Genomic DNA, 126,513 nt, shown 5'->3' with positions numbered 1-126,513 from the left:
CTGTCTTGATGATCACAGCTTTGTAATTAAGCTTGAAGTCTGGAATTTGATGCCACCAGTTTGGTTTTCTTTTTCAACATTCCTTTGGCTATTCGGGGTCTTTTCTGGTTCCATACAAATTTTAGGATTATTTGTTCCAGCTCTGTGAGAAAAGTGGATGGTATTTTGATATGGATTGCATTGAATGTACAGATTGCTCTAGGTAGCCTAGACATTTTAACAATATTTGTTCTTCCAATCCATGAGCATGGAACATTTTCCCATTTCTTTGTGTATTCCTCAATTTCTTTCAAGAGTGTTCTAGAGTTTTCTGAGTACAGATCCTTTGCCTCTTTGGTTAGGTTTATTCCTAGGTATCTTATGGTTTTGGGTGCAATTGTAAATGGGATCGAGTCCTTAATTTCTCTTTCTTCTATCTCATTGTTAGTGTATAGAAATGCAACTGTGCACTGATTTTATATCCTGCTACTTTACTGAATTCCTGTATGAGTTCTAGCAATTTTGGGATGGAGTCTTTTGAGTTTTCCACATAGTGTCTTATGTCATCTGCAAAGAGTGAGAGTTTGACTTCTTTGCCGATTCAGAGGCCTTTTATTACTTTTCGTTGTATGATTGCTGAGGCTAGGACTTCTGGTATATGTTGAGTAGCGGTGGTCGGAGTCAATATCCCTGCCCTGTTCCTGACCTTAGGGGAAAAGCTCTCAGTTTTTCCCCATTAAGAATGATATTTTCAGTGGGCTTTTCATATATGGCTTTTATGATATTGAGGTATGTTCCCTCTCTCCCTACACTGTGAAGAGTTTTAATCAAGAAAGGATGGTATACTTTGTCAAATGCTTTTTCTGCATCTATTGAGAGGATCATATGGCTCTTGTACTTTCTTTTATTAATGTACTGTATTACACTGTTTGATATGTGGATGTTGAACCACCACTGCAGCTCAGGAATAAATCACACTTGGTCATGGTGAATAATCCTTTTAATGTACTGTTGGATCCTATTGGCTAGTACCTTGGTGAGAATTTTTGCACCCACGTTCATCAGGGATATTGGTCTGTTATTCTCCTTTGTGGTGGGACCTTTGTCAGGTATGGGGATCAAGGTAATGCTCGCCTCATAGAAAGAGTTTGGAAGTTTTCCTTCTCTTTCTATTTTTTGAAACAGCTTCAGAAGAATAGGTATTCATTCTTCTTTCAATGTTTGGTAGAATTCCCCTGGGAAGCCATCCAGCCCTGGACTCTTGTTTGTTGGGAGACTTTTGATTACTGCTTCAATTTCCTTGCTGGCTATGGGTCTGTTCAGGTTTTTTATTTCTTTCTGGTTCAGTTTTGGTAGTTTATATGTCTCTAGGAATGCATCCATTTCTTCCAGGTTGCCTAATTTGTTGGCATACAGTTGCTCATAATATGTTCTTATAACTATATTTCTTCAGTATTGGTTGTGATCTCTCCTCTTTCATTCATGATTTTATTTATTTAGGTCCTTTCTATTTTCTTTTTGATAAGTCTGGCCAGGGTTTTTTTTATCTTATTAATTCTTTTAAAGAACCAGCTCCTATGGGGTGCCTGGGTGGCTCAGTCATTGAGCGTCTGCCTTCGGCTCAGGTCATGATCCCAGGGTCCTCGGATCGAGTCCCACATTGGGCTCCCTGCTCTGCGGGAAGCCTGCTTCTCCCTCTCCCACTCCCCCTTCTTGTGTTTCCTCTCTTGCTGTCTCTCTCTGTCAAATAAATAAATAAAAGCTTTAAAAAATAAAAATAAAAATAAAGAACCAGCTCCTAGTTTCATTGATCTGTTCTACTGTTCTTTTGGTTTCTATTTAATTGATTTCTGTTCTAATCTTTATTATTTATCTTTTCCTGCTTGGTTTAGGCTTTATTTGCTGTTCTTTCTCCAGCTTCTTTAGGTGTAGGGTTAGGTTGTGTATTTGAGACCTTTCTTGTTTCTTGAGAAAAGCTGGTATTGCTAAATATTTCCCTCTTAAGACTGCCTTTGCTGCATCCCAAAGATTTTGAACAGTTGCATTTTCATTTTCTTTAATTCTTTAATTTTCTGGTTGACCCATTCATTCTTAGTAGGATGCTCTTCAGTCTCCATGTGTTTGAGTTCTTTCCAAATTTCCTCTTGTGATTGAGTTCAAGTTTCAAAGCACTGTGGTCTGAAAATACACAAGGAATGATCCCAATCTTTTGGTACCAGTTGAGACCTGATTTGTGACTCAGGATGTGATCTAATCTGGAGAATGTTCCATGTCACTAGAGAAGACTGTGTATTCTGTTGCTTCAGGACGGAATGCTCTGAACGTATCTATGAAGTCCATCTGGTCCAGTGTGTCTTTGAAAGCCCTTGTTTCCTTGTTGATCTTCTGCTGAGGTGATCTGTCCATTGCAGTGAGGGGGTGTTAAAGTCCCCTACTATGACTGTATTATTATGGATGTGTTTCTTTAATTTTGTTATTAATTGGTTTATATAATTGGCTGCTTCCATTGTAGGGGCCTAAATATTTATAATTGTTAGCTCTTCTTGTTGGCTAGACCCTTTAATTATAATATAGTGTCCTTTTTCGTCTCTTATTACAGTCTTAGGTTTAAAATCTAATTTGTCTGATACAAGGATTGTCACCCCAGCCTTCTTTTGATGTCCATTAGCATATAAATGGTTTTCCACCCACTCACTTTCAATCTAGAGGAGTCTTCGGGTCTAAAATGGGTCTCTTGCAGACAGCATATCGATAGGTCTTGCTTTTTTATCCAATCTCATACCCTGTGTGTTTTGATTGGGGCATTTAGCCCATTTACATTCAGAGTAAGTATCTAAAGATATGAATTTAGTGCCATTGTATTACCTATAAAGTCATTGTTTCTGTATACTGTCTCTGCTCCTTTCTGGTCTATGAAACTATTGGGCTCTCTCTTTGCTTAAAGGATCCCCTTTAATATATCTTGCAGGGCTGGTTTAGTGATCACAAATTCTTTTAGTTTCTGTTTGTCTCGGAAGCTTTTTATCTCTTCTTCTATTTTGACTGATAGCATTGCTGGATAAAGTATTCTTGGCTGCATATTTTTCTCATCTAGCACCCTGAATATAACATGCCAGTCCTTTCTGGCCTGCCAGGTCTCTGTGGATAGGTCTGCTGCCAGTCTAATATTTCTACTCTTGTAGGTTAAGAACATTTTGTCCCGAGCTGCTTTCAGGATTTTCTCTTTGTCTCTGACATCTGCAAGCTTCACTATTATATGTCAAAGTGTTGACCTATTTTTATTGATTTTGAGGGGGATTCTCTGTGCCTCCTTGACTTGAATGCCTGTTTCCTTCTCCAGCTTAGGGAAGTTCTCCACCATAATTAGCTCCAATATACCTTCTGCCCCCCTCTATCTTTTTCCTCTTCTTCTAGGATCCCAATTATTCTAGTATTATTTGGCTTTATGGTATCACTTATCTCTTGAATTCTCCCCTCCTGATCCACTAGTTGTGTATCTCTCTTTTTCTCAGCTTCTTTATTCTCCATCATTTTGTCTTCTATATCACTGATTATCTCTTCTGCCTCATTTATCCTAGCAGTTAGAGCCTCCATTTTTATTGCATGTACTGATAGCCTTTTTGATTTTGCCTTGATTAGTTTTTAGTTATTTTATTTCTCAGAGGGATTCTCTACTGTCTTGTATGCTTTTTTTAAAAACCAGCTGGTATCTTTATAATTGTTATTCTGAACTCTACTTCCAAATCTTACTTATATCCATACTGGTTAGCTCCCTGGATTCAGTACTGCCTCTTGTTCTCCTTTTTGAGGTGAGTTTTTCCATCTTGTCATTCTGTCCAGAGAAGAATAGATGGACGAGAGAACAAAATACTAAAATGGCAACAATGACCCCAGAGAAATATATACTAAACAAATCAGAAGGGACCCAAAACATTAAAAAAAATTAAAAAAGAAAAGAATAATCAGACAGCTGAACAGAGCAATACACTGGATCCTGTGTATATTTTGGTCTGTTAGAAAAGATCCCAAAATTGTAAAGAAAGAAAAACATATATGTACAAAAATAAAATTAAACACAATGAAAGGAAAGAATGTAACTGTAAAAGTGAAAATTAAAAGACCAAAAAAAAAAAAAAGAATATAAACAGACAGTTGAACAGAACAGAGCAATACACTATATCCTGGGTGTATTTTGGTTTCTTTGTTAGAAGAAACTAAATCCTAAAATTGTAAATAAAGAAAAACTTATATATATACAAAAATAAAATGCAATGAACAGATAGAGTATAAATGTAAAACTGAAAATTAAAAATGACTTAAAGAGTTCATAAAATAAGAAAATGGTTGAAAAGGAAAAAGAGAAAAAAAATTAAAATTGAATGACTAAAGAATCATGAGGAAAAAATCATGCATTCTATATAGTATTTTCCCCTACCACTGGAGTTCTACACTTCTGTGTGATCCAGAAATTTGGTTTTAGCAGGATGCTCCCACTGATCTCCTGGGGGAGGGGCCTGTTACACTGATTCTCAGGTGTCTTTGCCCCATGCAGAGTTGTACCACTCTCGCCAAAGGGCCAGGCTAAGTAATCTGCTCCCAATTGCTCGATGTGGCTTTTGTTCCCTGAAGGCTTCCTGCAATGCTTTAGAAGTTAAGAATAAAAATGGCAGCCTCCCAATCTCCAGCCCTGGACCCAAAAGCTTGTGCCCCCCATTCCTCAGTGTGCCCTCAGAGAAAAGTAGTCAATCACTCTTGTCTCCCTTGTTTCTGTCCGCATTCCGTGCTCACCCAGTGTGTGATGGAGTGTTTCTATCTCAGGCTCGTGACCTCACCTCAAGTCCCCAAACTGTGCTATGGTACGCACCTGCCCTGCTCCTCTCCTGGGAGGGAGGGAGGGTCTCGTGGTGGTTCTGCCACTTGCTGGGCCCCTGCTCAGAGAGAGGTCACCCAACTGTACCAGGGTTCATGATTTATGGCAACAAGGAGCTAAAAGCCCACTCCTGGGCTCGCTGATTGCAGCTGGCTTACCCACTCTGATGTCTGGGAAATCTTCCACATTCATTCAGGCACCCCCATTCTTTCTGTGACCCCGGGGATCCTGAGACCACACTGTCCCACCTAGGATTCTGCCCCACTTCGCCACCTGAGTGCCTTTCAGGCAAGGTTGTCCCTCTCCGGAGCAGACTTTTACAAGTTTTGATTTTGCACTCCGCTGCTATATCCCCTCATGGTTTATCTTCTGATATATTGCCTTGGATTCACTTTGCACTTCCTACCTCACAGAAAGTGGTCGCTTTTCTATTTGTAGAGTTGCAGCAATTCTTGTCTTAGAGCTAGGGTGAGTTAACAGGTGTTCAGAATGATTTGATAGCTATCTAGCTGAATTCCTGGGACCAGACAAAACTAAGGTCTCCTACTCCTTTGTCATCTTGGAAACTGTTAATTAACAATTTTAAAAGTGTCCTATGCTTTTAAAAACCAGACTAAAATACTAGCTGACCTAAACACTACTATTTTTTTTCCCAGAAACCACCCATTTGCATCTCATCAATCATGTTCTGCACCTCTCAATCCTCTCACTAAAAAAAAACCTAACATGTTATAAAACATAAAGTATCAACAAGTAGTGAAAGTTTAGTGGATGAAATATCATTTAAAAACTGCATTGTTCACAAATAAATTCAACAAATAACTATTGAATACTTTCGATAGGTCAGGAGTCATGCTTGGCTTTAAGGAATCCTATCTTCATGATTTAATTTCAAAGATTACATCAGATTAGCCTATTATCAGAGGCTCTGGCATATGTGTGATGGGGCAAGGGTTTAGGTTTGCATTCTAGCATATCTTTTCCTATAGATGAATCTTCTCCCCAAATTGGACACATTTTTAAGTAGACTCTACCTGTCTAAGTCCATTCTATGTAAAAAACAAAATATGCTGGAATATGCTATATACCACCTTTGTTGTGCTATACACTTAACATTTTAATTAAAAAAATTTTTTAACACAATCCTCTTGATCCAGCTATTTTCCCACTTCATTATTTTATTTATTTTTTTAAAGTAGTCTCCACACCCACCATGGGGCTTGAACTCACAATCCCAAGATCAAGAGTCACATAGTCTACCAACTGAGCCAGCCAGGCACCCTTATTTTTTTAAGGTTTTTTTTTTTTTTTTATTATGTACACTGTAAATTTAAAAGTAGCACATGTCCATTGTAAAAGAAAATATTCAAACAAACCAGAAGTATATAAAGTAAAAAGTGAAAGTTCTCCTCTTTCTTAATTATCCCCAGGTTCATCCCTCAGAGGTGACCACTGTTAAGAGTTTCATGAGAATCATCCCATAATTCTCCAAGTATATATTAGTATGTACATACAATATACACATATGTATACACATGCAAATTTGGAGAAAGAAGTTTTAAAGTAGCATGATTATAAACAAAATTCAAATAGTACAGAAGCATGTAAAATAAAATGATCTAGGGGCACCTGGGTGGCTCAGTCAGTTAACTGCCCAACTCTTGATTTTGGCTCAGGTCATGATCTCAGGGTCCTGGGATCGAGCTGGCATTGGGCTCCACACTGGGCATGGAGACTGTTTAGAATTCTCTCTCTCTCTCTCTCTCTGCCTCTCCCCTGCTTGCGCTCTCTCTCTTTCTAAAATAAATAAATATTTTAAAAATAAATAAATAAAATAAAATTATCTATATTCACATACAATATTTGAGGGATTATTTTAAAATAAAGCAACAAATTATTATAAGAAAATGTAAATTATAAATAAATGCAAATTGTAAAATGCAAAGTAAAATGTTCCCTACCTCATATTTCCACTACCCAAAGGTAGTAACAAATGCCCACAACTGTTTCTTTTGTGTGTGTGTGTGTGTGTGTGTGTTTGTGTGTGTATCCTTTGTGAAATTTTCTGTGAGTACACAGGAATACAAACACACGTATAACATAAATATATATGAAGATATAGAGAATATATATATGCCTAATGTAGTTATGAAATGTTTTCAGTGGTTTTTATTGTGAAATCTAATATACACATAGATCAGTGTGCAAAATAATAAAGTGAACCTCCTTACAATCACCACCCAGACTGAAAAGTAAAACACTGCCAGCCCCTTAGAAGCTCTCCTCATGACTCCTCCTAATTATTACCCTTTTTCACCCTCCTTCTCAAAGGTTTCCACTATCCTGACTTTCACAGTAACTAATTCCTTATTTTTTCTTTTAATTTTACTGCCTAAGCACACAAGTACTGGTCAGTCACGCCTTGAGTTCAGAGAAGTTGGATCTCCTAACAATGTAGATTCCCTGGTGCCACAGAGAGTACTAACTATCCCCTGATATCCATCCTCTTCTTTCTTTTAATAATTGAACCCTGCCCCTTAGTTAAGCACTATAACTTTTACTGTTTTCAGATTTTAAATAAATGGAGTCATACAAAATGTATTCTTTTGTGTCTGGCTTATGTTTTTTTGCAATATTTATTTGTTAATTTTTAGCTTAATACATCTTGGGCATCTTTTTTTTTTTTTTTTTTTTTTTAATTTTTTTTTTTTTTAAAGGTTTTATTTATTTGACAGAGAGAAAGACAGCCAGAGAGGGAACACAAGTAGGGGGAGTGGGAGAGGGAGAAGCAGGCTTCCCGTGGAGCAGGGAGCCTGATGCGGGGCTCGATCCCAGGGCTCTGGGATCATGACCTGAGCCGAAGGCAGACGCTTAACGACTGAGCCACCCAGGCGCCCCATCTTGGGCATCTTAATCAGATATATAGAATTACCTCATCCTTGTAATTCCATGGTATAGAAATGAACAAATAGCCTGATGACCAAAGTATTTTCACTCTTTCGGTCATTATAAAAAATAACATTGTAAAGAACACCTTAGGCATTCATTTTAATAAGCCTATTTTTTTTAACTTAAAATGTAATCATAGTGCTACTGTAAAATGAGGTGGCATGTTAATTATTTCGGAATTCTTGAACAAATTTCAGTTCAAATACAATAAAATTTTAACAAAAGGTGTTCCTATCTTCTAAATTCTAGACTCCTTTCCAAAACTTCTATTTTGCTTAAAGATAAGGAGACATCTTTGGAGCACATTAGTGTTATGTTTTTCAAAGTATAGTCCCTGGATTGCTGGCATTATAGTTCCTGGGGGATCTTATTAAAATGCATCTTTTCCAGCATTCAACCTCTTTAGAGATAGGCCTCATGAATTAGTTAAGATACATCTAAAGTGCTGTAACCAAGAGACTCCAAAATACAGTAGCACCAACAAGACAGGTGACTTCTTTCTCATTTAATAGACCTGTACTACAATTTACTCCATAAAGTGGTCCAAGGAACCAAATTCATGTTGCCTTGTGGCTCTGTCAAACTCTGGGTGCAGCCTTGCTTGCATGGTAGAAGCTGGTCCTCTACCTTGTCCATGGACTATCACACTCTCAGCAGAGGAAAAGGGAACATATGGAAGTAGGGAGTAATCGGTAAGGAAGTACAGAAATTGTACACACTCCCACTGGCAGAAAACATGGCCACATATAGTTATAATGCAGGCCGGGGAAATGTGGTTTCTGGCTCAGTTGGCCATTTGCCCTCCTAAAACTGGCAAGGGGCAGGGTTCAATTATTAAAAGAAAGAAGAGGATGGATATCGGGGGATAGTTAGTACTCTCTGTGGCACCGGGGAATCTACATTGTTAGGAGATCCAACTTCTCTGAACTCAAGGCATGACTGACCAGTCACTGAGCTGAAACGATGTTCTTTTATATTCGGTTTTACATCACTTCTCCCAAGTACCCCTGGAAGTCTGTGAGCTATGCACACTTACTGGGAAAACCAGAAATGTATATTAAAAAAAAGATAACAGCAAATATCAATAAAGTGCTAATTACATGCCAAATGCTTTACATGAATTGTTTTATTTAATCCTTACAAGTTTATGGGGTAAATACTGTTACTATACCCCTGTTTATAGATAAGGAAACTACAGTTTAGGGAATTTCCTTGCCCAAGCCCCACAATTAGTCTGCAGTTAGTAAGGGCTGGAACTTGAATCCAGAGCCTATGTGCTTTAGTCCGTGCAATGAATGGTTACATTTAAAAGAAATTCTAACCTTAAAAATCTATGTATGTTCAATATAAAAAAGTTGTTGGGGTCAATAGTTTGGATATAAAGAAGCAAAATCTGGGGCAATTGTTAGTAGAAGGCACCCAAGGCTGGCCTAGTCCTAATATTAATGATACCATTAACTGACCCAGTTTACACTCTGCAAGGCAGTGTTGCATGTGATTTACCTATGCAACAACCCTATGTGTTAATTCTTAAACTCATTTACAACTTACAGATAAGAAAACTGGGGCATAGAGATGTTAAGTTACTTGGCCAAGGTCACATAGCTGATAAGAATAATGTGTTTAACCACTATGCTATAACACCAAAATACAAAGAGTAGTTGATAATTATGAGTCATATTTACCAAATCTGATATACTTTGCCATTACAAGGCATGTCATAGCTAAGAAGTCTTATTTTCAGTGGCATTATAAAATAGGCTTATTATCATAAAATGAGTGAAGTTTAAAGGCTGTCTAATGCACAGATAAAGCAATTAGCAAGTCCACCCAACAGTATGATGATGAACACCTTACTTCATCATTATCAATTAATATTTACCAATTTCCATACTGAGTCCTGGAGATCTACTGTGTATATCTGGTTCTTATTTTCCTTATGTCTCTTTTAAGTAAAGATTCCCCCAAATTTGCATTTGACTTTGGTCATACAAAGTACACTCCAGGATGAGCACAAGGCACTAGGACAATGTTATACTTCCCTCCAATGACCAATGTTATTTTTGCCCCCAAAGCTTCATCTCACATTATTGCTTCATTGCACGTACAACTGCCAACCTCATGGTTTGCTGGATTCTGGGGACAATTCTCACTATGAGAAAGAATAGGAATTGTTATTGTATGAATTATTGAGAATTCCCAAAATATTATATCCATCCTCTGGGGGACACAAATTAATTCTCTTTGGTAATACAACAGTTCCATATCTTGATTGCAGTGGTAGTTACATAAATCTATACATGGGATGAAATTACATATAACTATACAGACACACACACACACACACACACATACACACACACAAATATATCCAAGTAAAAAATGATGAAAATGGAACCAGGTCTGTAGTCTAGATAACAATACTGTACTGATAAGGTTAATCTGTATATCAGGACCCATAAAATGGAGGACACCCCAGTGGCCCAGCCCATGTCACAAACGTACACCTAAGTCAGCCTACATTCATAGGAAACACCTATCAAAGAAACCTAACATACACTAATGATAATCCTCCAACTCTGCTTTAGCTAGCTAAACTTACCCTAGAAAATAGGACCTGCTTGCCTTACAAGGAAATCCTCAACATCCTAGCCAACCATGCCCTGCTTCCATGTCGTAACATTCTATAAAACTTGCTTTTATTCTTGTAACATTCTATAAAACTTGCTCTTAACCAAAATGTCTCAGGATAAAGTCCCACTATTTGTGAGGCACTGTACTCCTCCAATCCATGAATTGTTTTCCCTTGAATAAAAGACATTAAACTTGTTGCTAAATTGTATTATTTTTGTTATTTGACAGTACCAATGTCAATTTCTTGGTTTTGATAGTATATTACAGTCATATCATATATTGTATTTCCATTACATATAAGATGTCACCATTGGGAGTTAAGAGAGGAGTCTACTATTTTTGCAACATCTTGTGAGTCTATAATTATTTCCAAATAAAATATTTTTAAGGGAGGCAGGTGTGGAAGGATGGTTCTCAGACCAGCCATGGCATCCACTGGGAACTTGTTAGAAATGCAGGATCTCAGGCCCCAGACCTACTAAATTAGAATCCACATTTTAACAAGAACCTCATATATGATTCTTAAGCACATTAAAGTTTAGAAGCACTGTTATATAAGAAATAAAAGTGATATTCAAGTATTTCTCATTCTATTAAAAAAATAGTTTCTTCATTTCAGTGTCAGATAGGTTATTCCAGAAGCTCAGGGTCTGCTTCACTGGTATGCAGCCAGTTCAGCTCCATAAGTATTGGCTTAGAAGACCTTCTTCCAACATGAGGTTTAATACTCTATCTTGAAATTCTTAATAATTTTATTTTTGAGTTTTGTAAGTGAAGTCCTATGAGACCAGAGATCATGCTCTGGGAGCATGAGCCTCAGCTTACCAATCAGCATACTTCTCTACCTTGCTGGGATGTGTTCTCAGCTGCCCTGGCACTTTGGGATCCTTTTCCTCCATGTCCTTATCCAGCAATTGTTGCTGACTCCCAGCCCCAGCAGAGGTCTGGGCACAGACAAAAAGGGCTCCCTTGCTCCCTGAGACATCCCAGACTGGCAGCACCATGAGATGTGTACTGGTGGCTGGTGGGCAGAAGACAGCCTCTCACCTACTGCTGATCCAGGTACCCAGCACGTTCCGGCATGGAGGCTGCACTACCCTCAGAGGTTCCCCCATCCACCATGGGTTCCCACAGGTGGCAGGCCTAGGGGAAGGGGAGATACCTGGCACGACTTCCCCACCTCCTGCCAGGACATGCGCCAGTCCAGCGGCTGATGGGAGAGGAAACCAAGCAGCCAGTGGGTGGTATGTGTGCTTAGTCACAGAATAGGACCCTATGAGAATCTGCATTCCCTGGGCAAGTGTCCCCATGCCTGAGGACATGAAACATTAAATAGCAAAGAAAAACACCATTATAGATAGAGAAAAAGACAGTGCAAGAAAGGAAAAAGCTTTATGTTTTAATTTTCTTGCTTTTTGAACAGGGGGCTCCATATTTTTACTTTGCACTAGGCCTGGCAAAGCATGTAGTCAGTACTGCAGAGGTCATTGGGAATCAAAAGATGAACTTCCAGCACCTGCACAGCAGGTGCCCGGGCCCAGTGGTGAACTCTAATGGGTACCAAAAGCAGTCTTCATTACAAGATGGCTCCAGGAATCCTTTAGCAATATAAGCTTTGCCTGTCTCTCTCTTTAAAGGAGACTTTCCACTATGGAACATAAGCCAAGACTAAGATTTGTAAGTATATATCTCCTAAATCTTTGTGTTTATACCTACCATACCCAGGTATGCTTCCATATTTTCTACATTTTAAAAAGGAAGATATGACCAAGAGTAATACTTCCTATATTTTTAAAAATTAAAATTTCTAAGTGGCAGAATAGGAAAAAAAAAGTGGGGCTTTGGAATAAGTCTGGGGAGAGAGAAAGAGAAAAAATTTAAGCTTTTAAGGACTGTATTTATATTTAATTCTTCCTTAATTCATTCATACAATTATTACTTATTGAGCCACTCCCGAAAAGATCACTAGTGAACTTAAACCACTTCCCTCTGAAGCACTTTTTCCATAAATAATTTATTAATGAATAAAAGTGATATTCAGAAATAAAACACATTATTCTTTACTGTCTTGTTTTTCTACCCTGCGCAGGATCAATCTTCCTTTTACTTACATCCTTTATCTTGAACTAATAATATTATTGAGTATATCTCTTATATAACTAAGGAGAAAGCAAAATTTAAAAATTATTTTGTCTGGCAAGATGCTCTCAGTGAGTATATTTAATGGAATAATTTCAAAATTGTATGTGTAGTATAATCCTACTTTGAATCTTATAAATATATATAATTGTGGCTAGGAAAAGATGGTATATAAAGTTCTTAGTAATGGCTGTTTTAGGGTATGGGCTTGCTGGTGGTTTTAATTTTCTTCTTTCTATTTCTCTATATTTTCCCCAGTTTGTCTGTAGTGAATATTATAGGGGACATTAGCACCATTAAATGATAGGGCCCCAATGCCTCTGATATTCACTATTTTTTAATAGGAACCACTTGGATTTTTTTTTTTTCAGAAATGCACCTTGATCTTTTGGAGACTGCCACAAGTTCAGTGACAGAAGTGAGAAAGCTGAGTGTGAACATCCCACATTTATGGGGTGTTAATTCATTCAATAGCCTAATTAAGTCACCACCTGATAACCCAATTCATTATAACATATCAGACTCTAAACACCCAATTAATTTATTCTTCTACTCTACATAAGCATACATATCTTGACTTTGTTAACTGAATCATGAAGTTTGTGTTTTTTTTTAAAGCAGTGATTTCCATATTACATTGTTGTAGGACGGTGAGTCGAAGCAGCCTAAAAACTCGTTATTACAGTTTCTATTGAAAAACTGCTTGACTTAGAATCATAAGGAATTTACCATAATAAAGTGTATCCAGTATGTACATGCTAAATAATTGTAAAACTCTTAATTTGTTATACTTTCAACAGCCTTCAAGTAACTTCTGTCTTCCCACAGTATTTTCTGGACAGAACTTAAACTATGAAATGAAAGGACAGGAAGCATAAACATGTAAGCCTGTACCACTGCTAATTGGGCTAGACTGAAAATCATCTAGTCCAGTGGTTCTCAGTCCCCACTGCACATTAGAGTCCCCTATAGAGTTTTTAAATATACAGATGCCACCCCAGATCAATTTAATCAGAATCTCAGGATGGAGCGTGGGCATGGTATCTGTTTTATGTAGTCATCATTCTGAGTGCTTTTACATATGTTAAATCATTTAATGCTACACCTCATGCCAAGTGTACTATTATCATCTCCATTTTACCTTTAAGGAATTGAGGCTTGTGAGGAAAAGTGAAGTAAGTGGCAGATCTAGGATTACAACAGGCTGCATCACAGCCTATGTTATGTTACACAATCTCACAACCTTTTAAGCCATCTTCCCAGAGCCTGAAGCACTGCCATACAATTCCTCATATTGCAGAATTCTACTAGACAAAATATAGCCAGAAATGAATAAATGCAGAAAATTCAGACTGATTTTAGGGTTAGCTAAAGGTACCAGTGCAAATAGAAGAGATGACAGAAATCTGAAATGATTAAAATTCAGACAGCAAGGTCTGCTAGTAGTGATCAGGATCACACTAACACTTTTTGAGTGCCATTTTACAGCAAAAAAAAAAAAAAAAAACGAAGGCACAGAGAGGTTAAGCAACTTGCCCAAAGTCATACACCTGGCAGGACACAGGGCAAGGATCTGAACTGAGCCAATGTGGCAACCAAACTTGTGCAACAGCAAAATAGGGAATGAAAAAAGCCATCTGCCAACTTATTGATCAAATACACAAAAATTTATTTAGGCCAACTGTGCAAAATGAAACCTTCTTCCTCAAGAAGCTGAACCTGATTATTAATACGATCTCATGGAGATTAAAAATGCATATGAGTAGGAAACTTCTCCTTATGAAGCTAACAATTTAGTGGGAGAGTTAAAATAGAAGCAAGAGGAGATTCAAAAATTAGTTAAGAGATGGAATTGGATGTTCTTTAATGCACCTTCCAACTCTGGAAGATTCTCTGAAACTCTTTGCCTTACCAAAATTTTGCTTTGAAAAGTTAAAAAAGTTTCATATAAGCCAGATGCATTTATAAACCACAAGCTCAGGGCTTCAAAGGAAGGAGAAGTAAGCTCTGGCTTAGGTGTTTTAATTCTGCAAACTGCAGTACTTTGTCTGAATTTGAATACCAAGTTAGCAAATTTGATTCCCTTCTTATGTACAGAAAGAACCAATTTACATCACATTGTATTCACCATTTGTGCAGTTGCTTTGAGTCCAGAAACTAGAAATGCTCTGTTTTACCTAAGTATCAACAAAGGAAGGGAAAAACCCTGTCCAAACTATATTTATGCTGTTGGTATGAGCCGATAGAAACGATGCCATGCTAGGTTTATAGAATACCTGGTAGAGAATCTGGAGTTTGTTTGCTTATGTTTGATGGGATTTTCAAATTACTTTTAAAAGTAGGTCATAAGTGCCTGTCTGAATTAGGGGAGGATTCTCTAAGGATTCCTGCTGTATTTTAAAAAATTTCCTTTGGCCCACAGGTGCCTTGTCCCAAGAAAGAAACATACCCTTACAAAGGCAAGAATTTCTATCTTGTCTCCAATATGACCAGAATGGGGTGGAGGGACAGGATTTGACACCCCCTAGCTATTGTCAAGGGACCAATTAGTATATTCACGGCTAATTTAATGGGATCCTGAGTAACATCATTAAGGGCACAGTAGGCAATAAATGATTATAAAGAACCTTGTGAAATTCCCTAGGTATTTATGCGTGGCCTATCTCCCCCATCTAATACCATCTGTGGAGGCATAGATGACCTGGAAATGGAAATTGTGTAACTAATAATTTCTAATTGAAAGAAATCTAACTTAAGTCTATGTATTCTGCTCATTGCATGTTATATCTTACTTAGTTTACACCTGGGGAATCTAAACTAGTTATTGCTAACCTCTTTGGAACTCTGAAGCTCAATGATTAAGTTTCGTAACGCCTACTGTGCTAAGTGAAATAGCATTTTAAAAATTCAGTTGAGGGGACACCTGAATGGCTCAGTAAGTTAAGCATCTGAGTCTTGATCTCAGCTCGTCTTGATCTCAGGGTCCTGAGTTCAAGCTACTTAAAAAAAAAAAATCAGTTGAGGAACAATTGTTTTTCCTAGGAGAATTTTGCAACTTCTTGAGAGATAACTCAGAATGCCAAACAGAGTGAGGTTGTTGTTAAAATGCAGATTCTCAGCCAATACCCAGACCTAATAATTCAAACCTTGGAGGGCTAGAGCCAGGGACCTAAATTTTAACAAGTTCCCCAGGGGATTCTTATGGACACTAAAGTTTGAGAACTTCTGCCCTAGGGTATCACCAATCCAAAGCTAAAAATCACTTGTTACTACCAAATATTATAAAATGTTGAACTTCTAGGAAAATGGCACTTGTTAGCATTAGAAAAATTCCAGCCACAATTTGAGTTTCTCATATTTAGGGGCATGATTCAGCATGTAGCCCAGATGCTATACAGCACTGCTATAGAAATCTGCGCATCCTGTACAAGGCTGCAGTAACAGGCTCTCCTTCCCACCCCTTGCACAGGACTGGTACCACAACTGGTATGGCCCCAAATTAATCACTGTCATTTTCCTTCATCATGATGCTCTCTCATATTCCTGGATGGAAGGATGATGTTAATTTTGGGTAACTCATAAAACCCAGTGCACTTTTCCCCTATCGATATTTCACAACGTATTTTTCTTATATTGTTCTTTTCAGTGTATTTACTGACTGACTAGCACAAATACTGGTTCCTATGCTTGCAGATTTCTCCAACCTCCTAACAAATATTTTGCTTTTAAATAATATTCATAAAAGCTAACAAAATGACCAAAAAAAGTGAGGAGGGATGAAATTGGCTTCAGCACTCCAAGAGAAAAGCCATGTCATGTCCTCATGGTATGTGAGGTTATCCCCTTAGACACCTGAGAATTCTTTCACCAAATCCAAAATGTAACAAGCAAGACCTTGGGCAGAGAATTTTTTGCCTTTTGGAGAATATAAGAAATCTAAAAGCTTGTAAAACTATTAAAGAATTGGTAATACAAGAACCTTTTTTACAGAAGTTTCCATATCTGTTTGTTTTTCAGGAAGAAATAACAGCCAGTACAAACACTTGATGAAAACAACATTTACCTATATAACTACGCTCATACATACTCTGGAGCCTGGAACATACCTGTTAAAAAATAAAAAGTTCAATTGCTGAGTCACTAGAAATCAAACTCTTTCATAAAATTCTCCCAATCAGACACCATTCAGCCTGGCTCTATTAGTGTCACCTCTCAAAAAGCAGAAATCTTAAATGGGATGAATCATAACAGCTGGTTTCCCCCAACTGCCACTCCACCAGACAGGAAGCTGGATGTCAATGGGTGTTAGTCCAGGCAGCTCAGGCTGGGTAGTGGGGCCTGTAAAAGAAGGGGAAGCCCATCAGGGAACTTCTTCAGATGGAGAGCTTAGAAAATGATGCTTTTGAAAATTTTTGCTTTATTTATTTATTTATTTTAGAGAGAGAGAGAGAAGGTGGGGAGGGGCAGGAGATGGAGAGAAAGAATCTTAATGTGGGGCTTGATCTTTGGACCCTGAGATCATGACCTGAGCTGAAATCAAGAGTCGGACACTTAACTGACTGAGCCACCCAGGCGCCCCAAATTTTTGCGTTTTGATTGTGACATGGAGAAAGCCCTAACTGAATGCCATAGTCCACAGGGGTCTTTTCTATCCAGGGAAGGGATATAAGAAGTATGACTATAGCCTATTCTGAATTTATAATCAATATATAAACTGAATAAAGATAGAAAACATTAAAATTGTTGAGAAGTGATTCATTTGCTTAGAAGAAAATTGCAAAGGAATTTGACTAGTGTGCTGCAGAGAACTTGTTTCTCTCTAGCAGAGATGTCTGAAAGTTAATTCTACTATAAAGCTACAATAATGACATCATATGATATCTGCGAAAGGATAGACATATAGATCAATAAAGAATAGAGAGTCCAGAAATATAATCACATAAATATTACGATCAATTAATTTTGACATAGATGCAAAGGCAATGGAGAAAAGACCATATTTTGCACACATCTATATGCAAAAAGAAAAGGACCTAGACATATACCTCACATCTTGCACCAAGATTAACTCAAAATGGGCCACAGACTTGAATGGAAATGTAAAACTGTAAAACATTTAGGGAAAACATGTGCAAAAATTTTTGTGACTTTTAGCTAGGCAGAGTTCTTAGATATAACACTAAAAGCACTATCCGTAAGAAATTGATAAATTGGACTTTGTCAATATTAAACATATTTTTTGCCCTATAAAAAGACAAATTTTTCTCTGCATAAGACACTATAACAGAATTTAAAATATGCCACAGAGTAGAGCAAAATATTTGCAAATCGCATCTGACAAAGAACTTATATCCAGATTATATAAGGAATTTTCAACCTCAACAATATGAAAACAAACAGATTTTAAAAATGGACCAAAAATCTGAAAAGACAATTCAGCAAAGAAGATATGAGGATGGCAAACAAGCACATGAGAAGATACTCTACGTCATTAGTTATTAGGGAAATTCAAATTAAACCGCAATGTGATATTAATATGCACCCTGTAGAATGACTAAAATTAAAAACAAAAAGACTAACAATATGAAGTGCTGGTTAGTATGTAGAGAAACCTGAACTCTCAAATGCAAAATGGTACTGACACTTTGGGAAGATAGTCTTCATTTATCTATATAACTAAGCTCATACGTACTCTGGAGCCTGGAACGTACCTGTTTATTATGACATAAAATGTACACTCCCTATAGGCAGTTAATTTCACTCTTAGGTATTTGCCCAAGAGAAATAAGACGTATGTTGATATAAAAAGCATTTGTGAATGTTTATAGCAGCTTTAGTCAGAAACACCAAAAACTGGATACAATACAAGTGTTCTTCAATTGGTGGCTAAACATACTGTGGAGCATCCATACAATGAAATATCATTCAGCAATAAAAAGGAACAAACTACAGATACATGCAACAACATGGATGAATCTCAAATGCATTATGCTAAGTGAAAGAAGCCACAGTGAAAAGGTTGCATCTGTATGATTCCATGTATATGACATTCTAGAGAAGCAAACCCATAGGGATAGAGAACATATCAGTGGTTGTTAGAAGTTAAGCATCAAGGAGAGGGATGCCTGGGTGGCTCAGTAGGTTAAGCGTCTGCCTTCAGCTCAGGTCATGATCCCAGGGTCCTGGGATTGAGTCCTCTTTGGGCTCCTCACTCAGCGGGGAGTCTGCTTCTCCTTCTGCCTGCTGCTCCCCCTGCCTGCGCTCTCTCCCTCTCTGACAAATAAATAAAATCTTTAAAAAAATTTTTTTTAATTAAAAAATAAAATTAAAAAAAAAGAGTCAAGGAAAAAGGTATGAGGAGGGAGTTTTCTGGGGGTGACAGAACTGTCCTATTTGTCAAATGTATAAAAAAAAAAGAATAAATTTTACTGTATGTAAATTAAAATAAATTTTAAAGAGTTTATTCTGAGCTAACACTTGAATATTTTACAGTAAACTTTCAGGAATAATTGTCATTGCAAACTAAAAAGACCGGCAAATTTTCCATTTTTTTGAAGATTTTTTTTTTTTTTAATTTGGGAGAGAGCGAGAGAGAGCAGAGTTGAGAGGGAGAGAGAAGAGCAGACTCCCCACTGAGTAGAGAGCCTGATGTGGGGCTCCATCCCAGGTCCCTGAAATCATGACCTGAGTTGAAGGCAGACACAACCAACTGAGCCACTCAGATGCCCCCAAATTTTCTTTTTTTAAAGTAAATTTCCAATGGCATGTTTCTGTTTGGGCAAATACTCAAAAATAACATCAATCGATCTGTTCAAACCTATATGCTTACAGCAAGTATGTTAAAAAAAAAAAGGTTAACTTTAAAATCACAAAATAAAAACTTTTTTTTTTTTTAAAGATTCAGGAACCTAAAAAAAATTCAGGCAAAGATACTGATCAAATCAAGATTACATAGGACAGATGTCTTCCTCTGTGCACAATATGTCAACATTTGACAAAGCTAAATCATGCTGCTTGGCTTTCTATACTATTGAAGTTTCATAGAATCCGCTGACTCCAGTACCGGTATTTTCACCAGGAGTCAGAGTTATAACAAATCATTAACATTCTGGACAGTTCTTGTTTTTAAGAAATATGAATATCTGTTAGAGACTAATACTCTTTGGCAGGTAAATCATATTATACCTTACACTTTTTACATTTTTTTTATGTTGGCTCAATTGAGAAATATTGAAGAGAAATCACAATTCAAATACAGAGCAATTAAATCACCTAAAATCATTTTACACATAAGAGAAGTGATTTATTCAAGCTAAAGATTAGAAGGACAGAATCAGAAACAGAGAGCAACTCACCTTATTCTCAGTTTTAATGGCCCTGCTTTCAAGATCACAAACACAAACCAAAAACATTTCTGTTAATAAATTATCATTAAAATTAATTTGCTACGACAACTTAAAGGGGGGCATTATCACTCTAAGTACCAATGTACACCCAGTGAAATTTATTCAGTGAGTATGTGGCTACTACCAACAGCAATGATCTCTTACTAAATTCTTTTTACACATTATCACTTTAGCTTCACACTGTTCATTATTTCCACTGATGGTACCCTATTTCAAACTTCCAAATGATATAGAGTCACCTCTGATCATTGGTCTCCCTGCTTATCCTCTCCCCAATTATCTTGTGTTTCCTGTACATTTCAGATCAAAGTGTCTTCAGGCTCCCCCATTACTGCCTGCAACACCTACTCTCTGTCATAACATATCCAACGAAAAAAGTGTGCAAGGTCAACACATCTTCATGGGTGTACACTGAATAAATGCAATGCCTAAGAAACAACTATTCATTTTCCACCCCCTTTTTCTCCCACTCCAAAATACATTTAAAGGCAAGTGACTGAGAATGATGTTACTATTGGGAAAATCTTGGAAATATATATAGGGATACATACATAGCTCAGGTATAAAATACTTTTGTCAGTAACAGTGGCCCACCATAGCCACGATTCTCAATGGGAAAGAGGTGTACAACCCTTATGATGGGTGTGGTTTGGGTAAACTCCCTAGTTCTTTCGCTTCTCCTCCGCTTTCCTCAAAACCTCCCTCAGAAAACTTGTCCAGTTCTGTGACTCCTACAATTATTTCAATGGGATTGATTCTGAGGCCTAAGGCCCACATTTCCAAATGCCTGAACATTTTCACTCATATATTGTACCACCACCTCTAACCTAAACCAGCTCCTCCTTTTAGTTTCCTTATGTCTTTTTATATCAATACTATCTTGGAGCAAACAAACTTGAAGCTAGTACTTATTTTTGGTTCCTCATGCTCAGTCACCTCTCATACCCAAATGAAGCTGTCACATCAGTCAATTCTGCCTTCAGAGGGTCTTTCATATCCTTCTCCTCTTCTCTGTTCCCATTATCAATACGCTGGCACAGGCCTCATTACCTTTCACCTCCTAATTCAGCTTCCTCTTTCCAGTATTCCCCCATTCTAATCCATTACCCATACTGCTATCATCTAGACAACCCTAACATGAGGATTAGTGTATGTCACTTCCTGGTCAGAAGCCTCCAATGGTTCCCCATTGCTCACAGAAAGAAGGCCATATTCCTTAATCCAACATTGAAAGATCTCTTCACAATCTGTCTTCAACCTATCTTTCTAACTCTGTTACAACCACCTTCACGTGTCCCATATGCCAGTTAAACCAGATTATAGTCTTTTGCCAAAACACCTTGTGATAGCAAACCAGTGCTCTTAGGATCCCTAAATTTAGAATGTTTCAATACTCTCATTATCACAGCTACAAACCTTTGATGTCCCAGAGCTAACTCTCCCATGAAGTTTTTCCCAGCACCCTGAACTGAATATGTTCTAGCAATCCAGAACTTCCTACACCACTGAATTAGTGCCTGTATGGTACTTCTCATCTAATATCCCTTATCCTCATATCTTGCATTCTATATTAGACTATCCTATTTTGTTTCTAATGTTATAAATGTTTTAACCTATAAGGGTCATGTTGACTCTTAAATTTCCAAAATCCAACACAACAGTGAAAGCTCCCAAAATAGTAGGCCATAAAGGATCAAAAGATCAAAGATGATAAATATGATACTTGATTGAAAACAAAATGGAATCAAGGCAGCTGCAATTCTAATTCTGTAAGTAGACACACAAAAGTCTTCTGTGTTCACATGTGTGATACATTTATTCTGCACTTTTTGCCATAATATGTTCTAGAAACTGGGTCATAAAGTATCATTTTCCCATGGGAACAGTGATGTTATTGGGGATTGTGCTTTTCAACAAAGACTCATTATCAAATAAATCATAGATAGGAACAATATGCAATAAAAGCAAAGATAACAACTGTAAATCCTTATAATTTAAAATTATAATATGAGCATTTTCAAATGGGCATCCACACACTATGCATATTTGTTATGCCAAGGGTTCCAATATATCACAAATTATCTATGCTTACATAAAATAGCTTTCATAAATCTCAGTAAAGTCAATATGCTAGCTATAATAAACCAAAGATGAATTGATCACTTTATTTGCCGTCTTACTATTTAATAGGATGTATGATGTTTGTTTTTTTGGGGGGGTAGGGGATTCAAATGATTTAGTCTTACTTTCAAGATCAACAACAAAACCAACCCCCAAGCAGCTCAAAATGGTAGAACCAATCATTTTCTCTTTATTTTTTTTTAATTTTTTAAGATTTTATTTATTTATTTTAGAGAGAGAGAGAGTGCACAAGTGAGGGTAGGGCAGAGGGGGAGGGAGAGAGAGAATCTCAAGCAGACTCCAAATGAGCATGGAGCTGGTGTGGCGCTCAATCTCATGACCCTGAGGCTCAAAAGACAGAGCCACCCAGATGTCCTCCATTTTCTCTTCATTAATTTTATTGTATAATTCCTCAGACATTAGAGCTATGTTCAAAGATAGAAGTGCTAGATTTGGAAAAGGAAATCTTAGGTTCTGACCAAGCTCTGTCACTTACCAACTGGGTGATACACAGTCTCTGCAAGTCTCAGTTACCTCAAAGGTAAAATGAATATAAAACAATGGCTACCTCACAGAGTAGGAAGAAAAATCAAAGAGACAATGTAGCTTTGTTGCTTTTAAGCTGCAAAGCTTCATCAAGAATAAGTTATTATTGGGGTGCTTGGCTGGCTCAGTCAGTGGAGGGTGCAGCTCTTAATCTCGGGGTTGTGAACTTAATCTCCATGATGGGTGTAGAGATTACTTAAAAATAAAATCTTTAAAAAAAGAATAAGCTATTATTATCAATATCATTCTTAATGTTGATGGAATTTGGCTCACTATTAGCATGTTTAAAAGTGGAAAGCTGAAGAGGTGTTTTGTCTCCTCTGGTCTTCCCTCCTCCTCAGTTTATTCAGATATACATGTGTTCTTTTTTAGTACAAAACAACACAGAGGTCACCATTAGTACCCTTCCCCCTCTCAGATCTTATTTGACGCCTTTCAGGGCACCTTGCATTACACTGAAAAGCTATAAAAATAATTATTATGTGCAAGAAAGGGACACTTTGGTCACTATAGTATGCAATTCTATGGACAGAACATGTTTCTCAATCAGTTTGGAAGGAGAGAACTTTCTTGGTGTACAGAATTCAAACCTGAGTGGCACCTGGGTGGCTCAGTTGGTTAAGCGACTGCCTTCGGCTCAGGTCATGATCCTGGAGTCCCTGGATCGAGTCGCGCATCGGGCTCCTTGCTCGGCAGGGAGTCTGCTTCTCCCTCTGCCCTCTTCCTTCTCGTGCTCTCTGTCTCTCATTCTCTCTCTCTCAAATAAATAAATAAAATCTTTAAAAAAAAAAAAGAATTCAAACCTGAGTCTTTCCCTTCTAAAGAATATACAACTTTCTCGAGATTGCTCTTCAAGTAGGGAAAGGCAAGCAACAAAGAGGGAAAGAAGGCCAAAGAAGTGTTAATGAATACTGAATATTGCCATCTTCGGAAGCCAGAGTTGTGTTTTTGATACATCTGAAAGAATGAGTGAAAACTCTGCCCACCTAGCCTTCTCTACTCAGCTCCACACCAAGAGTAAAGAAGGTATGTGAACTGGAGGGGAGGATAAAAGTGTGCGTGAGGGATACTTTCCTTACTCCCACATCACAATTTTTGAAAAGAACCAGACTGTCCTCAGAGGAAGAAAAGACTTCAGAGACTAAGAGGGTGTAGAGGTAGAAGTCTAGAGCCGGCATGGTTTCCCCCAGGATTAGGAAGGGCAGAGGAGGCTGCCAATTCCAGGAAGAGAGCAAATTAAGCCCACTGTCCTTACAGCTCCCCTAGAAAGTACACACCTGGAGAGGGAAGCTATACTTGGTACCCAAAGCTGCCAGTCTCAGCAGAGTTCCCAGATGTGCTATACCTTCCAGGAAATCATGTGGACTATCACCATATATGTTTTGTGCCAAGCAGTACTTAGGGAGTTTCAACCTCCCTTCTCATAATCCCCATCAGTGCCACTGTCAACCACACTGCCAAACAAACACACAATCTAAATAAAACCAGTATGTTTTTTACCTAAGCCCAGTTTCAAATCAGGTCATCTGGTTCCTTCCATCTAGATTACACCCAATCACAAACTGTTTCTAAAGGGAAATTCTTGAGCTTCCAATGGATTATCCAGCAGTGATGGACATAGAACAGACCGTCTTCACCATATATTCTGGGACCTTTGTAACACCTGTGGATTTATTGTTCTACCACCCAGTGAGATGGGGAGCTCAGAGCCAGATTTAGCAATAATGATGATTATCATGATAAGTCACACAATGAGATATTTCTTACACTTAAATGGAGTGGAGTAAAAAATAATCACATGTGATACAATAATTGTTTAGCTTAAAATCTGTGTTTAGGCAACAACTATTTATGTCCTTCTTGTAGGTATTTCACTTTTATTCTCTATAAATACTTAGTGAATTTCTTTTAAAACCATTAAGCTCCCACTTCACTTGTGTCTAAGGAGAGAAGATTTTTTTTGTACAGAACTAGAAGTATAATGGTACAAGGTCAAACCCAGTGGGGACAGGAGGCATCAGGGAGAGAGAATTCCAAGAAGAAAGAATTTCCATATGGAAAAAGAATTTCCAGAGAGCTCCTCTGCTGTAACTTTGTAAGGTTCTGTGTTCTCTTTTCCTAACAGAAGCCAATGCATTAAGACATTAGTACAAATTTTTTATAGGTAGCTTTAAGAAAAACTCACAAAACTACTAAGACAGGTATAAGACAGAATGGCTTCGTGCACTGGAAGTCACTAAAGCAGAGGCTAAAAACTAGAAATCTGTGGGTTAACTCAGGCCCAAAGAATTTTTTTAATGTCCACAAAATGTTTATGGCAAATTTCAGGTAGGTGCCAAAAAATGAAAATCAGAAAGCTCACATAAAAATCTGTGCTTTCCAGCTTTCTTTAAAAATTAGAAGACTGGACAACATTGGGCCCCTGCATGTTCACCTTGCAACAATCAGATGGATCAGAAACTGCTAAACACTTTAAAGACACCCCCAGCTTACCACAGTCTAGCACCTTCAGTCCCTATAGCCCACTCCATTTATTTTGGGTACCTAATAGCCCCTAAAGGCATCTGAACTAGAGAGCTCAGCTTCAAAGGAGAAGTGAAAAGTAGTCATTAAATACGTGGCAACCAGGAATGAGGGGTGGCTCGGCCTTTGAAAACCAGCAAAGACTTTGATGTTCACAGTCCTTTGCCCATTTTGTACAGTAGATATCACAAATGGAGCAGACCCTACATCAGTTTACTTCTATTTTGCCTTTTCCTTGTGCTGAATTATCATGTAAGACATATTTCTTCTCAGTTATTAATTCCAAAGAGCTATTTAATGTATATAGTGACTAGAAGAGCTGATTGAGACCTACCGCTCCTGGTTGTAATAGGTTAGGCAGGTTGCTTTTGAATGAACACTGTCTCAGTTTATTCACTCATAAAATGAAGAGGTTCAGCTAGAATGATCATTAAGATCATTTTCAGTTGGCCTCTCCCCATCTATACCATCTCTACTTATCTAGAATCTACTCAGCCCTCCAGAGATGTTCAAGTTCCACCACCTCTTCAAAACCTCTCCAGACCTCCTTTCTTTAAATTTTTGAACTAATCACCACCACCACCCAAACTAGCATTTTCTAATTCTCTAATTGCTTTGCTTGGAGTGCATCGGTTCATTTGCCATATTTAAACAGAAAATTCCTTTAAATAAGAAACTATACAGCTTAATTTTTAAATCCTCCACAGCATTTTACACTCGATTGGCATTCAATAATTATTTGTTAATTATTTACTCTGAACGATACAGAAAATATCTATAAACTTCCCAAAGAGCAACTTTCATCAGATCCCTCCAAACAAATTACCCCTATCAGCATCACAACTTGCCCATCTAATTCAGGTAGGCATAATGTGTACTATGCAATGAAGAGACACAGTACTAAATTACTACATTACTTTGTACATGATTATTGCTTCCTTTCTTAGTTGAAAAGCTCAAAACGGGAAAAATATAAACAAACAATAAATCACTATAAGATATTGCCCAGTGAAAGATGATGTTACCCATTAAAATAGGACATGAGAAAAATTTTCCTACCACAATTGAGAAAAGAAAATCAATTACTACTAAGTTGCTGCAGGTCAGACATATGAAAAGTACAGTGAAAACCACCCTTGATCCTCTCTCACCCCTTGAACCTCTCTCACCCCGTGTCATCAGAAGTTCTGAGTAACAGGAGAGCAACATGATATGTGGGTGGTAATTTACCCACTTTCACAAGAAAAGTAGTGAGATACAGGTTCTACTTGTTTGGGTCAGACTCCCCCTCCCCGCAAACAATTAAGGTTTTAGATATGTGGTCAGTCCTTCTCTATTAAAGCAACATGAGAAAAGAATAATTCACGTACAAAATTATTTTTTGTGATTACCTTAATTTCTCTATTCAAAGAATTCAAGATAATTTACACTTTAGTAAACTGAATTAACAAGTGTTGATCATGTCTTAACAACTAGCAAATTCTAGTGGATTAAAATTAAGTCAATTTTAAAAATGCTCTCCTGTGATGTAACCAACAGTTAATACAGATGTTTTCACTTACCCATACTCTATGGAAAGAGAAGTAGCTCTATAATTCATATTAGATACTTCCAGCGCTTGCGGGTCTGAATCAAGAGGCAGTGTACCCTGTAGGCTGGGGAAGGGATTAATTCGGGTGATGGGGTGGGATGAATCATGAAAAACTCCCACTTGGATCTTTCGGGAAAATCACAGCCCTATCCAATTTGAAAGGATGGGAAATACTGTTTAAATGCCTTTCAATTTCTCCAGGGAATCCCTATAAAACGCAACAAGGTTTTCAATCTGAGGGAAATAACAAGCGTCTCAATTTTTTTAAGTAGATTTTTTACACTGCCTTTTAACGGTTTCAATCCTTTCAATGGTTTGTTTTTATCTGGTGTTTTGGATCACCCTGTTAATTCATCCTCTCTGACAGGAAGCCTGTCAGTCTACCCAAACACAGCCTGAAGAGGGCTCTTGATTAGGCTCCCTACTTTAGCCACGCCTACACACGGAGCCTTGCGAGGAATGGAAAGTATGCCCGGCCTCCGCACACCCTCACACCCTCATCTCCTCTACTTAGCCTCCAATAGCTTAAGCCCTAGCTAGGTTTTCCCACATCCATGTCAAATAAAATGAGCAGAGCTCAAACAGAACCGAAGAATGACAGGTGTGGATGTTTAATTTAGGTCAATTCCAGTTCTACTCTTAAATGGTCCTTTGAAAGGAGATACTCCAAATTCCGTAAAAGGCACAACCCTTTCCCAGTGGTGAGCTCCAGAGAGACGGGATGTGTTCCCCTAGGATCAGAACCGGGCATAAAGAGGGAAAGACCTAGAAGCTCAATTTTCTAAAGTACTGTACCCACCACAGCAAAAGCACGTAAGCTTTAGGTATGGTGTTGTACCTAAGGTTCTCCACATATTCCAGCACAACTCCTAAAGCCTAGGGTCGACTCACTAATTTCAAGGTTAGGGTGAAATGAAGAAGGGCGTTTTCCCCAATTTCACCTGTTCACCAGCGCTAAACTGAGTTTTGAGAGGATGCTCTCCAGTGACTCCACCTACTTCGCCCTCCCTCACACGCACACCCAAGTCCCCCAAGCTTCCGCAACCGTCGGGGGACGAAGTCCTTACTTGGTCACACTTTGGGGGTGGGGGGGCCTCCTCTTCAAAGACCACCGGGGCAGGAAGAGATTCCCCTACTCTCCAGTCTCTGCACTACTATCCCCCAAGGGGCGGGGCTCCGACTCTAGGTAACCCGGCCAGGCAACCTGGACACCCAATTAGCAAGGGATCCCCCAAGCCAGCCTGACCAATCGCGGCCGCCGAGCCAAGACGACCAAACGTGACGTAAGATGTGATTAAATTGTCGCGTCACCTCTACGTCAGCCTCTCACCTCGGACGTCCCGTCCCGGGAGCAAAACTCCAGCGACTTTGGGCCCCGCCCCCGTGAGAGTGTAGGGCGGCCAATGAAGGCCGTCCCGCGGGGAACGAGGCCAATGAGACGAGTCCGGGGCGGGGCGCGGGGCCAGAGGGTGGGGCGGGTGGCGGCGGTGGCAGCCCGAGGTCTGGCTGCGCGCAGTATATGACAGTACGTCAGCAGCGGGATGGCCGTAGCTGTGGCGGCGGCTGCAGAAGCCCAAGCAGCCGCGGCCGCAGTGGAGGCTAGAGCCCGAGCGGCGTCGGCGTCGGCACCCCGGGGAGTTTAAGATGGCGGCAGGGGGGGCGGCGGGCCTGCGGGAGGAGCAGCGCTACGGGCTGTCGTGCGGGCGGCTGGGACAAGACAACATCACCGTACTGCATGTGAAGCTCACCGAGACGGCGATCCGGGCGCTCGAGACCTACCAGAGCCACAAGGTGAGCGGGCCAGCCGGCCAACCGGAAGGGCTGGGAGAGGGCACTCGTCGCCTCCTGGTGGCTCCACCCGGGGCCCCGGACAACCGGCGCGGGGCCGCGGAGCAGTGGCTCGCCTCAGCTGCCGTCAGCGCCCGCGGCAGCTAGGCTGGGCAGGGCCGGGCAGGGTCGCTGACGCTGCCGTCCCGGGTCGGCCGGGCGCCGGGGCGTTGGGAGGCGGGCAGGCGGGCGGCCCCTGGTGGCAGGGCCGAGGCAGCCGCAGCCTTGGGTGGGCTGCGCCGCCGCTGCGGGACTTTCCGACGGCGCCCGCGGGTTTCCTGGCGTTTTCTGTCCCAGGGAGGGAGGGGAGCACTAGAGAGAAAATTGAGATGACTACGCTGTCCGTGACGGGGGAGGGGGAGCGGGTGCAGCGTACCAGTAACGAACTCGGAGTACCGAGGGCATGAGCCGTCCGCGTTTGGGGGGTAACACATAGGCACCGCAGATCCGCAGAGACTCGGACACAGCAGCTCCGCGTGTAGAGGTGGGACACACCTTGTACTCGCAGGGACTTGGGGACACAGGTACACCGCTTGGGGGGCACACCATGTACTCGCAAAGGCTGGGACACGACGCTCCGCGTACGTAAAGTAGGGGGACACCTTGCATTCCCAGAAATTCGGGGACACTGGCGCTTCGCCTTCCCGGAGAGGGACCAACACCGTGCACCGTGCGCACACCCAACGCTCACCCGGGAGCAGGAGAAAGGTTCGCAAAGGCTCCCTTGTATCCAAAAGACGCGCTGTGTCTCGGGCTAACTCCCGGCGATAGGGACGTGGATCCAGGGTGAGGATGGGGGAAGATACACGCGTCCAGGGCAGAGACCCCCGTCCCGCACCCAGCACCCCGTTCCGAAGAGACACCCGTGTATACACACACACAACTCAAGTACAGCTAAGAGTCATATAGACGCACACATGCCGCAGTTGAAGTACAAACCCAGAAACGCATTTTCTCGTTGCGGGAATAAAATAAAAATAAAAAAACGGAGGGTGGGGAGACAGAGAAAACACGCCATAACCCAGGGTGCATGGGAAAGCTGTTTACCAACATGCAGTGTATGGATGTATAAAGAGAGGGATATACCATATGAGAGACAAGTAACATTTACTCTGAGAGGAGGGACAATAGGAAAGAAAGAAAACCCACAGGGCGTACTGACAAACAGCCCAGTCCAGTCCATACCAATGAAACATGCTTCAGTTAACTGAAACAGGCACAGAGGGCCAGAGGGATTCCCAGACGCAGACTCACATAGTTATTCAGATAAAAGTGGAGAACAGAATTAACATCTGTTGAGCTCCCACTAGTGCCAGGTACTTTAAATGCATAGAAGGAAGTCGGATTTGGAAGCAGAGCTGTGAGAGAGGTGTGAAACCTGGTTCAGTAGGAGCTTATGAAGCTGCGTGAGGGGAGACTCATCTTCAGAGAAGCCCCCTACATAAAGGTGCACACAGAGGGAGGCACACAGTTGTGCACTGCTTGGGAAGTACATGAATTCAGTATAGGTGTAAATAGCAGGAGAGACTCACAGAGGTCAGCTTGCTCGGAAGGGCACTCACAGAATCGAGTGGCTGTGTAGATGTACACTTCAGGGCACATGTGTTATCCATCAGAGAAGTGTATGGTGGAAAACACACAGATTTAGGAGGGGAGGGAGGAGTGTATGTACATGGGGGGGTGGGGGGGGAATGCCTTCCTACACAACTGTGAAATCCTAGGGAAAAAAGAGTCTCATTTGTGGCTGGAAAGTCAGTGTGCACCCAGTAATAAGAATGCAAGAAGATAAAAGAAATACAAAACTGCGTATGTCAGTAGCTGCTCCTAGACAGGTACACCTGCGGGGAAGAGACCAGCACCAGCATGGAGTAGGAGACCCATATGGGGGAAGTCAGATAGGCAAGCAGGACAGAGGCAGACGGTGGAGAGTAACTTCAGCCCTGCAAGATGGAGAGATAAGCTTGCCAGTTCCAAAGGGAGGGCATGGGAAGGAATGACACTGGCAAGAAGGTAGGTCAGGGGTGTGAAGGGAAAAACAACACACAGGCTGAAGAGGAAGAAGCCAGCAGGAGAAGGCCAGCTTTCTGTCAGAGAAAGACTGACACATAGAGGATAGGTAGATTCATCTCTGGGGACATTAGGTCACCAACCACCTGGGGGGGAACAAGAGGCAAACTGTACAGTTGATTACAGCAAAATTGACAGACACTATATACACTTGGCAGGGAAGAGGTGGGTGAGGAGACCCACAATGGGAAGGGATGATGCCCAGGGAGAGTGAGGTGCCAGAGGCTCCGGTGCTCAATGGGCTTCTGGGCTAGGGCCCACAAAGGGAATCTTTGTTTTTCTACCTTCACTTCTGCCTCCTACATCTTAGTGTGACATACTTGGGATTAAGGTTGGAGTACTTTGACTCCAAAAGTCCTCACATTTATAAACCAGTATCTTCCAAGAAACAGGAGATCAAAAATTTTCTCCCAACCCTCCACTTGGTTCTTGATTTTTTTTTTTTTTTTTTACTTTTTTTTTATAGTCAAAGGTACTGAAGTCACTGGATTTTTTTGCTAACTACTTCTGTTGCCAATTAATGTCATTACTATATTTTTCCATCTCTGTGCATGCAAATTAATGAGCCTGGTCATTCTGTACAGAAGCAGAGAAGAGAAAGGGAGAAGACTTTTCCAAGTCCTTCCATCTTTCTGAGGGTGGACCCAGGTAGATTGAGTTAGTCCTGGTACTCCTTTTCTCCTGAAAAGCTGGTGGTAGAAGCAGTGGCATGCAAAGAGAGGAAGAAGAAATAAGCTAACTTGGCCTTTGCCATTGGACACTGCCTTGTTTCTGACTTAACCAGCTTCTGACCCCAGGCCTCACTGTCATTTCAGCTACAAAATACTTTTTAAGGGGCTTGGAAAAGCAGGAATTGGGGTGAGAATGTTAATCCAGGTGGTTGAGAAGTGGAAAGAGGCTGTGGAAAAAAAAATGAGGGACCTTTCGGGTGACTATACTGTTGGTACTTACTGTACTTAGTCTGGTGTGTTCAGCTAAGTCTCCTACAAATGTGTTCTCAGTGACCTTCCTCCTGGCTCAGGCCAGACCAGGGCTCCCCCATAAGGGAGTTGCTAGCAGTAGACATCTGGCTGAGCTTTTATCTTCCAGTTGGAAGGTAACTTATTTGGTCTCTTACACCTTACACCCTTAGCAGAAGGAGGGCTCATGACTTGAAATTGTAGCAGCTGTTTGGAAATATGTTGACACATGTTGGCTAAAGGGGAAGAAGTTTCTGGTGGTCAAGCCTATTCCCTCTTGGGGAAGAATGGCATTAATTTTCATATAAGACTGCCCCCACCATTCCTGTGCTCAGATAGGAAGGTTGATGCTTGACAGATGGCCTCCAAGTGGCTTTGGCCTGTGCAAGGTTATGACTATTATTCCTCCTCTTCTAATGACTTTCTAAGAGCCAGAAATTTCAACAGTTTCCTAAATTAAGCATCAGAAAGCTGTTTTTATCCAGATTACTTTGCCCACTAGATTTACTCTTCTAAATTAATCCACTTGACTTAAGATTTCAGGGAGGTACATTCAGGGATTTTAGTAAACTAAAATGATTTAAGCAGAAAAAGAAGTTCTTTAGATAGAATTGAACAAGTATACGGAATTGTTACAGTTCATGGAAACAGAATCTTCAATTGGAAACAATTCCTCACTGTTTCAGAAGACAGTCAAATCTAATTGACCATCATTATTCAAGTTTTCTATTTTTAGAGAAACGAAAAATGCTAACTTGAGAACCTTCCAAAATAGGGACTGGGTTGGGGGAGAGAGGAGACTTATGGGTCCAGGAGTGGGAGTTATAGTTGGAGTAAATTCCTCCTAAAAGTTGTTTTCCATTCAGTGTGAATACAGAAACAGTTTCAAATTGATTTTTATTAAAAAGTGTTAAATGGAAAGTAAATTTAGGCATACTAATGCAGATATCTAGGATATATTGCAAAGCTACTTTTTTGTTAACTATAGATGATTTTAAATGAGAGGAAAGTTACTAAATAAAGTTACAAATTACAACTTTATATTCATTCTAAATTGATGTTTGTGATTGTGTGGTCTATATAAGCGCTACATACTTTAAGTGAACATATATTACTGTAATTACATATTTCTCCCAAATGTATCCTAAAGCTGTATTTAAAATTAAAACCCCAAATTCTACAATATATTTTAGCTAATTCAGTAATGTGTAGCTGGCTTATTCTGACATTTTTAGTAAGAAAATCTTATCAAAATATTTTAGCAGATTCTGTCAATGCTGAGCCTGTCAACTTATTTTTTAAAAATGTTTAGTCAAAGTTTCAAAGATGGTGGCTCAAATAATACCATCATGTTTACCTATTACATAAAAAGCCATTGCATTAATATGTTTGGGGGCAGGGTCTTTTCATTCTCTGTGCCTAAAGATCAGAAAGCAGATGTGTTTAAGAAGGATTCTGTTAACACATTCTCTTGTCAACTCTAATTATTGGCTTTAAATGAATTTTCCTTCTTTGATAAGTGTCTTCTAGGAAAATGATAGTGTTTTGAAAATTTGTACAAATAAACTTACATTTAATTTTGCATGAGGAACTGAGTTTCTCTCAGTATACCAGATATAATTATTTCCAATCTAAACATAAATCTTCACAAAGTTACCGTCCTTCACAATAGCTCCTTTTGTGTGTTACTTGGTCTTTTAAAATCACTGATTCCACAGGTCATGAGGTAGGTAATTTCCGCTCAGCCGGTCTCTCTATCAGGTGAACTTTTTAGCATTTGATGCATTGTGGTTTAAGGCACGAAAAGAGTCCTACCTTACTTTTTCCTTATCTCCATTTTTCTGCCTGTCCTCAGACAATTTCAAGTGTGTGTGTGTGTGTGTGTGTGTGTGTGTGTGTGTTCAGTAATCTGCCTTATAAATACAGAAGACCCTGTTCTTAAGGCATCACTCAAGCATCCAGACCTGCCAGCACAGAATTGCCACTGCCGTAGAACATGTTTATTAACTAAAACAAAGAGGTTTGCACTGTCAGATTCTTTTTATTAAGTTCAATTAATGAATTATTGAACACTACCTCAAAAACTAATGATGTACCGTATGTTGGCTAACTGAACTACATTGTCAGATTCTTTTTCTTGAACATTTTAAATGTTGCCAGGTTTAATTTTAAAAACATTAATCTTACTGACTTTTAACTTAGACCCATCTTCAGGCTGAACTTGATTTTAAATGCTTTTTATCAAGTAAAGTCAAATTTGTACCTCATGTTGCAAGTGTTTGAAACTTTTTTTTTTTTAAGATTTATTTATTTATTTGAGAGAGTGAGAATGAGAGAGAGTACATGAGAGGGGGGAGGGTCAGAGGGAGAAGCAGGCTCCTCGCTGAGCAGGGAGCCCAATGTGGGACTCGATCCCGGGACTCCAGGATCATGACCTGAGCTGAAGGCAGTTGCTTTAACCAACTGAGCCACCCAGGCGCCCCAAGTGTTTGAAACTTTTATTAAAATGATCAGGCACTCAGTGCAAAGAAGGGTGGCCTTCCTGGTGAAAAGCAGTAGCCAGATTGCCTAAAAAGATAGACAGGGAACTTTGGCACCCGAATTGGAAGGAGAAAGAAAGAACATATGTGAAGGATTGGAACATGTTCAAGAAAAGAGTTTAAAAGGAAAGGGGCGTAGAATTCTTGGAATGATTTACAGGAAAGCTTATGGAAGACAATCACCAGATCCAGTCTTTCTATTTGCTCTATTTGCACTTGTTAAAAAACAAAAAACAAAAAACAAAAAACCATGAAGGCAGTGCTCATAGTGCTTACTAAGTAATTTGTGATAAAGCCAGCAGAGGGAGGAAAATTAGAATTTCAGCCAACCAATCCTGGGTCATTTAACAATTTGCAGTGACCACAAGAGAGGCTCAGGAGCCTTGTACCAGAGTCCAGCCCATGTATTTGCCCAATGGGCCAAATGTATTTGGAGTATTTGAGAAGATGTTCCTAAAATGTGATGATACAGGCATTTCTATTTAAGATCAGCTAAGTTTTATAATAAAACAGTGTATATAACCCCACATCTGACTGTCTTGCATACCTCACTCCTCACTTCCATACTACATTTTCCATGACTTAATGCAAAAATGTAGAGAAGCAGTTCTGAAGTAGAATACAGTAAATTAATGGCCATATTTCCACAGTCAAATTGAAGCTTAAAAAAAAAAAAGGCATAACTCAGGTCAAATGTATCCAGGAGAATTGCTCTTTCTTTTCTTTGGCTCCCTCCCTCCCTTCCAGTTTATCTACCTATCTATAATTTCTGTCATGGCATTATGGCCCTTGAAAGCCATGTTAAGTGTTTAGGAAAAACTGGTTTAAGAGCCTCCACTAATACTTTGCCCCTGAAGGCCAAACCTAGTATTTCCATGGCTGGCAGTTTAATATAGGATATAAGAAGAGAGAATTTTATTAGTTAGCCTATATGCTCCTTAAAGATTCATGAGTCAAATTAGCACCTGGAATTGAACTCTACAGTCAGAGCATTTGGCTACTAGTTTTATAGTAACTAGATTGTTAGACAAATGATGTAACTTTCTTTTCTTATTGGGGATCCTATATATTATTGGTTTAAAAAAAAGTCCTCAAGTCTTAAAGGATTTTTGCAAGATTTTAGCAGGCAAGGACTAGATGGGGGACCACATCTCCAGCAGAGGGAAGGACAGCAGTAGAAAAGTTAGGGCAGGGTCTGAGAATCCCAGGGAATACCATGTTCTATTTAACCTGAAGTTAATATAGGAGAAAAATATAGTTGGATTTAAGAGAGGAAAGGGAGATTAGAGCAGGTTAAATTTTATTCTGTCAACACTGGGAAGACACTGAGTAGAAATATAAAGTGTTTTGAGCTGTGTTTTAGGATTATCCTGGCCTCTGTGTTACATGATGAATGTAAGTTGAATCTGGAAGGAAGTAGACAAGTTAGTAGGAAGTATGTGGTCTAGGCTAGAGATGCTTGGAGTCTAAATTAGGATGCTTGTGGGAGACATTAAAGATGAATACAATCTATAGACTTTAACAGGTTTTGAAAGAAAGAGGATTGAATTGAGATTTCTAGCCATCAGCACTAGAGGTATTCTTAGTTAAAAAAAAAAGGGGGGGGGGGGGAATCAGAGGCAGTGGGGGGGGGGGGGGGGGCACAGGGGAGATAAAGATGATAGGTACCATTTTAGTGAACATTCAGTCTTTTGTTTGGTGACCAAGAGACTTAGATTTGATTAAGTGTTTTTATATTTAAGAAGTGTATTTGGAGATTTGAGGCTAGACTAGAACAGTGCTGTATTGTTTACATGTGTCCTATTAACTCTGACATTTGGATGGAAATTTGGGGTATTGGTGATATTTGGGAGGAAGCTGAAATTAAGTGGAAGAAATTTTTGGTTTGTGTAGGGATTTTTTGTATTTTTATAGACTTTAATAACCTCTATAAATTGCACTAAGACCATCATCAAGCACAGATAATATGAAAATATAATTTGATTATAACATGGAGATTAGACCTTCTGTGGTTTCTGTCCCTAGTGATTATTGAAACATTAAGTAACTCTATATAAAGCCTGGATTTACATTTCTAGCATCATTTTGAAATGATTCTGGAGGCCTTGAAAGAGTCAATGTCTTCACCTCCAATTACCTCCATTTCTGTTTTGGTGTTTTGATTCTCCTCTTTTTGTTGTTGTTAGTTTCATTGGGGAAAAACAAAACAAAAAATAATGTAACTACATAAAGCTTTTGTTATACATATACATTGTAATGGACTAGGTATGATGCTGAGTTCATGGTCCTTGGAGATAATCTTGTCTGAGGAATTTCCACTCAACAGTAAGCTTATTCAAAGGTGAAGCCAGGCTTAAACTTACTGATAAGATTCACTGAGATATTTCAGGATCTAGATATGCTTATCTAGATATGCTACCTTAAGTGTTAGCATATTTTAAAATAACTTTTAATATCATTGCTTTTGATTTCCATTATCAGAAATCACGATGCCTCAGAGGACCAGGAAACATATGTAGTAGAAACTTAGCGGAGTATCTTAAGATTTTTTTTTAAGAGATTAAGAGGTAGGAGTCAGAATTATAACCTCCAAATACTCATTTATTCATTTAGCAAACACTTATTAATTTTCTGACATGTGCCAGGCATAGAACTACACACTGGAGATACTCATGTCTGAATAAGTCCTGGATGGTCCCTGCCATCAAGAAAGTGCTTGTGCTTTATAGAAACAGGCAGATGTGTGAACAAATAATTGCAGTAAAGTCTTTGTTCAAGGGGACACCAAAAGAGAGAAAGAGTATGTTTAAGGATGTGTCTGAAAAACAGTGTCTGCTTCTTTACCTCCCATCCTCTGCTCAGCTCACTCTGGTTGGGTTGTCTTCATTGGTCATCTCTCTGCCAAGTTTGTTGGTCATCTCTCTGTTCCTCCCTTACCTGACCTTAGCAGCATTCCATCCTGTTAACCACTCCTTCCTGTTAATGAAAACACTTTACTGATTTTCCTCCTACCTCCCTGCCCATTCTTAGTCTCCTCTGCTGATCATCCTGTTTGGTCTTTGAATGTTGGAGATCACTGCTCCCTTCTCTTTATCTATTCATTCTCTCTAGGTGAGCTCATTTAGTCTTATGGATTTAAATGTCATCTATATGTTAATGACTTGCAAATATTGATCTCCAGCTCTGACCTTCCTCCAACTCCAGGCATTTATTTACAATACTTCATCTCCTTATCAAAGTTTAACAGGCATCTCAGTCTTAACAAATCCAAACTGAATTCTTGATTTCACTCCTCAAACCTACATCTTTAGAAGTATTCCTCATCTCAGTTGGTGGCAGTACCTGTCACCAGTTGCTTAGTAATTGACTAGTATTTCTTGATTTGTCTTCTCATTTCTTGACTTAGTAGATCTGTCAACAAGTCCTGTGAATCTCCAAACATCCAAAATCTAACCCCATCCATCCTTCACGACTATCCAGTCCCACGCATCTGTCAAGGATTTCCATGGACTTCCAACTAGCTTCCAAGCTTCCAGTCTTACCCCCATAGTCCATGCTTCTCCACACAGCAGCCAGTGATCTTTTAAAAACATTTAGTATATTCACGTAGTTTCCTGGTTTCAAGCCTTCTTATGTCTCCCTTTGTAAAAATGTTTTAAATGGTTTATTTTGTAAATTTCTTGTACTTTAAAAATAATCTCAATCTTCCATTCCACGTTCATTTTACTGCTTCTCCTTATGTTCTACAGATTATGATCCCAAGGAAGAAATCATTTGCATTTATAGTCAGCTTTGACACATAAGCTTTTTATATAATCACAAAGCCTTCTCAGAAAAAAAAAAAAATGATGGGATCTTATGCTTCAAGTATTGTTGTTTTAAAGCCTGGTTCACAGTAACTAACTTTTTAGCTAGTTCTTCAATTTAGATTTTGCCTTCCATGTTTCTTTAGGAACTATTTGAAATAGTAAGATATAAAGGGTGTGTGTGTATATATATATATGTGTGTGTGTATAATATTTTAATTTGGCCTGCATCAGATAGCTAGTTTTCCAGAAGCTATCTTTCACAACAAGGATTATGTTAAATAAATTAGCTTTTTGACCTCTTCTCACTACTGTTTTGGCAATCCTTTTATATTTCATTCTTTTCTATGCTATAATGATAGAAATACATTATTCTTTATTGCACATGCACTTTAATCTGGTTCTTCCAAATTTGTAGAGAAGTTTCTCATATGTGTGAGTTTGGATTGACCCACAAAGCAAAATACTAGATTTTGTGAAATCTGATGACTCTTTATTAGCATCTAGTAAAATGTTGGGGCAAGAAGGAGACACTGTTTAAGTTAGCTTTGGATTATCAGTTATCAATAAATTTTACATTCATGCTATCATTCTAAACGTTACCAGCTTTTGACAAGAGCTAAATATATTTGATTTATTCAGAATCAAGTGCCTGATTTCCTGCACTATTTCCTGCTTTAGCTCCAATTTTCCTTCTGCGTCTTCTCTCCCTGCCTAGATATTTTTTTATTACAGTGGTTAAAATATAATTATTAAGTGTTCTTTGGTTTCTCTATCAGGTAATGTTTTTAAGAACAGAATAAAATGACTTTCTAAATTAAAAAACAGAACCACAACTTCTTAAAATGGTATAGTACTTCTTTTAAGAAAGATGATCTTTTATAGAAATTGTATCCCAGGAAAAATCATAAATACTTTTTATTATTTACTTGTGTAAATGACAACAAATTCAAGTACCTGATATTTTCCTTAAGCTATAGTGCAGAACCAAAAAAGCTATCAATGCTTACCAGTTCTTATCAATTCTTAATTTTCTAACTTTTAGATGTTTCACATTTTATATAACCATTGTTAAGGAGTGGCAGGAGAGGCCAGCTGTGTAAAGTGGTGGGTAAGACCACATTTCTTAAACTGAGACCGGGTTTGAGTCCCAAGCCCCTTCCTAGCTGTGTAACCTTTGGTAATTCATAGGACTTGCCTGAGAATTGGAAATAATAATATCTACCCCACAAAGGTGTTCTCAGAATTCCTGGAGGTGATAGTAAAAATGATTATAGTGTCTAACATGTTTTAGGCTCACTCAATAAATTGTAACTAAGTAGCTATAAGCAATTCCACTTAAAGCAATTACTTGACCCATCACCATTTCTAGAAAGGTTTCTGGTTTTGGCAAAGTTCCAAAATTATATTTGACTTTGGAAATTTTTTTTTGCACTATCTTTATCATGACTTATAATGCAACTTAGGCATTCAGATAAATGTCAAGTATTTAATAAATGCCTGTTGATTGATTAAATAGTTGAAGTTAATTTTGAGTTAAGTCAAAGTTCCATGATGAGTTCAGAAGGAAAGCTGAAGATGTTTCAAGAATATATCTAATCTGAGGAAATAAAGTTAGACCTCTATAATGTGTTTCTTAGAGAAATCACTCTTTTCTAGGCCCAAAATGCTATTTGTTACCTTTGTATATTCATAAAACCAATGGTTGTTGATAAAGTAAAAGTAACCATAGATTTAATTTGTCTACATAGATAAGCAGTATGTAAATAATCAAGAGATAGTTATAATTTTATAGGATAAATAACTTTCTTTTATTCAACCCCAGAAAACCATAGCTTTGCTCCTTCTCTCCCACCCTCTAAGTATCATGTCAGAAATTAATATTACTCAGCAAAATTAAGATTACTTAATAACATTACTTAGTAAATTATGTATTACTTTATAGTCCTGATATATTGTGAGGAATAGTTTCTGGAAATAAATGGACATAGATTTCTTTGGTCATAGAGCAATTTTTTTGCAGTAGAATTATCTTGTAATGGCAAATGTCAAGAGTGTAATGAAACTTCTGAACATTTTTTTTATAAGATTTTTTTATTTATTTATGTGACAGAGAGAGACATAGTGAGAGCAGGAACACAAGCAGGGGGAGTGGGAGAGGGAGAAGCAGGCTTCCCGTGGAGCAGGGAGCCCCATGTGGGGCTCGATCCCAGGACCCTGGGATCATGACCTGAGCTGAAGACAGACGCTTAACGACTGAGCCACCCAGATGCCCAACTTTTGAGCACTTTAGTATTGCCTACATATCTATGCTTAAGAATGTCTTACATTTCCCAAGAGATACAGAGGGTTAATCAAGGAGCTCAAAAAACAGTGAAACAACTAAGTTTAACAGAACCTTTTGACTACAAAACACCACCATTATGAGGTTGTTGAAGCATTTGTCAAAGGAGTTTCCCTAGCCAGTTTCAGTCTGTGTTGTGTTTCTTGGCTGGATGAAGATATCATATCAGTCTTATAGCTCAACTACTGTTCAGTTAAACTCTAGAGTTACTTGATTTTCAAAAGAGCTACTTGGTGCAAATATTTAATTAAAGCTAAAAATCAAAAGTTGAAGCCCTTGTTGAAACTCATTTGTAATGGGAATGTACTTAGTTAAACATTTTAAAACATGCCTTATCACCTGTAATTATGTTATCTTTTAAAATTGAATTAAAAATATATATACAATGAGTTGAGGTCATGTTTGTGCAGTTAAACTTAGGCTAAAGAACATTTAGACAACTAGCTAACATGCATGAAACATTTACTTATATGGTATTGACTTTTAGAATTTATTCCTGGTAGCTACCCCATTAACACAGTGGTCAGATGCACAATAAGTGGTATAGAGTTCTAGCTGTCCTCTTGTTGCATTTTTAAAGCATTCTAGAACTAATAACATCTGGTAATTTACTAACATCTTCTTGTCTAAAATTGGGATTAAAATCAATAAAGCATTGGAGTTTCTTTCATGTATTTTTCTCTTGTGGGTTGTCAGATAATCTTAAAGGAGTTTTTTAGTAACAGTGATCTTAGTTTGTCCTATTTGGCTAAGCACCCGTAACTATTCCATACATGAGGGTTTTATTACTTTTTAAATGAGGAATGATAACACATATTTATATATGTTCCTTTGTTATACATGGTCCTTAGAGCAAAAAAAAAAACGAAAGTTATTGTTTAGTTTTTATTTAATCAGAAACTGAAGTCTAGAAATTGTAATGATTTTATGAAATTCATTTTCCTTGAAAACAAAATGCCACAAAAAGAAAATAAAAAAAGAAGAAAGAAAGAAAAGAAAAAACAAAATACCAGAACTGAATGAGCAGTTAAGGACTTTTAAATGCTCAGCACTGGGAGGTAACCTGAAAGAGGCAAGAGAAGGAAAGTGTTCTGTATTTAGGATTCACGGGGCTGGCTTTGAAGTCCAGCTTTGCTAATCACTAGCTTGGTGTTCCTGACCAATACCCTTTACCTGTTAGAGACCCATTTATCTCCCTCTGAAATGGGAGATAATGCTGCCTTCCTACCACCCAGGGCTGGTTTTAGGAGGCTCACTTGAGATAATGGATATAAAAATGCCCTGTACATTAGAAAATTATGTAAAAAAAAATTATCATTTCTGTTGAGGAATCAAGCAATACAGATAGAATTGTAAGCATATCAGGAGGTTAGGTTCTAAATTCAAGTCCTGAAACAAAAAAACTGATTAAAGTCAAAATTACTCTTGGAAGTTACTAAACTAATGTAAAATGTGGTTGTATTATTTTGCCTATACAACAATGAATAGTAATCTGTAAAGCAGATGTCTATAGTAATATACTGCTATCAAGTAGTATGAAGAAAACATGGCCAAAATGATTTTACAATAGATTTTTTCTTTAGCTGAGCATAATGTAAATACTTTTAAGTTAAATATATGTTAGACCCTATCCTAACAACTAGGAGTGAGACAACCTATGAAAATAATACCCACCCCCCCAATGTAGTGGAACCCTAGACACGGGCATCTGGAAAAACAACAGCTAACGAGAGTTAACTAAAAGTGGGCTCCAAGTTAGGAAAATGGTGGCATCAGTGTTTGGTTTGGCTGGGAAAGGTTTAACATTTTAAAAATTTGAATCCTTTCTCAGTTGGGCATTTATTCTCCAGGTACTTGACACTCCTTGTTGCTTTACATCAGTCTCTTTCACATTTATCTGCCTTGGGTCCTTAAACCCATTGAGTCTTTGATTCCTGATTTATCCAAAGAAAGGCCTACCTGATGAAACTAATCTTAAAATTGAATGTTAAGTAAGTTATTAGTATGGATTGACAAAATAGTGTTTGGGAAGGCAAGCCAGCTTAAAGGAAGGGAAGGAAGTAGAAATAGGAAGGAGTGCCTGGGTGGTTCTGTCAGTGGAACATGTGACTCTTGATCTTGGGGTTGTGAGCTCGAGCCCCACATTGGATGTAGAAATTACTTAAAAATAAAATCTTAAAAAAAAAGGAAAATGTTTACAAAACAAAAAGGGTTAACACAGCTGAAGCACCCGTTGAGAGAAAGTGGAAGATGAAATTGGTTGGTCCTGTAAATGGAAGGTCTCTTTTCCACGTGAAGGAGTTTGCTTTGCTCTGATAGAACCCACTGGGAAGGAACCCACCACAGCCTGTGTGACATGCTGAGATGGTATCTGAGAGAGTTTCTGTTCTTTGAATGATGGGCAGTGTTTAGAAGGAATTGAAGGGAAGAAAGAAGGCCTTAATCTCAGTGCTCAGTGATAGGGGCCTGAAACAGTCCAGAGGTTTTCAAAATAGAGACTAAGAGCCTAATTTGAGGGAATCTGGGGCTGATTGGCCAAAGATGAAGATTCAGAGCTGTGAAGCCACCTTTGCTTCACTTTTCTTTGGTGCCTGATATTCAGGGTTTCCCGACATTTATCATTCTTTCTTGGGAAAGTCTGCTCATTCCATCATCTCCTGTTTGCTCTGGATGAAGTCATACTAATTTAGGCCTTATCACTAGAGTATTTCTAAATAAAGGATCCTCTGGAGCTGATGTCTAATCCTTTTCCCTAGCCCCAATCCATCTCTCTCCCTCATTCTTACACATGACCAAAAGAGCTGCTTTCCCTGAAACAGTTCTTTCAGCAACTCACTTTGTTATTCCAAAAATTAGAAGCCCTTTCAATTGTTTATCATGTCAAAGGCAGGACTTAAAGACCATCCCTGAGGGGGTAATAGAAGAGATTAGGGCAGTTATTTCACAGGGTGATAAACCTTTTGAAATCCTGAGATCTAAAATTTAAATTACTGTCCTATTTATTCTGTAGTGTATAGCAGCTAAAACTGAAGACAAATTTTGAAGTCAAGGAAAGATTAGGCAGGGATCACCAGGTCCAATTCTCATCCTTTGTGTTGTGTTTCAAGTGTGAAAGAACTCTGTACACACACACAGACCTGCCCTTTGCTCACACAATATTCATTCCTGTCTCCTTGCTTTTCTGCTCAGGGCATTCCCTTTCATTTGTCTTTTCAAAATTGCTACTAAGATCCACTTTTCCATAAGCCCTTTGGCTTTTCTAATTATTTCTTCTAACCCATATTCTTCTCTGCTTTTTGAGAATTCTTACTGCACCTCCCCGTAGTACTTAGCCTAGTATTTAATCATTCTCACATGTTCCCCAAGTAACATGTGAACTCTGGCATGAAGGAGTAGCCCCCCCCCCCCCAATCATACTCTTGAGTCTCCCATAGCAGATGTCTGTGGAGCACAAGGTAGTAGAAGAGCAGCATGGAAGAATAGGAGGATTGCTCCTGGGTCCTGGTCCCAGCTTAATTAATGATGCACATGGCCTATGGGGAATAGGCCTTGACTGTATTTTCTGTGATTCAGAATTCTATAATTCTAGCAGTGTAAAAAGGCCTAATAGAATGGGATTAGGGGTAAGGGAAAAGAGACTGTAAATTAAGGTTGTGAGCCCAGAAAACCAAACTCCAGAAAAGTAGGAAAGACGTGCCATTTGGTTGAGGAACGAGTAGGGAAGGGAAGTTAGTATAGCGTTTGCCCGTTTCGCTGTCATTGAGTTTCTAATGCAAAATGTCCCTAGACAATGATAGGTAGTAGGCTATGGAGAGAAGGGAGTTGACCAATAGAGAAGAGATTCAAAGTCATCACCAAACAGGCGAAATGAGCCTCCAGGAGGGAGTGGATGAGAAAGAGCAAAGTGAAGGGCACTAGTTTTTGAAATGAAAGGCATGATAAAAGAGCTAAGAGGACTTGTGTCTCTGAGTGTAAGGAAGCTGTGATATCCAGGGAGAAGTGAGCAGTTTGACAATTGAGAAAAGGTAGCATTTGTTTGACCAAGAAGAATTGATGAAATTGATAGAGAATTTCAAATTCCAGTGATGAGCTGAAGACAGTGTCTGAGTTGCAAAGAGTCAGGGAGGAAATTATAACCAGCCTCAAAGGAGTTTGAAAAAGCATTCCCATAGAGAAACATACTGGTGACTTTAGGTACAGGAAATTATGCCTCAGACTATGGTAGATACCTATAGCATTTCTTCTAAATACACAATTCTATGACAAAATATTAAAGTTATGAGGAGGACAAAGCTTGTTATAAAACAAAGCATTGTTCTAGAAATTATATTCTCCTGGTGAAAATCTTGTAAAAAAACTGGTAACCTGTTTGACCCTCAACTAGAAACTAACCTATGGTAAAATGTGAGAAACTGGAAACCACAGTTCATTATCAAATATTTTAATTTTCTATTTATAGTATCCTGTTAGATCCTGTAAAGTTCCTCTAATTATCTCTTCCTTCCCCCCCAGCCTTTTAAAAACATATCAAGAAACTAAGCAAAAATGTTTTTTTGATGTGAAATTGAGTTAGTATACTAATCATTTTTTGTCAAATTGCATCATTTAAAAAAACCTGACTACACTGCCACAATATACCTGTGGTTGTGTGATTCAGAGAAATGTCAGCAGTATGATCTTGCTCATTAAGGCATCTTAATATGATGATATATAAACCTAGTTATATAATGAAAAGATATCTTCACAGACTATAGCATTGACCAGATGAACAGATTTAAAGTTTAAATATTTAGTTCTGTGACACAGTAACGAAGGTTGACCTGTTTGTTTCTTATGTTTCTTTTAATAGAATTTAATTCCTTTTCGACCTTCCATTCAGTTCCAAGGGCTCCAAGGGGTGAGTACTCTTGTTGATTCAGCAAGAAAATCTAATATTCTTCTTACATACTATTATATTTAAACTCTTAAAATTTGTATTCACTTGTGCCTCAATATAAGGTCACTCATATTTTGTGAACTTTATGACTTAAATGTAAATTTTGGACACCTTAATACACTTGAATTATCTTTTCCTGATTTTAAAAAATAATTCAGATATACTTATTGAAGAGTAGTTTTTTGCCCTAATCATGAATAATTGCATTTTTTACCTTTTTTTGACGCATAATATATGTCACAGTATTATGAGAATTTTTTTACTGCAATTAAGCAACCATAAGGAATTGTTAATTTCAGTCAAGTTATGATTATGTGATTGTTGTTACTATTGATGAACTTTTGCTCTCTGTAGACCTAATTTCGATTGTACATACTAAGAAATGTTAAATAGAAAATTGAGTTTTACCAGTACACAGAATAAATATTGTATATTTTATTGCTGCATTTAAAAGCATAATAAATGATAACTCCTAATAAAATATACCTATGAATTTTGTGTTTATAATAGATGATAAACTTTACAGGAGTAGTGTATTATTTTTTAATTATTACTATTAATATTTAATATTAATAAAAGTCTTAATCATTCCTTCCTTTAATATGCATTTCTGAATTTGTGTCTATATATTGACTGTAGTATGGAGATTTGGAATATCTGTAAATGGATTTTAGAGCTCGAGAAAAAAGGCAAGCTGAGAGAGGGAGATCATATTCCTGCTTATTATAAATCTACATTTGTGAATATTATGTCACAAAATGCAAAAATTCAATGTAAATCAATACAGTCTTTCTAAACTTTATAACTTGAAAACATTTCAAGAGTCAAGAGTTTAATTATATCATTCAGTACCAGCTAAGAGTACTTCTAAATAATGCTAACGTGAAGGAGATGTTTGTGTGTGGTTGTCAGAGCTCTGCTTCTACATGACAGCTTTACAATGAAGTTCTTTTTTTTTTTTCCTCCCCCAGTAACTGAGTGTTTATGAATGGGATCCTAATTGCAGCAAGCATCTTCTGCGTTTTGTTTTATCGCTTTTTAGGTCCTTAGCACCTCCTGGCACTATTTTTGAGGTATTAGTTTTGGTTATTTATGTAAGGCTTCTTAAGTTTTGTCACAAAATTTAATGGCATCAATAATCTCTGAAAGCATGTTCCAGAGGCAAGCCTGAGTCTGTGAACGCTGGAGGGCTCCAGGGATTTTCAGTAAAGGGTTATCTGAGATGAGAGTTCAAGACCCAGGAGTGGAGAGTAAGGTTTGAACTGCTTTTCCGTCAGTAGCAGCTGTTACCTTGTTTGGGATCTGCCTCTTCCCTTAATTCTCTTTTCCCAGTTAGGACATAAAGGCTAGGGAAATGCAAAAGAAGAACATTTTCTTAGGAGGCACCAAGTTAGACTGAATCATGAGAAACCAACATGTGCAGGCTTCCAAACTCTTGATTCAGACACATGCAGCTTTTAGCAGGCTTAGAAAGAATATGGTTTTCTCTGGCACACCATTTGCCCACAAAAGGGCCCAGGCACCATTGCAAAGCTGGCAGTTGATATTTGAGACTTTGCATGTCCTTTTCTCAATTCTACCTCCCCCAGGCTTTCCTGTCTCATGTGTCCAGGCTTCCTCAGTTTATCTTTGCAAGCATCGTTCTCTTCCTACTCCATTCCTTGCCTGAGTGTGGTTCTGATAAAGATAACTTAGATGTAAATGACTGATAGGTTTAAATCTTAATGGGTGTTTGAATTTTAACAGATAAGCTTTTTTAACCCAAATGAATGGTTATTGGATCTAGTAGAGTGGGGGGAGGGGCAGGAGGCTGTAGCCTGAGAGCAATGGAATACTTGGCCCTACCTTGCTTGCTTAGCTTTCTGTCTCCTCTACCCCTCCACTCCCAACCCCACCCGAAGCCCCCTTTTTATTATTCTAACTGGGAACAAAATATATGGACTCAGCATTGTTTCTGAGCCCGCAGCTGCATTCCATCCACCCTTCCCTCCCCTTCTCTTTGCAGAGTTCTCACCAGCCCTTTGGGACTTAGTAAAAACAAAGAGTCATTACAGGGGAGAGAGTGGGTTGGCACAGCCTACAGGGAATACGCAGAGCCACAAATGTGAGGGTCTTCTGTACAGTGCTCCTCTGTTATTCTCGAGAGCCATGATAGTTTAACATTGCCTGTGCTGATTGCTTTAAAAGCCCTGAAGAAGTATGCTTATAGTTTTCCTGTGTGGAAAATGTTCAGGACTTTTAAGAAGGCTTTAAAGGCTTAAATTTAGATTTCCCACAAAAGATCATTTTTCTTAATGTATTAAAATGAAAATTTTTAATACACTTTCAGAAATTTTGAAAGTTTTTCTGGAAAGGATTTGGCAAATCTAACAAATTTACAGTCTTTTTACATCAAATGTGATCAAAAATATACATTACCTATCATGATAGTGTCATATATAGGCATATTTGAAACCTAAATGAAGTACTGTTAAAATACCATTTCAAAAGTGACCATTAAGAGACCGTTAAGAGTATTTTCGTTTCCGTGATGCTAAGCACGGCATGGTTATTGCTGTTCCTTTTTACTAATTATAGGATTTTTCTTGCTTCAGTAATGTCTTTAGAAGATCAGAATTTGGGTCTTGGCAGGTTAGCTTTTAAGCTTATTTACTTTTATGCCTGAACATGTTCTCTTAGGTTGAAGTTTTCCTCTAAATAAATGCAGCCTGGAACATTAAACAAACTAGAGCAGTATGCTGTTAACAGTGAAATTGCTGAGAACCATTGACTACCTAGATTTTTATCATTGCAGTTGACCTGCAGCTTTTATAGCATAAAAAAATGTAAATTGTGTCTTTCACATTCCAGCTCACCCCTTTCCCTTAGTGGAAGATGGTACTCAGTAAACTGAGCGGTCATTGAAGGCATTTTCTGGATTCAGAAAGATGAGGAAATATCTATGGGAGCAGTTGAGTATGATTTCTAAACTCATGAATATTAGGAGCTGAATAAATCAGCCAAAAATGCCTTGTGGATTCTGAAGGGTATGGGTCAACCAGTTATCCTCGCGGTTCTAATCACATCTAGGATACTCATAACTAAAGGTTTATTGGGATTATAAATTTTCTATGGATCATTCTAATTGACTGAAAAGGTAGCTGGTCAGATTCACATGGGCTAATGTAATGAGGTGTTTGAATTACAGTGTTCAGAGGGGTGTACTGGTATAATGCACCTGGTTTCCAAAAGCTGTAACTTGATTGTCAGGTAATCATATATAGAAATATAGTTGTGCCTCTTGTATTTTAACTGGATACTGAAAATGTAGCAGGTGAAAATCTTCCCAAAGTATGTGTTCTGGTAAAATTTTAAAAACTACACTCTGTATTTTTATGTTTGTTGAGGGCTTCTTGTCTAAAGACACAGTAGAGACAGAGCTATAATTAGTCTAAATTTTCATACTACCAGGGAAAAGTTCTCCTCAGTATACTGTACAGCTTGGAAAGGAGAGGTATTAGAAGCAACTGAACTCATTGTTTTCAAGTAATAGCAGTTGTTACTGATACAGTTATCTACTGACCTAATTATTCTTCACAATAAATTCTAAACAGGTGCCTAAGCAATGGTTGTGCTAATAGGTTTGTTGTTGTATTTGTTTCTTATTTATTGCACATTGTTTTAGTCCTTACTGTTGCCAAGTACTTGGCTAAGTGCTTAGTGTGCAGATACAGGGATTTGTAAGACATGGGTCCGGTCCTTAGGGAACTCAGAGTCTCAGTCCAAACACATATAGACTAATACTCAGGAAAGAATTAATAATGCAGGACTTATCCAGAACTCACCACTCATAACTTCTATGTAAATGGCACTGTCAGGAGCAAGGCTCATGTGTGTATTTCTGATTGGTATGAATCAGCATTTTTTTTTTTTTTAACTTTATTTTTTGGGGAGACAGAGAGAGCACAAGCAGGGGGAGTGGCAGGCAGAGGGAGAGGGAGGTTCCCCGCTGAGCAAGGAGCCCGATGCAGGACTGGTTCCCCGCACCCTAGCAGACACTTAACCACCTGAGCCACCCAGGTGTCCTATAATCAGCATTTTATTTTATTTATTTATTTTTTAAGATTTTATTTATTTGTCTGAGAGAGAGAGCACAAGCAGGGGAAGCTGCAAGCAGAGGGAGAAGCAGGGAGCCTGCTGTGAGGCTCAATCCCAGGACCCTGAGATCATGACCTGAGCCAAAGGCAGGTGCTTAACTGACTGAGCCACCCAGGTGTCCCTGAATCAGCATTTTAAACAAAGATTTCAGGGGATGCAAAATATATTCTGGTGATAGATAAGTAAAATTCCTGAAGGCCTATTAAAATCTGTATACACATACTCAAAAAGGTAAATTTGTGGTATCACTCAGATAAAAACTGAAATGGCAAGGTTTTCAACAGCAAATAATGGCCACATCTGCAGGCCTTTGGTGGCCTTGGAGTGCACTTGCCTGCAGCCTCAGGGACTCATGTCCAGGGAATGAGTATCCCAGGGCAGTGAGAAATAATGTTAACTTTGTCACAGTAAATGCGATTCCAGACCTCAGTATTTATGAGAATGTTGTTCCAAAATTTTCTAATTGCCTTCTTCAGACTCAGCAATCCCAGAGGCTTTAAGAAAACAGAAGTTTAGTTTGGCATATATAATTTAGAAATTATTTTTAAAAAGAGGACTGAAAATAGCAAATATTTTCTATAAGTACCACGTAGTGTCTCCTGTAAGATAGTGAGTCACATGTGCGTTTCCAGGAATAAACAAGGAATAACCAGCCAAACAAGTTTTAAATGTATGTCTTCCAAAAGGCACTGTGACCTTCTGAAGATTAAATCAGCATTTAACTGCTAACTTTAATGGCTTGAATAATGCTATAAAACTCTTACAGTGGAGTCATTAACTAAAAAGAACAGAGGGTTGCATTTTTCTTGTAAGCATTCAGAAATATTTTGTCAATTGCTTATTTTCCTTTGCAGGTTGGGGAGAAGATCGGGTCTGAAATACTAAATTATATAGTATTGGAAATTAGTAGGCAATTTCAACCCACCTACAGATGCTTTCTGCAAACTACCCTTCTCTAACCTACTTGATACCTGGGAAGCAAAGATAACTATCCGTCTGAAACAGCAGCAGAGATAAAAATAAATCCCCAACACTGCCAAATTCCTTCGCAGATGATATGCCTGTACTCGGACTGCTTTCCCCTGCTGTTTTTGGTTTGGCTAGCCCACTGATTTTGCCAATAGTTGTGTTTAGTCAGTCTGCTCAAAGGTTGCTAACTAACAGCTACCTTTATACACTCAGCTCCGAATGTAATTAATACTAGAAAGAAGTTAGAATTACATCTCTTTGTAATGGCAGTTCTGTTTTAATTTTTTTAATATTACAGTGGTTGACATGTATAGATAACATTTCAGTATTTGCATTGAATCATAACTCTTTAACCATGTGTTAATTTACTAAGGTATCAAAACAGTAATGGCCTAATAAAATAAATGGCCTAATCTGAAAAAAAATATTTAACTTCAATATATATCCAAGATTATATTATATATAACATATTATAATTTCATATATCATATAATATATAACATATAATTTATATATATATATATATATATATATATATATATATATATATATATAAAGCTCATTCGGCCAGGAGTATGGGCTGACATTGTAGAAACTCATTTTATCTCAAATAATAATTGAATCATAGTTTGAAGCTATTGTAAGTTAACCAGTTGGTCTATTTTATGCTGCCATACACCTTTGCCCTCCTTTTCTTCTGGGTAAGAACTAGCAGTGGGGTTTCTAAAGAAAGAGAGCAATGAACTAAATTCACCATCCATTGTTTCACACCCTGACTAGGTAACATGACAGGCACCAGGGGACCGGGCCCCTCTCCTGCCCTGGAAGAGTGCAAAAGGACAGAGGGTGGGAGGAGGACTTTGCCTTTGTGTTTGTGGTACCTGCAGAAACTATCTCAAAGTACTTGCTGACCACACCTTCACAGAGATTCAGTATGGGCTACAAAGGACAAGCCTCCCAAAATATGATCACAAACAGGAACTGATGGTGTTCTGCTCTGTCCTTCACCACACTGCAGTCACTTTGGAAGGCAGCAGTTGGAACTCTGATTGAAATCCGAAGCAGCCACAAATGCCATAAATTGCCTTCTTAGCAGTGAGTTAGGCTTCCTGTCTACATTCAACAAGCATTTATGAATAGTCATTGTGTACCACACACCATGGTTGATACTGTATAGACAAAGGTAAATAGGACTTTGAAATGCCAGCTCTTGTTCCTAACTGACAGTATCTATTTGTCAATAAAATCTGCCACTGATGGTTTTGCCTTTTTGTTTCCCACCAAAAACTGAAACTTGAAAGATTGAGTCACCTGTGTTACAGAAATTGTCACTTTAATAGCACTCGCTTATTTAAGCTTGGAAAATAATATTTTACCATTTTATAATACCTTACCATGAGCATTACTTAAGTATCTTTTGACCTCTTAATATGTCAAGACGCTATTCTAGGCACATAAGATGAGCTTATAAAGAGCTTTATTAAAAAGAAAAGTCAAAATTTAAATAAGCAGGAAAAACAATTTAGCAGAATGTGTCCAAGCCCTAGATCTTATTTCAAACGATATTTTGAAGTTTTCCTTTTAACATTTAACATCTTTGGAATTGGAATGCATCTCATTATAAATGGCATCTTCGTACTGTGTCATAGTTGGTCAGCATTTTCTATCATGCAGTGGTACATAAAATCATAGCCTTAACAATTGCTAGCATCGTAGATTCAATGAATTATAGCAGTGCAGTGGAGGTATTTAGACAGTCTGTGTGTTCTGTGATAAGATTTTATCTGAATAAAATCTTTTCAGAAGTTTTCTTTCCTGACCCCACCCTTGACTAGCTTGCTTGGTTAGCTCCATATGTTAGATAATCTGGGGGGATTTACAGGGAAGGTATATTTTTATAACCATTCTTGAATTGTGATCTAACTGGAAGGAACAAAAGTATGAAATTATAATGTTCTCAAATTTGTTTTTAAGCTAAAACCTTCATTTATAAAAGTAACTTGTTTTGAAAACAAATTTAGAAGAGTTTTATGGGTTTAAAGGCTTCAAAAAGTCCACAGACATGCCTTAAGGCTAATGAATTTGCCCTTATCAGGCCAAGAATTCTCAAATCTCTCTACATGGTCTTATAATTTATACTGTATTTTGCATAAATGTACAGTTATCTACTCAATTATTTTGTTGATAGATTCCAGTTATTTTTCAATGATTACAGCTAAAATTAATTGAATATTTATTACATGCTAAGAACTCTGTACTAAGCACTTTACACATTCATTCTCATTTAATCCTCACAGGAATGCTGTGAAGCACATAACTCCCATTTTGTTCATATGTATACATACCATGACTCTGAATTTGGTTTTTGAAACTCACACAATCAGTGAGTAAAGGAGGCTACAATCCACTCTAGCATCTGATTTCAGAGCCTGTTCTCATCAGTACAGTGATCCCCACCTGCCTATAGTAAATGTTCAATAAGCATCTTACTTATTCTCACATTCATGTAAACATCTGTTGACTACCTCTCCAACTAGCAAGAGGAAGAGCAACAGTCAGGAAGGTCTCAGAGAAGTAATGTTTGAACTGGGCTTTGAAGTATTACCAAGAGTTGGCTGATCAAAAGAGGAAGAAAATGCTTTTCAGTCCCATAGTTCAGCATGAGCAAAGTGGTAAACAGGTTTGTCAAATGTTCCCACCTTATTAAGGAATTTGAATTTCACCTTGGAGATCAGTACTTATAAAATTTTCCTGGGAGTCTGTGATGAGGTCTGGAAAGCACGACTTTAAAATATTTTCCCCTAGGCTTTCTTATGATAGCTAGGTTCACTATAATTAAGAACATTATAAGAATATGCAGATGTATAGGTATGTGTACATTCTGTTCTCAGGAGAAGGTTCACAACTTTCATTATTTTCTGGGTGGTACCTACTGCAGTAGGTGCTTTCAAACATACTTAGAAATAATGCATGGTAAGAAAAAACATTTCACATTGTGACCCTTTACACTATAGGTATACACATTCACCCAGCTTAAAACAGAAATTTCACAGCACCGTATTGTTTCTTCATCAGTATAACCTGATATATTCTATTTCATTTTAAAGAATCCTGGTCATAATCCACTAAATTAATGTCATGACCTTCCAGTGGATAACAGTATGGTTTAAAAAAGCACTGCAGGAAATTATCATCTATTTAAAAAATTTTAGCCAGGGAGTCATGTGGTCAGATTTGCATTTTAACATTTAACATTTATCCAGTAGCTCCCCTAACTTAGTCATTCCTTTTATATTGGAAGGAAGGAAAGAAAGGAGTCAAGGATGGCTCCATATTTATGATGAGTATTTGGTTGGATGGTGGGGCTATTATACAAATCCGAGATAGATGAAAAAACACATTGAGGCAGGAGGCATGGGGTGTGTTTTGTTTGGGACATGCTATACATGAGATGCGTAGGTAATACTCCGTACCTCGTTCTGTAAAGATGGAGCTGTCCGGGAGGCTGTGGCGTCTGGGAGTTTGGAGCAAAGGGATTTTCAAGAAACAACTCCAAAGGACATTTCATAGGATTTAATTATACATGGAAGTTCAGTAGTAAGAAGGAAAAAAAAGTGTGTTTACAGATGGAATTCTGGTATAAATCTATATTTAAGGAGTTACTTTTTTTTCAACTGCTAAAATTACTGGTTGATTTATGAATACTTATGAGTGTTAGTACTTTTAATTATTAACATTTAGGGAATTTAAAGCTCCTTTTGCCAAATTTTGTTCACACTGATTTAGAATAATGGCACATAAAGCTAAACTGTGCATACTGATTCAGTGGAAGAATACTCAACAGTGAAAACTCAGGTGGGCAGAAGACTGCACATGGCTTCACACCGTTTTTTATAAAGTTGAATAATAAGCAAAATTAATATGTGGTAGGTATATACACATGTGATAAAATTATGGAAAACAAAAGGAATGATCATCACAGAAGTTGGAGTAGTTGTTATGTTTGGTAGAAGAAGGCAAGCATAAGGGATTGGAGTGGAGCACATGGTTAGATTATTGCTAATGTTCTATTTTTTAAGTTGGGCAGTGAGTTCATAGGTGTTCATTAAATCATCAAGCTTCATAACTCTCAAGCTGTATTTTGTAGAAATAAATATCACATAAAGATTGTTCTCATTATCATTAACTTTAAATATGATCTGTCATATCTTCATGGATTAAATGACAAAAGCCAGGACATATTTCAACAGATGCCAAAAAGGCATTTATAAAAATTCAGTATTAAATCTGAATAAAAACTTAAGGAAATAAGTAAGTAGGGAATAGAAGAATTCTTCCTTAGCATGTTAAAAAAAAAATCTCTATGAAACTAATAGCCAATTACATACTTAGTGATAAGACCATAGAAATATCTTTATTAATGTTAGCAATAAAGTACACATGCCCACTATCATCTCTGTAGTTTAACATTGTTCTGAGAATGCTCAGTAATGGAAAAGAAAATGAAATAAAAGCTATAGATAATAGATGAGTTTGCCAGTATCTGCAGATAATCCACGTACACCAAGTGAAAAACTTAAGGATTACTTTCAGTTAAGGTAGTCACTTCAGAAAGAACTTTTAAAATCACTGGCTTAATATTGGGTGGCTGGTGTGAAAAGACATTTCTTTCAAAATGAAAGCAAGAGCAGGATTTTTTTTTTTTTTTTTTTTTTTAAGATTTATTAGAGAGAGAGAGAGTGCAAGCCCGGGGAGGGGGAGAGGGAGAGAGAGAATCTCAAGCAGATCCCCGCCAAGTCCAGAGCCCCACACAGGACTTGAACTCACAATTGACCTGAGATCATGACCTGAGCCGAAATCAAGAGTCAGACATTTAACCAACTGAGCCACCCAGTTGCCCCAAAAAAGCAGGGTATTTGTTAACTGATGTTATTTTTATATATTTGTTAACCCAGTAGAAAACAAAAGTTGATAATGTAGGAGAGAGGGAAAGATTTGCTGGCGCAATGTCCCTGAGTAGGTTGGAGAAATGGTATCTCAGATATGAAATTGGATTTAGAGAGGAGCAAAGAAAGTTCATCTGTGGTAACTAGAAGAAGGCATGTATATGAGTGCAGATTTTGAAATTACTGTTGTTTGTTAGAAACCATTTCTTTAGCCATATTATCTTCAATCTAAAGTCAAAACACACAGGCCAAAGTCTTAAAATGTTAGAGCTTGGCAATGTGTTGGCATATGGAACATGCCCAATAAATGGTAAGTATAATTTTTTAAAAATCAGTGGCCTCCCTAAGCACCAGCAATTAGTGTTTCAGTGTAAAAATGATCTCATTTATGGTAGCAATGAAAAATTACCAAAATGAAATACTAAAAATTAAGTATAGGTCATGTTATTCTAGACCTGTCTAAAGAGCTATATTCCTTTCCTGGTGGGTATAAGAGAGTATGTAAGTGGTAAATGGCAAGACTGTCCATTTAGGTAAGAAACTTTTTAAGTTGTCATTTCATCTCCCTAATCAATCAATAGGTAATAAGACATCATATATACCATTATACTAATTTAAAAAAATTAAAAAATCCAGAAACACAAATATAAACCTACAAAGTAAATATGAAATGCTCTAAACCAAAATGTCATTGCTGGTAATCTCTATGAGATTTTTTTACATATATATTTGTTTGTCTCCATTTCCTAATTGTTCTATATACATAAATGTTTTGTGATGCCAAGTTTAAATATGTAAAGAATCTAGGAGAAAGGCTAAATATTAAAGGTTGAAAAGAAACAGGTTGACAGTGAAAATAGAGAAGGCAGGTCTTAAGAAGTTATCTAGAGCTGGACACCAGCTAAATATCTTGCTAGTCTACTACTTGATAGAGCTGCTTTGTCATCTATCAATGGAGAAAGAAAGTTTTCTCCCCATCTGTGATCTTTCTCCCCATTGGAAGGAAGGTTCAAGCAGAGTTACTGGTGTTAACAGGGATATGAGAGGAAAGGCCACTTTTCTTTCTGAGTTAACAGTTGACATTTTGGAGCAGTGCTATTGTGATGTGCCCTAGGAATGGGTCTTGTCTGGAAAGGACAAATTACGGGAATGAAAGTAGTAGTCAGCTAAATTTAAAAAGATAAAATTCTTAGGGATTTTTAGGTAATAAAACTCAGAATCCATAAAACTGATTAAGGATAACTAAGTTGGGCCCACAGTGTAAGGGTTGGTACTTAATTAGCCATAGAAAAGGGGCAATCTTTTTCTGTACTTAGACAGCTTAGTGTTTAATAATAATTCATTAAGTTATATTGGGGATGTCTTATTTTAGACTGAGAATATAAGGCACAGACATAGTTATGAATGTGGTAATACTCTACCAATCAATACCAAGAAATTCTTTGACTAATCTGAATGCTTTTTAGTCTTCCCTTATTCTAATTGTGCTAGTAATTCACTGAAGTCAGTCTTCACAGATTAGGAATGAGGGATGGTGCTTGAGTGTGTTGCATTTCTACTGAACAGTAAGATGATGCTGACTCTATTTCCACAGCTATTTAAAAGTCTTGTATTTGGCTAAAAAGAAGAACTTTGCCCTAGGGATGCTTGGTATTTTTTCTTTGTTTTTCTTTTTTTAGGATAGTGTTTAACTTTGAATAGTCTTATGTTTCACAATATCTGATTCTGTAAAAAAACCAAACAAAAAAAAAAAACTTTTTTTTTAAATATTTAAGGTGATTGAGTCATGAAAGGCCAATGTCATTGTGTAATCGTTTTTTAAAGCTGTCTATTGTTTTTTGATTGAAAAACTAATGAATGTACATTTTAGAATTGTATATAAGGTACAGATAAGGACAAAGATGAATAAATGTCTTAACAATGAAATGAAAACCAGCTAGTGTTGTTGGATTTCTCCTAGTCTTTTTTTTTTTTTTTTCATGTTCACACATACATTTTTAAAATTGTAGTCACAGTGTATTTACTGCTTTTTTATATCCTGCTTTTTCCACTTAACATATGAGCATTTTCCCATGTCATTAAATAGTAAAAGTTACTTCTAAATAGCTACCTAACATTTCATTTTATAGATAAACTAACATTTCTTTAGCAATCCTCCTATTACTTATATAGTTTCCATATAACAGTTATCCAAATATAGTCATTAATTGTCCATATATAAGTCTTTGCCCTTTCTTTGCTAACATATATTCCTTTACTTGAAGGCAGGTTTGATGGCTTTGCCAATAGCTCAAGCATACTGTCCTTAAAAATGAATCTTTTAGTCCTGTATTTCTTACAATTATAAATCAATTTATCTAAGAGACTTGACGGGTCCTCTTATTTACATTAGACCTGCTAAGTCTCTTAGAAATTAGAACTGCAGTTTCTAATTTAGCTCTTGTATATATCAGTAGTGTATCAATAGCTTTATACATGTTAAATAATTTTACTTCCTTTATAGTCCTGAAGAAAATTAGCACATGAATTTGACTTATGAAAATTGAATAGAACTAAATTTTATGAAATGGACCCCATCTCAGGAATGTATTTTCGGGGTGGGTGTTTGGAAAGAGATCCATAAAAATTAAAATCCTGTATAGGCTTTATTCATTTTTAGGGCTACCTATAGATTTGACACTAAAAATCCCCACAAACTTTAAAATACTGTTCACATTTATGAAGATTGTAAGTAACAAAGCACTTATGTTCATGAGAACTCTTAATTCTGTTTTCTTTGTTTCTTTGTTGTGCTATATAGCATGACTTCTGTTCTCACTCACATTTGGCAGCGGTTCCTCCTAGGGCTCTGAAGGCAGCATATTTTTTGTGGCTCGCGCACTTGGGAAGCAGTGTTTGCTCCCCTTCTACAGTAGCAGCTGGCATCTGTGATTGTTCAGCCTTCCGTAGACACTTGTTGTGGCCAATTTGTTCTTGGACCTAATTTCTCTGTACTTTGGGTTGGAAACATTTAGAAATATTGCTGGTCTTTTTGGTTGTTTGTTTTCCCAGATAGTTTCTTTGACTTCTATTTAAGCTAACACTGAAATTGGAAACCTTGAAGGTTTCTACTCTCTTCCTTTTGTAAATACCGAGGATTCAAAATAAGTGTTGTCAGTTGTTTTTTTTTTCCTCTCAGTATTGTCAGCTTTTGATGATCCACAGGACACTTATTATCTGTCCTTTGCCATTTGAAAACTACTTCAAAAATCAAATACCTCATTACGTATGTGTTTGAATCAAACAAGCTAAAATCAGAGTGGGATTTCCCCAGTAGTGTCTTTACATCACCAGAGCAAGCATTTTGGGGCACATACTACAGGCTAGACATTGTGCCAAGCACCTTTAGAAGGGTTATTTCTTTAAATTTCACAGGAGTCCTATTCAGTGAATAATACCATTATCCTCATGTTGCTGATGAGGAAACTAGGGATTAATAAGGTTAAGTTATTTGTCCACAGATGGTAGAATCCAGAGCCAAGTCGGAAACTGGGCAGTGTGCTCCAGAACTCATTATGTAGCACACTAGGTATCATCTGTTTGCACTGTTCCCTTTTCCTCTGTGTGTAAAAGAGTCACTTTTCTCAAACGATTGAGGAAACCCAGCTTAGAACTGGAAATACAAAGGGATCCAGTAATAAAGAAAACATTTTAAAAAGCAAAGAGAACAAAGAAGCAGAACACCATTTTTTATCTTTGGTATCCTCCAAATATTTGGCAGTAATTCTCATCAAAAAAAATGGCATTCATAAGAGTTTATATTTTGTACACTCTTTTGTAATTGTCATTTAAGATGTGACTAAAATTTATAGCCCACAGCTGTTCTACATCTTGTTGCTGTTTTTCTTTCCTTAGCATAGAGCCTTGGTTTTGTGTCTTGGGTCCCCAGAGCCTGGGGATTCTGTGATGTAACCACAGTGGCTGCCTCAGCAGTCCCAGTCCCTCATCATCCCTTTCTTCAACCAGAGCAATGCTGACTCTGTTTGTAATACATGGTGGGTTTCCCCATAAGATTTATTCTGAAAAAGATTTAGCTTTAAAAAAAAAAAAGTATGATTATTGTTGGTGTTGAAAAACAGAGAATTAAGAGCTGAATATACTTCCAAATCTATATGAAAATATTCCTCAGACTTTGATATTGTTTATGTTATTGAACTTAATGAACTTTCATGGTAACATTGATTGGTTTGGGATAAAACCATGTGTTCTGTGAAATCCAGGGCCTTGGCCACTTTTAGCAATTTATGTTGATCTTGAGGATTCACATCTGTTAAGTACCAGTCTCCGCTAGATTTACACAACTGTTGCTGATGGCCATGCATGAATTCTATTCTCACTCACATTTTGGCAGCCGTTCCTGCTTGCATTTGCAAAAAGTGCTTTCCTCAAGACTCCAGGAGAGCAAAAAGGGAAGAAGATTGGCAGTGAATTTGGAAATTGACATTTATCTTGAAGAATTTTTTTTTTCTTGTAGAATTCAAGTTTGGGCTTTGTTTCTGAGAAACAAATCTTTTTTTTTTTTTTTTTTTAACAAAATTCTGCTTTCTACTTGACCAAGAGAATTACTAAACTTAGAATTACTTAGTGTGGTCTCCCTAAGTTCTTTAAAATGCAAAACGGTCTTAAAGACACTCATATTTTCAAATGGAATTTGGTGAGGACAGAGTATTCTGTGAGTATTTTAATAAAGATGAAGATACTTTTTAAAAAGAAAAATGTATAATGTAAATTTAAGTTCCACAGATCTCGGCAGCCACTTGGCCTGGGTTTCAGGGCTAAACATAGCACAAGAGAGGTCAGAAATTTTCTCATCCTGACGTTTGTACCACACAGCATGCAGCTGTGTGGGACTTTTTTTTTTTTTTCCTCCTCCTTTCATTTTGTTATTTATTTTTGCCTGCTCCAGGGAGCCCTGGTTTTCCACAGACTCTTAAGTGATCTATTTCAGATACATCTCTAATTTTTTAGTCTCCCTGGCATAAGGCTTTATCTAAATGAATATAATCTAGTACCAAGTCAGAAGGATCCAAAAAATACTTATTAGGTATCTGTTCTGTTCCAGATACATACAGAAGTAAGACCATGGTCCTTGCCCCCAACTAACTGGTGGGGAAGAAGACACATAAGCAAGTACTTTAGCATGCAGTGTAGTAAAGGCAGCACTAAAGGTGAGCCCAAGGGGTTATGGAGACAGAAAAGGAGCTTTAAACTCACCTCACTGGAGAGGGAAAGGCTCCCTGAGAGAACAGCTCCTGAGCTGAGTCTTAAATAAAGGATAAGTTAGCACAAGCTAAGGCAAGAAGTGGGGAATCAAATACAAGGTGGAGAGTGAGGGCCAGGTCTGTTGGGAAGGAACCTCATATGTCCTATTAAGGAGCTTAGACTGGCTGGTAGATAAATGGTAGTAGAGTCATGAAGAAATAAATGATGTTTGGAAATGACATGGTCAGATTGGCATTTTATGAAACTAGTTTTGGCAGCCAAATGGTTAAAGAAGGAGCTTGAAAACAGACAAAAGTAGAGGCTGAAAGACAAGTTGTCCAAGCAAAAGGTGATATTGAGCCAAAGCAGAGGAGAGAGATGAGGACATATATCTGAGAGATCATTCAGGAAGTGAAAGCAGTATGACTTGTGATGATCTGGATGTTGAGGTGCATGGGGTGGTGTGAGAGAGGGAAGATTGAAGGTTGACTCCCCAGGCTGCCAGTAACCTCAGTAACTAGATAAATGGTGGTTTATTAACTGGGAGATAAACAATATGAGAGGGTGGGCAGATTTAGGGATAAGATAAAAATTTTTTTCTATATAAGCATTGATTCTATGGGATATATATAAATATTAGAAGAGACTGGTTAATAAAAGGAAAATGAAAAGCAGTTTTATAATGGGAGACTTTAGTTTTTGCTGCCAAAAAAAAGACTTCTGGATTAGCCCAGCCATGAAGTTTGAAAAAACTTAAGATTCTCTCACTTTTCTTCTAAAAGCTTCTTTGGCATTTCTCAATTTTGTAGTCATTTTTAAATCTAAATTTTCTATTCTGTTATGCTCCATAGTCTGTATACCTTTTCCTTGATACAGTATCTCTAGTACCTGCTGTTTGTATCTTTTCCCTGCCAATAACTGTCATCCCCCCTTTTTTCTTGGAAATACCCAGCTACCACCCAACTGTACCCAGCCACCTGGTCTCTGCTAAATTTTTAACCATGAAGCTACAAAATGAGTCATAACAAAACTCACTTTGAAGCCTCTTTTTAGCTGGTGAAACCAGCATTGGTCAATTGTATTTTAGTGCACCTGGATAGTATGAATTGGGTTATATTAAAGTACTTGTCATCATATCAAAGATACTATATATATATATATATATATATATATTTGTGTGTGTGTGTATAAATACATGAATATACATGTACATGTATATATGTATATGTGTACACACATATACACAGACACATGCACACTCACACTCTAAAATAATTCTAGTTTTCCAGGGAGAAACACCTTGGTCTCATCCTGATTTCTCTTTTTTTTATACCTAGGAATCTTGCTGTATCTATCTGCAAAATATATCCTGAATCCCTCCACTTCTCCCCATCTCCTGATAGTTCCTGGATTTCTATACATATGTGCCATAATGGCAAGGATCTTTGTAGTTTTTGTTCGTTATTGTGTCACAGAAATGTAAACACATTAGGCACTCAATTAATATGTTGTTGCTTACTTGTAACCAATTAAAATTAGTTTTGAAATGTTGCTATTGATGATGTTTTCCCCAAGATGGCCATAAATTTAAAAGAATACATTAGAGATGAGAATGCAATTCTCAGGAAAGATTTAAGATTGTATCCCACAGGGGCTTCTGGGTGGCTCAGTCGGTTAAGCATCTGCCTTCAGCTCAGGTCATGATTCCAGGGTTCTGGGATGAGTCCTGCATCGGGTTCCCTGCTCAGCTGGGAGCCTGCTTCTCCCTCATCCTCTGCCCCTCCCTCTGCGTGTGCTCTCTCACTCTTTCTCAAATAAATAAATAAAATCTTAAGGAAAAAAAAAAAGACTGTATCCCACAGAAGTAGTAGAACCAAAGAAGCTCAATACTGGTCTACTCTACCCTTTCATCAAGAACTTTTTAAGAAATTCTAATACTGGATCTAAAGCTATATGAAGAATAATTAAGGAAAGCTATTCTACTTTTTTTCTGTAATAACATCCTGATAAAGAGGAAGAATGCAGGAAATAAATGGCTTATTTTGTCCTGAATTATTCATATTAATTGTTACATGGCCTGAATTTTTTTAGATAACTGCCAGTATTTCTCTTTGTGCTAGATAAATTTAACATTTTGCACTACTCTCCTCAGTACAGTATCTATCATGTGGGTATTTCAGATGTTACCTAGTATGCGTGGGATCCTCTCTAACCCCTGCTATTCCTTGTCAGTAGGAATAGTTAGTTGTTACTGATGTCCCTAATACTTTTTCTATTGCTGGAGAAAGATACTCTCCCCTCTCTCCTCCCCAGGCATTGGTTTTCACATCTGGGTTGATCTGACAGGCTTTTTTTCCCTTCCCTAAGCCCATAATGTTAGGCCTAAAGTCATAACTGCTGCTCTGGTTTGAAAAATAGGACTTGTGGCTTTCAGGTTGAGGTTTCTATTTTCTGTTCTGATTCTAGATTATTCATTCTGCCCCTTAACTCTGGAACAGTACATGCAAATATATTTCTCTAGCTAAACTGAATTTTCTAGATTTTTAGGAAATCACAGAATCATTAAGAGTCTAGAAAGGGTTTGAGAACAACAGAGAATTCTAATGTTTAAATGTTTGTAGCAATTTTTTTATCCAAGCTAAGGCATATAGTTTATATATAGGAAAATAATAAACTTATTAGTAATAAAGTATTAAGAGACCAGCTATTCCCCTAAGATACTAGAGAAATGGAGGAGGTAGGTTCTGAGGTTTTATAAAATGGGAAACTATTATTCAGTATGAAAGGACCTATAGCAAAGAAAGTCATTATTTTAACCTGGCATTTCCCAAATTTATTTCAAGATAGAACCTTTTTCATGTAAGGAAACTTTTCAGCATACTTTGGAAATATTGGTGGGAAAAAAAACCAGATACTTTAGTTCTAGTCCTGGCTCAGGCATTAATCAACATTTTCATTCATTCAACAAACATGTATGGAGTGACTGTTTCGTGGCAGACACTGTTTGAGATGTGGGTGATATATTCAGGGAACAAACCAGACAGAAGCCTCTGTCCTTCCAAGGATTATATTCTGGTCAGGGGAGAAAGACAGTAAACATAATCTGTACATAGCACAGTCACTAAGTGTTTTAGACAAACATGGAGCAGGGTCAGGGGGTCAGGAGTACAGGCGTTGCAATTTTAAATAGTCATAATGTTGAGCAATCATCGAGTGTCTTCTGTTTTCCTAATCTATAAAATGAAGAAATTCAAGTAATTTGATCTTAAAGGGCCTGCCAGAACTATGGGTTTGCTTTAATCACCCAAGAGTTGTATCCAACTGTGTTACTGCTGGGCCATGAGCATCTTACTGAGCATTTATAATCATCAGGGTTGGATATTAAAATTCAAAGAAAAGTCTGTAAGTTTAAATCATTTGTTAATACCCACAAAGGAGCAAAGCATTAATTTTAAATAAATGCAAAAAAAAAAAAAAATGATGGTCCTCCTGTTTTCAATCTAGCATGTACCTCAATCCAATATTGAGTAGAAAGTACTTAAGGGTAAGAAACCTCTGCTGTAAAGGTACCAATGGCTTTTAAGCAGATGTCTGTATGAAAATTTACAGCAGTGTGCACATTGTGTTACTGCCCTACATCTTTATGTAAATCGGAGGTCTGTGACTTGATGTTGAAATGACCTTCTAGACAGTGTTCCATTGCTGTATGCCTGAGCTTGTATCTCAGAATAATTAGAAGTTTTGACTTAAACATCTTGGTATACAGTGTTTATGTTAATTATAAATGTCTGAAGGTTTCCTGAAACTTTTCTTTGTAGCTTTTTATCAGAGACAGACTGGTGTTTGGAAGGAGGGCTATGGATTGTGGTCCCAAGCCTTTGATTTTCAGCCCCCCATTTTTGGAATGAAAATTAAAATCTACTTTTCCAACTTCCCAGAACATGGTGGCATATATTTATATTCTTTGTCTTGAATAAGAAACTGTTGGGAATCATAGTCTTTGATACTTTTTTTAAAGTAATATTTCATTCTTAAGGCATTTAGCTAAAAATTTCAAGTAGACCATGTGTCCCTAAATATAATGGCATTCCACTGACTTGCAGGAGAAGCCTAAAATAATATAATTAAAATAGAGAAGTTCCTATTACACAAAGGGATGGTCTTCCAAGATTGTTTCTAAATCAGACCTCAGTATTTCTTTTCCTATGGTGGTAGCCCATTCCCCGGAAGCTGACCCTAGGGCTCCCAGTAACAGTCATTTCATAGTCATCCCCCACCCCTTCATATTCCATAAATTTAAAGTCCAGTTTATAAGAAAATGCTTTGTAACCATTCGGGAATAAAGGATGCCTACTGCTTCATTATCTAGACAAGCTGTGGAGTAGGCTCCTATATATCAGAAAGGGGAGTGATGAGTATCTCCAAGTTTCCCTGAAAGTCTAGTCTCTAAAATGGCTCTAGATTTGACAAGGTCTTGAATCCCACTTTAGCTGTGGCCTTCAACAGTCCCAGAGGCTCTGGTCCACTCAGAGTTCCCTGTAGTTTAGTTCTGAAGTTCCCACTCATCCACCCCCACCTGCCCTAATTGTCATACACAACCTGCTCTTTTCATTAGGACTCTTGCTTTACTGCCCATGGTGGCCAAACTGTTATGCAGATTTACCAGCTATGAACATAAGAGCTCCTTCCTACATCCTTTTCATTCTTAAGAGCATAGTTATTGATACAAATAAAATTTGTATCTAATTTATACTGCCTTCAGAAAATGAGATATACTAAATCTATAGACAGTGTAATTTAAGCTTTTGAGATTTTAAAGATGTAAAAGTTGCCTGGCAACACCTTGCTCTCAGCTCTTTTACAGGAAAATCCTGAGATTAAGTCAGGCTGTACCATCTGCATCGCTGCTGCTCTGAAAACCACTGAGGAAAGGTGACATAGAAACTCAGAACTCTGTTTTGTCATCATTCCTTAACTTCCAGCCCCACCCCAGCTCCATAGCTGGACAAAACACTATGATATACATCAAGATTCACCTTTGGGTCCCAAAATGAGTGTGATTCACTCTGAGGCCTGCTCCTGCCCCCATCTGCACAGTGCTCACTTATACACACATTCACAGAGTGGAACAGAGGTTAGGAGAGATTGTTGAGAAGTCCTGCTCGCATTCTCCATCATGCTCCCTTTCTTCCAAAGACTTGAGGACAAAGCTTGTTTGTTGCTGGTAGTTAGCAGCCTGAGAACCTTACCTGCATGTGAGGTATATATAAGAATGGGGGGGGGGGAGCGCCTGGGTGCTTTGTCCTTTGCCTGCCACTACCCCTGCTTGTGCTCGCTCTCCCTCCCTCTCTCTCTCTGAAAAAAAAACAATCTTTAAAAAAAAAAAAAAAAAGAGGGGGAATAGTAAGGACTACAAATAGTCTCCAGATACGTTTTACTTTGTTTTGTTTTTCTTTTAAGTTGAAAACTATACAAGTCTCTTCTAATTGTTACTGCAGGTGGGGGTTTTGGAACTCACAGGGGAACTGAATTCTCGGAGACCATCACTACAAAGGTTTACTTTCTTTATCCTGAACCAATCCTTTCTCATTTTGAGAGTTCTTAATTCTTTGAGAATTATTATCTCTTTCTAAGAGCTATTTTTTAATTGATATCTAAAGTAGGCATTCCAAAAGAAGTACTTTTTTTATAACTCCCATTAAGACTTTTGCTTGTTTGCTGATTTCATGATGTTTAGAAGTTTCAGAAATTCATTTGCAGTAGGTACTTAAATCTTCATTCTATGACTAAAATACACTTTAAATATGCTTCAGGTACACTTATTTGCCTTTCATTGTTTTCTGATCAGAAGTTTTAAACATGGAATCGTGTTGCAAATAAGTTAAAATGGTTCCTTCCATTTGATACTAATTGGGAACTTTTATTTTTTTAAGATACTATTTTTCCTTCTACTTTATTAATATTCAAAAGTCACTGAAGTCAGAATTCCGACTTCTAAGAGACTGACCTGCCTCTATTTGTAATCCATAATTTCTCAACCTTGGCCCTACTGACATTTTAGAATGTCATGGTAATTCTTCATTGTGGGGGCTATCCTGTGCATTATAGGGTGTTGGACAATATCTCTCGCCTCCAGGATGTGCCCGTAGCACCCACCCAGATCAAACGTCCCCAGGGGCAGAATTGCCCCTTGTTGAGAGCAGCTGTTCTGATCTATGTGTAACACATGCTTCCAAACACTTCAGTGGGGATATAGCATGGGTTGTATGTGCTTTTCTTTTTAACTTTATTTCTTTTTAATCTGATTCTTTCCTATTTGGTTTGTGATACTTTTTTAAAAGACCGTAGATTTGTTTTTTGTTGTTGTTGTCTGTTTCTTTTCTATTCAAGACACTTTTAAAGAAGGAGAATATTAAAACCTTCTTTGTCCACCACCAGGCCATACCCTATTATTTTGAGGAGCGTGCACAGTAATTCATACCAGATATTTTTGTTGTTGAATCTTCCAGGTTTATACAAGACACGGTGTGTACATGTTTAAATTTTTTTTAATGTATAGGAAGATAATTCTTCACCTTAAAAAGTATAAGCGTTACTTCAGAACAATCAGTTCAGAGGCTGAGAAAGGAAAAATCTACATTTAATTATTACAAAGGTTTGATAAGAGCTTTCATGAAATGCTGTTTATTATATGTCTGAGCTTAAGAACTCCTGTAATTAAGTTACAAGTTTTTAGTGAAAGAATACTGAACATTTATAGAATTTGAATAAAAAGTCTAGCCACTCTTGAAAAATATAGAAAAAACTCTATGATTCTACTTTTTAAAAATGCAATTTAGAATCTCCCCAAAGGGACAGTCTTCCATATTTTGCTGGGTGAAGTGCTTCTGCATTTCCAGACCTGAGCTGCACAGGAATGAAGACCTTAGACCTCAAGAGAAACCAGAGCCCAGCCTGCAGATGAGCCTGCAACCACTGTGAAAATGTCCCCACCCAGGCTCTGCAGATCTGTGTGAGGGTTAAGGGCAGAAGGAAAATGGAAATGAGTTAGAGCGGGAGAAAGGATTCCATTTAGGTGTTCACACGTTCTTTACCTGTCCACTTTCTCTCATAGGCCTTTAAGGAGGCTTTAACTACAGGGCACATTCCTTCTCTATCAGCAGAATCCTCCTATTCTTTAAAATATAAAAGCAGACAGATGTCAGTTGAGTGCTGTTACACTCAGTGCCTGAGGATGGACTTTTTGTTCCCTTGTATCTCAACACAGCATTCCTTTGGCTCCTGCTCTCCCATACCTCTGTAGAATTAAGAAGTAAAACATAGCATTGTTTCACCAGTGTGTGTGTGCTAACTAGGCATTCACTTTGCACACCCAGTAATACAGCCTAATGAGTCCTTCCAGAGTAAATTAAGACTTGCTCACAAAGTTCCAGCACTTTAGAACTAGGGGAAAATCTGAGAAATAAAATAACTTTAGGGACCAAAAAAGGTATAATTTATAAAGTAGATAATAAATGTAGAAACTTATCACCCTAGCAATTGGAACTAATTTAAAAGAAGGAGTCAAAGTTTAAATTTCAAGGATGACGGAGGCTCTATGGAGTATATTATGTAATACTCAACATCTTTGGTGAAATTTGCCCTCTCAAGCTTGACATGAGTTTTCTGAATCTCCTCTGAAAAGATGTTTTTCTTTGACTTATTTCTACCAGTTGTTCATTCATTCCCTCAACAAACATTTATTGCATGTCTACTATGCACTAGACATTGCAAATTATCTCACTTCTTACTTTATGTTTTTGTTTTGGTGGGGTGGCAGGGGGCTGTGGAATTGGTAGCTTGGTAGCTTCAAACAAATTCTTTTCCTTAGGTCAAAAGTTAGGTGTCTTTTAGAGTGAGCAAGTCACAGTCGCTTGCAGGGTGTCCTGCCTGGCCAAGCAGAAGTTATACATGCTTATGCTTACTAGCACCTTCATGAATATCTGTCTGGCAACCAGTTAGTTCTGAATCTTCATCTTACCATAATGAAAAGGGCAGATTTGGGGGGGAAAGAATGAGAACTGGAGAACATCCCCCACCCCCGCCACCTCTCCACCCCCCCTGCTCCCTACTCATCTCCTCAATTGCTAAGACTCTGTGTATTTGGAGGCTGGAAAGCAGGAAGTCATATTTTTTATTCTTGCCAATGAATCCTTTTCATAATTATCACCTAACATCATGGTAGCCCCTGCAAACCCAAGGGAAGAAAGGTATTAGGAGCTGGAAAGGATGGAGCCATTGAAAGACAGAAGTTTTCAGTTCATTTGTTCACAAATGTTTACTGAGGTCCTACTATGTACCAGAAAATGTGCCAGAAAATGTGCTCAGTGATCTAGAGCAACCCCATCCTTTCACTTTTGGGGCTTCCCATCTAATAGAGAAACTAGACCTTGAGTAAGAGCATAAAAAACATTTGCCTTTTCCACAGTGTTATTTGGGGCTCGGCCTTGGAGTCCGCAGAATCCTCTCTCCGGGCTCCTGACCCTATTCTGTAAACATGAGGGTAAGAGAATCTTAAGGCAGGGAGAAATACCCCTCTGCATTTTGGTGTGAATGTAACTGTGGTATTGACCTTATGCTGCTAGTTATTCTTCAAAAATATTACTCAAAGAAGGAAGAATTAAAATGAAATGTGCATATAATAAGAGAGTAAAGATTGGGATATAAACTCTGTCCCAGAGATCATTTAAATATCTAGAAGCTATTCAGCAAGGGGCAGCATGCCAGCCAAAGACAACCTTGTAGCTCAAAAGAGGAAAAGCTTTTTACTTTTTAGCAAATTCACTAATAACTTTTTCATGTGAACTATAATCATTTGCTAGTTTGAAACAAAGAGGTTTTCTCTTTATAAACTATTGATCAGAAGTGATTATTGACACTTAAGGGTAGAAAATGGAAATAAGAGTGGTGTGATTTTTAGGCATACTTGCTTGAGTCCTTCAATGATTTGGTAATTTAAATGCTGTAAATTTAAATGCTCAAGAGGACTTACATATAAAATGAATGTCACTTGAAAAACAGTTAAGTCAGTCATCAGATCATTGTTTGTCAAATTTATAATTTGAGATGTTTCTCTCTTTTCCCTCCCTTTAGCTTGTCAAAATTCCTAAAAATGATCCCCCCAATGAAGCGCACACCTTTAACTTCTATTTGTCAAATGTGGGTAAAGACAACCCTCAGGGCAGCTTTGACTGCATCCAGCAAACATTCTCCAGGTAAGTATGTTTGAAGATATGCTGAAGGGAGAATAATTTTTCTTTGAGAGTTTTTTGTTTTTACTTAAACAATAAAATATATAGTAGTCATTCCATAAATGTTTATTCAATTGAATTATAGAGCTCTTTTATTAAGAAATACTGAGTACCTACTATGTGCCAACAGTTATATTTGTCACTGTGGGATACAATCATAAAAATTTTAAGGTTCTTGCCCTCAGGAATTTTTAAGGTATAGATTTTTTATCTATAAAACGGGTTTTTTTTTTTTTAATTAAAGACAAATTTAAGAATTTTTTTTAAGTTTTTATTCACTGTATTTAAATAAGAGTGCCTTATTGTATACTCAAGGTTCACACTCCAGAGTAAAGGAGTAAAAAAAATATGTATATTTTGTATATCCCTTTCTTTCTTCCCTGTGCAAGCCTTGTTTTAAGATTTTCAGAAATTTTTATGCTGCAGCATAATGGAAACTAGAAATTAATCCCAATAGAGCAGTCACCGCTAATTTTAAAGGAAAAAAAAAAAGAGGGAGGAAGACAAGAATACACACCCACATCCCAGGGTACCATGGAACCCTTATCTCACTTAGGTCCTCTGTAAACAATAAGCTACTTGTTTGACTTGTCTTTGCTCTGGTTGTTTCTGATTAAAGAATGGGCCCCTTGAGTAGGGGGAGTTTGTTCTGCCCATGGATAAAGACAAGGCCTTAGAACCCCCAACATCCCGAGAACATTGAAATTGGCCCAAACTGTCTCAGGCTATCCATTCCTATCTCTCATCTGTGCAGTACTTGAAACTGTGTAAGCATTTGCTGTATGTGGGAGAAAGGAAAGGAAAGCTATATTGCAAGGGAGCATGGAAGGTAGAGATACCAAATAAGACACTTCACTGAGAGTTCTGAATTTCTACTCCCATTTAGGGTGACTAAATAACTTTCTGTTCTATCTTAATATGCCATTTTCCTGAGTAAATGTTAATTTTGCTCTTTAAAAGTTGCCCACTCCCAAACTTACATTTTTTAGTATAAATTGTGTATGTTGTAGATTATATAGACATTTCTGTACTATCCACTGTGATAGCTACTGGCCATATGTGGCTATTTACATTTCAATTGATAAAAATGAAATAAAATTTAAAATTTAGTTCTTCACTCACATTTACCACGTATTATGTATGGGCTCAATAGCCACATGGCTAGTGGCTATCATAATGGACAGTACAGATACAAAACATTTTCACAATTGCAGAAAGTACTATAGGACAGCACTGCAGAAGATTACAGAAGCATCAAGTATGAGGGTCTTTAGTGATTGTATAGTTCAACCCCTTCATTGCACAGATGACGTATTTATAGTTACACAGCTGGTTAGTTGGTGACAAGGCTGAATAAAATCTGGGTCCTCCTAACTCCCAGACCAGTGTTCCTTACACACCAAAGGGCACACCGATTTCAAATTGTGGTGCTATTACTTATGATGCTTGCCTTTAGAGAATTATTTTATTATAGTGAGAACACTTTGACCTCAAATTGAACTACGTCCCATTAGGAATTTTATTGAGAAACAATCCCCTCTTCAAAACCAGTGATAGCATCATAGGTAATATGATTTCTCCCTTAGTAAGGATCATAAACACCCTTGCTTGTTTGGAGAAGGATTTAAAGTCACTTACAAAATGCTACATGATGCAGCAAGAGAAATGAAACAACTATTGTGAGAAAATTGGGGCAAATACATTAGTATGATCCAGTGCGTTTTATAAAAGTATGATCCAACTATAAAAGTATGATCATAAAATGGTCTTGTATGGGTATAAATTGAAATTGCCACTATGAAAACAAAAGCCCTGAAACTTCAGTTCTCAACCTGGCAAGCAAGTTTTTTTTTTTTTTTTAATAATTTCATTCCACCTCTTCTGTTCAATTTTTATTTTTCTCATGGTTCTTGTCTCTGCTGTAGTTCAGGTTCTCCTTGAATGTCACTTTTATCATATCTAAAATGGAGGAAATCCCAAAGTTAAAATTACCTTTCAAAAATTCCTTAAATCTGTCCATTCACAAGCCTCTTGGAAATACATAGTTCAGGGCATATAGCCCCGTACAGTAATGCACAGTCTATTGTAGAACTGAGCTAGGCTAGAGAAAGATTCTAGGAATGCTTATGTGTCAAATGTCAAATGCTTATATGTCAAAGTACTTAAGTACTCTTAAGGTACTTTTTTTTTTTTTTTTTTAAAAGATTTTATTTATTTATTTGAGAGAGAGAATGAGAGACAGAGAGCATGAGAGGGAGGAGGGTCAGAGGGAGAAGCAGACTCCCTGCCGAGCAGGGAGCCCGATGTGGGACTCAATCCCAGGACTCCAGGATCATGACCTGAGCCGAAGGCAGTCGCTTAACCAACTGAGCCACCCAGGCGCCCCTCTTAAGGTACTTTTAAGGTAACTCTGAAAAGGGATGAGTGGACAATTCTAGAGAGTACCTTCTTGCCTACAGGGTTTAGCTCTATTTTGTTTAATGGAAAGATCTGTTTCTTGACTTTGAGTGGTATAAGCTGTAACTTCATTGTGACTGACAAAAGGTTCAGCTTATTCTCACTATTGAAATTACTTAATAAATAATTTCTGGGGGGAGATGCTGAAATTCAAACTTCCTCCCACCAGAACTTCAAACTGTAGTCTCTTCTTCTTCCTTGCCAGTAGTCCTTCAGTAGCCTCCTAAGTGGTCTCCTCCTGCTTTCACTTTTGTGCCCCCTACCTCCCAATCTGTTCTTTATCCAGATTGATCTTTTTACAGTACAAATAAGATATTTTCTTGCCCCTGTTTTTAGCCTTTTTCTTGGGATAAATCTAAAATCCTCCAAAGCCCTGTATGAGTACTTCTCCTGCCCTCTTCAGTCTCAGCTCTAATTGTCTTTTCCAACTTTCTTTGGTCAAACTGAAAACTTCCTCCTTGCTTCCCCTGGGCCCACACAGGTTGGTTCTCCTCCCAGAAAACGTCTATCCTCCCCGTCCACACACACACCCCCTGTAGACATCCCTGTAGATCAGCTTCGGCTTCACTTCCTCCAGGAAGCTTTTGCCTTGCCTACAATCCAGGTGAAGGACCTTCCTGGGGTTTCCCTGCCTCCCTGCCATTTGTCACACTGTGTCATAATTTCCAGTGTGCTCATCCTTGTCACCCAGTAGACAGCTTCTTGAATGAGGGGCCACATCTGTCTTAGTCCTTGTCTCAGTCTGACCCTCACATATTGCCTGGCAGTCCCTGCCTAATAAATATTTATGAGATGAATGAACTGGTTTTTTTCTTAAATAGCATTTGTACAGTTATTAGGAATTTACAGAAATTTTATCAACCCTATTTCTTAGCCTCATAACAAAGCTAGTTTGGAAATAGAGTATCAGAGCTGTAGTGACATTTTCATTACTTCTATATTCCAGTCTGTTTTAAGGCCATAGTAATTTCTTTTTAAAATACCAGCGTAGGGGCACCTGGGGGGGCTCAGTCAGTTAAGCGTCTACCTTCGACTTAGGTCATGATCCCGGGGTCCTGGAATTGAACCCTGCGTCAGGCTCCCTGTTCAGCAGGGAGTCTGCTTCTCCCTCTGCCCCTGCTCTCTCTTTCACTGAATCTCTCTCTCTCTCTCATAAATAAATAAAATCTTCAAAATAAATAAATATATAAATAAAATACCAGTGTAACTGCTACCATGATCCCCTAATATTAGCATAATACTTTGAAACAGAGCCATCTTCCAGGCCAATGTTAATTTTCATGGTTTTTTTAAATAAAAGTTTTTCAAAAAATATTTACGAAAATCTCTTTGTCCAGTATTTTCTTCAATATTTGCCACACAAATAGGTTATCTTATGTAGAGATTTAACAAAATGGTAAATACAGAGTCTACAAATATTTAGGATATTTGGGCTAATAATAAGTCCTAATGTTTGGCAATATTTTGGCCTTAAAATGAATTATCTTATTAAAAATAAAAAGCATTACAGTGGGTCTATTTCTTCTAGTCATTTCTAAAGCATGCATATTATGGTTCCTCCAAAAGTAAACTTTAAACATTTTTCATATAAGTGGTAGATAATTTTTTATAAAATGAAAGTAGAACTACAGTGCTCATTGAGATTCTGGTCTTTAATATAAGTACTAATTATTTTCAGAATTTTACAGATTTGGCCTCTGAGAGTTCATTTTACCCATTCTATTCAAAATATGAAAAAAAAAATGTGATGTGAAATGAAGGAAAGGAATTTAAATATTTTAAATTTCAACATTTCAAATTATTAATATTAGTTATTTCCAGATTGCAAGGCTGTTGTTTGGGCTGCTGATTTTAGAATTATACAATTCTCTCTTACCATTATTGTGCAAAATGAGGGACATTTCTAACAAAGCCACCGTCTTACTTGACAGCTCTGGAGCCTCCCAGCTCAATTGCCTGGGATTTATACAAGATAAAATTACAGTGTGTGCAACAAACGACTCGTATCAGATGACACGAGAAAGAATGACCCAGGCAGAGGAGGAATCCCGCAACCGAAGCACAAAAGTTATCAAACCCGGTGGACCATATGTAGGTTTGTATAGATATCGTTTTCCTTCTCACTGATTGATTGGAATAATTCAAGACCACTGTAGGTAAATACTGGTAATATTAACTTAATGTTAACACAGAATTAGTTTCCAGAACATTTTGAATAACATGGTCAAAAATCATCTGTTCTCTTTATACTGATAATAAATTGAACAGATAGAAAAGTTTTACTTCTTTCATAAATCGCAAATCCTTTAAATCCATAACATTTGTTATGTTACAGTACTGGGATCTGGTCACGTGACTTTACTATGTGAGGTTGTAGTAGTGGTACTGTTGTGTGTTCTTTGACACTGGATGATGTAATTTCAATGATGGACAGTATAGGTTTTGTTTGGCATTTTTGCAGGGTTATTTTTACAGTAAAATCTATTGGTAGAATTTATGAGTTTTCCATTAGTAGAATTTCAGAGGATCTTTGCACACAGAATTTTTATTTTAAAATATAAAATATGCTTATAACAAAGTATGAGGGTAATGCCTTTTTGGTACCTCAACTGTGATGTCATTCATGGATTCTCATCCTCTTCTATACATTAATTAAGAGGCTGCCCCACCCCCATCTTTATGGTCAGCTCACTCAAATATCCATCAGACTGAAGGGAAGTAAGACCGGACAAGCAAGATGAGTCTCTCCTTTATGAGCAGTGACCCTACCAATTTTTAAAGAGTTGATTGGCAGTGACTATTAACAGTAATAGGAACAATTATCAAGAGTAAAGATGAGCTCTTTGAGGATTTTGGTCATGATAACATAAGTCATCATAAGTAAATGATGAAAAGATAGAAATTTGGAAATGTAAATGCACACAAAAACAGTCTCATGAATAACCAAATTCTTTAATCAACATCTTTCCATGGTTTGGTATAATTTTACTTCTGTATTTTCCCATTGCTGACCCAGCTACAGTACATTCAGCTTTGAGAAGCTCCACTGGTGTCTTTAGTAAGTATTTCTTTGGAACAAAGCCAGTGCTCCTGGGGCTTGGTGCTTAGCTTAGATACATTTAGTTTGGTTTAACAACAATTCATGGCTTCTCCAGGTATCTGTACCCATGGGGCCTAGTCCCAGCCCAGTAAGTTACCAGCAGTGAGATTTTTCACCCTCCCTTTCCTGCTGAGTGAGGTAGCAACTTCCAACCTCCTTTCTTTCTATTTTCACAAGTAACTTCACTTTCTCTATAGTAGGCTAAATCTCAAATTGTTTTTAAAATGCACAAGATCTGCCGCACTTAAATTTTAAGTACAAACAGCGAATTTGCTGTCCCCATTGCTTTGAAAGTATTTTTTACTCTGTCCAGTACCATCGTTTTATAAACAGTGAGGCAAGTTGGTGTGTTTGACAAAGGACTAGAAGACTAAAACCACCAAAATGATTTTTTTTTTTTTTGGCCTCTCAGTAGAACTAGCTGAAAAACTTTACCTTGATTTATTCCAAAGTTTGCAAATCAACAGTGATCACTGTACCTTTCCATTGAATGATCCTTGGGTGTCCCCTCCGTTCATGTGTTTGTTTTGATAGGGTCAGGTACAGTTTATCTGCACAGCATGTTACACGGCAGACTTTTCAACACCCAGAGTCACGTAACTCACACTGTTCCTAACGGTACAGGAATTTTCGAACTTGCAGGGTTTCTTATAGGCACTGTAGATAACTCATGTAAAATTTGAGGTCATCTAAAGTTTAAATTGAGCCAGATTACATCCGTGCCATTCTCAGACAGGCTGGCCTCCCTCTGCACACATACGTTTGCCCCCACAGAGCTCTGCAGTGACCCTGCCAGCCTGCGTGCCCCACTCTGCTGGGTCCTCTGTGCCCTGGCCGCTCCCCGGCACAGTACAGTGTTCTCTGGTCTTCAGTCTTGTCGTTAACCTCTTCAGCCTTTTATTCTCTTGGTCGCATAACCCCAGCTCCTTTTAACTTTTCTTAAAATGGCCTGTATCCCAACCCTTTAATTATTTTTATTGCTCTCTTTTTGACTGCATCCATTTCTTCAGCTCAGAATTCAAAACTTAAGTTTTTGATTTTTTTACTGTGCTTTGTTATGGTATGTTTTGACCTTTCTCTTTTAATCTTATCCACTGCTAGTCCTTTACCATATTTCTTTCCTTATAGGTGGCTCAGTTTGTATCTTCCTGCCTTTTTTTAGTAACTCAAAACTATCTGACTCATTCATTTCTTTCAAATGCTAGTCATTCACCCCTCAGTACTAATATTACCCGACACTTATGGCATGCTTGCTGTGCACAAGATGCTGGTTAGCACTTTATACATAGTTACTCATCTAGATCTCAAAACCACCCCATAAGGGGGGTTATGATTACCTCTCCATTTTCCATATCACATAGTTGGTATCAACAAATAGCAAATGATATGGATTTGGCCCCATAACAAGTTGTGTTATTTTCTTAAGACAATAGGAGATACCTCTTTAGTTCATAATTGAATATATCATATAAATTGATACCAGAAGCACACTTTCGCCACCTTCAAAGTACCTGCATAGCAAGGCTTCTCTCAACAGCATCAGCTTGGGTGGAGGACAAATGGGAATAATGCTGGTCTCGCTGAGGGGTTGTGGTGGCATAATGCCAGGCGAGGCCTCTGGCAGCTGAATTAGGGCACAAACCCTGTTTAAGGGGATGAAGACTATATTCCTAAGGGTCACCTGGCCTAGTCATTCAGGAATATGAGCTTTTGAGACCCTCTTGTAGACTGAAAACAAAAACAAAATCTATTTTGCCTGGAGAGGAACAGGAGAGTCTTTAACCTAGGAAACATCGTTATTATTTCTTCAGAATATTTCTGCTTCTAGTCGTGAAATTTGTATCAGTGGTGAGCACTGTTGTGTTATAATCCTTTCATTTTGTTTGAAAAAAAAAACAAAAAACTCAAGAATCACTAATTACCACTGCTTCCATTTTACCAATATGTCTGCTCCCTGATTTCTACCTAAATTCTGGAATTTTATTGAATTGTACATTTTTAATACATGCTAATATTTATTTAGATGGATAAAATAACCCAACCTGTGTAATTTTTAGAATTCTTTTTCCAATTTTCCCAACTTCTGCCCCATCTTATTTATAATGAGCTGATACATTTTGAATGACCTTGGACAAATCATTTAATATCTGTGGACCTTAATTTTCTCAATTATTAGATAAGGGATATTTGAACTGGGTAGCATCAAAGGTCCTTTGCAGTTCTAACATTCTGTGGCGTGTGTGTGTGTGTGTGTGTATTTGGATAATAAACCTTTTGCAAAAAAAAAAAGAGCAAAAATGCCAAATGGTGGAGATGGTTTCCATTGCAGTGGATTATGTATTTAACCATGACAGTCACCCCATCATCAAGGTCCTGCCAGTGTTTTTTAAAGCATTGGGTTGGTGTTGCAGGGCTTCTGGCCAGGTTCCACAGAATAGAAAAACCACCGCAGAAGACGTCTACAGCCCCTGCTGTCTTTCTGATGTACTGTTTTAACACCTGCCTTTCAGATTGTTTACTCAGAGCCACTAGACAGAGGGATAAATACTTTTACCATCTCATATTAAATGGAGACGCTAGAAGTGGACTCCTTGTTATGAAACAGCAGTTCAGATACAGTCCCAGATTACCCAACTCTGTCAGACCCACTGCTGCTGTTTATATAAGGAGCCCAGGGAATTGATTAGCAGTTGGGTCTGGGAAGAGAATTAGGTTCTCCCACAGGCTTTATTAAAAGGGCTTTTCTGAGGCAAATGTGAAAAAATAAAAATAAAGCCTTTCTTCTGCCCACTTTGAACCTCACATTTTCTTGCATTACTTTTTTTTCTTTCTTTCTTTTTTTCTTTAGTATCTCAGTTCCATAACTACTTAGAGCACTGATGTTTTCTTCATCTGTAGCCGGTCTTACCTTAAATCAGAGGACTCCTTCCTAGATGAATAGGCACAGACTGATGGGGAGGCAACAAGCAAGTGATCTTGGCATAAAACTCAGTGGCCCAGTGTGTTTGGATTGCTCTATCAGCATTTAAAAGAAGTGGGTTACCCCACAACTGGCTGTTTAAAGGAAAAATGAGAGTGGAGCATCTGGGTGGCTCAGTCAGTAGGCCATGCAACTCTTGGTCTTGGGGTCCTGAGTGTAAGTCTCAAGTTGGGTAGAGCTTACATTAAAAAAAATAAAATAAAATAAGTAAAAAAAAATAAGTAAAGGAAAATGAGATAAAGGTGAAGTGAGTGTACTGGGGGTAGGAGATTCATGCACCAGTAACAGCCTAGCATTAGGCCCCAGCTGAGACCTCACTACTGTCATATCCCTGGCCAGATTCTAATTTCTTGTCAAACATCGTACTTACACGCCTTTTAGGGGCAAAATGAGCCTCCCTTATTTATCCACCCTATGCTTACTTCAGGGAGGGGTGGGGGTAAACTCAGGAGACCTTGGGGCTCTCCTGAGACTGAGGATCAGAGGTGGGTCAGATATACAGAGGAGGTAGGGCAGCCTGGAACACACTGGTACTGCTGTCACTTTTTATTTTTATTTGCCTTCCTTGCTGGCTTGAATTCATTCTAAATCATCAATCATGGTATGTGTGAGCTTAGCTAGCTAAAAAACATTACACTGTCCACTCCCCTCCCTAGGGAAGAGTGGTAGGGAGGGCTCCATAGTCAGCTTTTTTGGGGAAATGTAAGCTAAACAGGTTTCAAGGGGGAGGAGAGTGTGGAATTTATAGCATTTCCTAAACTTTTGTGACCCTGGCTTTATTTTTTTTTCCGCACAAATTCCTATTAAGATTTCAAGGAACAGTACTGTTTGTTAATACTGTTACAACTGAGAAGTGGTAGATTGGAAGGTTTGCATTTGCCACATTAGAAATTCCAGTGTTTCCTCAGATGCTGGCATCCTGGCAATATGGGAAAATACAGACCACATTGATGCTGGCTCCTCTGCTGTCTGCTTGTTCTCTTGCTGTCACTCACTTTGACACTTCGCTAGTCATCAAATGCTGATTTAAAGTCTCCTAGTGAACAAAGCAGCCACAGCCCTGCCCGTATGGAGCTTACAACCTAACACGAAGCTGGCAGACAGGAGGCATTTGTTCATAAAACCTTTCCTACAAAGAAGTTCATGTAGGAAAACTTGGGTACTAATAACAGAACCTTCCAAATGCTAAGTGAGCACTTTATACCATTTGAGCTTATCCCATTGAAAGCCTCAGTTCTCTCATCCATGACATGTGACCATGCCTGTTTCGTCATGCTGCTATGAGACTTAATATGTGTAAAGGTCTTAGCACAGTGTCCCCACCACCACCACTTAATTGATTCATGGTAAATATTAGTTCCCTGCCCATCTGACACTGATCTAGCTATCTCTAAGAAAAATACAGAAACCAGATCTAAGTCTATCTCCAAAACTCTAATCGCACCCTAATAGCTTTTCTTACTACTAGGCAGTGTTCCTTTAATGTTGAGTTCCTTTGTTGTGCAATATTTTGATCTGATATTTATAATTCGTTATGTCCAGACAGTAATATAAGAGCCAGTGAGATATTTGTCCTTTCTCCTTTATTCTAGGCAGGACTGTGTCAGACAAACAGCCCCTCTGGCTAGGCCTCAGGACCCCAGCATGGACAGAATTACTATTAAAGCTCCTGCCCAGTTAAGCTGTTTTCACACCAGACCAGACCAGATCAGACCATAGCACTTAAGAGACTACTTTTACTTATCCATTGTTTCTAGTTGCTAGTCTTGTTCCTAAGGCACTTGCCCCACATTGTATGTCATTACCAGTTCTCCGCACTCTTTAACCAGAGGACACAGAGTTGGAGGTTTAGAGTATTCTAAAGGTGCTAGAAGATTCCACTTCAGAAATGATAAAATGAGGGTCTTCTACAGTTTCATTCTAATTTTTTCTTCAGGGAAGAAAGTTTACCAGGTTTTGTCAGGGATCAGCTATGTCCTGATGGCTCTGGACATCCACGTGGTATCCAGATTACTTCAGCCCACAGATACTTTCTAGAAGTAGCCACTTGCCAATTACCAATGTTAAGTTTAAGGGCAAAGTCAGTTAATTACCAAATGGCACTTGCCTGGCAGGAATGATGTGAGGGCCTCCTTTTTACCATTTTCCATTCCTCTAATTCACCGGTGTAGCCTCAGCCCTGCAGTGCAGATGTCTGCTTGTCTGGCTCTCTGAGAGTGTTTTTTGGTTGGTTAGTTTTGGTTTTGGTTTTGACTCCTAAAATGTGTTACGACCTGTTGAAAAGGAATATGTCTAGTGGATGTCCTGCTGAATGTTGACCCCACATTATGCCTGACTCCCCTCTTTGAGGTTTTGAATCTGTGATATTAAAATAATTCCCCAGCTCAGCCAAAAGTATGGTCTTAGATACTCCAAGTATTTCTCATGTTTCACATGTGCTACATTCTGTCTGCCAAAGAAATGACATATAATATGTAGATTTAAGTTCTGTAAATGGCACAGGTAAACATGGAAATTACTTTATTTCCACTTGACATGAACTACCTACGAACTTAAAATTTCTAGTCTGTTGGGGCACCTGGGTGGCTCAGTCGTTAAGCGTCTGCCTTCAGCTCAGGTCATGATCCCGGGGTCCTGGGATGGAGCCCCTCATCGGGATCCTTGCTCAGCAGGAAGCCTGCTTCTCCCTCTCCCACTCCCCCTGCTTGTGTTCCCTCTCTCGCTGTGTCTGTCAAATAAATAAATAAAATCTTTAAAAAAAAAAATTTTTTTTCCAGTCTGTTGCTACATATACCATGTCACTAATGTACCATATGTAGCTAAGTGACCAGAATAATTCTGTATATGTATTTAGTCCAATAAATGTTTCTATCAAAACAATTTCAAATCCATAATTTTAGGCCATTTATTAGAAATGCTTTCTGTCTGTATATCTCTTTAAAGTAAAAACTGAAATAAAGTGGCCTTAATTCCCTCTAGAAATAAAGAAGTACCTATATCAGAGTTGAGGAAACTGTGATGCTCATTATGTTTTTACCTGCAAATGTGTAACAATGTCATTTCCACTGGACTTTAGGGAAAAGAGTGCAAATTCGGAAAGCACCTCAAGCTGTTTCAGATGCAGTACCTGAGAGGAAACGGTCAACCCCCATGAATCCTGCAAATACGATTCGGAAGACACATGGCAGCAGCAGTGTTTCTCAGCGGCCGTACAGGGACAGAGTGATTCACCTACTGGCACTGAAGGCCTATAAGAAACCTGAGCTGCTGGCTCGACTGCAGAAAGATGGTGTCAATCAAAAAGACAAGAACTCCCTCGGAGCAATTCTACAACAGGTGAGACATGTGGAGAGAGCTCCTTCCTTGTACTTTCTTGTTGAGAAGCTCATTTAAGAAGGCTTCGTGTTGTTGCTATTTGAGGTAGAGAAATTTCAGGATCATCTTCATCGATGGTATATGAATTATAACTCTTGAATATTAAGTCATCTTGTTTTAAACATTTAATTAAAAAATTGAACGATAGGCATTTATAGTAGGTTTTATAAGTTAGAGGCTACTGAATTGTTAATTTAAAAAAGTAAATTTCAAGTCATTATCTTCATTTGGATTAAACAAATTTTGCTCTGAAATTCCATAAAAAAAGTAAGTTTTTGATGTCTCTTTTTTGGTCTTGAATCACCTAAACCATTGCTGTTGTATTTATTCATTTATATAGGTGAAGTTGTACAATTTATTTTTATCAGTCTTTGGTTGGTATAAGCTAGAATATTTTTATCTATGAGTTTCAATTGTGTCTTGCCATGCATGCTCTTTACTCTGCCTTTTTCTACCACTGAGTATGCTGAGATCATTCACTTATCTTCATTAAGGGATTTGAATGTGTATTAGCTTTGATCAATTACCTTGTAATTACAAGCTTAAGTATAAATGTTGGAGCTGGAGTTATAAATCAGGAGATAGCAGTGTATAGATTAGCTAGTGAAAGCTTTAGAACTGGGACACCTGGCTGGCTCAATTGAAGGAACATACGACTCTTGATCTCAGGAGCATGAGTTCGAGCCCCATGTTGGGTGCAGAGATTACTTAAAGAAAAAAGAAAAAGAAAGAAAGCAAGCCGTAGGGCTGAATGAAATAGTCTTAGGAGAAGATGATGACAATGAAGAAAATAGGGCAGAGGATAGGTCCTAAGCACTCTAGCATATAGAAGAGTGCACAAAAAAGACAAGAAAAAAAGAGGGAGGAGGAGAAAAACAGGAGAAGGTCCCATTATGAAGCCTAGAGAAGAGATGGGGTATTAAGTCTACATAGTCCCGAGGATAATAGGAAAGCTAAGCATTGTTGGTATTTTTTCCACTTTGAGAAATCGGGTTGTGTCTCATCCTAATGTATTTGCAAATTTGAATCTTAAGGCTACCATTTTTTTTTTTTTTAAGATTTTATTTATTTATTTGACAGAGAGAGAGCACAAGTAGGCAGAGTGGTAGACAGAGGGAGAAGGAGAAGCAGACTCCCTGCTGAGCAGGGAGCCCGATGCGGGGCTCGATCCCAGGACTCTGGGTTCGTGACCTGAGCCGAAGGCAGACGCTTAACGACTGAGCCACCCAGGCGCCCCAAGGCTACCATTTTCTACTTTATAACAACATTAACGTTAATGTTAAGCTGTAAGAAAAGCATAAACTATCATAATACATTTGATAGTACTTTAAAAGGACACAGAAAGAAGTGAAGCTATTGAAAAAGACCATTCCAGTAGGAAATGACAGGAGGAATACCTTTCTGCCAGCCTTAAAAATGACTCTTGGTTTGGCACTTGAATCCATACATTTGTATTATTAATGGAATCTAGGCCTGGACACTCTAGGAATTGCCATTATACGATAAGAAAAGATTACACTTAAGAATAAACTGGCTGACTAGTAACAGTAATTTGGGGGTTATTTTGCTGTATGTTTCCTTTTATTGGTTTTCGGGAATTTCAAGGACTTTGAATAAGTGGTTCTTCAGGAGAACTGGCAGCCACAAGAAGCAGGCTTAGCAAGCCAAGAAAATGACAGACAAGGGCATCAGAATTGATACTATTTATGGAGATAATTTCTGCTGATTGCTCAAGGGAAAGTTTATAACCTAGCATTTGGGCAGTGTTTGGTTTCTACTTAATACAAATGATCAAGGATTTTTACTGTGGTTCAAAACTAATGGCGTTAATGACCAGAAGTAAATAATGAAGCTGTTAAACCTCACTCCTTAGACTAGAAAAACTTGATTTAAAAAAGTAAAAAAAAAAAATAAACTTCCCTCCACTTTTTGCCTAATGTAGGCTGTTTGAATAGAAATATGACATACAGTGAATGTTCAGGGAAAAAATATTTAGCTACTTATATAAAGTTTTTATTTCCCAAATAAAGTCGAACAGCACTTATTGAGATCTGGCATATGCAAAACTAGCAGTGCCTTTGGGGCCAATTGGTACAGTTACTTTCAGTGTAAATGCAAAATGTTGCCTGTTCCGGGTTAGGAAGTAGCAAAAAGATCTAATGCTCTGTTTTCACACCATGTACCAGGTAGCCAATCTGAATCCAAAGGACCTCTCATATACCCTAAAGGATTATGTTTTTAAAGAACTTCAGAGAGACTGGCCTGGATACAATGAAGTAGACAGACGGTCATTAGAGTCTGTGCTCTCAAGGTAAATTTTTTTTTCCTTTAAAAAAAAAAATTTTTAGTCATTGTTAGTTTAGTGTTGAGAAGGAAGAAACAAGGGTAAGCTTTTTATCACGAACATTTGACAATTCTTTCCATAACTGGAATGTGTGTATCCTTTCCAGAAAACTAAATCCATCTCAGAACGCTGCCAGCACCAGCCGTTCAGAATCTCCCGTATGTTCTAATAGAGATGCTGCATCTTCTCCTCAGGTATTCATAAAATTATATAATCATAGCCCTGAAGTGAACCTCAGGGGCCACCTAGTTCAGGTGGTCTACTTATGCATGAGAGAAATGAGGCCCAGAAGCTGCACAGCTTGCCTGCCCAAAGTCACATAGCTAGTTAGTTCAGGGCAGAGCTCCCAGCTCACAGCCCAGACCTCTTTTTCTCTACACAGCTTTGCTTGTCAAAGTGCTTAATATCTACTTTGTTTGTCCATATTTAAAGTTTACATTGTATTATAAGATTATCTACTTTTCCATTAGATCACTAACTAGAAGACTTACCTAGGCCCATATCCAGTCTCAAATTATACAGAAAATTGAAGATATTTAATATTATCTGAACCATGTTCAAAAAACTTTTCTTAGGGAAAAATGTTTCTAAAATAAGCAAATAAAAAATTCTGTCAATTTCAGACATATCTCCTTAATGTACTTTTTTCATTTAGATCCCAATCAGAATTCTCCATTTAAACCTCACTCCTTCCAGCTTAAAGTTTCCCCCAAGAGAGTCCTTGGTTCCGTGGTTTGGAGGCTGACAGTGGGACAGACCTATCTACCCCAGTGCTACTGACAAAGTGCTCCGCTCTCTGGACCCTCCTCCCAAGGATTAGGGAGATGGGACAGATGTGTGGAGAACAGTAAGCATGCTATGGGCACAAGGCTATTCATATATCAAAAAATGTTAGAAACCTATTGTGAGGAACAGAGGAAGACAAAATAAAAGCAGTTCTGTCCTTGTATGCATTGTCTATAGAATCCTCACTTTTAATGCCAACTTCCATGAAGTTATTTATACTCTGATCTAATTATATAATGGCTGCCAAATCAATGATGCTAAATTGAAAACAGAATAAATTAATGGGATGATTAACTGTTATTTTCTTCCAAGCTGAAGTTTAGGCCACATCATTACATTGGATATATGCTTTGTACTTTTCAACTACCTGAATTTTCTTTTTAATTTAAATATTGTTGCTGGATTGGGCTAGTATTAGCATAATTTTTAAATTTTTTGAAACATTAATTCCATATCATTTTTGTGGACTTGTCATTAAGACTTACTTTCCAATCCATTGAAGAGATATATTTACAGGGAAGAAATTGAATAGCATTTCAGCACTGATGGAGATACCTAGAGAAATTACTTTGAAGGTGCTGGCTGTTCCCATTTTAAGACAGGTGAAATAATAAATGACAGCCAAAATATTCATAACTGGAACATCTTAGCACATTAGAGGAGATTAAGTAAGTGTAGGCTTTTATTGCCCTTTACCTACCCTTCTTAGTTCTGACAGCGTGAAATGGTACAAACTGCTTTCTCCTCTCTCTTAATATAACTAGGTCAGCTGTGGCCCACAGAGGAAGGAGGTTACCTCTATTTAATACTCTCCGAAGTGGTATAGCCCACATAAGTTGGCTCTTGAAGAACTTAGGGTGCGGCTATATGATCAGAAAGTATAAGTACTCCAAAAAACATATTTGCCAGATTCTCCTTTTTTATGTTAGGCATGAGAATTTATTTCCCTTTTGTTTTTGTGGATTGTTTGTTCCTGCTTAAGCTTGCAGAATGGTTAACATAATGCCGGTGATAAACTTAAGAATGAGTAAAATTATTCAGTTGTTCATATGGTAACCAGTGATGCATGTGTTGAGTTTTCATACAAACTGGCTCATTTTTTTTTCTCCTTCTTCCCCCCGCCCCCCCAGAAACGGCTTTTAGATTCAGATTTCATTGATCCCTTAATGAATAAAAAAGCTCGAATATCTCACCTGACAAACCGAGTGCCGCCAACATTAAATGGCCATTTGAATCCCCCCAGTGAGAAATCTGCCGCTGGCCTCCTGCCACCCCCTGCAGCCGCTGCCATCCCTACCCCTCCACCGCTTCCTCCAACCCACCTGCCCGTCTCCAATCCTCCTCAGACTGTAAACTCTAACTCCAATTCCCCCAGCACTCCAGAAGGCCGGGGGACTCAAGACCTACCTGTTGACAGTTTTAGTCAAAACAGTAGTATCTATGAGGACCAGCAAGATAAATATACCTCTAGGACTTCTCTGGAAACCTTACCCCCTGGTTCAGTTCTACTAAAGTGTCCAAAGCCTATGGAAGAAAACCATTCAGTGTCTCACAAAAAGTCCAAAAAGAAGTCTAAAAAACACAAGGAGAAGGACCAAATTAAAAAGCACGACATTGAGATGACAGAAGAAAAGGAAGAGGACCTTAAAAGAGAAGAGGAAATTGCCAAGCTGAGCAACTCCAGTCCAGATTCCAATGAAGGTATATTTTACATTTGTAAAACCAACGACATGTGTTCAGTGAATGAGCAGAGCAAACTCATCATGAGTGTGAGATTATGCTGTTTGTAATTAGTAGTGCTTTTTTTATCCATTGACCTTCTGTTATTAATCTTAGTGTTGTGGTATTGAGCAGATTTTTTTCTTGTATTTAACAGCAGTCATTTTCAGTCTCTTTTTAGCCAACTATTAAACATAGTTTCTATATTTGAGAATAAGATGGTAACATTTGAAAATGACTTTATTATCCTCTAGAGACCCCCTTCTAGAAGGTAGACTGTGTTGCTCTTTCCCTTAACTGCCAGGGTACTCCGCAACCTCAACGTGACCTATTATATGCCAGTCTTGAACTAATTTAACCAGACACACAATTAGCGATAAAAATAATTCTTTTCCTTATTTGCCAAAGAAACAGGGTCACCCCTGCCTTAATTAATATTAACACAGGAGAAATGTCAAATTCTTTATAAAACAGGCAAGGTAAGATTGCATATGCAGATCCATCACATCATCGTTATTCAGAGTGAAAGCAGTTTGTCTTATGTAAGGCTATTGGCAATTTGCTTGATAGAGCTTAAGAAGTTCTTTTTCAGTTTTAAGAACCCTGTTTTAGTAAACTAGTATTAATTGTTATTAGTAAAATTTAACCATTTCAAGCTTTTGGAAACTTTAAACGCCAGATATGTAGAGATGCAAAGAAGCTTATAAAGCTAATCAGTAGAAAAGACCACTTACCTGAGGTATAATGATCTTTAACACCTAGGGACAAAATTCTATTTTTCTTATTTTAAAAACGTTGTCCTCTAAAACTTAATGTCCCCCATGCCAGCACATCGAAGATTCAAGCCCATCATTTAGCATTGCTGCCAGTTTTAAACCCAGCTTACCTAAAGCAAAATTCTCTAGGAATTAGGCTGGGTTTAAAACTGGAGGAGCAGACCTAGTCTTTGAATCCTCCACTGAGAATGTAGTACCTCTCAAAGACAGTTGAGATTATCCCAAAATACTGAGGATAGATCCATACCCACAGCCCCTGAATCTATTGGAATTTATCTGGTGTTTGTAGCAAAGAAGCAGCCAGGTGAGATGCACTTAATGCCTTTTTCTTTAAGACACAGGCTGTTGTGAAAAAAAGACTCAGGCTTGAGTCAAACACACACACAAACACGCACACACGCATGCACGTGCACCCGACCATGAACAATAAGCCCACAGAGTCTGCATAATCTGTTTACTATACTTGGTCTTTTAAAATATTAAATCAAGAAATTACAGAATTTTCACTTTATTTTATATTGAACATGTATGTTTTGCCACAGGCAGGATTAGGATTTGAGTTATTTAATTCTACTCTGAATGCTAAAAAATTACCCTATAAAAAGTCTAAACATACCCATAGGAAAAGGTGGTGCATTCACACAAATAGAATACTGACTGAGGGATTTTACATACTTTCACAGCATAGCCCTGAATGACTGGCAGTCTATTTATTTATTTATTTATTTTGTCCTTTTAAAAACAAATCTGAAGTATTATGAGATGTAGAGATGGGAGGGGTGTAAATCGTGATTCAGTAATGACTTTTTTTAAATTACTTTAAACTGACACGGGAAAACTTCTTGGCTGCTTCCACCGTCTGCATACAAAAAGGGTGGCAATAAAATACAGTGGCCAGAGCAGTCTGCTACCTAACTTCATTGTCTCATCTGCCTTGTTTGAATCCTATGAAAAGTAGATGTTGATGTAAAATTTGTATCTTCCATTGTCTGGCTGCATCTGCCACCACAGTCTTTGAATTGCTAGGCAGATGCCACAACTGTTATGGAAAGAATAGAAGACTGACCTTGGGTTAAGATGAAATTCCTTTATTATGCAGACACTGCAGCAGCCAGGGCACTCTCAATGCCTGCCCTCACTTCTGCTGGCCCTGGTCATGGGGCCTCCATTGTTCGGGTTCAGTTGTATGCCTTGCTCACTGTTGCTTATTGAGCTGGAAGAACAGATTTGGAGGAAGAGTGTTCCAGATGTTTCTGATCTATTTTAGAATTATAGGCATTTTATAACCATACTGTTTGGTGAAAGCCTGAATCTTTTTCTTCGTTGTAGGAGTTAAAGAGGGTTGCACTGCCTCCACGGAGCCTTCTTCAACAATTGAACTCCCAGATTATTTGATGTAAGTTCTGACGTCTGCCAATGGGAGAGAACTGTTTAATTTTAGAAAGTTTGCAATTTCTTTTCCCATAATTCACAAATCAGAAAAGAAGTTCCAGAAATAGAGTCCTGGAGCCACCCCTGCATTTGAAAGGCTGCCATTAAGCCTGCTTGTCCCAGATCCACCCCTGTCTGCCTGAGCAGGTTGTGCCTCCCCCTGCTCTGAGCTCTGCTCCATGGGCCTTTAAGTATAGAGAAGGCTGTCCTTTGTTCCGGTGCCAGGCCAGGCATTTGATTATGGAAGATTTCAGGGATCTGACTCTTCAAAGCTGACAGTCAATCAATGCACATTCACTTGTTCCCCTTGAAGAGAGAGTTTATTACTGATAAAGAGCTTAAACCTCCGCAGTTAATACAAAGTACAGATAGACTGATTTTCATTTAAATAAATCTCTGCCATGGAATTAATTTTAAGAGGAGAGAATAGTAAAATTTGATCATTTCACTTTAGTACCAGTTACAATGTTTTTCTTGTTATGGCAACAAGTTGCTAAATGCTGAGCTGGAGACATTTTTGTAACTGGTTATCACAGAAATTATAACTTGTACACATAATTCTAGCTTTTTTATAGACTCAGAGGCTTCTGTAAGAAGAAATAATTAAGTTGCAAGAGCCTGGAAAAATGAAGAGTAGAAGAGCAAACAGATTTGACTGCAGGATAGCTTTGAAAATGAACAAATGGGCAAAATAATTTGAATGTAGATTGGAAAATGAACTCTGAGCTGTATAAACATTTTTTCTCTCTTAGTAGCATCTCATGATGGACAAAGTTAAACTATGCTGTTTGGCACTCCATGTACAACGAAATGTTCATTTCTAAAGTAGAGAACATTTTATACTTAAAATATGTTAACCTTTGCTTAACAGTAGTGTGAAAGCTATATTTAATGGGGAACGATACAGCATGAAACCATAATGCTGGTTATCATCTCTTAACTAGAAAGAACCCAAGAAACCATGCTGAGTCCTCTCTCATATGAAGTGGTATGGTTTTAGACTTCTGAGGGAGCTTTGAAAAGCAACCACCACTGAATTGGCCCAGGAAGGCTTGGGTTGGGGGACAGCTCCTGGCTTCACTGATGAGAGAGTTCACCTCTCCTTTTGCAAACCCACTTCTCCTTAAAAGTCTTGTGAAAGTTCCCCCCCTCAAATGACAACTGCAGTACTGGGCTCTCATTCTCTTGTGATTTTGGATCTTTGGATTTTGAATTCCCCGTTTTTTTGTAATAGTGATACAGACTGGTTATATGTGACAAAATCATGTGGGGAGACTATAAAATAATTCTAACCCTTTCCCCATGGATTTAGGATGTTGCTGTGTTTTGTCAGCTTAACCAATTCGTTCTATATTTTAAAACTTGTTTTTAACTCCCTAATCTGAGGATGGTTGCTGCATTTGCTTCATGTTTCTGGCTCTTAAAAATCATGAAAGTATATAACCTCTGTGATTATTTGCTTAATTTATTTTATCCCAAAACTATCTGATATTAATACAGCAAATTTTCTTAAAATGGTGAGAAAGCTGGACTTTTCAAGAACACCAAAATTACAGAACTTAAAAGACTTTGGTTGTTTCATAAGAAAACCAAAAAGACATACAATAAAACCTTAATGATCAGCCTCTGAATAAGTCATACTTAAACCACAATATTCCTAATTTTTATACAATAAGAATACTTTTTCTTGTGGTTGTGAAATAGCCAAGCCCCTGAAAATTTTATTCCATCCCTGCATTAGGAACCAACTAGAGAACCATAACAGTTTTGTTTTGTTTTTTTAAATAGTGAAATGCTTTTCGTTAAAATGCCAGTATAACCAAATAATCTTCTATAATAGCAACACAACTGTTGGCCAGTTTGGTATTTTTCCTAAGGAAATTATTAAATAAAATACTGAGGGTGTAGCCTTGGTTGTGATTTTGAGAAAGCAGGGTATTTTATATAACAAATTAAGCCTGAGTTTCATGAGCAGTTTAGCCATTTTGGTTACATACACTTATCCCCAGGAACCTCTTTTCCCCACCCTGGGCTTCCTCTGGTGTGCAGTCAGGACAGCCCTGTCTAGGAGAGGACTGCTTCTCTGCTTGGCTGGCCCCGTTCCTTTTACAGCAAAGATACCAGCAGGGCGCTTTAAATCAGCATACTACTGCTGTCTCAATTACACTTAGAAAAATAAACCTCCACAGTGTCTAACTCAGCATGAATAAAAATATTAATGAGGACATTAAGGTTGCACAGTTGCATCACTTTTCTCACATTTCCAACTGGACACTTTGCTCTCTCATTTTGAATAAAACTGGCAAGATTATCTGAAACCATTTTTGAAGAGGACTGAACTCCAAGGTTTTCCCACAGTCAAGAATATATGCACGTGCCTGGGGCATGCTGAAGGACCTGCTACCTGCCTGAAATTGCTTTGAAATCTCAATTTTTATCTCCAAAAGTAAGGGAATTTTGCATTCCACGACAGGAACACAGAGTACAGAGACCCAGGACAGACCCTGGTGTGATCCCACTTCCCGGAGCCACAAACAAATAATACTTTGTTTTTAATATTAGAATGCTGTTGGGGCGCCTGGGTGGCTCAGTTGGTTAAGCAACTGCCTTCGGCTCAGGTCATGATCCTGGAGTCCCAGGATCGAGTCCCGCATCGGGCTCCCTGCTCGGCAGGGAGTCTGCTTCTCCCTCTGATCCTCCCCCTCTCATGCTCTCTGTCTCCCATTCTCTCTCTCAGATAAATAAATAAAAATCTTTAAAAAAAAAAAAAAAAAAAAAAGAATATTAGAATGCTGTTTTAATTTGCTTACCACTGACTAAACTGACACTCTGGGAAAATGGCCTTCCCTCACCAGTTTCCTAAAGTTATTCACAACCCCAAGTAAAACAGATTTATGGCATTTTTATTAAAAAAGTAAATTAGAATAATAGTATACGCTGATGTTCAGTTACACAGACTATGATATTTTAGTGTTGAAAAGAACTAGAGAAATATGCCTCCCCCCTCACCCCCTCTTTTTTTTTCTGGTCTCTCATTTCAAAAGAAAACAATTACTCTTTTGTATTTTATACATTTGCCTAGTCAAACGTGGGAGGAAAGAGGTAGAGAGAATAAGCCAGAGGCACCTTGCTGGCAGCAGGTATAAACGGCCAAAAGACAGACCTCCTCTCATAAAGCAGCAGATCTAGGGGGAGCTTTGACTTCAGCATTCAGTGACTATGTAACACTCTCCTGGTTTCATGTTACCCACCGAGGCCTTCTGTTTCCATGTGACTCGTAACAGATGGGTTGGCCTCTGCCACTAGTGTGGTAGTGAATTACTTTGGATAGAGAAAGGTTTGGGAAGCTAAATGTGTGAAAGTGTTGTTTTCTAGTCACACTTCAGTCCCATCGCCACCATGTTTTTTTCACATTTACTTTCCTTCACTGAAGGTCTGAAGCTCTCCTGTGGGATAATTTCACCTGGAAGTCGTCCGAAGGAATGACATGGGAGCAAACAGTGGCAGGGGCAGCATTCAGTCTAAGGATACATGCTTGGATACGGTTTCTAGGTTTTTGGTTTAAATGTCAGGCTTATGCATCATGTTGATTCTATAGTCTCTCTCAATTTATCTTATTTCTTTTTTCTTATTAGAAAATATATTGCTATCGTCTCCTATGAGCAACGCCAAAATTACAAGGATGACTTCAATGCTGAGTATGATGAGTACAGGGCCTTGCATGCCAGGATGGAGACTGTAGCTAGAAGATTTATCAAACTAGATGCACAACGAAAACGGCTTTCTCCAGGCTCAAAAGAGTATCAGGTAAACATGTTTGCTCCTAGATAGGCTGACTTCCATATTTTACCCTCTTTGTTCTCTGCCTGGCCCATCCCCAGGCACCCTACTGGCCTTCAGAGCAGGTCTTCTGGCAAACCAGCCTCTCTGCAGCTTTTGGTCTTCATTTAAAATTAGCTAGGAGGGGCGCCTGGGTGGCTCAGTCGTTAAGCATCTGCCTTCGGCTCAGGTCATGATCCCGGGGTCCTGGGATCGAGCCCCGCATCGGGCTCTCTGCTCAGCAGGAAGCCTGCTTCTCCCTCTCCCACTCCCCCTGCTTGTGTTCCCTCTCTCACTGTGTCTCTGTCAAATAAATAAATAAAATCTTTTTAAAAATAAATAAAAAATAAAAAATTAGCTAGGAAACTAAATATTGAAATAGTTCTCAAACATAAGTAAATACAATGAACTATTTTTCTGTCAGTGGAAAAAAATAACGTTTTATATAGCATAGTATGTATAAAATATGTAATATATGCTTTAACTTTACGATAACATAATAAAAAGAGTATCAAGAAAAAAGCAAATACAACTAATAGGAGAAAAAGTTGGATTTGGGATTCACGGAAATATTTGATTGCACTGCCAATTCAGACTATAGCTGCTAGTTCTGGTGCTGTTCCCCAAAATTGCTATTTCAAGTACATTAAAAAAAAAAAAAAACACAAAGCTCAATCTGACACAAGGTAGGGAAGATATAGACATAAAATATAAACAGGGTTTAGTGCCACAGAGATTTGGGGTTTAAGTGAAGAAAAGTTTGGTATTTCCAGCTCTTCCAAAGACTGACATTTGTTAACACACACTAATCTGTTTTCACTTCCCGACTTTAAGTAGTGGTATTACCACAGCTGACAAACCAGAAGCCAGACCCACGTACTGGTTGTTCGCATAGTTAACAGGCAAAAGGATTAATATAAATGAATGTTTCCCTCCTTGTGTCGGCCACAGAAGTTGTCACACTTCACACCCATAGATAGTGCCTTCATTCTGGCCTACTACTGTTGTTCTGACAGGAATCTATGTAAGAGAATGAATGGGTTTCCCACAGTGGGGAAAACAGCCTGAGAGCATCTGTGCCTTAAAGACTCATGTGTCTTTCATTAGTGGGCCTTAATCTTTAAACAGGCTGCCTAGAGTTACAGATTTTGCCAGAGGAATTAGTCTTTGAGGATGCAAGAGGTCTTGATATATGGTGGTTTGGGGTTTTTTTTTTTTTTAGGTCTAGTTATTTACCAGTGTACCATGATTATATTTAAACTAAAATGTAACTCCAAAGACTGCTTAGTGGTTAGGAGGAGGCTCCAGAGCTAGACTGCCTGGGTTTGATTCCCAGCTGTACCATTTAATATTTGTGTGACTTGGGCAAGTTATCGAACTTTCCTCAAAATCTCCCTCCATAAAATAAGGTGATTATAGAGTTGTGCAGAATAAATGTAAGCATTTGGAAACAGCTTAAATCCATAGTACATAAGGTTACATAAGTATTAGCCATTTTCTCCAGCCTAGAGGTAATCAATAGTACTGGTTTCCAGTGTATTCTTTCAGAGGTCTGTGCATATATACACAAGTAAATTCATGTATGTGCCATATGTAATTGAATTTAAGATGTCATCAATTACAATATGCACCACGGTCTTCTGTTCCAGTAAGTTAAACTGTGATACATTATTTATCTGATCTCATTAAAATGATAAGGAATGTGCATCTTAGAAGTCATGAAATTCTGATAAGAAATATGCATCTTAGAAGTAATGAAATTCTTAGAATATCATTCTATTTCCCCTTTTAAACAAATAATATCCAACTGTATAAATCATTCTGTACTTTTTTCATTAAACAATATAATGCACCTTAGAGAACTTTATATAAGTGCATGAAGCATTTCCCCCTTTTTAATGGCCTCTTAGTATCCCTTTTTATGGATTAATGGACATTGAAATTTTGTGTACTGTCTTTTGCTTTATAACTGATACTGCAGCAAGTAACCTTGTACACACAGCATTTCACTCAGGCACAAGCAAATCTGAAAGAGAAGTATAGGAGTGCTGAGTCAGTTCTGCATTTGCTATTTTGATAGCAGTTGCCAAATTGCCTTCTTTAAAGATTGTACCAATTTACATTCCCATCATCAGTATTTCCGACACCCTTACTGAATGGGTCTTAGCTGTTTATATTGTCAAAAAGAAAAGTTGTTCCCTTCTGATTTTAATTTTTAATTTTGTAGAATGTTCACGAAGAAGTCTTACAGGAATATCAGAAGATCAAGCAGGTAGGAATCATCACTGTGGGTTTTCTGACCCGTGCTTGGGAACTATTACAAATTCTGCAACCTAATTCCTCCCTGTTTTTTTCCTCTGCAGTCCAGTCCCAATTATCATGAAGAAAAATATAGATGCGAGTATCTTCATAACAAGCTGGCTCACATCAAAAGACTAATAGGTGAATTTGACCAGCAGCAAGCAGAGTCATGGCACTAAATCTCTGCTTGGACCAGAAGATGTGAATAAACTTAAGCTTATTTATTTAAAATTCCAAATGAGTTGCTCTAAGATTCTAAAAAAAATGAAACTTTGCTTGTTGAAAGTTTCAGTATGAGTAAACTTGAGTTATTTACCTTTTTTTTTTTTCTTTTCCCCATTTTACTTTGCTTCCCTGCATTTTTGAAGCTGCTTTTTTCTGGCCCTTCACCCCAGCCCCACCCTACCCCCAAGACTTATGTTTGTCAATAGAAATAATTTTTCTTTTTAGATATTGGGGATCCAGTGTCTATACTTCAAATCAATTTTTTCTTTAAAAACTTATGTTTGTCATTGGAAATGATTTTTTTTTTAGATATTGGGGATCCAATGTCCACACTTCAAAGTTATGTGTGTTTAAAAAAAAAAAAAAAGTAATGTGCAAGGTGAAATGCTTTTGGATAAACATAAGCCTATTTTCTGACCTTTCTTAATGCAAACTCTTTGCCTTAAATGGTAGAATATTTAGAAATTTGCACAAAATACAAAAAAAAATTGAAACATTGTTTTGGAGGGTTAAGAAATAGAAAGGCGTATGTGTATGTGTATAGGTATGCACACACATGTGGACATACAGGCTGACTTGATCTAGACAGTATATCTGCCCTGCAAGTTAACCCCCCATTGCAATGGTTGCCTTAAGGTGTTTGCTAGTTGTGTACATTAGTGTGGTTAATCATTAGCTACACTGCTTCCCACTTGGTTAGAGCAGTGGGAAGCATACTGTGGCCTACCAGCGTCTGAAAGCGTGTGCTCGCCCTGTATGTGTGCAGAGGTGGTGTGGATGTGAGCGTGCATGGAGGAAAAAAGCTGCTACTCTCAGTAGGCCAAACGCTCAGGTTAAACAACTGACGAGTGTTACTGTAGGGGTTGTTTGTTTGTTTGTTTTCTGTCAAATTGCTACTTCTATTGTGGAAGACAAAAGCATTTCCATTTCAACAGTTTGTCAGCTTTATTAATGTTGGGCAAAATCAATATGTTATGAAAATGAAACAGATCTATAGTTTTGGGGCAAAATTATAAAATTAAACATGTAGGTAACCTATTTATATACTGCTATAAAGTATTTTTTGAAGAGAGATATGCAAAGAAGCTATTACCTACATGAAATGTATATTTAAAGATTTTTTTTTTCATCCTGGGAGCCAGGACTATAAAAAAAGAGCGGATATATTTAACCATAACATACTGTGAGTCATCAAACAGCACAAACTTTCATTTCATGGAGTTTATCTGTTGACGTTGATTTAAACTATCATTTGTTTTATCATGTGGGAACATAAGTTATGTGGTCAAAAATATAAGGATTTTGAACTAATGTTGATTCAAGTTGTGTTGTCTTTATCGTATTGTCTTTTCAAAGTGCTGCCAGTTGAAAAGGGAAGCATTATGTTTACAAATCTGTTTTGAAATGTTTGCCAAAATTTTGGTAGTATCTTTAATAAAGATGTTTGTCTCCAGCATCCAAAAAATAAATAAATAACTTTGTTGTGTATCAGTGTAAACCAGAAAATGTTGGTATCTAGAAAACCTGAGAGAACATATAGAAGAACTTTCCTCTTTGCAGTTCTTCTAAAACATTAACTGGAAAGAGTAGATAATATAGAAGAGTATACAAAAGTAAAAAGACTATACAAAGACTGATAAAAGACCCTGTGCACTATAACTCTATAACATTACCACAGAAATTAGATTTCTATGTAGCACGGACCTCTTAAGGAATTGGTTTCTTTTAGCATTGAGATCCCTGGTGCTCTTCCTTTTACCTCAGAATTGGTACAATCATTACTAAATGTTCATTGATTTTAAACTTTGAGTTGTAAAAAGATAGGAAACTTAATTGGGGATAACTTTGTTCCTCATATAAAGGTGGAGTCTCCTAAGAGATTTGTCTGTAGGTAGTGACCTCACTGGTGTCATTTCTTGGACAACTTGGCCTTTTAATCAAAGATTTCTGCTGCTATTTGCTATGAGCAGTGTTTCTCAAAAGCAAGGTGCTTGGACCACTTGCATAACCCAAATTAGAATCTCTGGGTATAGGGCCCAGGTATCCACACTTTCATAAGTAGCCTCCAGGTGACTTTTGCAAGGAAGGTGTGAGAACCATTGGCTTAGATATGGCGTTAAACCTTTGGGTCTCTAAATCTCAAAGTCTTGAACTGAAGTTGAACTATTGGCTTTTTTTTTAAGCCCATCCCTGTCAGCAGGCACAAATCACTCTGCCCCTCTACATGATCAACTGTTTCACTGCCAGCTCTTATTTCAGAACTTGTTTATGAACAAGCCTTCCAGTTGGCTCTTAGCCCTTGGAGCTCCCACCCACATACATCAGCACATCTTCTGGTTTACAAACTGGGTAATAATGGAAGCTGGAGATAGGTTATAAAAATCCAGCATTGCACATAGACTTGACCACCTACCTATAAAAGCCTTAATTTAGATGTTTGTTGTATACATTGGGCACATCCTTGCAAAATGTGTATCTATCAGTTACAAATTTGAGTTATAAATCTCTGAATCTGCTATTACCTGAGGCTGCATCTCTTGTGAAGATGGGCATGAGCCTATTTAAATATTTATAATCATCCTTTATCTCCTACTGCAAGATTTTTAGATTCTCTCAAATAACTGCTGCAGGAATGAGTGGCCACTTAGTACCAGTTACTCCGGTGGAAGAATTTATTTAGTTGTTTTGAGAGACAAAGTAAGTGTAAAACAGCATTATCAAGATGAGAGAAAGAGTTGTTATTTTTGTATCACATTTCTTCTAAAATAATGTGAAGCACTTTTGAAAATTTTTACCAACAGCAGATTAACTCCAGATTGAATGAGCATCTGACTTAATACAAACCAAAAGGAACATTGAGTAGATGTGGTTTTGTTTTATAAGTAGGGATTCTGTTTCCTATCTTGTCATTTATTTCCCATGGAATATTTGAGAGGGGGTAACTTCCAACCCTGAGTAGCAATGGATGTTCAGTACTTGCTCTCACAAAAATAATTGGTGTGATCAGTTTATATCATTGCTCTATGCACACTGATCATAAAAAATTCAGTATTAATTTCCTTTCATCTGATTGATCTTTTAAACTTTATAGTTTTCTTTTCCCTTAAAGTATTTCACCTTATTATGTAAAAGAAATGCATACTTGCATGTTGGGAGCAAGATGCTGAAATGAGGATTAGACACAAGTGGTCCATTAGTTCCAACACTCTCCTTGGTTGCCTTATCCCTTCCATTAGTGCATTCTTTGCTTCTGGAACTTGGCTGAAACTCCTCAGCCAGTTCATGGTGTTTCTGGCAGTGTGAGTGTTGAGTCATGTATGCTTGGTATCCACCCTTACTACTTTTGAAGTTCATACGGTTTATTACTTGCCTAAGTGTTCCTAAATCCTTTTCTTACGTGTACCGGATAGGGGAAAATTATAGCCAGCATTTTGAGGAACCTTTTATGAAAGGATATAAACTGATACTACTAAATGAAGGCAACAGAAGATGTTATCAGTGTTCTCTGTAACCTGAAACTAAACAAAGCTGTGAGGCTCATTTCAAAATATTTTGAAGTGTTAAAAAAAATAGAGAGAGAGAGAGAGAGAGATCTACAGATCTATATATAGATATATAGATATAGATATATATCTACACTGTTTCTCAGTTCCACCCAAACCATGTTAGGACTCTCAAGGTAAAATGTCACACGGACTTTTCAGTTGTTACTAAGCTCAGCAGCTGTGGTGGTCCCTTTTGTTCTACACCAATTTCAGTTCAATAAAAATGTTAACTTTGCAATTCTGGTAAGTGTTTTTCCTTTGTCTCATTTCAAGGCTTTTAAATTTCTCTAAAAAAAGAAATTAAAAACCCACAACAAAGTGCTCTCTGATGCCCTACTGTAAATGATCCTCCTGGGACAGAGATACTTCTTGTTGGTGAAATACGGACCGGGTATTTGCTCCAGGATCCTGCCTGTTTTCTAAGTGTATGGCATGCCCTCCAGAGGCAACATCTACTTGGAGAACAATAATCACAGTTACCATGTAAGGGTTTCCTGTTGTTTACACACTTTGTGCATACATTGTCCCATTACTCCTCACCACAACCCTGTTATCCCCATTTTATAGGTGAGTGAACTGAGGCTTAGAGAAGTTAAGAGACTTGTCCATGACACAGCTGGTAAACAGTGGAAGCTGGGAAGCCTGACCCCAGCGTCTGTGTTCTTCACCGCTTCTCCATACTGCCCCTCATAATGCTGGCACCTTAGTGTGAGCTTCACGAAGTAACCATTCCAGTAACACCAGACAAGCTAGACAAACTCTTGATTCAAAGGAGACTAGAATGTGAGGGGTGGGGTAATATCTAGTAGATTATTTTCAACGAGTTGATTTTGTCAGAAATGATGGGTAAATGTGAAGGGAGGCCAAAATACTTCTTGAGAAAAAGTATGTTTCCTTTATTTTCGCATGTGTGTAGTCGTAACAAGCAGGCTCTTTGAGGGAGACCGGGGGCAATGCAGGTAGAGGCCCCGGGCAGGGTACAGTCCTGGAATCAACATCTCCTCTTCAGAGTAAAAGGCCATCTCAGTACTCCAGCTTAGGGGCTGTCCAGTCTGAATCAGACATAAGGATAGTTCTCCTAGCTGGGTCCTTAACCTCTAGTTTCTACGAGCTTTCTGAAGGAATAATAGAAAGGGAAAGGAAGAAGTCCTAGACTAAACACTGATACAGAAAACCTGGAACGATCAGATCGATCAGTGCCAGGAGTGATTCTGGTTAGGTTTACGAGGAGCCTCATGGATGAATGAATGAGGTTCCTAATGTTATCATTGTGTCCGCAGCCCTCCCCCACCGGACATTTAACGAACTCTTCTCCTCAGCTGTAAAGAGAAAACATGCCTTCTTACTGGGGCATGGAAGAGGCTTCATCATTGTTTGTAAAGCACTGACGAGTTCCATGAAAAACTGCTATCTAGATTATGGATCATCTGCTGACTGCCATAGGGAGAGTTTATTGGAGCATGAGTTTCCTGCTGAGAACAAGTCCTTTTTGACTGATTGCAGGGGCTGGGGGGAAGGGCAGAGAGAGGCTGGAGGTTTCAAGGTGGAGTGTTTGGGGTTTGTTTTATCGAAAGCCGAGACCTACACAGACCTGCTCCACTGGTTTTACCTTTCTGAGATTGGGACAGGAGGCTGGCAGTGGCAGGAAGTAGCTCTGGTATTTTAGGATTGCTCAATTCTCAAACTGGGGTCAGATGATTCTGGTACGATGTGTGACAGTAGAGATGTGTATTTACAACTCCTGCCTGCTGAATTCAGCTGGCCAGCCAGGCTGGTTTGTCTTACTGTAATGAGATCCTTGGTAGAATATGGGCATTTATAGATGGGTGATAAGAATTCCATTTCTAGGGTTGTGAAATGTACGAGAGTGCTTCCTAAAGATGAGCCCACATGACTAGCCCCCGCACTTGAGCTCTAAAGCTGGGACTTCTAGAGGAATGACCACCTGCCTTTCTATATTTCATGGATTTCTAGGACTTACAGAATTCCACTGTGGCGTAGACAGACAGCATGCTCTACCTCACCAGTGTCATCACCTGCTGCACCCACTTTCTGCACACCCGTCACACAGATGCCTTCAGATTCTCCAATAACCCCTGCTCCTCCTATCCCAAGGTCTTACTCAGTAGTTGCTGTCTCTTCTGTACTACCAGGTCTATCCTCCACCCCTTCCTCACTTAGCTAAGTCCTCCTCACCCTCAAGATCTCCCCTTAACATCACCTCCTCCAGGAAGCTGTCCCTAACCTCTCAGACTAACTCAGGTCACGCTGGTATACACTCTGTTTCATCTTCTACTTCTCTTTTGTGGCATTTATCACAATTATAACTTAAATACTAGTTGTATTAAATTCCATGAGTGGAGATTATCTTGTTCTCTAGGGTGTCCCCAGCTCCTAGTCTAGTACCTGGCACAGAGAAGGTGCTCAATAATAATTTATTCAAAGAATGAATGAGGGAGGTTATTGATATTATGTCCTATTTAAAATTCATGTGGCCAGATGATTTGGATTACTGCAAGAGTCTGCTGTGTCATTTAGGTTTATGTGCCTTGCCACATCTTTCCAAAGTCATGATTTCGAAATTAGTTTCTTTTTTTTTTTTTCCTGATGGCAGACTGACTTGCCTTTGGGAGTCCCTTTGCCATGATTAACCAACTGGACACCTTCAAAGGGGATGTCTCTTTCCAATTTGGCATTCATACCTCTAGTCACCTCTGGAACATGAGCATCTCAATAGTCTATAATGGTTTGTAATATAAAATTAAATGATTTTAAAAGTTACTTTTATTTATCATAACTGATGGGTTCTGATTTCATTTCCTACTGTATTTTTTCTATAGCTTTTCTCCCACTTCTCCAAGACAGGGTAGAGGACAGCAGTCTAGAGATAATGTTGTATATCATGTTTCTATCTTCATTAAAGATAGATTAGCCTGACATTTCTTTAAATTCGATATGAGCTTTTGTTGACACTCATTTTATGCCTAGCATTTGTCATCTTCCAAGCATAGACATTTTGAGGACAACTGAAGGACTGTGGGATTCCTGTAATGATAGAACTATAGTGTAGCCCATCAACAGCATCCAGAACAACTCTCTGGATTCCATAGACAATGAAATGAAGATGTTTAAATGACAGCCACACAGAGCAGGATGAGACCCTAGGAGCTTACAGACTCTCCCTAGAGAAGAGCTGAGAACAGCCCAGCAGCCACTGATGGCAAACAATACAAAGATGGAGTCGTAAAGCGCCAAACAAGAAGTACCGTACACACGTGATTCAAAGCAGTCAAGCCAGACAGCCTGGCTTAGAGTCCTGCTCTGCCACTCACCAACCACAGACCATAAGCAAGTTCATAAAGCCCTGCAGCTTCAGCTTCCCATCCATGAATGGGATAGTACCTTCCTCAGAGCATTATGATAATGTATAGGTAGGATGGTGCATGGTACCTAGTAAGTTTTCCCTATTTATATATATATATATATATATATATATATATATAGTTTATTTTCTAATTATTTCTTTCCATCTTTTATTTGGATTTGGAGAGTTTTGTTACAATATACCTGACAAGCAGCCAGCCAGGACTAAGAAGTCTGTTGGGTTCATTTAGATTTTTGCATAGCAGTGAATGAGCCCCATTGTATGATAAACACAATCCAGAACATTTTTGAGGCTCTGCTCCTTGCTGCTTTGTGAAATAAGTTTTCTCTGTGAATCTTTCCAAGTATGGTATTAGCTTGTCTTAGCATCATGGCTACCAATAACAGTACTGATGCACTTGTCCCAAACTTGAGCTTAACTTTGAATATTCTATTAATCCTCTCTTCTACTTTGTCTTCATAGGAGAGTTTTAAAAAGAGCCTTGTGGTCTGTAAGCCTGAGTGCTTCTTATCCGTGCAGGTACTGGAGGGGGTTGGCACAGATCAATTCAGGTAAGATGCTCTGGGGAAAAGCCTGCTGTGGAAATGACTCTCGTACACCTGTAAGCTTTTCCTTCTCCTCTCAAGGATAGAGTTCACTTAAGTCAGCCCTGTCAAACCAGTGCCAAGAGGGTCTCCAGGGGTCTTGTGGCCACCTGAGCCACAGAGCTCTGCAGCTGAGAACAGGCTATAAGGGGACACTGGGGACTGTTGGCAGAGCCACCTCCTATCCTCCCTCATCCTTCCTTCCTCCCTCTGCCCCTGATGACAAGTCTGTATTGCTGTGGTAGCCAATTATCACCACCCCACCTGCTCCTCCCTTCTAACTCACCGCTCTCGCCTGAATGAACTATTATGACTCCTCCCTTCTGTTAAGGTGCGTATCCTATCGTTTCTCCTGTCTTTGGGTACAGATGACTTGACTTACAATGAGAAGGCCAGTTCAAAACCAAGAACCTGTTTGGGAAGTAAAATTGAAAATGCTTTGGTATGTGGTACAGAGAGTAAAGAATATAGAACTACACCCTGGGTTTGAGTCCTAGTTCTGAGATTTACCGACCGGTTGACCCCAAGCAATTTGCCTAATCCCCTGGATCTTCCTTCCAACATCTCTGATGAATTAGGATAATACCTATATTCCATAGTTATGCAAGGATTAAACAGAGGCTGTTGCATTTCATGAGAGGGACTGGGCGGGGCAATCATAAAGAACCCTATTTATTTCACACGTGCCCCTGCAAACACACTTTGGTGGCTGTTTCCTTGCCCTCGGCAGATCTTAATTCTTCCAGGACAGTTGTTCTTGATAAGTCCTCTGGTCACTCTTAGCATAAGTTTCATTTCATAACTAGTAAGTCCAGCCTTCTCTAACAGCCAAAACTCTGAAATTCATTTAAAATTAAAGTCTCTCCCCTCTTCCAGCTTAGGCTTGCTGAAAGCCAAGTGATTCTTGCCACCCTCCCCATTGACCCACCACTCAGCCACCCATGGGTTGACGGAGAAGAGGGTGCAGAGGAGGGATTAGGGCTGCAGAGATCTTAGCACCCCTGGAATCTGGCCTTGGCTTCCTGCAGGCATTGTCAAAAACCCATCCTGGGTGCCTCAGAAGGTGCCACGCTGAGCTCCTCCAGCCTTGCAGGGTGTTGACAGGACCTCTCCTTTGGCCAGCCCTCCAACAGCGCACGTGCATACACACACGTGCACACACACACACACACACACACACACCTATTCAGGTAGGAACTAGTAGCTTAGGGTCTCTTTCTAAAGGACCATGCCAACATAGCAGCTACACGTGTTCTTTCTGGTCACATCCACCCTTCCACCTCAGCCATGAACAAACATCCTCTACTCTACTGTAGGGGTGGTTTTGTTTTGTGTATTTTTCCAAGCAAATACCAGCCCTCTGTGTCCCCCAAGTTTGAGGAGTCACAAATCAGGGGTGTTTTGTTTATTTAAACCACTTTATTAAAATATGACTGACATGTAAAAAGCTGTACGTATTTAATATATACAACTCAGTGAGTTTGGAGGAAGGATACACCTATAAAACCATCACCACCATCAAGGCTACAAATGTACCCAACCACCTCCCAAAGCTTCCACTCACACCCTTTGTTAACATTATTATTTTTGTGTATGTGTTAAGAATATTTAACATAAGATCTCTTAGGAGATTTCAGGTACATACTACAGGCACTGTGCTGTGTAGTGAGTCTCCAGAACTTGCATAACTGACACTTGGTACCCTTTGACCATCACACCTCTTCATTTCCCCCTCCCCCTAGCCCCTATGATCACCATTCTACTGTGCTTCTACTGTGCTTCTATGAGTTTCACTCTTTCAGATCACACATATAAGTGAGAAAATACAGTATCTGTCTTTCTCTGTCTGGCTTATTTCGTTTAACATAATGTTCTCCAGGTCTATTCATGTTTTTGCAAATGGCAGGACTTCATTTTAAGGCTGAAATATTCCATTGTGTGTGTATGTGTGTGTACACAGCACATTTTCTGTATCCATTCATCTGTCGTCTATGGACATTTATGTTGTTTTCATATCTTGGCTATTGTGAATAGTGTGGCAGTGAACAAAGGAGTGCAGATATCTCTTTGAGAACTTAATTTCTTTGGATAAATATCCAAAAATAGGATTGCTGGATCATATGACAGCTCTATTTCTAATTTTCAAAAGAGCGTCCATGCAGTTTTCCACAGTGGCTACACCAGCTTCCGCTCCCGCCAGCAATGCCCCAGGTTTACTTTACTCCACGTCCACACCAACATCTAAGTGGTCTTTGTGAAGCTGCTATCATTAGCCTGTGGTAGGGGGAAACACTCCCAACCCTCTGGAGAAACCCTCTGATTTCCCACATCAGCTGACTTCTCAACTAAAAGCCTTTATGCCAGTGAGAGGAGCCAGAAGCTAAGGGAGCAAAACTGAGTATTTTGACCCCCTCTGCAAGCCCTGCATGTGTGGTTCAGCGTCTTGCTTTACAGTTGTGGGTAAACAGCAATCTACTGCCTTGTGACATCAGCCAAAGCTGTCAGAGTCCTGTGTTAAACCCCATGATATATGTTTGGGGATTTTCAGTCCAAACACTGGTGCATTAATCCAACAAATACTGATGTGCACCTAGGTACTGTGCTAGGGGCTGGGAATCTATCACTGAACCAGACCCATGCAAATGACACAAATTGTTTGATTCCAATTGTGGTAAGTGCTGCAAAATGAAAGGGCAACTATGAGAATGAATAATAAGGGGACATAGGGCAGTTAGGGAATGGAGCAGGGGAAGTGGCATGGAAGCCAGCATCTGGGGGATGAGTAGGAGCTGGATGAGAGGAGACTGTACCAGAAAGAGCGAGCATGTGGGAAAGCCTTGAGAAGAAGGCCTTTAGTACTCACTGAATGCCTGTTTATCCCCATCACTTCTCCTTAACAAAAGGCATTTAGGGTCTGGCTTTTTTGTTGTCGAACTTGTTTTCTCAATGGCTGCTTTGCCCTGACTAAGCATTTCTGCCGATATGAAGCCCAGACAAGATTCCCTACTGAAGTCTAGGCACTTGAGGTTATTGCCTTATCACAGGCATTTTGGAACTTGGGGTTCTTATCTGGTGGCCTTCTCATGTTGCTAATAGTTCTGAGGAAAGTTTCCAAAATAGAGTGTTATCAGTTTAGGGGACAGTTGATCTCAGACAGGTCCAAGAGCCTTCACATTGGCAAAGTTTGAGCTGGGGAGGAAAGTGACGGCCTTGCCCAGAAATTAGCCAGCCCACCTTCTCCCCTGAAGTTGGAGGCTAGTGCAGAACGAATGCACAGAGAGCCACGCTGGCAAGTGCCCTGCGCTGGCGGAGGTTTCTGGAGTTACAGCAAGAAGTCTTGGCCACAGGGGTAGAGCCCTATCAGCCAGAGGCAGTTTCTCTGAGAAAAATAAGTAACACCTGGATGATTAACATTGCCAGCCTTCTCTCTTTGCTGCCAGCAGCCAGGCAGACCATCTGTGTGGTGTGACTCTAAGGAGGTCATGGTGGGCAGGGAGGAAACCCCAACAAGAGGGGTGGAGAAACATGCCAAAAGGTCAGAGAAGCTGAAAAGAAGAACTTCTGGGAATCAAAATGAGCAGAAGTTGGGAAGCAAGGTGGGTATTTTCTGAGAGACCACTTTATAGCATACAATGCTTTGTGCTTCTTCCATGCAATTTTTTTTTTTGCACACATTCTCAATCCTCCCTCTAAACTCTTTTTATCATGAGGGGGAATATCCCACCAAGAAAAAAATAGGCTTAGAGGGGTCACATGGTATCAGTACTAGGACAAGAATACCAGTCTTGTCACTCTACCATACCCCACTTCCAGCGTACCTCAGGAGCTTGCCCTCTAGGACTTGGTGCTGATCCCCAAGATCTACCTAGTTACTGAGGGACCCAGCAAGGTCTCCTCCCAGCCAACTCATGTTCTTCCTCCTTGAAATGTAGTCTCTCCTGTAAGAGTACCCCTACTTACAGAAGGTAAATTTCTATCCCTATCTTGCGCTGAGCCAGGTATTCCTCAGTGCCTTGGCTTCTTCAGCCAGGTAAACACCTAAATCTACTATGAAAATGCCTCATTCTGGAACACTACCCTTGAGTTCAGGCCATTCCACATCACGGGCATCCTTCCCAGGCTCCCATCCATGACTGTAACCATCCCTTCCTCCTGTTTTCTCCTAGGGGGTGGGATGCCCTCCGTCATAGCCAGACGAAGTTTCCCCCTGGCAGTGGGAACAGAACCTTAAAGGACACTCCTAAGCCAATCAGTTTCACCAGACCATTTTTCTAACTCCCCTACCATGACTGTTATGGTCATCCAATGAAAAATTAAAATTTGTCCTTTGTCTTTTTCTTAATCTGTGGTTTAAAAAAAAGTCCTTTCTACTCTTGACAACAATTTCCAATAGTACATAATAAGTAAAATAAATAGCAAACGCCCCCTGTTCACACTCATCTACCTCAGGTCCCGGAGGTAGCCACGAAACATGCACAGTATCATGCATAGTCTTCTCTTTGGTTCAAATAGGATATCAAACTATAGTCTGCAACTTAATTTTTTATTTAATAACACTGCTTGAACATCATTCCATGTTAATCCCTGTTGACTTATTTCATTCTTTTTAACAGCTGCATGGTATTCCAGCACTTAGGTCATAATTTCATAATTTAATCACTCCTGAGATTCAGGATTTTTCCTAATAGTGAAAAACTGAAATCACCAACAATGGCCATATAAATTCTCTTCAGTAAAAAAAAAAAAAAAAAAAAAAGATTTTATTTATTTATTTAGAGAGAGAGTGCACAGGAACAAGGAGAGGGGCAGAGAGAAAGAAAGAATCTCAAGCAGACTCCACACTGAGCACAGAACCTGATGCGGGGCTCGATCTCTTGACTCTGAGATCATGACCTGAGCTGAAACCAAGAGTTGGACGCTTAACCCACTGAGGCACCCAGGGAAAAAATTCTTTTTAAACTGAATGGTTTAACATTTTAGTCAGTAACCCTGCTGACTATATCTACCTTACCTTGCCTTATCACCAAATCCTCTTAAAGCATGAGAGAACCATAAAACTTAAAGACTGTTTAGAGGATGTTCAGAAATCATTTACAGATGCAAAAAATTTAAATATTATTCATCAGTTTCTAAAAGTGGTCAAGTACATTTTGTTTCTTAAGTTCAACAACCTTTGATGGTAGCTGTGGCTCCAAGCTATGAATGAGGAGAGAAGAAAAAAGCTAATTTCGCTACTGACCATTTTGGACTATTATATGTTTATATTGTACTTTATGATGTTTAGGATTTACAATAGTTACATTCTGTTCTTTAACCATAATTTTGTGCATTTGGTTTAGTTCTATAATTCAGTGGATTCAAGACTCTACCTCAATTCTTTGACTCTAAGCCTTCCCCATTCCTGAGACTTTATTTTGATTCATCTCATAGTTAACCAGATTTTACTGTGTACTTTTTTCCCCTAATGAAATATCTCCAATGGGAAATTTGAGGTCAGTCTGTTCGTTTCTCCTTTGTAAGAAACATGCTTTTTTCACCTAGATGCCCATGTGGATTCTTATACTGTCCTTAAAGTTCAACTAACTTGACTATGTGTCTTTGTGTTGATGATTCTGTTACAAGTTTCTTCCCCCAAGATCTCTTTCAATGCACAGTCAGATCATAGTTTGTTCCCATGGAGTTTTCATTTTATTTTTGATATTTTTATTTTCTGTTCCATTTGTTCTGTTACGTACTTTAGGAACACTATCATCCCATATGCTGACTGACTGTTGTCTGGCTGGCTGTCATCTTGTACTTAGTTTTTATTTATTTGGAGATCCGCGCCCCCCCCCCCCCAAATGCTATTTTATTCTCTTTGGTCTGACCTCTGCATCACTGAATATGTTTTCAACATCTGTTCTAATGCGGTCTTCATTTCTAGGATAGTTATATTATCTTCAATTTCATTCATCACTCTTAGCTTACTTTGTCTTCTTTTGCCTATTCTTCTTTGATCATATATTTCACTTCAGAATTATTTCACAAAGACCTTCTGTATTTTTAAAATTGGGAGTGCAGACAAATACACATCTGAAAATCCTTGGTGTGCTACAATGATTCTTCTTAAGAGTATTATGCTTCGGAACGCCTGGGTGGCTCAGTCGGTTGAGCGTCTGCCTTCGGCTCAGGTCATGATCCCAGGGTCCTGGGATCAAGTCCCGCATCGGGCTCCCTGCTCTGCGGGGAGCCTGCTTCTCCCTCTGCCTCTGTCTCTCTGTCTCTCATGAATAAATAAATAAAATCTTTAAAAAAAAAAAAGTATTATGCTTCATTTGCCTTTTGGTTTTTGAGTTTCTTTGCACAGTTTTTTGTGATTTTTATTTGCTTTTGACATTAACGGACCTACATCAACTTGACAACATACACCCTGCTCTGAAGGAAATGCGGTTCTTGCCTGACTTGCCATTTGTTTTAATTATGGAGAGGAGTTCAGGCTGGCAGGCTTCAAACTGGGTTTTTATTGGGCTTCAGTAGTTTTTAACCATATTTGCCTTATTCTCTGACCTCTCAAGTGAGCAGATGACCCCAGCAAAATGTAAGGACCATGGTGGAGACTCCCAGCTCTCCAATCTTTTATTGGGTTATTTATGTATATCTGTAGCTGCTTGTTTGAATCAATCAACCACCACTAAGCTGGCTGCCACTACCACCTTTTCATCCTCCCTGCCTCACCTCCTAAAGAGGAATTCTACTTTGGGAAATAAACATGCCTTCCCCAGTAATGTCCTTCCATCTGTCTGACCAACCTCTCTTCTCTGCAATGTAGAGCAAAGACCCTCAGTTCTTGCTCTAAGTAAAAGAGCATCACCTGGACCCCTGATAACACTTTCAGAAAACTCTGAATCTTAATTGGAATCCAAAAGGTGTGTTTCAACTCCTTCCAGCCTCCCTTGACTCAGTCCAGATGCACCATATTTGGGGAATAAAGTACTTTGAGATTTTAGCTACTTCCTAGTTTTACTGCAGATGGACCTTTCCTATCAAAATTTCATCCATTTTAACTTCATTCATTCTGTAGGTTTCATGGAAGGGATAAAGAAAACACAACTTTACACCACCATCTTTTAGCTTAATCACTTTTTGTTTCCTTGAAACTCTCTAGTTAATAGGCTTAAGGGATTATGAGCATTTTGCTTCACTTAGTTTCTTTCAAAATCATTTATTAAACATTTATTATACTATTGAACACTCTCTGCCCCCAGCACAAATCATCAATAGAATATAAAGTTGGCATGAATCATTTACTAAGTAACTTAAAATAAAAATTTATTGAGTAAATATTAGATGCAGAACAGTATGTAAGATGCTGCTTAAGATATAAAACTGAGTAAGACTCAAGACCTACTTTCAAGGAACACTATGGTAGAACATGGATAAGATGAGATATCTCTAAGTAACCATAATAAGATGCATTGAATGAGGTCAATGAATGATCACTATTATTATGATGTGATCATGGTGATGAAAGGAGATATGGAGAGTGTGATCACATTCAACTGAAGCAGTGATAAAAATCAAAAGGAAAGAAAAAATGATGAGCAACATTCACGCTAAGTAATTTGAGGTACGGTGGCATGATGGCAAGACAATGGGCTTTGGAGGCATATGGACGGGGCTCACCTCTCAGATTGTACAATTACTGTGCTCTCTCAGTGAAACCATTCCTCTGTCGGTTTTGCCTTTGGTAAAATACCCAATACTATCAATCTGTTGTAAGGACCAAGTAGAATAATGCATGTCAAGATCCCTGCACAGTGCCAGGCTCACAGTAGGTATTTCATAAATGTTTATTTTCTTGCCAAATTAACTCTGTTCATGTTTCATCCCTTAGTTGCCATATCTGTTATATTAGCTATTTAACACATACAGAAGTTTTTTGTTTTTGTTTTTAAAGATTTTATTTATTTGTCAGAGAGAGAGAGAGGGTAAGCGAGCACAAGCAGGGGGAGTGGCAGGCAGAGGGAGAAGCAGACTCCCCAATGAGCAGGGACCCTGATGTGGGACTCGATCCCAGGACACTGGGATCATGACCTGAGCCGAAAGCAGACACTTAGCCAACTGAGCTACCCAGACGTCCCAGAAAGTTTTTTGTTTTGTATAGTTTTAAGATGAGTGTTCTTACCCCTTGTTAATACTATCTGCTATATAATTGCATAATTCTTAACTATATCATTGCTCTCTTAACTCTATCTCTGAAAAATCCAAAGAGACAATCATGAAAGTGCTCCACAAACTGTTAAGTAATAGCCAGTGTAAGGAAATAGTATTACCGTCTACCTTATCTTATGTTCCGTCCTTTAAAATGAAATCCCAGCCCTCCTTTCCATGGGAGAAACCTTTAACAGATCTGAACTGGGTTTTATCCTGCTGCGCATTTAGACAATTTTTCTATTGATTGAAGGCTATTTCTCTGAGAATATTTAGAGTCGCTTGAAGCTGGCTTGGGACCTTGCCAGTGTTTTCCATGGATATGCAACATTATACACATAAAAAAAAAAAGAAAGAAAGAAAGAAAGAAAAAGAAAATAGGTCAGAATCTCCTGTAGTTGTGCTGCCTCTTTCCTCAGCTAAAGGTCATTCTTAATCTTCCTCCAGCTCTCAGAACGCCGTGTGCAATGGTTTTTAAATGTTCTGGGAAGGAAATGGCTTCTATAAAGAAAAGCAGGGAACAAATTTTTCATGGGAGCAAGGGGCCCTACGTGTTTCTCAATTCCATTTAAAACACTGCAAAGATGAGTTCTAGGGAAACTTCATGTTGGTCTATTTCCTGTAGTTAAATTTTGAAATTCCATCCCTGGATAGAACCATGGCTGGAACTTTAACCGTGAGCCCTCTGTGACAGCGCATGGAAAATGAGGGGATTCCACAGGCTGGCATCACCACACCTGAGTGCAGAGGATGACACGTATTAACACAGCTGGAGAGTTTCCATTAAACCCAGTGACCACCACGCTGGGACCAGAGTGAGACTATAGCACTTCTCAGAAACCTAGAAATGAAAAATTCTGAGAATGCCATGGGGCACACTCAGACCACTACGTAACACTCGGGGCATTGAACGAGGCACACATGACAGCGAGGCTAACCTGGAAAGCTGCATCCTTGCTCCTCAAAGCTCCCACTGCTCACGAGGAGCACCAGCTGCTCCCAGATCTCTGCTGGCAGCCGAGGCCAACCAAGTCCGTTTCCCAGAGACACTGGCAGTCCCTCCCTCACCCTGAGTCTTGGCCACTGGCTAGACCACACAGCATTCACCATTTTAGAAAAGCAGTTACTTTCACAATTTGTTGTTCCTTGTGTATGAGCTCATTGCCACACTTCCTAAGCCTACCACACAACTTGAATTCCCTTTTTCTATTAATAGCAGTTCCCTCGTCTAGTTTTGACTCAACCATTATCAAAGCATGTGTCGCTCTCTCAGACATTTGTCTGGAAATTCTGTGTATGTGACTCAGTAACAAACAAGTAAGCATGAGCACGCAGGTATCATCCCTTTGGGATGATGTCCCTTATTTTCTAAAAGTGATGCTTTTCCAGGTATCTGCTAATAACAAAAATAAAAACTAAACATATATACATGCATGCATATATAATACATGTACATATTTATGTGCATATATAAAATTTGGTTGATGCTACCATAATCTGCAACAAACCATACACATTAAAAGAAAGCATGGTAGCAACATCTCCTAAAACAAAAATGATGAAATTTAAAACTATGTCACTGAAAAGATGAAATAGAGCACATTATTTCTAGGATCTGTTAAATTCTTTTGCTTCCTTGAGCACACACACTATATGGATATTGCTAAATTGTGGATATCAGTACATTTCTGCCTTTTAGCCATCCCCCCCCCCCAAAAAAAATCCCAATTCTCGCAAACCAAGAAATGGTAGGTGTTGTGTTTGCTTCCACTTATGTGGTATTTCCATTCATGCTGGGGAAGTGACTATGTATGTGTTCACTGTGAAACTGATAAAAATGCCTGTTTGGCCCACACTCTGTGGCTGCCCAAGCCTGGGGGCTGGAGTTCTAGGAGAATGCCCAGCCCAGGCTCATCTTGATGCCCGAGCTCAGACATTTCTTGCCTCTTCCAGTGCCCACTTTCATGTCACATTTTAATGTGGGCCTTCACTCACCTTTGTCTGGCTGTTAGCCCACCTTTGTACTAATCTCCTCAGCTTTCCTATGGGGCCTGGAAACCCTCAAATAAAGTCAAGATGACCCTAACAGTTTGTTTTGTCAAGTACTCTGAAACCTTGGCTCCCTGTTGTAGGTAAGGGTATCTGGTCACTGTAGCAAAAGCACAAAACAAGTATATACTGACTCTACTTCCCAAATGAATTTTACCTTCATTTCTCGCCATCAAACAGAGGTATGCCATTTGGGAATGCACTGGGAAAGATGGGTTTCATAAGTAGATACAGCAAGAAGATATAGGTAATGCTGTTCTTAGGTCACGTGGCTGTCCTTTGAACCAAGAGCAAAGAAGCCACTCTGGCAGGGGTTGCTTACCCTTGGGCTCAAAAACACCCAAGTGGCTCTTGGAGAGAATTTCAGAATTTCCCATAAATTTGGATGGGGGAAAAAACCACTTATTTTCACTATCCTGTAACTGAAATTTAGCTTTCTTTTAATTATGAAGATAGGCAACAAACTACAATAGTTCCCTATGACTTTGTCACCATTAGTTGTTGCCAGTTCCTTGAAATATCATTAACATTCATCCCCACTTTGAAGGTGCAATGCTTACTAAACCCACCAGATCTTATTAAATGTATTAATAAAGAAGCACCTACATTACTATATCACATATTTTTTAAAAATTTTCTTCACCATAATTGGTTTCCTTAGTATCCTATGTATTTTGTTTTGTACTTCCAAGAATCACTCTAAGAAGTGGTTCACAGGCTCCACCGGACTTCTAAATAGGGCCATGGCTCAAAATCAAAGACTGCGACTCCCTGCACTAGGGTTTCACAGATGAACTTGAGTTGCTGGTTTACAAATACATCATCCCAATAGGAACATGGCAAATGATAATGACTAATGCTTGAGAAATGTGATTTAGGCATGCGCTTGTAACAAGTGTTCAACCCTCCTGGGTCAAGAAACTTCAATGAAAGGGTGGAGAGAAAGAGAACCTGCTGTCAGCAAGCTTTCAGAACTGCAAGGCAAGCCATTGCATAACCATAGGCTGGATTCGCTGGTTGGCCTTCTTTATTCAGCTTGCTGAGATTATGATATTCCTGTCTTCAAGAATGATTATAGGTTACGAGGCCTGCAGTTTCAAAACTGCCCTCTACGGCTATTTGTAAGTTCCTCTGACTCTTCATTTATTGCCTATTGAGTTCCCTGGTTCTTTGCCCTAAAAGTTCTAGCTTATTCCTTTGACTCAGGGTTTCAATTAGACCTTTACAACGGAAGACAGTTCTTTGTCTTCAAGAGAAGCTGACTCCATAGTGTCAGGTCCTACTGGACTTGAGATGACTCTTCCTTTAATTTCAGTTGATTCATATTCTCAGTGGCTGACTCAGAGGCATGGCTCAATAATGACGACATCATTTTAAACTTACAAAATTTGAAGGGAGCCAGGGACAGAAATAGAAGGGAAAACATGTAGAATGAATGATAGGAATAAAAGGAAAACTGTATAACAAATGAATGACGACTGCCAGTGGCCCTTTGTCTTGGAATAAAATAAACTTTACTAATAATAGCACATAATTTACATGTGAGTAGAGTTTATATAGTCATTATTCAGTTCAATGTCCTTAACAACCCAGCCAACGGTTACAAAAGCTGTATCTCAGAGAACATCAAGGACAGGACACAGGTCCCAGATTAGGAAGTGGGGCTTGAGCCAGGACTAGGCTCTCTACTCTTGGGGCAGGGCTTCTCCACGCAACACAAAATCTGAAAAGCCCAGAGTCGTCAGGGATACAGCTTGAGAAAAACCAAACAAAACATAGAAGAACTGTGTACCGCCTGAAAACTAAATGAGACTCAGGAGCAAAACGGTAAACATCAGCACTTCCTAATGTTTATAACACTCACCAAAGATAGAAAAGGACAGAGAAGCATCGTTGCCATTTGAAGCAAAAAGAAAAAAAAAAAAAAGAAATGATAATACATAGAGAAGACAGGATTTAGCAAAAGAAACTGGAGGTCAAAAACCATTGAGAGTCTACTTGAAGTATTATTTCAATTTTTAACAAGGTTACTGCATATCTATTCATACGTTTGGTTCTTGTTCATATATATTGAAACATAATATATGCATATTGTACTACCAACAAGGCAAAAGGACCTATGATACAAATAATAATGTCTTCGATGGTTTTTAAGTACATTTCCTATATAGTTTTCTGAATAATATCCAACAAAAATTATGTAACATTCTTTGGCTTTATTCAAAATAAGTAAATAACTTCATCTTTTGGTTATTTTGTTTCTTATGATATCTTACCCAACTACAGGGAAAGCTTGGTGCTCATAAAAGAGAAAAAAAAAAAAAAGGAGAATGGAGGGCCCCACTGGTCTCTAAGCATTGTGCACGTGAGCGGTTGCTACACAGGTTTCTAGATCCTGATTTGAATCTCAGGGGCCAGAGCTGTGTGTGTTCCACAAAAGGTCCTTTGAAACTCTGTTCCCTTCCTGGTCTGACAAAGCCCTAGATGGCTGACCTTTGAGGGACAGACACGTTGGTTTGGCTTGGCCTCTGATCTCCGTGAAGGACTGTGAGCCATGCTCATCTGTCTGGGAGCTGCTACCTACTTCCTCCATTATATTTAGCTCTTCGGTTATTTTCCTAATGAGCTGTCCGTTTGCCTCCAGCCTTCCAGCCAGAAAATGAATGTGTGCAAATTATAAACTAAGTACCCAGTGCTTGAGCCCTACAAGGAGCAGCTCTGCACATTTTGAAATCCACCCACTCTAGAGTTCTTGCTGGGGCTGTGTCTTTATTCTGTTTGCCCCATGGCTGGGCAGGAGCACGACCCTCTAGCTCGAGCCCTACGTTCTCTCGAATGACCAGCTCCATAGCTGCCCTTCCCCACACCTCCCCACCTTGCTAGTTTGCTAAGGTAGCTAAGAGGCAGATCAAGCACATGCTTACCATGGCAGCAAGTCAAAGAGAAAGGAAAAATTAAATGTATTTTAATCAACCAGGTAATTACCACTGGAGAATTTTTTACAAATATGATGTAACTTTGAATAGGCTATTTTGAATTATGTGTGGTGGGGTTGGAGGAGAATGAATCTTAGTATTTTTTGATTCGTGAGGACTCTAAAAGTCATCATCAGCCTCTACTGCCTAGCATCCTCCAGACTGGTTTTTGCCCCGCCCCACTCCTCAATGAATCTTCCACCCAGAGTTGATGTGACTCAGAGAATTCAGTCCTGCTGGAAATGTGGGACTTGGTGAGCCTCAGTCTGCCTTAACATGAACTTCTCAGCTCCTGTCGTTTTACCCTTACACGGCCCCAAATAACTGGAAATTGTAGAAACTCACTACTTCCCATCTTTAAAGCCAAATGACATTTTGGTGGTGGTTTGGAATCTTTATTTTCATGAAGTTGATGAACACCAAAATATATACACGGTTATGTCTTCACAGATAGAATATCGCACAACCCCCACCTCTCATGTCTTATTTTTAATTTTAAGACCTAGGAGGTGCTGTGTAACCAAGCGCTCTCTAAACCATGAGAAGCAGTTTGCACCTCATGGTGGAAAAGCCCATTATCAGTACGTCCATGAGAGTCAACACGGATGGGCACACGGCTGCTATGCAGAAGTGGTTTTCTGCTCAAGGTGACACCAAAGGGTGAAACGACCTAGAGGAGATTTGGAGTTGGTTTAGCAACTGTTAGATATTGCCAAATACTGAGTACTTGGTTTTTAAAAACTTTATTAAATATATATATATACATATATAAATTTGCACAAAAAATAAACTACATGGAGAGTACACATCTTTTAGAGGACTTAACAGCACTTCTTGCGGGGGGGGGGGAACAAAAAAAAAACATTACCCAGAGCATTTAAAATACAGTGTCGGTTTTAAATTTTCATTTATATATAGCTTTTAGGAATTATTTTGGAAGAAATAAAATTACAGGCAGAAGATCTCATGACTTGATTTGCAGTGACAATTTTAAAATTATATATTCAGGGCTCAAACAACCAATACATCCCTTCACCCCATCTATCCCTATTTTTCCCCTGGTAACTTTGTGCTGGGCAGGAACAAAAGGACAGCAGTTGCAAGGTCTGCCTGACATTCTGTGCCTACTTCTTTTCCAGCCCCAGCAGGAAGAAACCATGGGGCTCAGGATTTTATAAACATGAATTTCTTACTCAGTGCTCTAGGGAAGATAAACTCCAAGCCCTGGCAGAGGGGAAAACACCTCCCAGTTTCCAAAATTGGACAGTCAGGCCCAGTTTGAACCATGGGATCCAGCTGCACCAGAGTAAGCCTGGCTGGCCACAGTGTGGCCACATCAAAGCAAAACACACATGCAATTTGGGGACATTCGCCCTGCAAGTTTTGATGGGAATATGAGTGGGAGGAGAGTCAGTGACAGCCCCTACCTCTTACTTCCAGGTCCCCCCTCCCCCTGGGACCTCCAGGATAAACTGCTCCCGCTCTGCGGTCTGGGACTCTCACTTGTTGAGACAAGGAGCTTGTTCAGCCTTACATATGAATGAAGAGCAGATGGAGAAGTAAGCCTCACTGACCACTGCTTCCCTGAGTGATTCCTCTCCCACACTCTCCATGGAAAGCCCTCCACCAAAAAAAAAAATCAATCTCCTGGCCTTTAAATCTGGCTTCTGTCCTAGTGAGAGGTTGCCAAGCACAAAGCATTATGGGTGCTCCTATCGCAAAGCTAACAGGGCCCTGAGCGACCGGAAGGAGAGAGCTGCTCTTTAAAAGCTTTTAAATGCTGTTATATTTTTACAACCACTTACTGAAGAGGTGAATTATTTTCTACCCCTCCTTCCCCAGAAGCATGGCCATTAAGGTTACCTGGAAACCTGTCCAGGAAGCATGTGGCAAATAGCAACCAAGCAATAGAAACATCCGGATCTGTCATCTAAAAGGAGATGGTATCAACAAGGTCATATTTGGGTAGAGGTGGATTGGAAACTTCATTAGTTTGCATGTCCTGGCTATTTTGGGGGGGCTGTTTACACACGCATTTGGGAAGGGAGTTTGTTCTTAGCTTATCTGGTGGGGGAGCTTGGTTGGGCTAAGTTGGAAAAGAGGCTTGAGATTGGATGCTACTCATACTAAGGACTACCCCATGGAAGGAAGAAGCACAAGGAGAATAAAAAGGCGTTGGAAGGCACTGCCTCTGATCTGGAAGGACTTCCAATCTGTTGGAGATGTGATGTACACAGAGAATGACCTGAGAACAATTTTTAAGTTTCAGAAGCACAGTAACATACCATGGAACAGTATCTCCTAGGGAGACAAGATTTCATACTGAAGGTGATTTTGAATAAGGTCTTGAGAGACAGAACGGCAAAGAAGATGGGAGAAAAGATGGGGGGATGGCTGGCATGGTATGTTAGCAGACGTCCGCACTGAGGACACGAAACAAAAAAAATGAGAAGAGGGCTGGGCGCCTGGGTGGCTCAGATGGTTGAGCGTCTGCCTTCGGCTCAGGTCATGATCTCAGGGTCCTGGGATCGAGTCCCGCATCGGGCTCCCTGCTCGGCGGGAAGCCTGCTTCTCCCTCTGCCTCTCTCTCTCTCTGCCTCTCATGAATAAATAAATAAAATCTTAAAAAAAAAAATGAGAAGAGGGCTTGTCGAGAAATTTACAGGGTTGTTTATTTTGATGTTTTAATTTTCCTGATTGTATGGGTGAGAAGGAAATGACTCCTCTGTCTCTTCATGACCTTAGCTACTGGGGAAAAATTGTGAAAGCCGGGTTTTTCTTTTTCTTTTTTTTTTTTTTTTCTATTTCTAAAGAGCTTATTCCTAATGTGTATTTCATTTCCAACCAACACCCTTTCTATGTCAGATGAGGTGATAAAATTTGTAATTATAGAGAAGCAAAGCTGTGACTCAGCTGTTTCACCACGCAGCCTTGCCCACAGACGCAGGGCTTTGGCAACTCCAGCTGGCCGAAAAGCAGCAGCGAGGAGAGGGGACACTAATGAATACTTGCCACACCCACTCCCTTTTGCTTTACCCCAGGATATGTCCTTTTTCCGATTCAGCATTAAGGAAACGAACTGACGGAACTGTAATTCTGTTCCAAAAAATCAGCTGGACCCAATAAGGCAAGCTGTGGGACAATCCCTGGGCTTCCACACTGAACTCTTTCCGCTCAGCAGCCATCCGTTTTCTCAGGGGCATCAGGGCATCTGCGTGAGTCAATGAAACATGGCCACGGATACTTGAGCAACCAGGGAGAATCAGACACTAACAACATAGACAGGAAATCTCCGTAACACAAACAATTCTCAGGAAGGGAAAGGGGCTGAGTGATAAAAGCCCGGCTGACATGCCACACACCTCTCAAATGACAATAAAACCAATGCTGTCAACCTGAGACTGCCGAACCATATTCTAGCCAGCCTCTCGGCTTGCGGGCTTCGCAAATGGTGGCTTCATCAGGTACTAAGACTCAGAGAAGGACACTCACCTGAGCATCGCAGGACGCGGCCATGGTCTCAGCAAGCCCTCTTGACTTGTAGGAGATGCCTGACCTCGGCCCCTCTGAAAATGGAAGGAGGCACGTATCAGACCTGCACCTAGTCTTCCCCACTCACCTCACAAAGGGCAAGAGGTGTTTAAAGGCATGAACCAGAAGCTGGACTACTTGACTACACCTGTGATATACCATGGTCTTAAAAAATTCACATAAGCCCTCTATGAGTCTTGGTTTCACCATCTCCAAAATGGTGTGAGTTCACCTGACCTGTTTTATTCTACAAAGGTCACATATTAAAAACGCCAGACCAACGCATGGTTCTTTGGGTGAACAACTGTTGTTTTCTGGCTCTGTTCGTATCTACTACCCCGATAAATCGGGATCGATCATAATCTTAGCAAAGTTTCTGTTTGCATTTGTTTCCTCCCTCACATAAAACACACACAACACGCATACTTATAAAGAATCCGAATTCTTTCATTTTCTCCAACCCCAGTACATTTCTCCAAGTGAGCAAGAACAGGAGAGAATTTACAGCACAAGCCAAGAATTACTCATAACATTGCATACATCCAGGAGAAAATATTACACACACAAGCATCATTCTTCCTGTGTGCCCTAAGGGGTGGGGATGGGGGTGAATTTATGTGGACTAAGCTAAACTCTGCTGGACTTGGTTTTCAAGGTGTTTATGCTTTTGTTTGCTCACTCACCTGAAACATCCGTGTCCCTGTGCCAGAAAAGTGCTCAGTGCTTATACTCACGCCCTTCCCGTGGGCCCCCACCCAATTCCACTAAAGCCAGAGAACCTGGGACAGCTGGAGACCCCCGCCCCCTCCCCCACCAGCGAGCCCTGCAAGGAAGAGGGAAATCAAGAGAAACTATGGATTCCCTACCTTCTCCAGTCCCCAAAGATAATTTTTCAGTAAAAACCTACAAGAACCAAACACCAAAAACCAGAAACAAAACCTAAATAAAAGCACGAAAAATTTAACGAGGCATAGAGATTTCTGTAGGAGAACTTTTAGGGACCAATGAGATTTGAGATCACACAAGGTGGGAAAGGGGATTGGACACCGGTAGGAAAAATCCCAGAGGTACAACTAGCCAAAACGAGGAATGAGGATGTGGGGAACTTCTCCGGAATCTATTTCCCTCTAAATGTGGGAGAAGAGTCAGAGCAACGTGCTGGTGAGAGTCAGGTAAGAGAGTCACCTTTGCGTGGCCCGGACCTTCGGACCTTCGAGTCCAGCTGCTCCCGCCCCCCTCCTGCAGGTGAAAAGCTTTCCCGTGCCCCCTCCTCCTGAGTTAAATCAAGTTCTCTTCAGGTGCTTCTCCTGATGTAAATCCACGGTATCATTCAGGCTCCCTGTTCACTGGCTCAAACCCTTTCAGACCTTCCCAGATCTGTTTTCTCTCCAGTTCTAACCCCATCTTGTGTCACTTCCTCAATACCAAAATTCTGCATAATCCTCAGAACAGATCAACTCCAGTCATCTACATTTTTTTCTAGGTGCAGAAAACAAAAAACTGGGCAGGTCCCCTCAGTTCACTCCCTCCTCACCCACATTTCCTGCTCCTCTGACCAAGTCACCGTCTCCAAGAACAAGCATCTCCTGGGCTTCCTGCCAGAGTAGTTATTTTACAGCTTTCACTTGAATTTCTTTTTTTTTTTTTTTATTTTATTTTTTTTTTTTTTTTAAAGATTTTATTTATTTATTTGAGAGAGAGAGAATGAGAGACAGCACGAGAGGGAGGAGGGTCAGAGGGAGAAGCAGACTCCCTGCTGAGCAGGGAGCCCGATGCGGGACTCGATCCCGGGATCCAGGATCATGACCTGAGCCGAAGGCAGTTGCTTAACCAACTGAGCCACCCAGGCGCCCCTCACTTGAATTTCTAAAAGGCATACTTTTGAACACGTAAATTAACAGACAAGGCAAAACTATGTTTGGAACTAAGAGTGGCAAAATTCTCAAAAATACAAATCTGCCCCAAGTTAGTTTTAAAAAATAAAAGTGCCCTTGAAAAAACAGAAGTGCTTATGAAATACTCAAATTTACCTTCAGTGAGCACAAATACAATTGGACCCCTAAAAGTCTGAGTAATGATCCAAGGCGAGGGGGAAGGGTCAATGCTGACTGGTTTACAGAAAGTGAATCTGAGTCATGGCAAGGTCCTGAAATTTCACATGAACTCATTCTGCCTATAAATGCCCCAGAATCGATGGTGAGCAAAGCGAACTCTGGCCAGGCAGGCAGAAGCACTTTGTTTTCCATTGTGCGGTGACGCCAGATCCCCCGTGCCTCTGACAAAGGCCTTCGTCAAGCCGGTGTGTCATCGTTTGCGTTTGCCACGGCTGCAGCTCGGCGTCCGCGAAAACCCACTTCCCGACTTGCCAGTGCCTCGGGTGCCTCCCCGGGAGCGTGGGCCGGCGGGCCGGGGCCGCGCGGGGTGCAGCGCCACCTGCTGGAAGCCGCTCGGGAGAGCAGCAGACGAGCTGACCGCGGACCCCGCTGCGTCCTACCGGCGCCCTGTTTGCTTTGAGGCAACGACCGGGCCTGACCGGAAGGAGAACAGAAACACTAGCAGAAATACGCACTCTTGATCCCAACCCATCCTCAGGGTGCACACGCGATCCTTTCTCCACTATAGAATGGGGTGTGGTGTGTGTGCACACGCGTATGTGTCAAGGTACAGTGTGGTTGTGCATTTGGGTGGGTCCAGAGGTGATCTCTTAAAGGTAGGGAAAGTGGTATTATCGTCATCCTCCTTGCTGGACCCGCAAGGAGCTCTACAGTTGGCAGCTACTCTCACATAAATTATCCCATTGAATCTCCTACTACTCTGTACAGGGAGATAAAACCGTCTCACCCAAATGAGCGGCCAGCACCCTGGCTCTGCTAGCAGAATTACTCATGACCTCACCACGTTTGAGGATGACAGCACACGAATGAGTTTCCCCCCCTTTCAAACGACTGCACCTCCATGGAAGCAAAGACTCACAGTCCCTCAGCCGGGCGGCACCGGCCGTGGGCGTGGAGGAGCTCCAGGGCGGACTCTGACCGGAAGTAAACTCCAGCCAGCTGAGCCAAGAAATCTGAAGTCCAACCTCAGCCAGCCACCTCCGACAGGCTGTAAAGGGTACGTCGGAAAACTCGGCCCAACCCGCGCCTGTGGCTCTTTGTCAGAGATATGCTCCCATGGGTCACAATTAGGAGGCGACTTTCCCTACCAGAGAGGTTCCTGACCTAAAGCCATTGGACATTTGTTGAAGCAGGAGGCCTGAAAGACAAAAGCAAAGGTGTTTCATGAAGAAAACTGCTGTCAGCAATGTGGCAGTGTCTGCTGACACTACCAGAAACACCAGTGAGTGACCCAGCAGACTGAGTCGTCTGGGTTTTCCCAGTAACTGAGTAATAAAAACAACAGCACTGTGAGGGCTGACTTAGGCCAGACAGTAGGCTAAGTACTTTACCTTTTCTTTTCTCATGTAATCCTCACAACTGCTCTAGAAGATCAGCACTATGCTTAGCCCTGCTTTACACATGTGGAAACTGAGGCCCACAGAGTTTAAGTGGCCTAAGGTTACCCAGCTCAGAGGTGTAAAGATAGGACTCAAGCCCAAGTGTGTCTGGCCCGAAGACCATGCTCCCAGTGTTTACTGCTTCCCAGCTGTTGGTGCCCTATGAGGCCATGAACTATATAGTATATTTTACTTGTTATTTCAAGGCCAAAATGACTCATCAGCCACATGACCACACCACTCATTTTCACTGACCCCTCGAGTATGCAAGCAGGGCCTGAAGAAAGAGCTTTCGTTCACCTTGTTTTGAGCCAGGATGACAGACCAGGAATGGTTGGAACGAACAGTTCTAGGCCAGAGGTCAGGGGACAGAACCGGACTTCCAGGGCAAAAACAAACAAGGCTCTCGGTGACATGTGGGGGCCCGCAGGCTGGGGCTGGCCACCGTGTCTTGGGATGGGATGACGGGGTGTGAAAAGTGGCCTGCCCCATTCTTAGGCAGCTGGGGTGGATGAGGAAAACACTGCATTCAGCTTCCTGTTCTGCCACATACCGCGGGGAAGCTGGACGCCGGACTGGAAGGGCGGCCTTTGGCAGCGTCGTCTCTGACGACTTCACATAGGCCAAAGCTTCTCGCTCTAAAGTGGCAGTAATGACATCCATGCTAAACTGTTGTCAGGTAACGCGACCCTGTGTGTGAGGAAGTGCTGGTAGACTCCAGGGTTCTGCAGATACAGTGCATGTATGGTTATCAGTTCCACAGGAAAACAAGTTATCAGTTCCACAGAATTTTATCAATTCTGACATGCGCTTGTCTGAGGGATGGTAAAGAGATACTATCTGTGCAGTCTTTTGCCCTGTGGCAAAAACTTCGGGACAGAGTTATATATATAGTTCCAGGTTTCTGTGAGGCAGTCTGACCTGCCCGGCTAACCCGAGTGACATGGTCGTCAAAGCCGTCCTGTGCGGCCCCAGTTCACTTCTACCAATAGCAGCGCTGTCCTCCCCTATTGAGCCAACCAGTCCTAAGAGCAAACGAAAATAGTGCCAGGTTTACAGATAAAGGCTCTGAGGAGAGCTGGAGAGACGAAAGCGAGAAGGGAGGGGATGCCGGAGCCCAGGGCCTCCCTGTGGAAGCAGGCGCTAAGCCCCAGCTAGTCTCTCTCTCTCCTGGCCTCATGGGAAGGCCCAACCTCCCCCACCAGTGCACGGCAAAGGGACACTGGCAGTCCCGGTAGCACAGGCCTCAAGCCTCCAGACAAAAGCCTTTTGTCTAGGAGGTGTTGGGAGACGCCACACAACGTATTTCTTTCTAAATTGATTTTGTTTTTTTCTTTTCTAAATGTTACCTAAATCCTGGAAAGCTATTTCCATGAGCTGATTTTAAAATACTTTATGATATGTGCAAAACTGTCAGCAGCATGAATGTCTACCATGAGGGGAATGGTGAAGTAGAGGCTGGTGTATTCTCTAACGTTTATGAGAGTTTATCAACACACAAAGAAGTGCCATAAGGTAAAGGGGGGTTTGTGTCAGGCTCTAACGGAAAAGCAGAGAGAAAAGCTGCCTGCGGAACTATCTCATGGCGGCGTCCGATAGTACAAAGATAAACGAGGAAGCTGACCAGTACGATACAGTAATGGATGCACGATCTTGTGCATTTGTCAAAACCCACAGAACTGTATAATGCAAAGATAAACCTTAATGTGAAGAAGGGATTTCAGTTAATAATAGTGTTTCAATATTGGTTCATCAATTATAACAGCTGTGCACCTCATGCAGGATATTAATAACAGGACAAGCTGTGTGCAGGGAAGGAGTATATATGGGAAGTATTTGTAATATTGGTTCAATGTTTCTATAAACCTAAAACTGTCCTAAAGAATGAAGTCTTTTACTTTTATTAACAAAACTAAAAACAGGGGCGCCTGGGTGGCTCAGTTGGTTAAGCATCTGCCATCGGCTCAGGTCATGGTCCCAGGGTCCTGGGATCGAGCCCCGCATCGGGCTCCTGGCTCGGCGGGAAGCCTGCTTCTCCCTCTCTCACTCCCCCTGCTTGTGTTCCCTCTCTTGCTGTCTCTCTCCCTGTCAAATAAATAAAGAAAATCTTTAAAAAAAAACACAAAAAACTAAAAACAAATAAATGAAAAACCAGAAGGAAATAAAAAGCTAACAGTAATGTTTTTTTGGATGATGAGATTATGACTAATTTCTTTTTTTTGTTCGTTTGTTTTTACTCTTCAAATTTTCTACATTCTAATTTTGCCTGTTTTTACCTATGTATGTTACTTTGCCAACCAGGAAAAACAAATGTACAGTTTTACAATCTTGTCTGGGTGGCCGGTCTCTGCAACAGAAAATGTATTTGCTCCAAGTGGTTGGTTGTCCAGTTCTTTATACACGGTAGGAACTTAATAAATTTTGCTTATAAAACATAAGCACCTTTAAATATGTCGTCACTCTGTCAGCCTTGGAGCCTGAGAATTTGTTGCCTCGTGGCTCAGGAGAGGACAGCAGATTAAAATAAAAATTGTGAGAGGAAGGAATCAGAGCCTTGAAGGATGAGCTGGATGTGTCACTCTGAATTGAAAATCTCTTCTTGAATAGCCAGGGGCCTCTTTGGGCATCTTGAGAAGCATCCAGTAAATGGCATTGACAGGCAGGAGAGTGATGGGTGCTGATATAAGACAAGATCCCAAGATGTTGTGTAATTAAGCAAGAAGCATTGTATAGAAGTTACAGTCATAGTGCTGGTTTGAGAACTGGGGAAGGTTATGCCAGGAAAAGGCTTCGCTAAGTTCCTGATTCCTGGCAAACCAGTCAAAAAATGGTAACAGATATTTGAGAGCATCAGAAGAGTTTGTTATATTCTAGTTTTAGAGCAAATCTTCATAGTAGAGGTGTTTTGCAGTTTACGATGAATCTTTGCATTGATCTCATTTACTGCTTTCATTTGTTTGTCTGCCATGTGACCTTACGTGACTATGAGCTTCTTGAAGACAGAGCCATGTATTGTTTATTTTTGTGTGGCCTATGTATGCCTGGCCCGTAGTTTGATGAAAGGTGGCTGCAAATTCTTTGACACCTCCCACTAAGAGATGCAATGTATTTCTCCTTCTTTTGAATCTGGGCTGGCCTGGGACTGCTTTGAACACCTGAATACAGTGGAAGTGACATTATGCCAGATCCAAGCCTAGTCTTAAAGAGAACTTGGTATCTTCAAGCCATGAGCTTACACATACAAAATCCAGCTACCCTACTGGAGAGTCCATGTGGGGATCACATGGAGAGGGAGATGAGCCCAACTGAGCCTAGCCTTCCAGCCGCCCCTGCCAAAACATCAGACAAATACATGGAGCCATTTTGAACCATGCAGGTCAGATCAGCCACCATCTGCCTGTCCCAAAGGACCCCAGTTGACTCCACATAGAGAAGAATAATCACTTAGCTAAGCCCTGCCTAAATTCCCAACTCACAAAATCATGAGATATAATAAAATGGTTGATTCGGTCACTAAGCTTTGGGGTAGTTCATCATGAAATAATAGATAACTAGAATAGTTCTCAATAAATGTTTGCTGCTGGATGGATGGATGGATGGATGGATGGATGGATGGATGGATGGATGG

At 39.2% G+C, this 126,513-nt stretch overlaps 1 protein-coding gene across 1 annotated transcript; it reads left to right on the top strand.

The window, feature by feature from the left end:
* The first annotated feature begins 28,247 nt into the window (after nt 1-28,247).
* ELL2 (elongation factor for RNA polymerase II 2) lies at nt 28,248-96,890 on the top strand. The gene is made up of 12 exons (XM_021701703.2): nt 28,248-28,549; nt 45,151-45,198; nt 69,663-69,784; nt 74,209-74,372; nt 81,434-81,693; nt 83,919-84,043; nt 84,183-84,270; nt 85,993-86,563; nt 88,687-88,753; nt 92,424-92,595; nt 94,835-94,879; nt 94,971-96,890. Exons 1-12 carry the CDS (start codon nt 28,403-28,405, stop codon nt 95,085-95,087), a joined length of 1,926 nt encoding a protein of 641 aa, XP_021557378.1. The 5' UTR covers nt 28,248-28,402; the 3' UTR covers nt 95,088-96,890.
* The last annotated feature ends 29,623 nt before the right edge of the window (nt 96,891-126,513 follow it).

The sequence above is a fragment of the Neomonachus schauinslandi genome, chromosome 7 (genome assembly GCF_002201575.2).
Source record: "Neomonachus schauinslandi chromosome 7, ASM220157v2, whole genome shotgun sequence".
Lineage (NCBI taxonomy): Eukaryota > Metazoa > Chordata > Mammalia > Carnivora > Phocidae > Neomonachus > Neomonachus schauinslandi.
The sequence above is the reverse complement of the archived record's forward strand: the minus strand, read 5'-3'. Positions and strand labels throughout refer to the sequence as shown.

Coding starts and splice junctions, on each gene's coding strand:
- ELL2 (XM_021701703.2), top strand. CDS start 28,403: ATGGCGGCAGGGGGGGCGGCGGGCCTGCGGGAGGAGCAGCGCTACGGG. Junction 81,694..83,918: donor TCGGAGCAATTCTACAACAG/GTGAGACATGTG, acceptor ACCATGTACCAG/GTAGCCAATCTGAATCCAAA. Junction 88,754..92,423: donor GAACTCCCAGATTATTTGAT/GTAAGTTCTGAC, acceptor TTTTCTTATTAG/AAAATATATTGCTATCGTCT.